General features: G+C 38.4%; 6 protein-coding genes and 1 long non-coding RNA gene across 19 annotated transcripts; 3 read left to right on the top strand and 4 right to left on the bottom strand.

Moving 5' to 3' along the window:
* Positions 1-15,235: 15,235 nt before the first annotated feature.
* LOC114275524 (uncharacterized) lies at positions 15,236-20,951 on the bottom strand. 3 transcript variants are annotated; one of them, XR_014330917.1, is made up of 6 exons: positions 20,304-20,951; positions 19,586-19,698; positions 17,576-17,682; positions 17,283-17,374; positions 16,321-16,390; positions 15,236-15,572 (listed from the first exon to the last, which is right to left on the bottom strand). It is a non-coding gene; the product is annotated as an uncharacterized LOC114275524 (long non-coding RNA). The 3 variants fall into 3 exon arrangements; XR_014330916.1 differs by having other exon boundaries at positions 19,586-20,099; positions 20,304-20,945; XR_014330918.1 differs by lacking the exons at positions 17,576-17,682; positions 20,304-20,951 and having other exon boundaries at positions 19,586-19,768.
* Positions 20,952-50,490: 29,539 nt separating this feature from the next.
* On the bottom strand, positions 50,491-56,515 carry LOC114275523 (putative apyrase 6). Its single transcript, XM_028217572.2, has 8 exons — positions 55,417-56,515; positions 54,312-54,424; positions 53,926-54,033; positions 53,565-53,619; positions 52,818-52,991; positions 52,611-52,708; positions 52,263-52,459; positions 50,491-51,171 (listed from the first exon to the last, which is right to left on the bottom strand). The coding sequence occupies exons 1-8, from the start codon at positions 56,042-56,044 to the stop codon at positions 50,901-50,903; spliced, it is 1,644 nt and encodes a 547-aa protein (XP_028073373.2). The 5' UTR covers positions 56,045-56,515; the 3' UTR covers positions 50,491-50,900.
* Positions 56,516-74,256: 17,741 nt separating this feature from the next.
* Positions 74,257-80,723, top strand: LOC114275522 (amino acid transporter AVT1I). Its single transcript, XM_028217571.2, has 4 exons — positions 74,257-74,496; positions 77,394-77,524; positions 78,115-78,722; positions 80,163-80,723. Exons 2-4 carry the CDS (start codon positions 77,407-77,409, stop codon positions 80,682-80,684), a joined length of 1,248 nt encoding a protein of 415 aa, XP_028073372.1. The 5' UTR covers positions 74,257-74,496; positions 77,394-77,406; the 3' UTR covers positions 80,685-80,723.
* A 3,296-nt stretch (positions 80,724-84,019) lies between these two features.
* LOC114275521 (extracellular ribonuclease LE) lies at positions 84,020-105,683 on the top strand. Of its 3 annotated transcripts, XM_028217568.2 has the most exons (7): positions 84,031-84,523; positions 85,424-85,505; positions 100,743-100,870; positions 103,412-103,538; positions 103,659-103,814; positions 104,269-104,467; positions 105,322-105,683. In XM_028217568.2, the coding sequence occupies exons 3-7, from the start codon at positions 100,806-100,808 to the stop codon at positions 105,543-105,545; spliced, it is 771 nt and encodes a 256-aa protein (XP_028073369.2). In that variant the 5' UTR covers positions 84,031-84,523; positions 85,424-85,505; positions 100,743-100,805; the 3' UTR covers positions 105,546-105,683. The 3 variants fall into 3 exon arrangements, with proteins under 3 accessions (XP_028073370.2, XP_028073369.2, XP_082727397.1); XM_028217569.2 differs by lacking the exon at positions 85,424-85,505 and having other exon boundaries at positions 84,020-84,523; XM_082871271.1 differs by lacking the exons at positions 84,031-84,523; positions 85,424-85,505; positions 100,743-100,870 and adding an exon at positions 102,993-103,142.
* Positions 105,684-120,402: 14,719 nt separating this feature from the next.
* Positions 120,403-128,260, top strand: GALT1 (galactosyltransferase1). Of its 5 annotated transcripts, none has more exons than XM_082871270.1 (9): positions 120,403-120,588; positions 120,839-120,916; positions 122,666-123,833; positions 125,329-125,555; positions 125,670-125,951; positions 126,469-126,597; positions 126,672-126,851; positions 127,418-127,525; positions 127,654-128,260. In XM_082871270.1, the coding sequence occupies exons 3-9, from the start codon at positions 123,026-123,028 to the stop codon at positions 127,864-127,866; spliced, it is 1,947 nt and encodes a 648-aa protein (XP_082727396.1). In that variant the 5' UTR covers positions 120,403-120,588; positions 120,839-120,916; positions 122,666-123,025; the 3' UTR covers positions 127,867-128,260. The 5 variants fall into 5 exon arrangements, with proteins under 5 accessions (XP_082727396.1, XP_082727394.1, XP_028073361.1 ...); XM_082871268.1 differs by having other exon boundaries at positions 120,429-120,588; positions 120,824-120,916; XM_082871267.1 differs by having other exon boundaries at positions 120,432-120,588; positions 120,723-120,916.
* A 1,238-nt stretch (positions 128,261-129,498) lies between these two features.
* On the bottom strand, positions 129,499-130,419 carry LOC114275577 (protein DMP9). Its single transcript, XM_028217632.2, has one exon. The coding sequence runs from the start codon at positions 130,380-130,382 to the stop codon at positions 129,708-129,710; it is 675 nt and encodes a 224-aa protein (XP_028073433.1). The 5' UTR covers positions 130,383-130,419; the 3' UTR covers positions 129,499-129,707.
* A 676-nt stretch (positions 130,420-131,095) lies between these two features.
* Positions 131,096-134,079, bottom strand: LOC114275576 (Ribosomal L18p/L5e family protein). Of its 5 annotated transcripts, none has more exons than XM_028217629.2 (5): positions 133,947-134,079; positions 133,412-133,518; positions 133,109-133,197; positions 131,541-131,693; positions 131,096-131,455 (listed from the first exon to the last, which is right to left on the bottom strand). In XM_028217629.2, exons 2-5 carry the CDS (start codon positions 133,509-133,511, stop codon positions 131,300-131,302), a joined length of 498 nt encoding a protein of 165 aa, XP_028073430.1. In that variant the 5' UTR covers positions 133,512-133,518; positions 133,947-134,079; the 3' UTR covers positions 131,096-131,299. The 5 variants fall into 5 exon arrangements, with proteins under 5 accessions (XP_028073430.1, XP_028073432.1, XP_028073428.1 ...); XM_028217631.2 differs by having other exon boundaries at positions 133,412-133,513; positions 133,947-134,068; XM_028217627.2 differs by having other exon boundaries at positions 133,412-133,571; positions 133,681-133,994.
* Positions 134,080-144,179: the final 10,100 nt, after the last annotated feature.

Below are 144,179 nucleotides of genomic sequence, written 5' to 3'. Positions count from 1 at the left end.
GACGAGCCGCACAGGTATATACACGGTCTAGGAGACCTTAAATCCTTGGAAGGTGCAAGACCTTTGGTGCATTGGTGTGCACAGTTCGTTTGCATTGTCATGCATCTTAAAAGCCGCGTGTTGTCGCGTATTCCATGCAACATACATTTTATACATCATTTGCATTTCAAAAACGAAAACAAAACAAAAATATAGTTGCATTGTCATGCATCATCGTAAATAGTTGCATTGTATCCATTTCCATTGCATATAGTATACATTGCATTGTAGATCGCATACATTCACTGCATCACCTTCCATCTATGGCTCGCGCCTTTTCATGATCGAGCTTGGTCTGGTATGTGCCCATACTGTTCACGTCGAAACATAGTTCAGTAGACCGTTCTATGTTAGACGTGGCTTGTATGCGTATATGCCTTTCCTAGCCAAGATTTAGTTTGGCCCGCGTGCCATATCCATTGTATCCATTTCTATTATAGCTTGCATGCATTTATTGCATCACCTTCCACCTATGGCTTGCGCCTTTCCATGATTGAGCTTGGTCTGGTATGTGCCCATACTTTTCACGTCGAAACATAGTTTAGTGGACCGTTCTATGTTAGACGAGGCTTGTACGTGTACATGTCTTTCCTAGGCAAGATTTGGCTTGGCCCGCAGGCCATATCCATTATATTGCATTTCCATTCCATTGCATATTTGTAGATATTGCATTGTAGTTTGCATGCATTCATTGCATCGCCCCCCCCACCTATGGCTTGCGCCTTTCCATGTTGAGCTTGGTCTGGTATGTGCCCATACTTCTCGTGTCGAAGCATAGTTCAGTGGACCGTTCTATGTTAGACGTGGCTTGTATGTGTACATGCCTTACCTAGGCAAGATTTGGTTTGGCCCGCGTGCCATATCCATTGCCACCTCCCCAGCATATCCATATATATATATTACATTGTAGTGTAATTATTGCATCCAGCATTAGGATCATTGTCCTTTCCCTAGCGGGTCGTCTCCCCCACTTATGTCATTCCCCCTTCAATACTTGTCCTTGTGTCCGTCTACATTACTCATAGTTCAGTGGACCGTTCTATGGTAGACGGACTTGTTACCTCCATCAATCTATTTGACACAGGTGTGGTTTCGAGCCGCTCATGATTGGATCGTGATTCAATTACTCTGCATATAGTTTGCATTGTTTCAATTACATTGCATCTTCATTTGCATTGTTTATACATTATTTTGTATATATTGCATATCATTTCGCATCCATTTTTGCATTGTCATGCATGTTGCTAACAACATCGTACCTGTTAAGTTTGTTTTCTTTGCAGGCACGATATTGTATGTACGGTTCATTTGAGGCTGGTGCAACCAGACGAGCCGCACAGGTATTGTATCCTCCGAGTGAGAAGTATCGAGAATTGCATAATTCTCTTACATCCTTTCTGCATTGTAGTGTAGCTTGGTGTATGCTAGCTTAAAATTGTCGCATGTATGCTTCATTACAGCTTTCTTTGCATGATCATAAGTTATGCTCGGCTTTGTGCATTGTCTTGCATTTTGCCCCTGCCTTCGGGCGCATATCTTGTTTGTCTTGCATGTTTGTCTGAGTCTTCGACCTTGTCAAAAATGGGTCGTCTCTGGGCTTTGACATTCACTCCCGTCATTGTTATGACTTTCGAGTTCTGTCAAAGAGGGGCAACTGTAGACACCCCATTTTTGACCGTCCTCAAGACTTGGACGTCACCATTGGAACATTTGGTGATTACCCTTGTTTGTGTTCGTTTGGAGTTCCCGGAGGTCTCGGCTGCGCGCCTTGCCTCAGGATCTCCGAACTTGACTATTTAGTGTCTGGTTTTGCACCAAACACTTGTGTTTTGCCTTGGAGGAGCAGGGAATGCCTAGTGAGGCATCCCCACACATCACCGGCCATGGCCAGAGGCCACCGGCTAGTGTTTTGCTGCCATCGGCAATCTATGTTGCCGGTCGGCATTCTTTGTTGCCGCTCGGCACTCCCTTTTGCCAAAATGGCATTTTTGGGTAGCCGACTACTGTTCATCTGCTTTTGCAGATATTTTATTACAGCTGTCTTGCATTTGGCTCCCCTCCATACACGTGTATGGAGGGATCTCTCTTTTTAGAAGCTTGTCCTGTAAGCTTTACAAGACAAAAAGCTCTATAAGAGGAGCCCTTCTCTCCCTTGCTTAGGGTTAGACACTTTAGAGATTTTAGACAGCCATATTAGGGTTTTGAGTTCTAGGGTTAGGATTGATACATATCCTATCTCTATATCTCCCTCTTGTGTGTGTTTAAGTGTGTTTGTGTCTTACTATTGCACACAAACACATAGTGTTTCACCTTCACTTAGCTACTGAGGTTCTAAGAGGTTGGTTTTTGAGGTTTTGGAGCTGGTTTCAACCTAAAAGAGGCTGCTGGTCCACCATTGTTGAAGGAGTCTTCAAGGGTAAGAAACTAGTCCCTTTATTCCCCATTTTTGCATTGTATTTTTACCTATCTTAAAATTGTTTTTGAGCTTGGTGTATAATATAAAAAAAGTTCTGTTTTTAGGCCCTCTAAATAGTTTGTTTAGAGTGTTTTGTGTTTTGGAGGTGTTTGACCCCTCTTAGGCCTTGAAAGGCCCCATTTTGTGCTATTTTGAGTGAGCTCCGAGACCTTGATGTTTGGGCCTCCTCACCACTGAAATCTTGAGGGATTTCAGAGGTGAGGATGGTGCCTTGAGGTCCCAAGAAGGAGAGGGCCACCCCCTCTCCTTATTGTCCTTGAAATGGACCATTTTTGGCCTCTTGAGGGAGCATCTAGCTAAGCTTCATGTTGGCCATGCCTTGGCTGTTTTTTGTGCCTATTATATCATAATATGCATCTGTTTATTGTTGGTTTTGGTACACCATGCATGCTTAGCATACCTACCTTGTAATGCCATGTTTAGGCCTTAACATGCCTTAGGTTGTAAACCTTTGTTCAAGCTTGTTTTAGGTCGAGTTTTGTGAAGCTTCTATGCTTATTTTACCATGCTAGAGGTCTGTCCATCGTTGTTTGGGTCGGCCATGGCATGCATTGTATAGCCCCTTTGCATTTTTGGCTTGTTGGCCTTAAATGTGTGAATGTATAGCATGCATCCTTGCCTTAATTGAGTGGGTTGGGACCATTTGTCATGTAATTTCAGTCCCTTTGACGTGCTTGTATGCTTTCCTTGGACACCTCTTTAATGCTTTGAAAGCTTGTGTAGCATGTTCCATGTTTTGGCCATTGTACATGCCTTTGAATTTGAGCCACTTAGATGCCATCTAGGGGGTCCCCTTTGCATGGTCTAGGTCTGCCTTGAACCTATTTTAAGTCCTCTTAGCCTTGTGAGGCTTGATTGACTTGGTCATGGTTCAAGCCCCTTTGACTTGCTTCAAGTACTTTGGCCATTTATTGCATGCTTAGTATATTTTGTTTGCTTGGTTTGGCACCATCTTTACATGATTTTCAATGCTTACCTTGCTTGCCATATGTCCATGATTACCCTCTTTCAAATGTGTTTGAGAGTGGTCCCATTTGTGCCTAAGTGTTGGCCCCTTTAACATGTGCATGTGTGTATGTGTTTAGTCCTTTATTTTGGTCACTTTGGCCACTGTTTTGGGCCTTAATAGAATTGCCCAAATCATATTTAAGTCCATTATTTGTTTGCTCGCATGCTTACCTTGCATGTTTGTTTGCATGCTTGCATGTGCCTCTTGCATTTCCATGTTGCATCCTTAGCTTGTATGCCTAGGTTGCATTACATTTAGCATGCATGTCTTGCTCCTTGATCTAGTGATAGGAATTGGACTTTGGTTTGTTGATTTGCATTGCATTTGACATCAAAATGTGCACACTTGGTCCTTTGGGCCATCACGCATGGAAATGCGCGATTGATGGTCCGAGAACCAAGGAGCATGTCCCTTTGAGTCATTAACATGATAAGGGACATGATTGGTGCATATATGCCTTGAATTGTATTGCCATGCTCTGCCTTGCCCTCTGTTGCTGCCAATTGCAGATTCTGCAGGAACTTTCTGCCGACCGGCAGTGCTAAGTGCCGACCGGCAATCCTCCCTCTGCCGATAGCTTCACCAATGGCCGGTGATTACATTCCACTGCCGGTGAGCATTCTACCCAGCTGATGGCATTCTCCAGTATCCAGAGAAGCAATCTTGAGGTTTTGGCAGTCTCCAGAAGAGTAAAGAAAGGAAAACAGAGGCAGCCTATGAATGCGGTGCACTTCCGAGCAAGACCCGAGCACGCATTGCATCGAGCTCTCTTCCCTGGGCGGTTTACTGTTTTTCCTAGCTTAGTTAGTTTGTTAGCTAATTAGGCAATTTGTAACAATTAATTAGCTTGCAGGTTAATTATCTGTAATATTTATTTGGTCCCTCCGAGCGAGGTGAATCTGTAATAAGTGTGGGTGAGTGTGTGAATGTCTTCCAACCCCCACTTCTTTCTTCCCTTTTATTTACCTGCTTATGATGGTAGATTAGGGCATGTTTAAAATTAGCATAACTTATGCAATGCATGCGTGCATTCATACATTTGCCTTGCATGCACCAGGCTCGGCACATCATGCTAACTGCATTTGTACTTCAATTTCAAATTGACTACGTGCATCAATTGATTACATTTCACATGCCATGCTTAAGTTAGCCGAGCCTACTCTAATTGCATCTTGCATGTATTGCATTAGCCAACTTGACATGAACTAGGATCACGCATGTTTGCTAACTAGCTTATTGTTTTGGCACGGAGTACGATGTAAGTATTTATGCTTTAGCATCTCGCATGCGTGTGAATGTTAACATGACAGCATGTTTGCCATGTGGCTAGATGCTTATGTGATAAACTGTTTGAATGCCTGTGGGTGAAGGTTGGGTTGCTTAAGTTGGAAACACTCGTTGAAATCCGAGTTTTAGCCTACTTGCGAGTAGCAAATTCCAAAACATTTTTCCGAGACAAACGGATATGCAATGCTTATTTCCAAATTAGGCAATCTAGTCTATACTTGTTTGCTGCGCGCATAACATAGTAATGCTAGGTTAATAATTGGTTTAAGAACACATAATATTTTCAAAAATGGATATCACGGTTAGTAGAGGCCGATCTTCGGATCGGGCGAGAGGGGGTGCTCATAGCTGACCTTCTCCAATCGTACCCTAGCTCCCGAGCCGAGGCAACTCTGGTGATGACGGACATGTGGCCTTCGGCACCGAGTCAGGGTTTCCTAAATTCCCCCATAAATAATATTTAGGTGGCGACTCTATATCTGGCAATGCGGTCCATGTTTGGCACTTCTTTTCAAAAATCTGTTTCTCAAAACGATTTGCCAGATTTGGACTCTTTGGTTCAAGATTAAGAACCGTGACACAAATCGAGTCCGAGCTGTAGTGACCCCAAATGAACAGAACGGGACTCACCCTCCCGGGGCGTTCGGGGACGTCTACACACGTCTTTCTCCCTTTTATTTACCAGCTTATGATGGTTAGATTAGGGCATGTTTCAATTAACATACAGCATGATAGCATGTTTGCATTCATTCATCTGTCTTGCATGCACCGGGCTCGGCGCACCATACTAACTGCATTTGTATTTCAATTCCGAGTTGAATACTTGTTAGTTATAGCATTCCACATGCCATCTTTAGAATAGTCGAGCCTATCTTAGTCGCATTAGGCATTTCTGTATAGTTAGGACCACGCATGGATTTCTAATTAGCTTCTGTTTTGGCTTGGAGTACTCGGTAAGTGGTTATGCTTTAGCATCCTGGCACGCGTGTGAGTGACTGCCATGATAGCATGCTTTACCATGAGGCTATTTGCTTGTATGATATAACTGCCTGAATGCCTGTGGGTGAAGGTTGGGTTATTTGGATTGGAACAATTCATGAATTGTGAGTTTTAAGCCCACTTGAGAGTGGCAAATCATCTTATTTTCTAGGCCCGCCCGAGGGTGGCAAAATCTGCATTTTAAGCCTACTTGCGAGTAACAAACCGTTTCAAAAACAAACATGAGATGTGTTGTTCCAATTCAAACGATCCGGTCTATATTTATATGTTGTGCGCATCACATAGTAAATCTAGGCTAATAACCAGAATAAGAACACATAATGTTTTCAAAACTAGATATCATGGTTAGTAGAGACCGATCTTTGATCGGGCGAGTGGGGGTGCTCACGAAGTGACCTTCCCCAATCGTACCCAAGTTCCGAGCCGAGGCAACTTTGGTGATGACGGACACGTGGCCTCAGGCAACGAGTCAGGGTTTCCTAAATTTTCCAAAATAAAATATTTAGGTGGCAATTCTGTATCTGGCAAAGCAGTCCATGTTTGGCACTTCTTTCAAAAAAATCTATTTTCAAAAATGATTTGTCGGATTTGGACTCTTTGATGATTCATCGGTCTTGCATTGCACCCCGCGAGATTAGATACAGGACCGTGACACTTGAGTCCTGAACTGTAGTGAGCCCATATGAACAAAACGGAGGGGATTCCCTCCCGGAACGTTCGGGGACGTCTACACTTATCTTTCTATGACAGGTTGTTCGGGCGAGATCTATTCTGTCGGTACTCTCCAGTTGGGTACCTATTTGGTAGTGAGGTCAGAAATCAGCACCTACAATTTGGCGCCGTCTGTGGGAATCGAACAGAGAATAGATGGCCAACGACGAACAAAAAGAAAAAGTTAGGGGCGACGTCCCTAGTAAAAGTGGTAAAAACGCCGATCCTAACATAGAGGAGGACAACTACAACGAAGAACCTCGGGATAATAATTCCAGAGAAAAAGATGTCAACCAAGAGGGAGACGTACTGAAGAAAGCAAGTCAGGACGTGTATTACAACGAAAGCGACCTATAGGTATGGAAGGATAAATGCTTGAGGAGGGACGACGAGATGAAGGAGATGGCAAACAAATTGGCAGACCTGCAATCGGTTGTCAATTCATGATACAAAACAACGTCATACACCCACCGTTCCCCTTGGAGGACACGCCGATTCCAGCGACCAAGACCGATGCCCGGAAAGAGGGGCAAAAAGCAATCCCCACCGTCCCCCAACATGACAGAGCGATGGAGCATTCTCATCAGCCTTTATAGGAGGTCGGACGAGGGGAATCACTGAGAGGAGAGTCTCAGATGACACATCGTGCCAAAGAAACCCACGCCAAAGAACATCGGCATGTTCAAGGAAAAGAGCTTTGCTTTGACACGACGAATGGAGAGAGATGCAAGAAGACTCATAACGACACCGGGAGTAGCGCACCAAAAAGGTTGAAATCTGTTGACAGCTGAGCTTCTAAACGAACAAAGGAGGATTTGAAGGATTACCTCCAGAGGAAGCGACAAGATGTCGAGGTAACATCTCCGGTCAAGCCAAAAACACCGTTTTCGGTAGAATTAAACAAATTTGAGGTCCCAAAAAGGTTCCACGTGTTGAGATTCCAGATATACAACGGTAAGTCTGATCCTAACTTCCATGTTGGCTTATACTTGAACTCAATGGCACTGCACACCGGGAACGAGCCGTTGCTCTGCACGATGTTCCCCTCATCCTTTGGGAAAATCGCATCAGACTGGTTTCACAAGTTGCCGAAAGGAACTTTGAAAAGTTAGGAAGGCCTGGCCGAGATGTTTGTGGCCAGGTTTGTTACAAACAAACTACAACCGTTGAGGGTAGACTCCCTGATGGCTTTGAGAATTTTCAAAACTAGATATCATGGTTAGTAGAGACCGATCTTTGATCGGGCGAGTGGGGGTGCTCACGAAGTGACCTTCCCCAATCGTACCCAAGTTCCGAGCCGAGGCAACTTTGGTGATGACGGACACGTGGCCTCAGGCAACGAGTTAGGGTTTCCTAAATTTTCCAAAATAAAATATTTAGGTGGCAATTCTGTATCTGGCAAAGCAGTCCATGTTTGGCACTTCTTTCAAAAAAATCTATTTTCAAAAATGATTTGTCGGATTTGGACTCTTTGATGATTCATCGGTCTTGCATTGCACCCCGCGAGATTAGATACAGGACCGTGACACTTGAGTCCTGAACTGTAGTGAGCCCATATGAACAAAACGGAGGGGATTCCCTCCCGGAACGTTCGGGGACGTCTACACTTATCTTTCTATGACAGGTTGTTCGGGCGAGATCTATTCTGTCGGTACTCTCCAGTTGGGTACCTATTTGGTAGTGAGGTCAGAAATCAGCACCTACAATTTGGCGCCGTCTGTGGGAATCGAACAGAGAATAGATGGCCAACGACGAACAAAAAGAAAAAGTTAGGGGCGACGTCCCTAGTAAAAGTGGTAAAAACGCCGATCCTAACATAGAGGAGGACAACTACAACGAAGAACCTCGGGATAATAATTCCGGAGAAAAAGATGTCAACCAAGAGGGAGACGTACTGAAGAAAGCAAGTCAGGACGTGTATTACAACGAAAGCGACCTATAGGTATGGAAGGATAAATGCTTGAGGAGGGACGACGAGATGAAGGAGATGGCAAACAAATTGGCAGACCTGCAATCGGTTGTCAATTCATGATACAAAACAACGTCATACACCCACCGTTCCCCTTGGAGGACACGCCGATTCCAGCGACCAAGACCGATGCCCGGAAAGAGGGGCAAAAAGCAATCCCCACCGTCCCCCAACATGACAGAGCGATGGAGCATTCTCATCAGCCTTTATAGGAGGTCGGACGAGGGGAATCACTGAGAGAAGAGTCTCAGATGACACATCGTGCCAAAGAAACCCACGCCAAAGAACATCGGCATGTTCAAGGAAAAGAGCTTTGCTTTGACACGACGAATGGAGAGAGATGCAAGAAGACTCATAACGACACCGGGAGTAGCGCACCAAAAAGGTTGAAATCTGTTGACAGCTGAGCTTCTAAACGAACAAAGGAGGATTTGAAGGATTACCTCCAGAGGAAGCGACAAGATGTCGAGGTAACATCTCCGGTCAAGCCAAAAACACCGTTTTCGGTAGAATTAGACAAATTTGAGGTCCCAAAAAGGTTCCACGTGTTGAGATTCCAGATATACAACGGTAAGTCTGATCCTAACTTCCATATTGGCTTATACTTGAACTCAATGGCACTGCACACCGGGAACGAGCCGTTGCTCTGCACGATGTTCCCCTCATCCTTTGGGGAAATCGCATCAGACTGGTTTCACAAGTTGCCGAAAGGAACTTTGAAAAGTTAGGAAGGCCTGGCCGAGATGTTTGTGGCCAGGTTTGTTACAAACAAACTACAACCGTTGAGGGTAGACTCCCTGATGGCTTTGAGAATTGGCGAGGATTAAAGCCTCAGGCCTTATGCCAAGAGGTATTATGAGGTGTTTAACCGAATACCAGGGTACAACCAAGAGGTAGCGGTCATATCTTTTAAGAACGGCCTGAACGATAACTGTCTGCTTAGAAAGTCATTAGCAAAGATATTGCCAAAAAGAATGGAGGAATTTATGGCCAGGATCGAGAAATATTCGAGAGCAAAGGAAGACACGTCAGGGACAAAGGCGTCAAAGCAAGAGAAAATGAATGGCTCGCCGAAGCGAGGTCGAGGTGATACAAATTTTAATAGACAAGAAACTGGACTAAGGGCTGCACAGGTAGTCACCACAGTGTTCCGGATCCTGGTTTACAAAGTCCCGGAGAGAATCAGGAACCAGCCTTACTATAGAGCACCAAAGAGGATCCCTGGAGAATTTATAGGAAGAAGCCTGGGGAAGCATTATGCCTACCACAATGAAGATGGACACCTGACTCAGGGGTGCAGAGCCCTAAACACACATTTAGAAGACCTTGTGAGACAAGGTCACTTAAGGGACTTGGTAGATGAGGCCAGAACAAGGGAAAAACAAGCAAGGCTACCCTAGGCACCAGCAGCACCACCTCCATCAGCACCACAACCGCAATCAGACGGACCTCAAGTGATCTATGTGATTCACTCGAAGGTCAATAAGAATGAGGTGCGTATGGAGACCTAGAGGGTGAAACACTTACAGCATGTGTATCAAGTCTAGCAAAAGAGGCCTAGGGCAAACAAGTACCAGGGACCAATGGTGTCCATTACTGAAACCGACCTAGACATAGTGCAACATCCACACAACGATGCTCTAGTAATATCCCTCAAGATTGGAAAATGCCAGGTAAGGCACATTCTGGTTAACTTTTGTGACATCATGTATATCAGATGTTACAAGGAGCTCAGCCTTCACCAAAATGATCTGGAGTAGTCCAACAGTTCAATGGTTGGATTCAATGGAACGCCAATGTGGCCCTTGGGAGCAAGAAGTTTGGAGGTACAGGCAGACACCAAGAGGGTAAGCACAAAATTTACAGTAATTGACATCCCCTCCCCTTACAATGTTATCTTGGGAAGGTCATGGTTGCACGCAATGAGGGATGTTCCCTTAACACTACACCAGTTGTTGCGGTTCCCAACAGGGCATGGAATTGAGGAGATCAAGTGCAGGCAAAGAATTGCTTCATGGCAGCAATGAAATCCACTTGTAACATACGAGAAGCAGAAACAATAGAGATTGAGAACGAAAATATGAAGGTCCTGGATGACGTCAGCAAAAAACCGGCCGACAAAAGCGAGGAAGCTTTGAAGAAGATCCTGGTCCAACAAGAGAATGAAGAACGCTTCTTCTTTCTCGGCTCAGGTTTGGCCGAGGAGGAGGAAAGGGAGTTAGAAGCATTCTTACGAGTAAACATTGGAGTGTTTGCATGGATGCCATACGAGATGCCTGGCATTGACCCCGCGGTCAGTTGCCATAGTCTGAAAGTAAACAGGTCGGCTAAACCTATCATCCAACGAGCAAAAAGGCCGACCTTGATGCATGTTGAGGCAGTAGAGGAGGAAGTGGATAAATTACTGGAAGCTAGAGCCATTCGAGAAGTAAACTACCCAACTTGGTTGTCAAACAGAGTTGTTGTGAAGAAGAAAAATGAGAAGTGGAGGGTCTGCATGGACTTCACTAACCTGAATAAGGCTTGTCCCAAAGACAGTTTCCCACTCCCCAAAATTGATTAATTGATGGATGCCACTTCAGGGCATGGAATGATGAGTTTCCTGGATACATACGGGGGATACCATCAGATAGCAATGTGCTCCCCTGATACGGAGAAGATTGTATTTATCACCCCAAAAGGGTTGTATTGCTACAAAGTGATGCCCTTCGGGTTAAAAAATATGGGAGCAACCTACCAAATATTGGTGACCAAAATGTTCAGATATCTAATTGGCAAAATAGTGGAAATATACATTGATGACATGGTCATGAAGACCAAAGAACCTGAGGATCATCTGGTCGACTTGAGGGCAGTTTTCGACATCCTTAGAACATATCGGCTCCGAATCAATGCTTGGAAATGCGCATTTGGAGTTGGGTCTGGTAAGTTCTTAGGATACTTGGTTACTAGAAGGGGAATTGAGGCAAACCCAGATCAAATCAAGGTCATCCTGGACTTAAAGAGCCCAACATCAGCAAAACAGGTGCAAATGTTAACTGGAAGAGCCGCAGCCCTGAATAGGTTCATGAATAAAAATTCTGACAAATGCAAACCATTTTTTAATTTAGTGAAGAAGGCCATAGATTTCTTATGGACGGAGGAGTGCGAAGTCGCCTTGACCGACTTAAAAAAAAATACCTGACCACAGCTCTAGTTCTCTCAAATCCAGTACCTGAAAAGGAGCTGTTTCTATACTTGGCAGTTTCGGAGTATGCAGTGAGTACAGTGCTAATCAGAGAAGACAAGGGAGAACAGAGGACAGTTTACTGTCATGACCCAAACCCGCCCTTAAGGGTTTAGCATTGTAACCAGCCAGTAATTCGTGATTACCAAAGGCCTACTTAATAGTAATAACAATTATACAATAGGAAGGGCCGGCGGAAGCTTGTAAATATCAAAACATAATGTCCAAAGAGCTGTGAGGACTTAAATGCACAAAAAACAAATATATATATATATATATATATCAATACAAACATAAGTCCAAGTCCATATTCAATATATATGTAAGTACTGAAGTCCAGAACACGTCTAAGTACAAAATAAAAGACATGTTGGGGAATTAAATCCCAAAGCCAAAACAACTTATGAAACATTCACTTGACTCCATATGGAATTCATTCAAAAGATGTGGGTTTAGACCACCCAAAACAAAGCCTTGACAAAACTAAATTAGGCTGACGCCGCTAACTTTGCTTCGGTGCCTGACCACCTACATATATATAATAAACTGTGAGTTAAAACCCAGTGAATAACGAATGTGTAAAAAGATAAGAATGAATGTCCTCTCAGTAATTAAAATAGTCAATTGCATTTGTAGATCAGTTATTCAATCAGTGTCTCATATTTCATGTCATATCAGTCATTTAGAGATAATAGCAATCATACGTGGTACATTCAATAGCAGAACAGTACAGTAGATCTTAATAGACCGAACAGTCAGTTGATGGCCATCAATACAGTAACAGTAGTTCCAAGGATAGGAACTGACAGAGATCTCCGTAACAGTAGCAGTAACAGTAACAGTAATAGTAACAGTCAGTTGCTATGGATGCCACAAGTACAGTTTATAAAATAGGACAAACATTCATTCAGTAAACAATATCATTTCAGAAAATAGTACAGTTAATCATTCAAAAAATAATTATAATTTAACATAGCTTTACAACATTGTTACTCACAGATGGCTCCACTAGCAGATCAGATAATGCAGAAAATTCAGATAGATCAGGCGAACGATAGCGCGTGACCTACACAAACCCATAACATATACACATCGAAACATAATATCAATTCCTTGATCAAGCTTGACTTTTCTTGTCTTTTTCTGTCTAAGTAGTCCGAGATTCTACTATGTGTATTCTTCCTTTATTCAAATGAATCGGATTCTTATTTCACATACCCTTTCATTACTAAATCATTCTTTTCTGAATAAACCAATTCTTACTTGGCTTCTTAATCAAGTACTACTAAGTTAATGACTTATTCTTTTAATCAACTAATTAATGTTGATTGTTAGCTTATTAATTTTTATTGAGCCATAAATCATGTCTAGAATGCTTTGGAAAGAGATGAGAATAAAAATGTGAACTAAATGCAATTTTTCAAAATATGCTGAAAATAGGGTCTTCGCTCGAGCGCCACTTTGGTCGCTCGAGCGGACTTTAAATTTCTAAAAAACTTCTGGGAGCTCAATTTTCACGCTCGAGCAAGACTTTCCTCGCTCGAGCAGATAGTGTGAATTATGGAATTTCCAGAACTGTAATTGAAGTTAAGATTTGATATTCAAAGCCTCAAAACATGTATTTTTGGTACACAAATATGGAGAACCATTGTATAATTTAGTAAACACTCTGAATTAGAAATCATTTATTTCAAATCATGCTCCAATTGTCCAAATTTAGTTTTAACTCATTTTCTCCATATCAAGCCAAATTTCAAGCCCAAAGTGATTAATCTCTAAATTAATCTCCACAAATTGAACATGGCTCCAATTTCTAATTTTCTTTTCAGTTACATAAAATTGATTTCAAGCTCTTTCTATTCTCCTTCAAAACATGAAATTAAGGTCATAAACTCCTTATAAAATCATTCATATGTATGAAATTGACATCAAAATTACTAATTTTATATTCTTATAAATTTTCCAACTAATTTCCATAATCTTAAACTTAACTTAATTTGCAACCTCAACTTAATTCATAATCATAGATGTTCCAAAATATGTTTAATTTAAATAAAATCTTAAATTACATTACATGCATGGATTAAAAATCTAATTATAAAATCAAAACTTAATCTAACATTAGGATTAATTCTAAATTTCCATAAACTTGATGCTCATAAAACATTTTCTTTTTCTCTTCAAAATTTGAACTTAAATGGCTCAATTTCTTCAAAACCCATGATGCATGTAAATATAAATTCAAATACTCATAGAATTCCCTCATGCATGTAACAATGGAACTTAATCTCATGCAAGATTACAAAAATTAAACTCAAAATAATTAATTTCTAATTTATTTTCCATAATCATCCACATGCATGTAACCCATTTCATGTTTAGAACCCAATTCCAAATTAACTTCCATAATCTTATACTTAAGTTAATTTTTCTTCATCTTCTTGCAATTGATTCCAATTTCACCTTTAATTTCAAGCATAATGTAAAGATTCTACACAAATTAACATAAATTCCATACCTTGAGTTTTAATTTCAGAATATTTAGTTGAATCCCTTCTAATTCACTACTAAAAATCGGACTTTTTGTGATGGTCTCAAACGTCGCAAAAGGTCCACATGTCGTCGCAAAAGACTTTTTGTGACGGAGTAGCGACGGGAAATGAGGGGTGGCGGAAGGAGGCATGACAAAAAGTATTTTCGACAGTTACAAACCGTCGCTTTCTTGTAGCGACAGTAAATCAATAGTTTTTGCGACGATTTAACCTGACACAAAAAATGGAAGAAAACATCACTTTTAGCGACGGTTTAGGATGCCGTCACCAAATATTTTTTTTAAAGACGGTAGTTGACGTCGCAAAAAGTACTATTAGCAACGGTTTTAAACGTCGCAAAAAAACAAAATTAAATCAATAATGTATTTGTGACAGTTTAAACCGTCGCTAAAGATGACACTATTATGTATATGCGACAACTTAACCCGTCGTTAATAAAATGCAAAAAAATGATGATTCCATTAGTGACGGTTTATTAATGTCGCAAAAAAATCATTTTCATAAAATAAATACATATTTTATTAATTCATTCCCTGCACAAATTATTAATATTTTCTAAAATAAAATACATCTATAGTCCCACACATTGACATTCACATTCATAAAATCATAGATACGAATAATTATGTATATGTATCTTGTAACAATAGAATGTCAACCAAACATTCTATACAAAAATATATAAAACATTCTCCAATAATACTAAATTTTTTTGATAATTTAAGAACTTAAATTTGTATCTAAAACAAAACAAAAGTATCAACAGTACAAATAAGAAAAAATAATGCATAAACCAACAAAAAATTAAAAAATAACTGTGATAAAGAGACAGACAAACCAACAAAAGCACCATTGACAACCGGTCCATGTAACTGGTTTTCCCCTTATGCACAATATTCAAACACAAACCAATCTCCAGATATCAATAGTCCAAGAGAGTTTACCAACCATCAGCGGATCAAAAAAATAAAAAATAGCATGCATTTGAATTTCTTAAAAATAAAAACATAACATCACAAGGCGTATGTCACATCAAACTCTTAACTTTTAAACTTCAAAATTGTCACCGATAAAAACTCTGACCAAATAACTTACTACTACAAATCTTGATCCCGTGTTGAACATCAAAGAAAATGGTTCACACAACACTAACTATTTTTTAAGAGTCAGTAATTGTAACCTCAACATCAACATCAGGTTCAATAGTAATAGAGGTGATTTGCTTAACCACATTTGGGGGGAGCTGAAGAGATCAACCACTCGCTTGTGTACACGGAGCTCAAATCTGTCCCATGTGTTGGTTCCTGTCAAGGCAAAAATATTAAGGGTCAATTAGTCCATTCCGGTCAATGTCAAACTGCAAATTTAATACAGGTCTGAGTATGTTCAACTATAGTAAAAACTCTATAAGAATAGTGAAATAAAATACTAAAATTTTAACTAGACACTAATGGATATATATTATTTCATGTTTTGACCTTCCAAGAGATAACTTTGGAGAACATTCAAGTCTGATGATATCTGATTCTATTGTACATTTAATTTTGACATAATTCAACACCCTATCATACTTCGTTTGGGAGCTTTCTCTAACATGAGCAAGCCAAGCCTAGAACTTGCCCTAGTGTTCTAGTTTCTTTTGAAGCTACTTTAGGACTTCTACTTTGGGACTGACGGGAATTGCCAGAAGCGAAGAAAAAACTCGTGTCACGAACAAAGCAACCCTACTTTAGGACTCCTACAAGCTTTCGTAGTAATGCATCAACAAAGCAGCCCTGTGCTAAAATAGGGCAGTCGTAACACCAAAGAAAAATAAAAAAAAATTAAAAATATCAGTAAAAGGAAAATGGAAAAATGCATATACATTATGAAAAGACACACACGACCCAAACGAACCTTAATCCGATTTATTGGTGTTTGCTTCGAACACTTTGAAAAACATTAATTGTTAAAAACTTCAAAAATCAAATTTGGATTTTTCCTAACTACATCAGTTCAAATGCGGTAGCTAAAAAATCCTATTAATATCAAACATAAATGAAAAATGCAAACCTGTTTTGTGGTGACAATATATATTCTTGAGCTTGAAAATTTGAGAGCATCAGGAACGCCTAGATAAAATCTGCATAGAAAGTACAGTGAAACTAATATGTTGGACTTGTGTACAAGATAGTGCACAATTTTTTTATTTATTTATTATTTTTTTTTTTGGGGGGGGGGGGGTACAAGGCATAATATCACATATTAATTATCCTAAGGGAATGGGGGATTTCACAATGACTCACACTTTTGTTATGCATAAAAAATTCAAAATCATTCAATCAATTAGCTATTAGGAGCACAAAAACCACTACCTCCAAAAAATCAAAGCAAGACAATTTTTGTTTTTAAAAATCAAATTAAATTGAAACCCATTTGCTTAAATTGAGTTCAAAACCCATATGTAGAATACAGAGTTTAACCAAAAAAAAAAAAAAAAGAACAAAGAAACCAAGACAGACCACCCTTTGTCAGTTCTAAGCTTTTTCACTACGAAACCAGAATGAATACAATCAAGACTGAACCAAATCCACCCAATTGGATCAGGTTGTTTTGGATTGAATCACTAAGCCAAGAGTCACATGATTCTATTTTGGATGAGGTGTCAGCATGCTACAAATTCCATACTTATTTGTTGGCGCTAGTAGCATGACTATTGTAATTTCTAGCTCCATCAAATTCGGAAACCAATTAAGCTTACTAACATTATGCTGATAAATTATATACATACATATATATATATACATGCATATTCAACTGGATCCAACATAATATGATCCCATGGTATCTAAAACCCATGCTGCAAGAAGATTGACAGAGAATTCACCCCTGTATGGACACATCATTTTTGTCTATTCTTATCATCTTCTCTTCCCCCAAAAAAAGAAAAAGAAGAGGCCATCTCTTCCTAATTTGATAAATTATAATCAGATTCTAGCAAAATTAAGTTGTCACATTTAAGATAATATACTCACATTGAGTGATGGATATCTATGGAGAATTTGTGACTTTCTTCTGAGTGAAGCAATTCCCACGGTGCTTCCAACTGGAAGCTCTGCTAGCAAAACTGCACTCAAGGAAAAAATGCATCCCGAACATCCTCACGTGGAAGATTGCAAGGCAAAATTGTCTTATCTAGTAAATAAGTAGGAACATCTTTCATTGAATGGACAGCAATGTCGATTTCAGCATATGAGGGCCTCATCTATTTCTTTTGTAAACAAGTTTCCACCCATAGCTGCAAATGGCTGACTTAAAATTTTATCACCTGTTGTCTTTATTATTACAATTTGAATAGCGCCCTCTTGATCCAACTCTGAATGTGTAGCCATGAGTTTGTCTCGTGTCTCATATACCTAAGCAAGTTCTAGTGGGCTGTCCTAGACAAGGAATAAATACAGATAACTCATAAGTGAGTAGATATATCACCAAAATATCTTGCTTAAGATGGAGTTTTCCTCTGCAGTTAGTCAATTATAAGAATTATGGAATTTGAAAGGCATAAAAACGTATTACACTAGTGATTGCTAATATTCTCCAAAAGATGTTACACAAATATAGTTTAATGGGCTAGTTGCATGCTACAGAGAAAATCATAGCTCTATTAGTTATACTGTACACAATTACAGCAGTAGTTACATGCATTCATTCATATTTCTTTACATAACATCTAGTGCTTTTTATTAGTCAAGGTATATGAAATCAGTGTTTTCCCATTTTGTAATTCTTCATAATTATTTATAAATACTTTGTTACAAGGTGCAAACACAAGTAATATTATCTGCCAGCATCATGGGGTTGATTTCATTCACATCTAACAAAGATTGTTTTATCCATATTTGCAGTAATGTTTTACTCATCCCAGCAGTACAGGTTCTATTCATGAGTCCAAAGAAACTAAAATTTTTGTTTGCATCAGTTTTGCTGTCCATAACAGTTAGAGCCTTCCTGGTAGCAGAATCTAACCTCATGTAGCTGTGAAGATTTTACTTTCAAATCCTATGACTTCCATAATTGCTCTCCTCAACAAGTAGTTCTACATAAGATAGCAATGAACCCAAAACCCCAGGTGCAAATTCAAACCCAGATACAAAATCTCTAACCAGTTCTATAGAACCTTTAACAAGCCTACCAAGATCCTGCACCAAATCCCTTTCTTTAAACTCAGTTTTCTTTCTCTCTGTTACCATCACGCCACATCTTGACAATGCGTCATTTAAAGGTTTATATGTATCATGACAAATAAGAAACCATATGAAGTACATAACCAAATAATGTTTATGAAAGTAGAATTTCTTAAATTCTTGGACAGGATAGGCACATTAGAGATTCTTAAATACTAGAAAAGGATAATCAGATCACCAAGAAAGAAAACTTACTTTGACAAATTACAAATAGAATATATTAGGCTGTAAATGCATTTCATACTTACTACTATCTATATAAATGAGTAGAACAGTGAATCAGAAACAGAGAGAGTTGAAAAGTTAAAAATACAAGTTATAAGGGGAAAAAAAATACAACTTTTTCACGATGTAATAATTAAGAAAAGGGGACACAATGTTTGAAAAACTAGAATATATAGGCCGTTATTACAAAAAGACATGTTATATACAACTTTTTCATTTTATTGTTCATGTTAAAAAATTTTATGACGTTATTACAAAAAGACATGTTATATGCATCTTGTAAGTGATACACACACTATCCTTCTCCCTTTTCTTATTAGGTGTCAAAATTCTGAGTAATGAAAACTATGATAACTATTTTAAATAGAAGTTTACTATCTCTATAATCTACTTTTTGTGTACTCAATACAAATCAATATTACAGTCCATACATGATACATGATAGAGAGAGGTGTCATCGAAAAGTTGTGTGCAAGAGTATAGAGTGTCAACATACCAGCTTGTTATTAATGAGAAACAATAGGAAACATAATCCAGTTAATTCCAATGTTATTCAATCCAAATTGTATACTGTAGTTCTTAATTGGGTTAGTTTTTGTTATACATTTTCAAGGAGCAAAACAATCCAAAATCTTGCCTTTTATTTCCATGTCGTTTCCCATAAACCAACCAGATATAAAAGGAACTATAATTTCTCCTTTCAACACTAATAGGTTGTTCTTGAGCTTAAAAACTTCAATTTTGTGACAAATGTGAGACTAGGTTGAACCTAATAAACCATGAACAACATTTCCAAGAAAATAAGAGAAAGACAATCTGAAGAATGACAAAAAAAATATGGAAGATTAGAAGAGAAGGGAGTAAATTACCTGCTGAGCCAATTGAGGAGGGAATCCCACAACCCCATTTCGGAGAAAACGAGAATTTCAGATGAACTGAATGGAGTTGTCAAGAAAACCCTTTTTGTTTTTGTTTTTGAGTTCTGAGAAAGCAATCAAAGCAAAACAAAGTAATGCATCATGTTCTATAAATTGAATTGAAGAGAGAGAGATCTGAAACTACTTATACATACATACATATATTTATATATGAGTGAGAGAGAGAGAGAGAGAGAGAGAGAGAGTGAGAGAAAATAGAAATAAAATTAGGGTTTTTGATTCCCCCACTACATTCCGCCCTTTCTACGCATCTCAATTGCTGCCTCTGTCGATTCTAGCCTCTAAATTTGGCCACCGATCTCAATGTCAAACCCCTTCGATTGCCACTGATGTATTCCATAAATGCGAATAAAATTTCCAGCTTCAGCAAAGTTCCTCAATGTTCAACATCAGATAATGGTAAACATAACATTGAATTGGGTATTGAGTGCCTTCACTATTTGTACTAGTAACCACAATATAAAAAAAAAAAAAAAAACCCCAGCTTAAGGAACAGAAAATTATTCAAGCCTCAACATCACTTGGTGAAATGGGAGACTGTTTTGCTTCCATTACCACCTAAGGTCAGCAAATATAACTCAAAAATCATCAAAATTAAAGCAAAAAATGAAAAACAAAATAGTTGCAAAAATCAATTGAAAGTGAATACCATTTTCTCATAAATCAATTAGATTGAGAGCGATCAAACCCTAAATTTCCTTCAAAAGCGCAATGTAGGTGAACCCATTGACTCTTTCCAATATACCCACAATGTGAATAACCTACAAGATCCAATTTGTGCCCCCACAATCGATAAACTCGCACCAGAGACGACTCTCTCTATATATGTTCCTCACTTTTCCTCGGGATTTTCTCTCTAAAAATGGTAATGGAAATGGAAAATGAAGGTAATGATGGGGTTTAGAAACACATAGGATGTGTTGCAGAGGCTTTAACCTCTGAGAGAAACCAAAAAACAACGAGAAAACCCTCTGTAACTTTTTTCCCTCCTTAGCCCTAATTTACTCTCTCTAGATTCTCTCTCTACGCTTCGGGAGTTGCTTTCTTCCTCGTTCTCTGTCACGAAAACACTTGACACAAACGAACTAACGATCGCGTAAAGGTGAGAGAGGTCGTTAATTTTTGTATTCCAGATTTGCATCTAATGTTTTCCGTAACTGCGAGATCTGCCATCAGGTGCTGCTGGTTTGTGACGGTGATATCAATGGCAGTGGTGGTCGTGTGCTCTTGTACCGACGGCAGTGGAGAGAGAGAGAGAGAGAGAGGGCATGATAGAGAGACAGAGGCATATAAGAAGCTTTTTTTTTTTTGGGCAAATTACATATACACCCCTTGAGGTTTGGTTAAATTACAGATACCCCTGAGGTTTCGGAAATTACATCCCGCCCCCTGAGGTTTGTATTTTCATAACAATTTACCCCCTGAGGTTTATATTTCATAACAAATTACCCCCTAATTTCTTATGCAAATATAGCATTCAGGAGGGAATTTGTAATTTCTCAAACCTCAGGGGGTATTTGTAATTTAGCCAAACCTCGAGGGGTGTATATGTAATTTGCCCTTTTTTTTTTTGGTCTATTAGCCACGACACAACAAAGGCCATTGCAAAAAAAACAACAATGATTCATCCTTTTTTCCCTTCTTTGACCCCCTCTCTCTCATTGGTTACTTTTTTTTTTTCTTTTTTTTTTTTCCTGCTCCTCCAATCACCACCTGCCACGTGACAAAGGGGGGTGAGGGAGTGACCTCCAAAAGGGGTCCCAAGCATTATTCGCAAAAAAATAGGCTTTTGACGACGACTAAAAGTTTGTCATCGCAAAAACCATTCATCATATCCTTCCATCTTTTTGAGACAGGAATTGCCGTTGCAAAAAACGACCATTGGCGACGTGATATTACTCATCGCAAAAGAATACTTTTTGCGACGATTAATATGCCGTCGCAAAAAATTCTGTGTCATATACCCATTTTTCTAGTAGTGATTCTTCTTGGGTTCCCTCAACAACTTGAGTTTTCCTTTAAATTTTCTTGAACTTTTCTTTCTTTTCTTCACCTTATTGTTCCTTCCAGCAACTCTCTCTCTCTCTCTCTCTCTCTCTCTCTTTCGGTCTCTCTCTCTCTCGGCTACAAAAACAGAGCTTCTTTTTTTTCTTCTTTATTTCCTTCCAATGAAGATGAGATTGAAGACATCCACTTCCTCAAACTTTCTAAAACATGGTCAACCCCTCTTAAATATACATACACATTCTAATTAGTTTAAGTAGAATTTAGTTAATTGTTAATTATATATTTATATATATATATATATATTAATTTAATGAAACGCTAGCTAGTCTTAGCTAATTATAATTAACACCTGATTAGCACATACTTTAATTAATTATAACTAATTTTAAATCCCACATAATTTAATTAGTCGAAGTAATTTTAATTAAGGTCCAATTAATTATACTTAATTTTATGAATTTGAATCAGATTTTTAATCAAATTCTCAAAAGGCTCCATGTATTAAATTAAACTTATTTCCATCCTCAGTTTTGGTTTCTTGAATCATTGAGGTCTTCAATTTCAGATTAAACTTCAAAATCTTCGCCAATAAATTATATACTCAAATGAATACCTTAATTGAATGTCTTATAAATAAATTTAATTCATAAAACATTAATTCCTAATTTTCATAATTTAATTAATTTCAATTCGGACCCAATTAATCAAATCTCAATTTTATAAATCCGAATCGAATATTTAATTAAACTCTCATACAGTTCGATACTCGAAATTAAAATGATTCAATTCACCAATTATACTTTCTTGAGCCATGTAGGCTTTCAACTTCTAATTCCAAAATAAATCCTCAATAGAATTATATACAAACCAGTCTCAATAGTTTTCATAAATCTCGAATAAAATTGGAATAATTGAAAATTCAAATTCAAATCTCCTTAATTAATTAAGCGCTAATTACTATACGTGCTAGGGTCGTCACATTTACTATGTGAGTAAAACCCTAGCAGGCGTAGAGAGCAAGTATTTACCCCTAGAGAAATTGACATTGGCCTTGATAATGGCCTCCAAGAAGTTGAACCACTATTTCCAAGCCCACGAAATTGTGGTATTGACTGAACACTCCTTGAAGTCCCTACTATAGCAAGGAGATCTGACAGGTAGGGTGGCCAGATGGGCAGTGGTATTGGGCCAATACAATTTGGAGTTCAGACCTAGAACAGCAATCAAATGCCAGGTTCTGGCCGACTTCGTGGCTGAGTTCACACATGGCGCCATCCCACGTCGGGCTCCGATGAGCCGCGGCTTAGGATGTCCAGGTGAACAAGAAGAAACCCAGCTGGGAATGAAAAACCCCACATCAACAGAACAGAAGAAAGAAGAGAAACTTAAACCTTGCGATATTTACATCGGCGACTCTTTCCGCCTATTTGTTGATGGGAGTTCAAACCGTCAGGGAGCGGGGACAGAGTAGTACTAGTGTTGCCAGTTAGGCGGATGTTAGAACAATCTATTCAATTGGGGTTTAAGGCTTCAAATAATGAAGCGGAATATGAAGCACTGATCGCAGGATTGAAATTGGCAGCAACAATAGAAGCTGACGAGGTGGTAGTCTTCTATGACTCCTAGCTTATTGTGAACCAGACAACAGGCGAATATGCAGCCCGCGATGAAAGAATGATAGCCTATGTCAAAGAGATTGTCAGACTACTATCCCTATTTCAAGACTGCCGACTACAGCAGGTTAGCCGAGATGACAACAGTCACGCCAATGCCTTGGCTAACCTAGCTAATGCAATAAAATCAGGGGAGACAAGGACAATAATGGTTGACTATTTATCAGACCCAAGTGTGGAACTACTAATCACAAAGTATGAAGCAATGTGTGTGGAGATGGGACCAAGTTGGATGCATGCAATAGTAGTATTCCTTACAGATGGGAAGCTACCATGGGACAGAAAAGAGGCACACAAGACCAGACTGAAGTCGGCGAGGTTCAGTCTAACAGCAGAAGGACATCACTACAGAAGGTCTTTTATTGGTCCCCTTTTGAGATGTATGTATCCGTCACAAATTGAAGACTTCTTGTATGAAATACACGAAGGGGTATGTGGAAGCCACGCTGGGGACAGGTCACTTGCTCATAGGGCCATTACTCAAGGGTACTGGTGGCCCTACATGCAGAAAGATATTGAAGCCTATGTCAGAAAGTACGAGAAGTGTCAAAGGTTCGCACCGTTGATACATCAACCAGCAGCAGATTTGAAACCAGTATCCAGCTCTTGACCATTTGCCTAGTGGGGCATGGATCTAGTTGGGCAATTACCCCAAGCAACTGGACAGAGAAAATTCCTACTGGTAGCAACAGATTACTTTATCAAGTGGATAGAAGCAGAACCTCTGGCAAAGATTCGAGATGTTGATGTGAAGAACTTTATATAGAAGAACATCATCACCAAGTTTGGGATCCCAAGGGCAATAATAGCAGACAATGGCACGTAGTTTGACATCAAGCTAATTAAGAGCTTTTGTGCAAAGTATAAAATCAAGAACTATTACTCTACTCCAAGCTTTCCTCAGAGTAATGGTCAAGCAGAAGCGTCCAATAAAACAATCCTGGATGCGATCAAGAAAAGGCTGGTAGCAGCAAAGAGAAAGTGGGTGGATGAGTTGTCCAATGTACTCTGGCATATCAAACTACGCCGAAAAGATCAACTGGAGAATCCCTATTTGCCATGGTTTATGGCACAGAAGCAGCCATCCCGCTAGAAGTGGGCATCCCAGAGATAAGAACCCAGGGAGTAGAGAATGAGACTAATGAGGCATTCCTAGCTCGAGATATGGACTTGTTGGAAGAAAGAAGGGAGAGGGCAGCAATTCGGCTAGGGACATACCAGCAACAACTTGCTAGGGCTTACAACAAGAAGGTTAACCCAAGAGAATTCAAAGTTGGGGACCTTGTGTTGATGAAAGTAGTCGGCAACAATAAGGATCCCAAAGAGGGCAAACTAAGCCCAAATTAGGAAGGACCTTATAGAATTATCTCGGTCACCGACAATGGTGCATATCGGCTTACAGATAGCGAAGGCAAAGAGTTGCCAAGACCCTAAAACACTTACAACTTAAAGTTTTTTTATCATTAGACTTTTTTGTTTTTTCAAAATTTATGTCATAACTTTCTTAGCCGAGGTAGTAATAACAAAAATTTTAGCTTGATTTTTTAAAGAATTTGAAAATTTGTGTGATCAATCCTTTGGCGATGTTTCTAAGTGAAACATGATGAATAACTTAGACTTATTATATGGCAGAGTTGAATTATACTTGTATATAATAGAGTTGAACTAAGTTGGCGATATTTCTAAGTGAAATATGACGAATAACTTAAACTTATTATATGGCAGAGTTAAATTATACTTGCATATAATAGAGTTGAACGAAATTGGTGATGTTTCTAAGTGAAACATGACAAATAATTTAGACTTATTATATGGCAGAGTTGAATTATACTTACATATAATAGAGTTGAACTAAGTTGGCGATATTTCTAAATGAAACATGACGAATAATTTAGACTTATTATATAACAGAGTTGAATTATACTTGCATATAATGGAGTTGAACTAAGTTGACGATGTTTCTAAGTGAAGCATGACGAATAACTTAGACTTATTATATAGCAGAGTTGAATTATACTTGCATATAATGGAGTTGAACTAAGTTGGCGATATTTCTAAGTGAAGCATGACGAATAACTTAGATTCATTATATGGCAGAGTTGAAATTATACTCGCATATAATGGAGTTGAACTAACCTAGACTTGCCATGTCGGCAGAATCAAACTCAGATTGGAACTAAGTGCATTTCAGTAAGATTATCAGAGAAACTAAGGTGAGGACCTCGACTAGTCTTTGTGTGAATCTAACTTCCGCAACAAGATCATAGGCACATGCTTAATGTGAACATAATTTAAACTTAAGTTCATATTAGGGGGCAGAGAGTTGGAGAATGATCAATAAAGTTTAAAGTGCTTAGGCGTTGCAAGCTAGAGTTGGCTTAACACTCATGTTGAAATTTTCAGAAAAATTTACAAGTTGCAGTTAAGGCTGAGGTAATGTTGCAAGAAGTACATACGTACTTGCCAAGATGACCAAGTTTGTAACGCCCTCAAAATAAATGCATAAATCAATCATTCATAATAACCATGGACATGAGAAAATAAAATATATTCATTCATCAGAGTGTTTTCCACAAAAGGTGTTACATGTTGACAACAAAAGTAAATCCCCTACGGGTTTACAACTTTCCAAGTCAACACTTGGTTACAACAAAAGAGGGTCAAAACCCTTTACAATTAAAGCCCTTGGCTTGGAAATAAAAACATGTAACACAAAAGAAGTATCAACAAAAGAAGTCTGTTGCCTCTAAATCACCCAAGCTAGGTCCTTGGAGGCGGCATGTCTCCTGTACCTGAAAATGATGTCCCATATAGGGTGAGCCAAAGCCCAGTAGAGATATGCTAAACCAAATATGAGATATAACTAAGACATTAGCATCTAATAAATGTTCAACACATGTACATCGATTTACACGATTTCTATAACTCATCATCATTGATGTTCATCTTTCAACTCGGTTTCATTTCTATTTCCAATTCACTTTCTTTGACATGGTTCATCCATCCAAATAATTCTAATGAGACTACAACTCATAAAAATAACACTTCAATTCATCAATAATTCAAAATGAGACTACAACTCATATCATCAATACTTCAATTATTAACAATTTAAAATGAGACTACAACTCATATCATCAATACTTCAACCATCAACGTCATTCAAACGTATTTAAGATTTCGGGACTTTCACCCTGGACACTCCGGCCAACTTAGTTATCAATAGAGTCCATCCCCTATCTCCTCCCAAACCGTAGAGTACATCTCCTATCTCCTCCCAAACCATGGAGTACATCCCCTTTCTCCTCCTAAACCAAATACATATGCAATGCATTTAAACATTTTATCATATACAATGAACAATTAAAGCACATATTCAATGTGTTAATTCAACCGTCATATTCAATGACATAATTCAATTGATTAGTTTTAGTTTACCTAATCATCATGCAGTTCTACAACAATCATGGTTATCCTCCACCAATAGCCCAAAACAGTTATTTCTAAACCGATAATTAAATTCATCAAACGGATAAATTATCACATTTTCCACGGGTAAGCGATTTTCAATCCAACTACACCAATTAATTACACTTTTTCCCAATTTCATCATTTCTAACTCAATTATGTATTCCCATAATTAATTTCATCATTTTGACAAATAGTTCATTTCATCCCAATTAGGGTTGTGAGAGCCGAATTTCCTTGGATCAATAGAGAAGAATGGACTAGCCAGGTCCATAACATAACCTCTAATCGGCATTGATCCCGGTCAATTGAAAATAAAATAGACAACATTCCAACTAGTAGAACAAAGGCCGAGTAGAAGTACATATAAAGGATCAGGGATGGGCGAAGCCTTAAGGCCCACGGAGAATACTATAAATACAGGATCTTCAGTTAAAAAAAGGTATGTGAGAACCATTACGCTTAGAATACAAGTAATCCATAGTGTAGAGACTGACTTGCCCGTCGGAGTGCTAATTCCGACACCTCCGACCGGAGCGTTTATTCATTTTCAGGTGACTAGCTGAGGATCACGAGCATCTTCCAGGATCAAAAGAGTATTTCCAAACCACTTCCCCACAATTGGCGTCGTCTGTGGGAATACTCAAGCACATCCATGGCGGGCGTGACGAAAGATCCCCCGGTAGTCACTGTCAGCCCTACACCGCAAGATGAAACCACTCCAAGCAACATGCTTGGGCCAAAGAATATTACCGCAAGAAGGGCCTTGAACTTCAGTTCACCCTCGACATTAGCACAAGAGGCAATGCAAGCGATTATGGAGCAAGCAAAGCAAAACAAACAAAGGTTGGAGAACATGATCGCTGAGAACGAACGTCTCTGTCAAGATTTGGCCTTGGAAGTAGCAAAGTCCAAACAAGCTGTACGCCAAGATCTGGAACGACCCCTAAGGGCAGGTGGTCGACGACCTCGAGCCCAACAACAGGACACTAACAGTGACTCTAACTCATTATCCCCGAAGCCCAAAAAGAAGCTACCAGTTCTTCTGAAAAAAGTGTACGTATAAGGCATAAGCGAAGAAGAAACAGTTCATACGAAGAAGACCAGCATGATCCCTTTGTACAACGGATCGCAAGGGCGGTCCTGCCCAAAAAGTTCAAAGCTCCGTCGTTCACTCTCTATGATGGAAAATCAGACCCCACCGATCACATCCGTCACTACAAGCAAACCATGACATTGCATGTAAACGACGAGACCTTCATGTGCCGAATATTTCTCAGCAGTTTGGGACCATTAGCCATCAGGTGGTATTATAAACTAGAGCTGGCTTCAATCAAGAGCTTCCATCAATTACAGATATCCTTCAGGACCAGATTCATCACCATCGAGGTCCAACCGAAACAAGCCGACTCTCTTTGGGCAATGTACATCCAGCCAGGAGAAACACTAAGAGCGTATTCAGCACGCTACTGGGAGTGTTGTAATCTTGTTAATGACGCTTGCAACGACTCTATGGCCATCACCGCCTTCAAAATGGGTTTGCATCCTGACAGTGCTCTCTGCAGCTCATTGACTAGATGACCCCCCAAAACAGTCTGGTCGTTAATGAATAAAGTTGAGGAATACTGCAAAGTAAAGGATGACGCCTTGCGGGTTAAAGCCGGAAACATGGCCAACAAGACGGCCCCTTCTAAAATTGCTCAGCCAATAAGTTTCGTACCACCTCAGAGCCCCGAACCTCGACAACGGGCTAAACGAGATAAGAGACGGGATTCCCGCTGATCAAGGGACCAATGCTCCCACCGAGCAAGTGAACAACTTCAAGTCGATAGCAGGCGCACAAGGCGCGCTGACAAGAAATATACGGAGTTGACAGAACCGATCAGTGTGGTTATGTCAAAAATTCAACACCTTCCGTTCTTCAAAAGACCATCGAAAATGGTGGGACCTCCCGACACGCGAAGACAGGATAGGCAGTGTATCACAAGGATCATGGCCATGATACTGAGAGTTGCTATGCATTAAAGGATCACTTGGAGGAATTGGTACAAGATGGTCGGCTACAATAGTACGTCCGAAAAGGCAACCCAATCAAAGCAATAGCCTTAAGACAGGATTCACCTCCGCTCGGCATGGTCCACATGATATATAGCCTGCCAATGTCATCTGCGGTGCATACGATTCAATCGAGTCCCGACCCTCAAAATCAACTCACCCCGTCTAAACGGCCCCATGAAGCTGCAAGCATTGCTTTTGACGATTCAGATTTGGCCGGAGTGACACTTCCCCACATCGATCCCTTGGTAATTGAGTTACGCGTAAATCGATTCACCGTTGAGTGCATACTCGTTGACCTAGGGAGCACATCGAAAGTTATGTATTACAAGACATTCATCAAACTCAGCTTCTCTGAATCTGACATTTCTCTGGCTCCTTATCCACTATTCGGCTTCAACGCCAATCCAGAATACCCATTAAGGAAAATTACACTACCCGTTCGAGCGGGCTCCTGAACAGTAGATGTGGAGTTCTTGGTCGTCAAGCTGTCATCGCCGTATAATCTCATCATGGGGCGATCCTGGTTGCATACTATACAGGCCGTGCCAAGCACCTATCATCAGCTGCTACGCTTCCCAACAGAACGCAGCATCGAGCAAATCTGTGGCTCCCAGAAATCCGCACAAGCATGTTATCTCCTTGCTGAAAAAATGCCAAAGAAGTTGCAAGTGAACTCTATTGAGGTGACGGATCGGGAGAGCCTCGACGATGTTGAGCGGCTCCCAAATGAAAAGGCCACGGAAGCCCTAGATCGAGTTGAAATCAACGGAAACCCAGACAAGTTCTTCATGGTCGGCGCCTCCCTAAATCAAGCCGACAGACAGCAGCTAATTTTTTTCTTTCTCGGCAACCTTGATGTATTTTCGTGGACTCCATATGAGATGTCGGATGTAGATCCATCTGTTTCGCAGCACCGTCTAAATGTTGACCCTAAATGCAAGCCGATCATTCAGAAAAGCCGGTGATCAGCCGCAGAGCACACTGCCGTCATCGTTGAAGAGGTTGACCGATTGCTGGATGTTGGGGCAATCAGGGAAGTGACCTACCCTACATGGCTCTCTAATACTGTGGTGTTGAAGAAGAAAAATGGGACTTGGCGCGTCTGCACCGATTTCACGGACCTAAACAAAGCCTGCCCCAAAGATTGTTTTCCTCTCCCCAGGATGGACCAACTTGTAGATGCTACGGCACGTTATCAGCGTATGAGCTTCCTCGATGCCTACAGGGGCTACCATGAAATTGCCATGCATCCGGAGGACCAAGACAAAACTGCATTCCTCACCCCAAGAGGAACATATTGCTATAAGGTTATGCCTTTTGGGCTGAAGAATGTAGGGGCAACTTACCAGAGACTAGTCACCACCATGTTCAAGGAGCAACTCGGCCACACTATGGAAGTGTACATTGACGATATGGTGGTCAAGTCCAAGGAAGAGCATAATCATATAGCCGATCTGGAAGAGATATTCGGCATTCTACGCAAATATGGAATGAAGCTGAACGCTTCCAAATGTGTGTTTGAGATCGGCTCTGGCAAATTATTGGGTTACATTGTGTAGACACCCCATTTTTGACCGACCTTGAGACTCAGACGTCACCAGTTGAGCACTCGGTGATATTGCATATTGTGCTTGCTCAGAAGTTTCAGAGTCTCGGTTGCGAGCCTTGCCTCTGGACTTCCGGGCTCTTTTACGCTTTGCCTCGGTTTGCGAACCAGGCTCTGTTTTTTTTGTTTTCTCTTACCGAAGGGAGGGAGAAGTCTCGTAGATCATCTCTCGGTGGCCGTAGGCTACGCTTCGTGGTCATAGGCCATTTTGCCCGTTTGGAGTCCGATTTCCGATTTTTCGGAGCCGTTGGCCGTGTTCCTCGGTCGGGACCGTTTAACCACCTCCGTTTGCTCCATTTTTTGGCATGCATCTTATTTACTCCCTTTTGAGGGACACTGCGGTCCGAGAGACCAACTTTGTGGTTGGACACAACTTCCGGTGCCTAACAGCCCACTTTCGGGGCCCTAAACTGCGTGTTTTGGCTCCCGAACCTTCATTCTATATTTTTGGGCTCTGACCCGAACTTGAGATAGTCATATTTTGAGGTCCTTTTCATGTTTGATTAAGGACCTTTTACTGTTTGAGATCTCCTCCTATCACTTGCTTCTTTAACGCTCTTTTAGGCCTATTTTTGCACGGTATTTTAGGCTTACTTGTGAGCTGTTTTGGACTTGGTCATAAACTACAAAGTGTCTTGTTTTGAGCCCCTATTCAACTTTGTTGAAGGGCTCTCGGCCATTTGAGTCCAGCAGCTACCACTTGCCTTTATATCCCACTTTTTGGCCTTTTTTGGAGGGAAACTTGAATTGTTTTCCCTCCCTTTTTTTCCCCCTCTTTTCCAACTCTTTTGCTTATAAAACCAACAACTCCTAACTGTGTTGGAGAGTTAGAAAATTTTGGTTTTGAGCTCTCTCATTAAATTTCTCTCTCTCTCTCTACTCTAAACCTCAAAACCCCTTAAGTTCTTAACCATTTTTACACATCATCACCTAGCACCACACCACCACTTCCATTTCCAGCAGCTTGGAGGTCTTCTCAGAGGCTAGGAGGCAGCAAATTTGGTCCAAGAAGTTGCTAAAGATTGGTCTACAAGGGTGAGTTACCATTTCCCTCTTTCTAGCTCATTTTTTGTAACATTTCTTAGCCTCTCTTTCTTGTATATCTGAGCTCCGGCCATAACTGAAAGTAGTGTTTTTTTGAGCTCTATTTCATGTTTCATTAAGGGACTTTTGTCATTTGAGGTCCTCATCTTGCACTTGCTTCATTATCCCTCTTGTATGCCTATTTCTTGCGTAGTATTTTAGGCTTATGTATAATCTGTTTTGAGGCATGTCATAAACTGAAGAATTGCTTATTTTGAGTCCTTCTTCAACATTGTTGAAGGGCTCATTACTTTTTGTGGCCTCCATTTACCACTTGCCATTATATCTCTCTTTTGGCCATTTTTTTGCATGATTTGTTAGCCTCGGATGCTTCTGTTTTTGGTCTCTTTTCAGAACTGAAAACAGTCTTATTTTGACCCCCTCTTCATGTTTTATTAAGGGTCTTTCATGGTTTGAGGCATCTTTTATATACTTTGTGTTATATCCCTATTTTTGGCCTTATTTTGCATAGCATTTTGAGCATTCTTGCATACTGTTTTGGGTCCGGCCATCAACTGTAAAGTGCATTATTTTTGGCCCCTCTTCAACATTGTTGAAGGGCCCCTTTGTGTTTAAGGCCAGAAACCACTACTAGCTTCTTTGTCCATCTTTTGGCCCTTTTCTTGCATGAGAGCTTAGCCATACCTGTGTTGGTTTTTGTGGTTTTCCATAAACTGTAAAACATCATATTTTGGGCCCCTCTTCAACATTGTTGAAGGGCCCTAATCTTTTTGGGGTCAGCAGCTGTGAGTTGCTTCTTTATCTCACATTTAGGGCTATTTTTGCATGCTAGTTTTTCCCTATTTGTGTTTGCTGTTTGGCCTCGCTTAGAACTGTAAACATGCTTGTTTTGGGGCTGCCTTGAATCTGTCTTCACATGTCATGATCAAATAATGCATGCTTTGTATAGCTGTAAGCCATTTCATGTACCTAGTTTTGCATTTCGGGAGAAATTACATGCATCGGGTGTCATTTCGCCTTGTTTTGGGGCTGTTTTGCCCCTCATTTTGCTACTGATTTTTGCATGTTTGCATATCATATTCCATGTCTTTGCCATGTCTCATTAGAGTGGCATTTCGGTGCTTGAGGGTCGGTCATCGGTTTGCGTGCACGCGTGCACGCATTTCGAGTTGTCTTGTTTTCATCTGATGGCCTCCTATGTGAGTGTGGCTGAGGCTCTCTCATGTTGGTGTAAGCCCATTATTGCATTGCGTATGCCATTTCATCCATAGTATTGTGTATGCTCGGTTGTGTATTACCTCGTGCAGCGTATATACCATTCCATAACATTGTGTATGTTAGGATTGTATCTTAGTTGCATTTCATGCATGTCATGCATATTGCATCGTGTTCGAGATAGGAGTTAGCCTGGGCACGGGAAACGAGGTGCATTTCGTACTCCGAGTGACGAAACGTGTCTCAATTCCCCAGTCACCGACACTTCGGATTATCCATAATAGAGTTAGGTTTTAGTTGTGTTTTCATGTGCATTCATCCTATATTGAATTGCGCAATTCGATTCCTCGGCCATCATGCATCGAGATGCGTGATTGGTGGCACGAGGATCGAGGCATGCATACATTTGTGAAAATACATTGCCATGCCCTTTTCCTGCTCTCTGTTGCAGCAAATCAAGAATCAGCAGTCTTCCGGGACTTGACGCGCTTTCCAAGAAATCATTGCAAAACAGAGGCTAATTGGGGCATCGCAGTAGATTTCCGCACAAGGCAGCCCAAACATACATCATTCATCAGAGTCAAGGCAGTCCCTGGCTTGCATGCCAGTTTATAGCTTTCCTAGATTAATTTGTAAATTAATTAGGATTTTTGTATTTATTCGGGACTGTAATTATTTGGGACTGTATACTATTTATTCGGACCCTCTGTGCGAGGGCATAATTGTAATAAGTGTGGGTGAGTGTGATGTATGTCTTCCAACCCCACGTCTTTCTTCCCTTTTATTTACCTGCTTATGATGGTTAGATTAGGGCATGTTTCAATTAGCTACAGTATGATAGCATGTTTGCACCATTCATCTGTTTTGCATGCACCGGGCTCGGCGCATCATACTAACTGCATTGTATTTTCAATTCCAAGTTGAATACATGTTAGTTGTAGCATTTCATATACCATGTTTAGAATAGCTGAGCCTGCTATAGTTGCATTTTTGCATGTGTTGCATTAGGCACTTCTGTATAATTAGGATCATGCATGGATTTCTGATGAGTTTCTGTTTTGGCTTGGAGTACTCGGTGAGTTTTATGCTTTAGCATCCTTGCATGCGTGTGAGTGACTGCCATGAATAGCATGCTTATCATGAGGCTATTTGCTTATGTGATATAACTGCCTGAATGCCTGTAGGTGAAGGTTGGGTTATTTGGATTGGAACAATTCATCAAATGTGTGTTGTTTTAAGCCCACTAGATAGTGGCAAAATCATGTTTTTCTAAGCCTACCTGAGGGTGGCAAATCCACGTCTTAGCCTACTTGCGGGTAGCACCATCAAACCATTTTCAAATAAACAAACATGAAATGTTTTGTTCCAATTCAGGCGATCCAGTCTATACTTGTATGTTGTGCGCATCACATAGTAAATCTAGGCTAATAACCGGAATAAGAATGCATAAAGTTTTCAAAACTAGATATCATGGTTAGTAGAGGCCGATCTTTGATCGGGCGAGCGGGGGTGCTCACGAAGTGACCTTCTCCAATCGTACCCAAGTTCCCGAGCCGAGGCAACTTTGGTGATGACGGACACGTGGCCTTAGGCAACGAGTCAGGGTTTCCTAAATTCCCCAAAATAAAACATTTAGGTGGCAACTCTGTATCTAGCAAAGCAGTCCATGTTTGGCACTTCTTTCAAAATCTGTTTTCTCAAAACGATTTGCCGGATTTGGTCTCTTTGGTTCAGATTAAGAACCGTGACATTTGAGAGTCCTGAGCTGTAGTGACCCCAATATCGAACAGAACGGGAGCTCGTTCCTCCCGGGGCATTCGGGGACGTCTACACATTGTCAACCACCGAGGAATCGAAGCCAACCCAAGGCAAATCACAGCAATCCTGGAACTCGACTCCCCCCGATCGGTCAAGGAGGTTCAGAAGTTAATGGGGATGGCCGCCACACTCAACAGGTTCATCAGTCATTCCACGGACCGCTATCGACAATTCTTTCATACACTACAGCAGGGCAAGGCTTTTGAATGGTTCGCCGAGTGTGAAGTCGCTTTCAATGGCCTCAAGACCTACCTCTGATCAGTTCCACTCTTGAAAACGCCTTCGGCAGATGACCCGCTCATTTTGTATCTGGCAGTTTTCGACCGGGCCGTCAGTGCCGTACTGATAAAGGAAGAGCTGGGGGAGCAGCGGCCAGTGTATTATGTGAGCAAGGCAATGGTTGACGTTGAAACACGCTACCTTTCGTTGGAAAAACTCATTCTGGCCCTCGTCATGGCAGCGAGAAAATTGATGCATTACTTTCAGGGGCATACGATCGGGGTGCTAACGGACCACCCCCTCCGGTCGATACTCCGTAGTGCAGAAGCATCAGGGCGCGTTTCAAAATGGGCTCTTGAACTTGGCTAGTACGATATTCAGTTTCTACCTAGAACCTCAATCAAGGGATAGATGCTTGCTGACTTGGTGGCCAAATTCACTGGGGGACTTGTTGACTTCACGTCTGATGAAATTCGACCTAAGCCGAGCTGGAGAATTTATGTTGGGGATATTTGGTAGTTGTACTGTGATGGATCATCCAATCAATGGGGTAGCGGAGCCGGAGTAGTAATCATGGCTCCTGACGGCGTAATAATTGAGCAGGCCGTCAAACTCGACTTCGAAGCAACAAATAATGAGGCAGAATACGAAGCCCTTCTAGCCAGTTTGCGAAATGCACATCTTCTGGGTGCTTGCCGTTTGCTGGTATTTTGCGATTCAAAACTGGTGATCAATCAGCTAAAGGGGGAGTATGTGGCCAAAAATGACCGTATGGCGGCTTACATGAAATTGGCTAGTACCTTGCTGGAAAAATTTGACCATCATGAATTGAATCAGATAACACGTGATCAGAACACACATGCAGACGCCCTAGCTTGCCTAGCCTCTGCCATTAACTCAGAGATTAAACGGACCATCGAAGTAGGTTTCATCTCGGAGCCGAGCATTGGCCCTTCGAAGGAAATCCAGGTCAATATCATAGAGTCAGGACCGAGTTCGATGAACTCCATTGCTGCATTCCTGTCTTCCGAATAGCTCCCAGCAGACAAGAAAGAAACGCACAAGCTGCGAAAACAAAGCCCTGCGATACTACTTGGATCCGCAAGGAAAGCTTTATAAAAAATCCCTTTCTGGTCCATACCTGGAATGTGTACTCCCAGACAAAGTCGAAGAGCTTCTGACTGAAATACATGAAGGCAATTGTGGTGCCCATTCTGGCGGGTGCTCTTTGGCCCATAGAGCTATAACACAGGGGTATTATTGGCCGACAATGAGAACTGATGCCGAATGCTATGTGAAAAAATGTGAACAATGCCAGAAGTTCTCCCCGTTAATCCATCTGCCTGCTGAAGAGTTAAGCTCTATCACCAGTCCTTGGCCGTTTGCCCAGTGGGGACTAGATATCATAGGACCATTGCCATGGGCCCCAGGGAATAAGCGATACTTGATCATCGTGACTGATTACTTCACAAAATGGGTCGAAGCGGAGGCATTAACGCACATTTGAGATTCTGATGTTGAGCGTTTTGTATGAAAAAATATCATAACACGATTTGACATTCCAAGAGCTCTTATCTCAGACAACGGCACCCAGTTTGATTGTGGCGTCTACTGAGAGCTGTGCAGCAAGTATGGTATCCGGCCTTACTTTTCCATTCCGGCTTAACTCCAAAGCAATGGTCAAGCCGAAACTTCTAACAAATCCATCTTGGACGGCATCAAGAAGAGGCTGGAGAAAGCTAAAGGCAAATGGGTTGAAGAATTGCCGAGTGTATTGTGGGCTCATCGAACTATGCCGAGGCGATCCACTGGAGAAACGCCATTTGTTTTGTGCTTTGGAACCCAGGCGATCATACCCTTGGAGATCGGCCACCCAACCCTGAAATCGTAAGTTTTTGATATGGGCCGAAATAACACGATGCTGGCTTTGGATTTAATTCTAATCGACGAACGAAGAAACCGTGCCCTTGCATCCATAGTACGATACCAGTAACAACTCGCTAAGTCATACAATCAACAAGTTCAGCTGCGCCGCTGCATGCTGTGCCGCTGCACACCAGGAGAGTTGGTCCTGAAGAAAGTACTTCCAGCTGCCAGGAAACCGGCTGATGCAAAATTGGGTCCTAACTGGGACGGCCCCTATCAGGTCGATTCGATCGTGGGAGTAGGGGCATATCGGCTCAAAGACATGTCCGGAAGAAGTCTACCACGACCTTGAAATTCAACGCACTTACGAAAATTCTATCATTAAACCCGACCTGTGGGGAATGATACTACTTTTGAATGGTTCACCATGTACACAGTCCACTTTTATAATACAAAGATTTCTGTTTACATACTGCGAAATCCAGTTGCAAAGTGTTCCGATAAAGCCTCTGAATTCGGAGCGCCCTTCGTGGATATCACGATTGGCCAAATAAAGTTTCCGGATTCGGAGCCCCATCGGCGCATGATGTCTTTGGGCCGATAAAGCCTCCGGATTCGGAGCGCCCTTCGTGGATATCACGATTGGCCAAATAAAGTCTCCGAATTTGGAGCCCCATCGGCACATGACGTTTTTAGGCCGATAAAGCCTCCGGATTCAGAGTGCCCTTCGTGGATATCACGATTGGCCAGATAGTCTTCGGATTCGGAGCCCCATCGGCGCATGACGTCTCTGGGCCGATAAAGCCTCCGAATTCGGAGTGCCCTCCATGGATATCACGATTGGCCAAATAAAGTCTCCGAATTTGGAGCCCCATCGGCGCATGACGTCTTTGGGCCGATAAAGCCTCCGGATTCGGAACGCCCGTTGTGGATATCACGATTAGCCAAATAAAGTCTCCAGATTCGGAGCACATCGGCGCATGATGTCTTTGGGCTAATAAAACCTCTGGATTCGGAGCGCCCTTTGTAGATATCACGATTGGCCAAATAAAGCCTCCGGATTCGGAGCCCCATCAGCGCATGACGTCTTTAGGCCAATAAAGCCTCCGGATTCAAAGCGCATCTATGTGGATATCACGATTGGTCGAATAGACTCCGGATTCGAAGCCCCATCGGCGCATGACGCCTTTGGACCGATAAAGCCTCTGGATTCGATGCGCCCTACATGGATATCACGATTGGCCAAATACTCCAGATTCGGAGCCCCATCAGCTCATGACGCCTTTGGGCCGATTAAAGCCTCCGGATTCGGATGGCCTTCGTACAAGCCGCATAAACAAAGGCTAAAATTTGCAAATATTCAAAATGAAATAGTTCAAGCCGCATAAACGTAGTCTAAAACGTGCGAACATTCAAAATAAAATGTGTCCTTAGATAAATCGATTGGCATCAAGTGTACTAATATAAATAAAAAGTACGCTACAAATTGAAAACTAAACGTTTTGTTAAAATCAGCCAATAAATACATAATTTTGCTCTCAATCTACATAAGCATTACAAGGTCTGCCTCTATTCAGCGGCTTCCTCATCATCACTCTTCTCAACTTCGAAAGCGAAAAAGGGGAAATCATTCTGTTGATACAACGGCAACGCAGAATTCACACCTGCTGCCTGGAGAGCCTCAGCTTGCTGAAGTGCCTTGATCCAGCCGTGCTTAAACCCACGATTCTTACATCGGCAAACTTCTTCGACGAGTTTCTCCTTGCTCTTCTAAATTCCGACCTTTCGGCCGTCATGTAAGCCTTTTTCATAGGCCGCAGTCCTCGCAGTCTCAATCGCGAACATGCTAGCCGTGTTCCGATCGGCAATAGCATCACTTATCAGCCTTTGAGTCACCCTCTCTTCCACAACCGAGTTGGGATGGCTGGCTGATTGAGACTCGGCAGACTTGATTTTCCTTAGCTCATGCCCGGCCTTCTCCGCGCGAGCTTCTAACTTCCGAATACGTTCATCTCTCTGCTCTATATCGCGCCGAGCGGCGCGGAGACGCATGCTGATTTCATAAGCGGTGTACAGCTCCTTTACCGCCCCGTGAACGCCTTCACAAAACACTTCGAAATCCTGCCGACCTACCATCGACTGCTGGACTTCGGGTAGAAAAATCTATCGAGCAAACTCGACTGCCATATTTGGATCTCGAACGATCGAATCCGCCTCTGTCATTGGTCTATTCCCCACAAAGACAACAAAACTCAATGGCATAGAGTCGCATCGGATTCCCTTCCAGAGCGGGATTGAGGAGATTTGCCCTGTGGTTGTTTGTCCCTCTTGGGTGACCTACTTCGACGACGAGGAGATTGGTGTCTCTCCTGATCCCTCTAAGTCCTACTTCCCGTGCGTGAAGGTTCACCACTTCGACTCATATCTCCTCCCAGCTCAGCTAGTGTCCTCGTTTCCCCTCTACTGTTGAAGAAATGTCTATTTGACATTCGCACTTGTTTAACCTTCCTCAAAGAACTGAACTGAGTTGCTGACTAAGCATATAAATAGGACCTTCGTTCACGAAGTACACGCCCATTTATTCCCTACGAGGGCAGCACCTCCGAGGCAATCTCATTAATACTCAAACCTCAACAGCCCCGCGCCGATTCAGTCATATGCCTCAATCGCCCCATGAACCTCTGTTATTCGGCGTTCCAGTTCACGAACCAACTGGGGCAAGGGCAGATTCATCAATCTAGTCGGCTTAAGTGCCCCAGCCGCTCCATGAATCGACTTATCAGTACAATATTCATAAGTTCATTTTCTTCAGCATTCTATGTTCATGAACCAGCTGCGGCAAGGGCAGATTCATCAATCTAGTCGGCTTGAGTGCCCCAGCCGCTCCATGAATCGACTTATCAGTACAATATTCATAAGTTCATTTTATTCGGCGTTCTATGTTCATGAATCAGCTGCGACAAGGGCAGATTCATCAATCTAGTCGGCTTTAGTGCCCTAGCCGCTCCATGAATCGACTTTTTTTTTGTTGCAGACATGAATCGACTTATCAGTACAATATTCATAAGTTTATTTTATTCAGCATTCTATGTTCATGAACCAGCTGGGGCAAGGGTAGATTCATCAATCTAGTCGGCTTGAATGCCCCAGCCGCTCCATGAATCGATTTATCAATACAATATTCATAAGTTCATGAACCTCCATTATTCGGCGTTCTTGTTCATGAACCAGCTAAGGGCAGATTCGTCAAGCTAATCAGCTTATGTACCCTAGTTGCCTTATGAGCTGACCTATCAGCACTTCATGAATTCATTTTATTCAGTCATAAATCAAATTCATTAATGTAATCGGCTAATAAGTTTGCTATCTCACGTAGTCGTGACATTTTGTTCGAACTGCTGATTCTTTTAATTATGTACTCATATAACAAACAATACAAGCAATAACTTGAAAGCATAGAAAATTTTCATTCATAAATTGGGCGCTAACAGCGGACATTTTACACATGAAAATCCAAAAAAGATGAAACAAAGAACATACATTGAAATTAAAAATACTTAACAAAACTAAAATGTCACCCAAATCAAGTCTGCGGATCAGACTTAAGCGCCTCAACGTCCACTTGCTCGTATGGAATTGACATGGCCAATGTAACTCCAGCGGCAGCAAGGGCTTTGAGCCAGCCGTGTTTGAATCCCCGATTCTCAAATTTGGGAACTTCTTCTACGTAGTTTTCAAGGGTGGCACTCTTCCCAGCCTCTAACGCCGCAGAAGCCTCAGAGTCGGATTTTTCCTTAGCCTTCTTCAACTCTTCCAACTCGGCCTCCAGCTTGGCAAGTGCCTCCTTGGCCAACTTGAGCGATTCCTCGCTCGCGTTTGCCCTCTTCTCGGCGTCGAATCTAAGCTGCTCAGCAGTCCTCGCCCTCTTATTCTCAGCTTCGGCTCGTGCACTTTCCATTGTGGCTCTCGCCGCCTCGAACTCGGCCCTGCTCCTCTCACCTTTGACTTCCAACTTCAAGCGGCCAATTCTCTCAATGGCATCATGCTGGCGGCGGCCTAGTTCGGCTATCCTTCCAACCGTCTGCAAAACAAGTTGGGATCGTCACATACCAAGAAATACCGTATGCAAACCAAACTAAGTTAAGATAGTCACATACCAGAAGGGCCGACTGAGCAGCTAATGCTATTGCTACCAAATCTGGCTCGGCACGAAAGGTTGCCCTGTCAGCCGGCAAGGAGACCGAGGCAGCTAAGCTTAGTGCCACAGCTAGATCTTTCAAAGCCGACGCTTCAGAGGAGATCGGCATGTTTTTTATCTTTGGCTTAACAACAAAAGGAGCAACCACACCCGACTCCTCTAAGCCTGGCTGTTTATCAATGGGGCCCTCCTCGAAGCCGACCTCGCCCTCAGCGGTACATTTTTCTCCCCGATCTTCTGAAATCGGCCGTTCTTCTATAATCAGATGCTTGGCATCCTTCTCCGCCTCAGCCGCATGAACTTGAGTTGTTTCTTCTACAATAATGGGTTCGGAAGATTCAGTCGGGGCAGGTCCAGAATGGGTGGCCTCAGCTTTCCGTCGGGTGGCCATGCGTTTGGCATTTCTCTTTCGAGCCAACTGCGTGAGACTTTCCCCAGCCATACCCTCAGAATAATCACCGGGAAGGTCTCCTAAATTTGTAAAAATATCTTCGAAGGCGTCCCCTCGGCCTGATGTGGATGGAGGTTCAGAAGTGTTCAGTTCGGCTTCCTTAAATGCCGAGTTAATAGCTTCATCAACCTCCGCTGCCAACTGATCCGGGTCCTCGGCGATTGGTTCGACCGCTTGTTCTTCTAAGTGTTCAGAATCGGATATTTCTAAACCGATCTGTCTCAAGTTTTTGAAGTTAGGGAAGATGAGGGCTATAAGATGGTTGTCGCCTCGCGCGATCGGAATGTCGTCTGCCACCGAGAATGTCGTATGAGTTGACTCATACCGCAGGAGAATGTGGGCCGCCCTCCCTTGTTTTTGAAGGTTTGGACGGCCGACGAACTGTAGCGCGGTTTTAATTTTTGCAAGCACAACGTCGTCGTCTGAAACTAACACTCTCTTCAAGTCGCTTCCTGCATAAACAAAACGATTAGATATGTATAGTGTCGAACACAGGTATGGAAATAACATAAACAAGTGATCTAATCGGCCACCTGGTTCGCCTTTTCGCCTTGGCACAGGGTCTAGGCGATCTTCACCTTTGCCGAATTCCCAATTGCCGCGGACAACGACCATCACGTCATCGACACGCTTGCCAGAGCTGGCAAGCATAGTCACTAAGTGATGATCAGTATCCTTGGCTCTAAGAAAGTAACGTCATAGCCGGACAGTAGATTTGACTAGGACATAATAGTGCCGAATGGCAGGTATACCTAGATTAATCCTAAGACGCCGATTTATCTCTACAATTCCTATTATGATGCGAAAGAAATTCACGTTGGGCTGGGAAGGAATTAGACCCCAGTATCGAAGAACGGCCCTAAAAAATGGGTGTAGAGAAAAGCGGACTCCGCCCTCAGCAATTGATAAGAAAGAAAGACGATTGTGCTCTCATCATCCCTCTCCATATCAGTGGTGCTGTCTGCCAAAAGTGACAGATAAACGTCATCGGGGATGGAAAAATGGCATCGAAAGCCGGAGATTCGATCCGCTGAAAGGAGCTCCTTTAGATGTTTTGTCATTTTGGCCAACCCAAGGATTATGGAAAACTAAAAGCAAACAAGGAAGCGGGATCAAACATGAAGGAGAAGAAAACTTACAGGAGACAAAGGGAAAAATGAGAAATAAGGAGTTGCAGAAGCCGCGAAGTGAAAAATGAGAAATAAGGACTTACAGATGTTTTGCCATTTTGGCCAACCCAAGGATTATGGAAAACTAAAAGCAAACAAGGAAGCGGGATCAAAAATGAAGGAGAATAAAACTTACAGGAGACGAAGGGAAAAATGAGAAATAAGGAGTTGCAGAAGCCGCGAAGTGAAGGAGTAGCACTAGAAGGCGAGCCAGATATCTTTGAGTATTAAGAACATACATTCGAAGAGACAATTTCAAATCGCATTAAATGAAAGCAGTGTACGAAGGGGCGGGAAATCGTTACAATGACCAAAAAGTGTGTACGCGTTCTGATACGCATCGAGAAGAGGATTAACCGCCGAATTTTTGACTTCCCAGGCTAGAAGCCAAACACGCCGACTAACTGATGCTAGTGGGGTGTTTGAGGGGCAATTGTGGGAGCTGAATTTCCTTGGATCAATAGAGAAGAATGGACCAATCAGGTCCATAACATAACCTCTATTCGACATTGATCCCAGTCAATTGAAGAGCCGAATAAAATAACCGGCGTTCCAACTAGTAGAACAAAGGCCGAGTAGAAGTACATGTAAAGGATCAGGGATGGGCAAGGCCCAAGGAGAATACTATAAATACAGGATCTTCAGTTAGAGAAAGGTATGTAAGAACCATTACACTTAGAATACAAGTAATCCAGAGTGTAGAGATTGACTTGCCCGTCGGAGTGCTAATTCAGGCACCCCCGACCGGAGCGTTTATTCCTTTTCAGGTGACTAGCTGAGGATCACTAGCGTCTTCCAGGATCAGAAGAGTATTTCCAAACCACTTCCCCACAAGGGCATTTTTCCTTATTTCTCAAATGACACATCTAAGGCTCAATTTCATCAATTTTACAGCCATACCCCATTTCAAAACCTCACATTCACAATAGAGTCCAAAACCAAGAAACCCCTCTTTTATGATTTCAAATCAAACCCTAACTTTTCAAAACTCCTACATTTATACAAATATCCAACATTTATGTTAAAACACATAAGAAGGAGTAGATTATCCCTATCTTAAAAGGAGAGGCTCAAAGGAGATGAGGAGAAAAACTCAAGATGCTCCAAAGTCTAACTTTTTCAGATTAAATGATAGCCCACATGAAACTCTACCTTTTTAACAAAGGGAGTAGGATTGAGACACTCTAGATCGAGAGCTTTTGTAGAGAGAAGGTGGTTCTTTAGAGAGAGAGACAGCCGGGTTAGGGTTTGGATGAAAAGATGATGAAAAAGTAATGTAAATCACGCTGCTGCCAACTGATATATTCAAGACTCGCTCGAGTGAAGAAGTGGTCGCTCGAACGACCAAACACAAAAGAACCTCGTTCGAGCGAACAATGCAAAGCTTCAGGTCTGCAACCCAGAAGCACGCTCGAGCGTAAGAGTTCTCACTCGAGCGAAGAAACACAAAACATAGGCCTCGCTCGCTCGAGCGCAAGAAGGCTCGCTCGAGCGAAGAATACCTAAAAGAGACGCAGACGCATGCTCAAGCGCAAGAGTTCTTGCTCGAGTGAAGAGACACACCAGACCAGGCTCGCGCAAGCAGAAGCTGCGTCTGAAAAGAAACCTGAAAACCCTCAATCCTCGCTCGAGCGCAAAAACAAATACCCAAGCCTCGCTCGAGCGCAAAAGGCCTCGCTCGAGCGAAGAAGCCAAATTCTGGGCAACAACTATTTGTTTCAACTCACAACTAACCTGTTACAAACCTGCACAACACGTCCCAAAACTCAAATACAAGGAATTAAAGGACGAGAAAGAGATACAGACAACAACATGCCATCAATAGACTCGAGTCCAGAATACAATAAATGACAGGGAAAACCAGGATTGCTATAAGGTTGCCAAACTTGGGAGTATAGAAGACATAAGTCTTGATAAGTGAGAGTGGAGTAGCAAGTTTAAAACAACACTTGTGAAAATATTTTTACAACGTTTCCAAGTGTTAAGCCAAGGCTGAGGTAAACGATTACAAGTTATGTCCGAGATATTTTACCCCGAGAAGATTATATAGTTAAAGGTATAAGTTGAAGACATGCCAAATTATTCTAAGTATGAAAGAGATAAAGCACACATAAGACAAAAGAACTCATTCAAACACTTAGAAGAAATGAGGAAACTTGCATTCACAGAAAATTACTTGTTCAGATTACAAAAGCGGCACGTCGGCCAAATGTGAAACTAAAACATTGTTTAGGCAAAAAAAAAAAAATACAAACAAAAGAGAAAGAATACAAGGAAAAAAAGAAATATCCTAAGTGCTAGGATTGGCTTGATCGGCTGGTAATGTTGCACTCTTGTCAGCCACTATCTCAGCGTCAATCTCCAGTAGAGTCTGATCCAGAATTTTTCGGCGCACTGGATCTCGGCCTCAAAAGTAGTTGGATTGGGAGAGACGCCCTTGGAAACCAAGTCATCCTCCTTATCTTGAGTTAAGCCTATTTGCTCGTTGAGGGTAGGAGACTTGGGATCAGTGGCAGCCTCCCCTTCCTCTTCGTCGGCCTCACCATCGTCGGCATCATCTTCAGCTTCATCGCTGGAGTCTTTGGGCTCTGGTAGGAAAGACACTTCAAGCTGACTGATATCCCGAAGATCAGAGTCCATGGGAACGGCTAACTTGTTGAGGGCTGCTGTTCAACCGAGAAAGAAACCTCGGTTACAAGTCAAGTTGATTTGCTGTATGTATTGGTCACGGACGGCGGCCTACCCCTCTTCAAAGGATTTTTCATCGGCCGCCTTTACCTCGGCCTCTTTATTGGCAAGAGCCTCCTGAAGCTTGGCCTCCATGTTAGCCACTTTGGCATTGACAGCTTCGAGATCGGCTCTTGCTGCCTAGGCTTTATCTTTTGTCGTCTTGGCCTTTTCCTCGGCCAGACTTTGAGTAGTTTTGGCATCCTTGGCCTGGTCCATGAGAGCGCAATTGCTGGCCTCAGCTTTGTTGAGCAAGGATAGGAGTTTGGCTACTTCTTTGGTCTTTTTCGCCAAATCCTTCCTCATCATCTCGGTCTTAGTGCCATAGGAGTGAGCATGCTGGATGGCCTGCAAGAGGTAACATAGATTAGTAGAATTTGACTAAGTATGGAAAAACTACCAAAAGAATAGGAAAAAGGTTTACCAAGACCGAGTGTTGCATCATAAAAACGAAATCTTCATACTCATGTAACTCGGCCATACGGTTCATGACTTCAGGCAGAAGAATTGCCGTGGATAAGGCCGCGCCGACCTCAAGGTTCACAGCATTGTCACTGACGGTAAGAGGTCTGTCGTCAAGCATGATCTCGGATGCCCAGACCATGCCTCGGAAGTAGCTGGTGCCTTCTTGGTGGTCGGACCTCGGCTTTTTGGCAAGTGGGGCCTCCGATGCTGGGTCCTCGGCTGGATGTTTTTCGGCACAAGGGGCGCTCTTCTTGGCCTCAGCTAACTTTGAGATGGGCACAATGTCCTCAAAATCGATCTGAGCCACTGTGGCCTTTGCCTTGGCATTCTTCATGCGTTTTGGCTTCGAGGTTGGTTGGGAAGGAGAGGATGATGATTGAACTGCCACCACCCTAGGGATGTTGGTGAGCAGGTCTTCAATAACTGCTGGTTTGTGCTCTATCTCGTCGGTAGTGGTGGCAACAGTGACTTTTGTGCTGAAGTGAATTGCTGGTAAGGTTGTGGGTGGGTTGGCTGGATCGTAAGCCAGCACCTCAGTACTTTGGCATTTTTGGCTACGAGTTCTGCCAGCAGGAGTATTGGTAGGAACTCGGCGACGACGTCGACGCTGGGTAGGAAGGATCAGTTGGGGAGCAGATGTTGATGGCTGCTCCGCTGGATCGAAGGTTGAGGCTTGGTCAGGCCGAGGTGATGAAGTGCTATGAGGAGTTATTGCTGAAGGTGGAGAGTTACTTTTCTTGGGGACGTCAGGTAGCACCGATTTGTAGGTTGGAATGTAGTTGAGCAGCAGAGGGGCTTTCCGCTGGTCAATCGGCAAGCCCAGCAGCTTCTTGAAGTCCTTGCTGGGGTAGAAGGTTTTGCGGAAGTCTTTTGGTGATTGAGGAAGAACTACAAGTAAAAAACAGACATTAGAACATATAGAGGAATAAAGTAATAATGACTTAAGAACATGTAAAGTGACACTTGGTTCTTACCATTACCCTCTTTGAACACTGTTCGACTTAAAGGATAAAGGTGGAGGTCGTCATCAGGTGGGAATTCCCAGTTGTCGAAGACGATGAAATAATCATCTCCAGTACCTTTATTGGAGTCTGGGAGGTCGGCTATGAGTTTGTACTCGGTGGATCTCGACTTAAGGTAACAGATGCAGCCTTTTTCAGATTTCAGGCCACACATGGTGTAACAGTACTGGATGTTAGTTAGTGTTATCCTAGCATTCTCTCGGCTTGCTAGGGCAATTATACCGTTAATGACTCTGTAAGAGTTAATGGCCAGCTGCATTGGGTTAAGTTTGTAATAACAAAGGACTTGGCGGAAAAGGATGTTGAGCGAAAACCTAAGTCCACACTCTATGAAGGCCACTACGAGAAAAGGCATAGAGTCCCCATCAGGCATGATGAAGTCCTCATCCCCTGCCAACCTAAGGTGAACATCGGCTGGGATGGAGAACTCTGTCCTAAAGTACTCTAGTTTGGCCGGGGTGTCTACTCTCCACCTAAACATACCCATGGTGTCGGCTTATGAGGATTAAGGAAAAATTTCAGAAAAGAGTGTTTGGTATGGGTTTGAGGACCTCGGCTAAACCCTAGAGAGCACTGAGGTAAATTTTTCTGAAAATCTAAAAGGTTTTTGGTTTGGTTTGGTTTTCCTAAAGAGCAAGGTTCTAGAACAAATCCCAAGCCTAGGTCTATGGAAACAAGAATTGAAGGCAAGAATCTGGAAAATACAGCAAGAAAAACAGAAAAGAATGATGATTCAGACTCAAGAAAATCAATAAAAATTCAAGAACATTGTACAAAGTGTGTGCAGATGTGCAAAGCCAAGTATAGTGGCAAAATAACCATTGTGACAGAAGTATGTGTATACATATACCTAGAAACAGATTGGACAGAAGCAAAATCACAAACAAACATGATGAAATTTAAAACACAGACGAAGATTCAAGAACATGAATGGATTCATAATGGCAGCATACAAGCGTAACAAAGTTTGAAGTAAATCAAAAACTGAAAAAAGGGAAAACGATGCCTTATCAAAGAAAATAACGCCGGTGTGAGGTACGCCGGAGTTAGACGATGGTGATGCGTGGAGCAGAACGGTGAATGCCTCGCCGGAGGGGAAGAACGAAAACAGTTGCAGAAAGCTTTGGAGAACGACAATGGCGGTTTTTTCTTTAGAGAGAGAAAGCTTGAGAGAAATCAAAAAACGTGAAGTGAAAAGACGGAAAGAGGGAAGTGTTTTTGTTAAAACACGAAAAGGCGGCAAAATCACAATGAATATGCCTTGGACGACATGCCTATCAGGCGGTACGCGCAGAAGTGACGCGACCTGATGGCGCGTGTTAGGTACGGATCAATGAGGAAAAGACGCGTGGCAAAAACGGTTGAAAACCATTAGGGGTGTAACTTTGGCCAGTGGCTCGCGGCCGGCCCGAAGCCCACCTGCAGCCCAAGGTGGGGCCCAGCCCGTTAAGGCCCGAGCCCAAGCCCAGCCTGATGCTTTGGGCCTTGGCCTAGGCCATCATTTTGAAGCCCAGCCCGGCCCGCTTGGCCTGTGCCCATTGGCCCGCTCAAGGCCCGCCCAAAAGCCTGGACCGAGGCCCCGCCCGCCCGGCCCAATGTTTTTTTTAATGGAAAATAATAAAATTTTGGTGGAAAAAATTTTAAAAATTGTTTAGGCCCGCCCAAAGCCCGAATATCCCTGGGCCTGGGCTAGGGCCTGGGCCTAGTTTTCTGGCCTGTAGGCCGGCCCGGCCTAGCCCGATTTTTTGACGGGAGCCCGCAAGGCGCGACATGGGCCTGGTCGGGCCAAAATTACACCCCTAAGAACCATGCGTGACCGCTCATGTGCAGATAGAACTCTTGGAGTTCTTGGTTTAATGGAGTAAGAAATTCGACTAGAGGGACAATCTCGGATAAAGAACTTGAAAAACTTGGTTCTTGATTCTTAGTCATTGGTGAAGCAAACTACAGTCTTGGTCATATGGAGCCGATGTTTTATGACCTCAGTAATGAAGGATAAAGTAAGTCTTAGCCAACGTGTTATGTGGACAAACGATATAGGTTCCATCACCTCAAGATGCCGAGGCAATAGAACTTAGGAGGCAGTTGTGGGGGGCATATTATGCGAATGGCAACACGTGGCCAAGGTGACACCAAAGTGCCAGCTAAGGTGCCATGTGTCCTGTCATGGCGCCGAGGTGATCTTGGCTAGGCCGAGGTTATCTGCGAAGATATCGGAATCCGAGATGAACGGATAAGGGTCAAGAGTCGTAGAATGGGGGAGGATCTCAATCTGGGTAAGGATAAAGCTCTTCGGGGGTTTATCTTTATCTATTTGAGAGTGTAGGATGAGCATTATACTAGAGTCCATTGAAGCTAGGCTTCTACAGGGATCAGGTTAGTGCTGGCTATAAAAGTAAGGCACCCTCGTGGGTCTAAGGTACGCTGTTTTTTGTATTCTGGTTAGTGAGTTAAGCATTATTTATTATATTTGAAAGATAACTGAGTACTGAATTGATCGTCGGAGTGCCCCGAGTGAACGAACCACCGCCAGAGTCTTATCTTTCTGTGACAAGTTGTTCGGGCGAGATCTATTCTGCCGGTGCTCTCTAACTGGGTACCTGTTTGGTAGTAAGGCCAGAAATCAACACCTACAAGTAAAATATAAATATATTTTATTTACATTTTACTTATCTTTTTTATTTTTATTTTTCAAATCTCTTTTCAAATTCTTCAACCAAACAATTAGAGAAGTATGCTGCTTTTCTTTAGAATCACTCACCAAATGCCATTCAGGCTCCATCAATTACATACATATCATTTTTGCATTTTTTTTTTTTTTTGTTACAGGGAAATCCTCCCACTCTCCCGCAGGTCCAAGGCAGCACCCCTTGAGGAGATCACCAGGATGTTCTGTTGTCCGTTCCGAGTAAGAGACTATAACCTAGAAGCTTGTCCCGACCTCCCAAGGCAAACTCCGCTTAAGACAGGACTCGCACAGTGGGAGAGAATTAAACCCACAGCAAGTAGCTGATAAGGCATTCTTGAGATCAACCTCCTAACCAACTATGTTACGCCCAAGAAATTGGCCCAGAGAGAAGTTAAACCCAGGACCTAGGGGCTTAAACTCCAGGCTCTTGCCAGGTTGCCACTAATATAGAGGAGGACGTGTGTTCCAAAAAAATACTAAAAGAGTTTTTGGATGTCTAGCCTTTTTTTTCAAGATGATGTTGATGTTTCCACCCACCCCTGTTAACTGTTTTGGAGGGCGATTGGGAAAGGCAGACGCACACAAATAAATGTATATATCCAAGACATCAAGTTGCGATTGAATGTGGTTTGAATTAGTAACACAATATTCTATGGTTTCTAATCATGTTGTGTTGTAATTCTAGCTGGTACTAAAACTCAACTCGTTTTCTAAATAAACAAATTTAAATCAAATTTGTAAACTCATTTAGTAATCAAGCCAAAATCCAGTAAACTCAAACTCACCTCAAATAAACTCGTGAACGTAATTATATATAAATTATTATTTATTTTAATGTATTGATATATTCATTAGTTTATTCTATTTCTATATTTATGTTTGCCATTTGTAAAAATTAATATATTTAATGAATAAAATTTATTAATAATATGAGTATTCTTTTATATTTATTTCATAATTTCCTTTTTCCTCTAATGTTCATATTATTCTTTTTTTTTTTTTTTCAACTGAGCATGAGTTTCTCAGAAACCAAACTTGCCCCAAAGCACAAGAATTTTTATCTTACAAAAGCACATGAATGATTTGACAAAACAAATATATACATCCCTACATTCTTGACAACATTTCTGAAAGAACACAGTTGAGGAGTAACAAATTTTTTTCTCTATTGAGCAAAAAATTAAAGCGTCCAAACAAATTACAAACAGTCATCACTCTCTTTCCTCTGTAACTGTGGCACTGCACTCTACAAACCCTAACTTTGTTTTAATCATCGATTACCACTAAATACAAAATAATAATAATAATAATAATAATAATAATAATAATATAATCTCTTTACATCAGCGGCATATTCATTCAACCCTCTATCCTCCAACCCCACAAGATGCAGATCCGAGCCAATCGATGTGGTGCCATCATAAGGGGTCAGCCCAGGCAACAAGACTGAAGCAGCGTACTGACGTTTTAAAGTCGAAGCAATCAGGATTATTTGCCCCTTCATCCTGCAAAACCGGGCAAATGGGCTGTGTCTCTCAATTCTCAAAGAAGCTATGAATATCTATTGATAACTATGTACTTTCCTTTCTCTAGATCATAGATTGTCTTCAACTGGGGCTTCCTCCATTTTGATAAAGACCATGCACTAAAAATCAATACGATGGAGACAGCAAACAAAGCGAAAAGTGTAGATGAATCGTTGCCAACGACAGCGGCAATCCAGTTGGGATGTTCTGAGTCTGAGTTGACCGTGCTCTGTAAAATGAAAGCTCCCAATGCCCAATCGAGTGGGATATCTCCCGCTTGATTAGCAAACCCAATCCTGCTCAGTAGCAAGTCCGATCAATGCAAAATACATACGTTATGGTATTACATAATCACATGCCCAAGCCACATAGAGAGGAAGAGGAGCAAAAAAGCTCACAACGCATTGAACCTAGGAAACCCAAACACTTCTAAAAAGGTGGCGTACGTATCTGATACCATATCAAACAATGAGACGACATGAACCGGACACTACTCAACACCTGTCAAAACACATTTCAACATGTCCTACTAGTTTTAAAAAATTCCTAGACTCGGGGAAACATGTGTCTAGTGTTTAGACACACATAAAACACATAAGTTTGAATAAAATAACTTGAAATCTAATGATAAAAATAATTTTTTTTTAAAAAAACGTAAATTTATACATATTCTACTCCTTTACACCGTAAAAAGAGTGATATTTGAATTAAGGATAAATTACATTGACACCCCTTGCGGTTTGGTCTAATTACTACGCAACCCCTGACGTTTTGGAAATTACATTCCCACCCCTGTGGTTAATAGTCTCATTTCACAAACCCCTCTACTTATATAAAAAGTAACAACTCCTAGTTGAAAAATAGAGGAAATTACATTAAAAAAAAAATAAAGGAAAGAGGGAAAAAAAAGAGAAAGTAAAGCAAAGCCAAAAAAGAGAGAGTGCATGAGTTCAATATCTTCATTCCGTCTAAATAATTACAATGACAGGGAGGTTAATGTAATTTCCCAAACGTCAGGGGTGATATGTATTAAACCCAAACCTCAAGGGGTGTAAGTGTAATTTACCCTTGAATTAAATATTCCTATATGACATATATTAATTATTTATCTTTATATATGCCATTTAATAAATATATAAAACTATAGTTTGTGCATGTTTGTAATGTGTCATGCCATCCTACATTTTTGAAAATTTCCATGTCGATGTGTCTTGAGGTATGTCACATGTCCATGACCATGTTTGTGCTTCTTAGCATTGAACCATAACATGAGCTTGTGCACATGAAGCCTTAACTTTAACCTTAACTCTTTAATACAGAGAAACAAACATCAGTGAGGATATTTCATGCGAGTAGGTTAGTTGAAAAAGTGGAATTAAAAGATTACCTTTCATCATCCAAAGCAATTCCAAGGCTGTCATGAAGTAGGGCCACAATATATGCAGACGAGAAGCAATAACGCTTCAAATCGTCCTCCTCATGTGAGTGGTATTTCATCTTCAACTTTTGCCAATCCTCTTCACAGAATTGTTGCCCAGCCGTCATCAGATTAGAGATAGATGCCCTTGGGGCCAGCCCAAAGAACTACTCAAAACAAATGAAAAACCAAAAGGTTAAAATAAATCAAACATAATGGATGCATCCAAACATGCTTTATGGTGGCAAGTGCAAGTATTTTGATTTATTTTAATTATAATTTTTTTCCAAAAAACATAAGCAAGCATAAAACTGGTACCTTTGATGTATAGAAGAAATTTTCTGTGCCTAAAAGCTTCCCCTTAAGCTTGGGTATGAATGTCGATCCTATGTGGCAGTGCTCATAGGAACATTGTTCTGCATCTCGTATTAAAAAATATTTTCATCAATTTCAATAAGAATCGAAGGGAAACACCCTGATTGATGCAAAACATGATCCAGTGTTTCTGATAGAATTCCATATTACCTTTTCCCTTTTGCAACAGTGTTAATGCAGCAGATCTGCACTCTGAGAAGTTACCCTTGGGTTGCAGAGCGGACGAGTCTTTACTCTTTTCAGCCATGGAACCAGGAGAGAGAGTCCAAGACTTCATGTCATGTGAATATCCACTAGGAGTACAGGGATCTATTAATTCAGCAGCTGCATTAAGCGAAATACAGTAAAAAAATTCCTGAATGAACATCCTTTTTCTTCAAATTCAAATATAATTTCTAAAAATTTATCTTCTTAACTTGCTTTTTGTTGGGCCCACTCTAGTCAAATCTTCCTCAATCTAAACCACTTGCAGATCAAAAACTTACAGTATTTAAAAACATGGAACACTGTTATTAAGAAGTTGAAAATTAAATTTCATTCCAATGTATAAGATTCTCAGCTTATTAAGTTTGTTATGAAACATTACCAACAGTAGTAGATATCCTAACAGAGTCAAGCTTAATATTTGGTGATCACATCAGAACTAACTTTAGCTATCATTCTGATAAGTCAGCTTAATGATCTAAGTTCCAGGCAACTGAGGCAAGACAATGGAAAACCTTCCCAAGAATATGAACTGTATAGAAGCAATGCGATAAGTAAGACCATATCTACTAACCCATGTTAGGTCTCTTGAACCAATGATTTCCCAGAACAATTCAAAAGCAATATTGTAAAGCTTAGCATGATACACTAAATTTACATAACCAACTGAGAACGAAAAGCATGTTGGCTTACCTGATTCTGGGGCTCTTGTAACAAGTGATTCCCGTAATAGATCAAATGCAGCATTCTGCACAATGATACTAGTAGCTTAGATTAGCCATTTACTGCTGAAGTACATAGTTAAATTAGAGTAGAATGTGCTCCGAAAAAAAAAAATGAAAACAAAAGAAAGGAGAGGAAAGAAAAAAGAACCTGGAACAACTTAACTAAAAAACAGATAAAAAATCATGAATAGTAGGGGCATTCTGGTTAGATGACAAGATCAACCTACTGAGGTATATTTTGCTAAATTCAATATGCATACAAAATACTTTTATCATCCAATCATGTCAATACCACCTAGTGAAGACACCTGCTTAAGTGAAGAGTTTACCTGACCAAAATGAAGCAAACTATGACTGTAGAGATTGTAAGTAATGTTCCCAAATTGAACAATACGAGAGAACTCAGTGGGCACCGGCTCGCTTGAAACAAAGGTTACCTGAAACAACAGTAAACATGAATCAGTCACACTAGAGTTCATGCAACTTGAGCTTTCCAATGTTAATGCAGAATTGTAGCAACTCATTTCAAAAGCAGTGAAAAGAGAAAATAATATTGTAATTTACTGGATGAGGTATTATATAGTTGCTGCCAACAAACATACTTTACCAAATGCAGGTCCTTCCAAAATTTTGTTCCGTTATCCGTGTCTCAATTATTTTAACTTATAGTCCACACTAAACAATCAACCAAAAAATAGGGAAATGGAAACCAAACCTGAGCAGAAGCCCCACCGAGTTCAATGATTCCAGTTGTTTTCAAAGGATCACCTCCGAGAGTGCCCAGGGCATAATTTGCAACAACCCAAGCATACATCCCTTCATCAGAGCCTAAAACAATAAAAGGGCCCAATCTTATGCTTCATGATTGTAAAGCACACATCAAATTATAACTTCCATAACCTAGTGTGGTGGGAAATTAACCAGGAATTTCAAACTTCCCTAACCATAAAAAATATCTTCACAAAAATTACCAAATCAAAAATAAATATATGAGTTGAATTTATTAAATAGTATTCGCTTATAGAAATATTAAACCACAACATTTAACATAAGAATATCATACACTTCTCCAATTTCGCTCTAGGTTATGCAATTGAAAGAGAGCCAAAGTAGAGGTTTCAAGTAGTTTCTCCAACTTCTATGTCTTTAAGACAATCAAATCATATGATGACACTAGTTGGATGTAGAAACTTGCAAATCAATAAGTATGGAGAGAACTATCCAAAAAGCAATCCGAATAAGGAACTTGAGACCTTAATTCCATAGTCACTTAACTGAAACAAGATTAAAATTTATATCAAAATGAAAGCACATGAGTTCCATTTTCGATCCCATTGCAAGACAAGTAACCTTTTTCCAGTCTAGGCAAACACATTTTGCATCTCATCCACAATCTCTATCAAATAATCTGTCATTAATACAATGAACTTCCATTTCATCCATATATGAGTATTAAACAATCAGTACTAGTAGCACCAAGATTCAGTTAGCAGGTTCCTCAAAAAACAAGCATGCCGACAAGGGTTCTTATGAAAAAACACACATCCAATAAACTGACGTAGATTTCTCTCTGACTTAACATCAAATTCACAACAACAAATAACAGACAAGAATAAGTCTACAACACACAGAAGCGGTCACGTGAACCCACTAACAAAACCTATAAAATTGTATATTCATGTGTTTTTTTGTTTATGTGACTGATTTCTGTGTTCGTCGTATAACTTAATTGAAAATTTACAAACAATGAGCACCAAATTGAAGCCAAAATGCAGTAAAATGAATCAAACCAAACCAAACCAATTTCACGATTTCCATACCAGAGATCACAGACGCCCAATCATCGTGAAAATTGAACCCAGACAACCTCAGAATCTGCCGGCACGACTTCAAAATCCGATCTTGAACACCCAAATCCAGCATCCGGAGCCCCGCGGTGGCCATGAGCCGAATTTCCGTCTCACTCCAATACTCCTTTGGAACCCTCTTCTTCCCAAACTCCACCAGCTCCTCCAAAGACCCGCCCGCCCCATCCGGATCGTCCGAATACGCCGACAGCCCCGGGTTGACCCGCATTGAAGCCAACCCATTTTCCCCAAAATCAAAAATCGGAATCCCACCCTTAATCCCATATTCAAACACATGTATTCGAGTCCCAGTGCTTCCTCCATCGATCACGATCCCAAATTTCTTCTTCTCCTCGGAATTCCCATACCTGCTCGATGATGAAGATGATGATACGAATATGTAACAGAACAAAGCTAGGGCCATTGAGATCGAAACGAGGATGAAAATGTTGGGCTTGTCTTTAGGGTTTCGAGGGAAGAGATTGGATCGATGATGGGTCGGGTTTGGATGGAATTGAAGCTTGATCGGATCCATATTGCTGTTGTTTGTGTCGGTACTAGGATTACGACGATCAAGTGTGCGAGCATTCGATCTTCGCATCAAAGGGTGGACAGCTCAAAGAATGCACGTAAATCATAAACGAAAAAAAAAAAAAAACAAATTTGTATTTTTCGATTTCGAAGAAAGATTTGTGCTTTTTTTTTTTTTTTTGGGAGATCGGAGAGAGCTATCGTGGGAGATGTGGAGAGCCCTCTCTGTCTCTCCTCCTCCTCCTCCTCTTCTTCTTCTTCTTCTTCTCCTCCTCCTCCTCTACTGTGTTCGTTCTTGTTGTCTGATGTGATGATGTTTTCTCTCAACAGAGACAATGGCGAAGATTCGAAGCTTTTGCTTTAGGTTATGAGTGCCGAACCGGTTCGGTTCGGTCCGGTCCGGTCTCTTAGATGTTTGGCTGTTGACCGGTGAGAATCCGGTTTATTAGTCTTCGTGTCGTTTATGCTACGTCTACGTGTCAATAGGTCGACTGGTGGACCCCCCTTAGTCAGAAGAGCAATTGAGGGGTATTTTTGAAAGAAGTAATGATACGTAAAGTCTAATTTAAGAATTATAAATAGAGTTTTAGTGAGGGAAAGAGAGAAAGAGTAGAGAGAGATATAAATAAGAGTGTGGGTCTCACATTCATATGGTATTTTCAAATATTATTATTTTGAAAAGTAAGTTAAAAATTAAATAATATAAGGGATTATGAAAAAAATAATATGAAAATAATTATGAAAGATTCTTTATTGCACATATAATAAAACACCACACATTAATCAAATAATGAAAATTTTCATGATGTATTTCATAATATTTTTCTCATGATCCCTAATATTATTCTTAAAAATAACTTCTCAGTTTTTAACTCACTTCTCCTTTCGAAAAACAAAAAAAAAAACAAAACAAAAAGTCAAAAAAAAATTAAAAAATTAACTTTTAACCATCTTCTCAAAACACCTCTACGTTAAGAATAATGTTAGAGAGTCCAAAAATTTTATTAAAATTTTTATCAAATATCTCACATAGGTGTTGTGGGTTCCATGTGAATCTTACATCATGTGAGACATTTGGTAGAAATTTTAATAGAACTTTTAAAATCTCTATTATTTTTGTTAAGTTAACATTTGAGTCAAAGGTCTCTTTCGATTTTTTGATATTTTTTTGAATCACATTCACTTTCTATTTTTTTACATATTATTTTTTAAAAAATTTTAAAAAAGTGAAAAAGTTAATTTTTAACTTATTTTCCAAAACAATTCAAAATTAAATACTTAAAAAAGTGATTAAAAAAATTTTAAAAAAATTAACTCATGAAAATTTTTAACATATATTCCCTTTAAAAAAAGTATATTATATTTCTATTTATGTCATTTTATTCTTTAGTTATAATTATTATTATTTAATTATGATATTATTTTAGTTATACTCATGAGTTCTTCGATTATGTCTCATATTTGAAATTATGTCAATTTTTTTTTTTTAAAGTTATAAAGTGCATGGGCGGTGTTTGGGAAAGATTTTTTTGTGGTTTTTTTTTGTTTTTTCCACTAAATGACAAAATAGTTACAAAACCAAAAAAAAAAAAAAATCCAAACAAAATATCACATCAAATCTCATAATCATTTCATTTTTTCTCTTACAAACATCACATCCAACCACAAAAAACCAAACTATCTTTCCAAACACAAAAAATATTTCTACAATAATATCTTATAACTAAAAAAATCTACAAAAAAACTTACGTCCCAAACGCCCATATGGTATACATTTTTTGAAGGGTGTGCACCGCAATATTTCTATCAACTCATACATAAAAGTCAAGATTTTTTTCATATTCACTTTACATTTTATACATTTTTGGTAATAAGTTAAAAAGTTATTTCTAAACGATATAATTTTTTTCATCTCATATCGTAATTAAAAAGTCAAAAAATTATTAAAAAATTACTTCTCAAACAACATCTTAGAAATCTAAACAAATTTATTAAATATTTTACATAATAATCATATGAATAGAACTGATATTATAGGAGACTCACACGCCACATAACTATTGTATAGAAATTTTGATTTTTTATTTTTAATTTTTTTTTAGTATTTAACATTTTTGTAGTGAGAAAGGGAAGATATATCGTGAAATTGTTTCGGTGATCGTGAGTTTGGATCCTTTATAGTGACTTTCTTAGAGTAATTTTGTGTATGATTGTTGTATTTTTAATTTTTGATTATTATATGTTTTATTTTTTATTTTTATATAATTAATTATCAGTCATCAAAAAAATAACTCTAAAGCCTCGTTTAGAATATTTATTTGGGCTAAAATAACCATATAGAATAAATAGGTTATTTTATCCAAATATGACAAAATGTCACATCTAACTCATAATCATTTTATTTTTTCTCTCGCAAAAGTCAAAAAACTAAAAAATTTATCATAAATGAGACTTTTTAATCCCAAGTTAAAATAGCTAAAAATTCAAAAAGCCAACTCACATCCCAAATCAACCCTAAAATTATTGGGCAAATTATACTAACGGTCCTTATAGTTTGGAACTTGTGTCATTTTGATCCATGACTTTTCAATTGTGACACATTTGACTCTGAATTTTGAATCTTATTTCAAAGAAAGACAATTGAAAATATCACTGCTCAATTTCAAGAGTAAAATCGTCAATTTAATAAAATATAAATTAATCTGACAAAAATAAATGTCAAAAAAATATTTTTGAATTTTTAAAAATTATTTCTAACCACCAAAGATAAAATGTAAAATTGATAAATCTTTTATTTATTTATTTATTTTACCAAATTAATTTATATTATGTGTTTGGATGATAATCATGTAATGGATGATTATTTTTATTTTTATTAAATTAGTTTCTATTTTTTCAAAGGTCAAATATAGCAACACTTTGATATCAATATTAAACGAATCCATTAAATCAAAAAATCCAAAACTTAAAACATTTTATATATTAAATATATCGATTATACATTACAAGCCTAACTACCCCCCATTACATGATTATCATCCAAACACATAATAAAAATTAATTTGATAAATAAATAAATAATGCTTAAAACATTTATCAATTTTACATAATTTTATCTTTGATGAGTAGAAATAATTTTTTAAAATTGAAAAATATTTTGTTGACATTTATTTTTGTCAAATTAATTTATATTTTATTAAATTGATGATTTTGCCCTTTGAAATTTTTAATGATATCTTCAATTATTTTTATTCAGAACAAGATTTAAAATTTAAAATTAAATATGTTATAATTAAAAAGTTAAAAATTAAAATGACACGAATTCTAAACTATAGAGACTATTAATGTGATTCAACCAAGATTATTATAGTGGATTCAGACTTATTATACTACAGGTGGTATGCTCTCCAACTGTCTAATAAAGGTTGCGGGTTTGAGCTCCAAGGCAAATCCTTTGTCTTTATATTAAGCAAATTATTTGCATGTAAATCAAAGTTTGTCAAAATCTTCATTAATTTTCAACCTTCATTATATTTGAAGAGATGACACAAAGATAGAAAGAATAAGAATTGCAAAAGAGGTAGGAATCTGATGTGCAACAAAATTATATAATTTTTATATTTCTTAATTTTATTATTTTAAAATTAAATTTTGACTAAGATTTTAATAGTTTAAAATTTTAATTTCCTAATTTGTGTTGATTTATGTTTCTTAATTTTTTTTAGAATTACTTTTCTTATAAGTATTAGGTTTAGTTTATCAAAAATAAGCCTACAAGCATATATAATGAAGACATTCAATCAAAAATATTTTAAAGAGTTTTTATACTATTTTCCTTGTGGATTCAAGGTTGTTCTTGTGGATTTAAGAATTCTCGTCTACTAAAACGATATCTAGTCCATGTTTCGTCTACTAAACCGATATTTAGTTCCTTTCTACACTACCATTGCGTCAATTGGTATTAGAGCAAGGATTCGCTTGGCTCGATGTCATTCATCAAGAGAGGAAGCACAAGCTCTATTGACGATGGTCATAGAGAAAGATCTAATAGGATCCGAGTCAAGGGACTTGCCTAAGGCCAACCTGCTAGTCACAACATTAATAGGAACCGTGCTATGGGATTTGCCCAAGGCGAGCCTATTAACCACAATGTCTTGAGATGATCTTCTTGTTATCAATACGATGGTAAGGGTGAATCTGAAGATGAGTTATTCGAGGATTATGGTGAATATTAGTCTGTAAGGCGACAACAAAGATTCAATGATGTGTTCAATAGAAATAATTGCATCAATCATGTCTTGTCAGATTATCAAGTACAACCAGAAATTCCCTATTTTAATACTTCTTGTCATGCTGAGGATTTTAGTTATTGGTTTCGTAAAGTTGACAAATTCCTTGAGTGTATGGAAATCTCTGAAAAAAAGCAAGCCAAATATGTCGCACGTTAGTTACAATGTTATATTTTTATATGGTGGAAACAATTGCAGTATGATCAAAGGCAACAATACAAACAACCCATTAGGACGTAGCATAAGATAAAGAAGTTGATGAGTTCTAGAATCCTTTAATCAAATCATGGGCAAATGTTGTATCAACAATATCAAAGAACGTTTAAATCGAAACAACTGTTCCAAGGTAATTTTGATTCACAATGTTCTTCGCAATTCAATAATTATTATGCAATCGTGGATACAGATTGTTTGAGGAACATGACTATGATTCTGCCATGTTTGGGTCAATCAAGTCTTGTAGGTTAACAAATTTGTCATGCTCTGCCACGCATTGAAGAAGAAAATTTTTTGAGTATCTTAATGTTTGAAAATTTTGAAAACTCAAATAGACATTCAATTGAAGTAAAAAATCAAGTTGATTTCAACAATGGTGGGAACATTGAAATTGATGAAAGCGAGAGGTCACTGCAATTACTTTGATCAAGAAGTTTGAAGAAGAAGATGATAAAGAGGTAAAGCAAGAGAAAAACGTTGAAGTTAGCCAAGAGTTTCTGATAACGGAACTATCATCTCTTGATTATTATGATGGTTATGAGATCACAAAAGGAGATCAAGTTGAACTCAATGAAAAAAAAAGAAATAAAAGATGAGATAATGAGGTAATAAAGTTGACATGTGCACCAAAGAAGTTGATTGAAGATGCAATTGATGTTCCAAGAATTGAATGTCCAATTGAATCTAAGACAGAGCAAAGTTTAGAGATTATCCAACATTAATATAAAATACACTTCATTGATTTTCTTGGTGTGGTGTAATTTAATTCGATTTTTTTGACAACCAGTTGAAGCATATAGAGAAGAACTTTCAAAAATAAAACTTTTCTACATACAACTTTTGGAAGAGGAGCAAGCAACTAAAATATTAAAAATATCTCTTCATTTGGCATAGAGGATGGTAGATCTGTAGTTAGAACTCGAGGACGAGTTTTTTTAAAGAAGAGGAGTATGATGTAGAACAAAATTATATAATTTTTATATTTCTTAATTTTATTATTCTGGAATTAGATTTTGACTAAGATCTTAAATAGTTTAGAATTTAGTTTCCTATTCTCTTAGGTTTCATTATTTGTGTTTCCTAATTTATTTTAGAATTACTTTTCTTACAAGTATTAGGTTTAGTTTATTACAAATAAGCCTACAAGTATATATAATGAAGACATTCAATTAATAATATTTTAAAGAGTTTTTCTTTTATTTTCTCCGTGGATTCAAAGGTGTTCTTGTTGATTCAAGAATTCTCGTCTACTAGAACGATATCTAGTTCCTTTCTATACTATCACTGCGTCAGAATCTAAATTATTTAACTTAACTGAAAATTAAAAATAAAATAAAATAAGTACAAATCCATTGAACAACTGTCTTTTTCATTTTCACACTAATTCCTCTCTCTCATCTTTCTTTTTCATCCTCCCTCCCCATTCTTTCTCGCACTCTCTACAACCATCACCAACCTTTCCCCTGCCAATCCTCAACCCTTTTACTTGCCACTACTGCCATTCTCAGCCCCCACAAAAGTAAAGACAATCTAGGTCATGCCCTCTCTATTCCATGCCAGTCTTTCATGACTTGCTTTCATGGCATGAGCAAATGTTTTTTCTCTTAATATATTTGCTTAGGACAGAATTGAGTTTAGAATTGGGTTCTTTCGATATCATGGGTATTTTCACCCCTTTAGTTTGGGCCGACTAACATGTTTATGACCCATGACAATATTTATTTTTATTGCAGTAGACACCCAAAAGCAAAACAGCCCAAAAAAAAAATTGATAAAGAAACCATCTCATCCAGAGTCAAAGGAAGAATAAACTTGGACACCTCTTCAATCACATTGCAAGCCAATTTTTTTTGTTTGGTACAAATTATTATTATTACTTGAAAAAAAAAAGAGAAGATTTTTAATTCAGTGTAAGAACTTTAAAAAAAAGTATAGATAAGTGGTAAATTTTATATACATTAAGAAAATCTCAAAAGTATATTTATAGTTTACTCTTAAAATCATAAATTTTTTCATGGTTCTATAATATTTTTGTAATAAAATCACTGATAAGTAATTACCCAAAAAAACCAAAAAACATAAAAAAAACTCAAATATGTGATTATCCTCTTACCATTTTTTAAAACTGTATATATATATTGAGTTTTTAGGAAAATTATGTTGTAGTGTAGGTAATATTACAAACGAACCGAGTCGAGCTGAGTTTTAACGTATTTGGGATTGTTTATTAAAATTTTAACAAATTCGAGCTCGAGCTCGAACTCAATAAAAATTTACGAATCGAGCTTGAGTCGAGTTGTCTTAGACTTGACTCGAGCTCGAGCCTGTTCACGAACCTTAACAAGTCAAAGAATTTATAAATTCATACTTGCCTATGAGATTAAAGTTACAATTAAAATTTTGATTATATAATTATATATACAATATATATAAACATTCTAAAAAAAAAAGTTAATATTTTATCAAAATAATAATATCTACTACCACAATTATATAAATGTATTATTTATAGTTAACTATTATTTACATTTATATATTTTAAATATATAAGTAACATATTTATTTTATTTTTTATACATATTTTTATATTATTTAATATATAAATAATAAATATTAAATGAGCCAGCTAATAAGTTGAGCTTACGAGTCGAGCTTTAAAATGTTTGGACTTATTTATTAAAAATTTAACGAGTTCAAACTCGAACTCGAACGCAAAAAAAAATTTAACAAACCGAATTTAAACGAGCTTTTACCTAGTTGAGTTCGAATCTGTTTACAAACGGTTCTGTTAATTTGCAACCTAAGTGTAGGTAGATAGACACCTCATATATTAAATGAGAAATTACACATCCACAAAACATTTTCAAAAAAATTATAATTCCTGATAATACTGGGGGTTCCAGATGGAATGGGTCGGACTGATCCACGCTTCCCAAACCGGTATCCGAGTGACCAAGCCCACAGAGGAACCTGCATAAGAGTTCAACGAGGAGTCCCCCAGCAAACCCTCCGACGAGCAAGTTAGAGAGAGAGGTGGAATGTAGAGATAGATTGGAGTTAGAAAGCTTAACCTTCTACCAGTCTTCGACGTCTGCTTATATCCTCTAATAATCATTTCGTTGTCCCTTCCGACCTGTCACATTGGCCGAAAGTCTATGCTCTAACTTACCTTATTCATGGTGAAGGCGTTCTGTCCCGACGGAGAGGGGTTATCGCAATTAATGCTGTAAGGGGCTTCATTAATGGCAATGTGCAGTGGCAATAACTTTGTAGATCTTTGTCTGCTTATGTGGCTTGCCCCTCTCTTGCCATGTGTCTTGATGTTATTGGTTCTTATTGCTACGTAGGGCTTCAACAATGTTGGACTTTAGTATTTGAGTTATGTATTGGGCCCTAAATGGTGGGTTATAATCTTTATGGGCATACCCGTGTCAGTAGTTCCCCATTCCCAAGTGCAGCTTTAGTCCAACGAAGGGAATATTGAAAAAAATGATGGTTATGAGAGACCGGCAGGGTGAACGCCGATCGAAAGGGGTGACGGGCCATAAGAAGGGCCGACCGCGAAGGGTGGCCGAATGGAAGAACTGACCATAAGGAGGGCCGGCCGCGAAGGGTGGCCGAGTGAAGGGACCGACCATGAGGAGGGCCGACCGCGAAGGGTGGGTGGTGCGGCACGGGACTCGAGAAGCAGCGGGGCACGTGTTGAAGTAAAGTGGAATAGACAGGGAAAGGGAAATGGGCAGTGGATCGTGGTCGTACACGTGGCAGAATCTCGTAGTGGGGAAGGTTAGGCGTTGGGCAAAAAGTGAAACAATAGGTCATTATAGGGTGTTGAAAAGACAGTTTTGGCGGATTTTTGAAAATTTTCAAACTGGCGAAATTTAATTGTGACCCCTGGAATATAGGCAAACCTTGGGCTTTTGGTATTATCCATTTTACGTATCTCTTTGCAAACAATCAAAATATTTCAAGTGTAAACTCCTTCGTCGCTAGTGATACACCCCTGCAACACTTTGTGAATTTTCTTGTGCCCGCATCCGAAGCTATTCGCAGACACACAAGAGAGATGGCCCAAGAGGAAGCAATGACCGCGAGGGTTGATCCATTAGGCGACGACAATGCGGTGGGTTTGGCAGAACAATACCGTACGAAGCGTAGGGAGAGGGAGGGAGGAGGTCAGGCTGTGCGGGCTCGCCCCAGGACAATAATCTCAGCCACGAGGCCTATTAGTCAGGTGGAGCTAGACCATTGGCACACCAAATCGGATAGGTCCGTACTGACAGCAGAGGAATTTGAGAAAATAAGGAAGAAGTATCAAATTCTCTTGGAGATAGGGCTAAGACTGCCCACATCCAAGGAAAGGGCATCGGATGTGCGGCCGGGTGAGTTCAGCTTGTACGAGAAGCCATTGCGAGGAGGTTTGAGGCTACCTCTTCCCCAAGTGGTGGTGGATGTGTTGAACAAGTTGGAGGCGGCGCTAGGGCAGCTGATGCCGAACGCCTGAAAGATAGTAATGGCCTGCACAAGCGCCTGGCTTCAGGCGACCGGAGGGGCGGCAATGACAGTAGAGGAGTTCTTCTCCTGTTACAAGGCCTCGGGTCAACAGGAGACTTGGGTCACTCTGCAAGCGGTGGCGGGGCGGGGGCTGGTAACGGGTCTTTTATTGTCGATAAAAGGATGAAGGCCAAGATAGTTTTTTGTAACGGCGAACGGTGGGGCGGGAGTTCGCGCAACGTAGAAGGTGCCCACCAAATCGGTCAAGCCCAAGTTGGACAAGGCGGCGGAAGACTGAGTGAAAAGGGTGAGGGAATGGAGGGAAGAGAAGGGAGTGAGATGGGACGAGCTGGTCCTGCCTTCAATGTTGTTTACCCTGAACTTGGGGCCGCAACCGTTGGAAAAGGATCCGACAAGGGAGGAGTTAGCGAGGCAACAGAAGGCGGAGGAGGAGGAGGAAAGGAGGTTGCTCGCCCGAGCGAACAAATACAAGAAGACCCAACTGGGACCTGCTCCGAAGCCGATCGCGAGGGAGCGGATCCGACCGCCCCCCAAGCCGTTGAGGGAGAAGGATCTTGGCGGCTTTGAGCCACGATCGCCTCCAGTGGACCCTCTGAAGGAGAGGAACAAAAAGGAGATGGAGGTTTTGAAGAAGAAAAAGAGAGTAAGGGAGAGTGAGGAGGAGCCCGCCTTGAAGAAAATGAATGAGGTGACGGTGGAGGTCACTCCCATGGCGGAGAAGGTAAAGGGGAGAGGAGTGGGGGCTACTCCAGAAAGGGTGGTTGTCCTAGAGGTGCAGGGGGACAAAGGTCAAGGGGCCCAAGAGGAAGAAGAGCCCATGAGTGCCATGGGCCCCAAGATGCGAGTGGAAAGTGGGTCAGCTAGCCCTGAGGAGGGGGTGGGGTAGCAGCCCAAGGGGGGTCCTGCGTCCTAAGGAAAGGGGGTCAAGCTGAAGACTGTCATCTACCATGCGCCAGCAGTGCCTGGGCGACTGGAGGGAGAATGAGGCCCAACAAGGACAGCTGCAGACCGCCTTTTAGGGATAATGGAAGAAGCAGCTGTGCGCTCGGTGGCCAGTTTCACTGAGGCTGAGCTGCTAAGAGGGTTGTGCTCTTCCCAAATGGAGGCAACTGCCTTAGCAAGAGCCCTACCAAGAAAGGCTATGGCTGCCAAAGGCGAAATGGGGCCATTAAAGTTAAAGTTGGAGAAGGTGAAGGCCCAACTGGAAAGTTTGAGGAGGGAAACTGCGGGGTGGAGGAGAACCGCACGGAGCATGTATGCTAGGGGGTTGGAAGAGGCTTAGAAAGCCAAAAAGATGGAAGTGTTGGCGATGGTGCAGGGGTATTCAGCCGATCGAGCCAATGCTGAGCTGCTCGCGACCAGGTTAGAGCTGGAGACAAAACGCCGCAAGGTGGTGTCGCTCGAGTTCCAGCTAGCTGGCGAGCAGAAGAAGCTGGAAGAGGCCCAGAGAGCCTGCACTATCGCCAACGATCGGTTTGAAAAGGCCATGACTAGCAATAAAGATCTGCACGCTCAGTGGGTTAAAGAAAATGAAGAAGTAGACCTGAAAATCGCTGAGTTGGAGCGGGATCTGATAGACGAGTGCGCCAAGACAGTGGCAGAGAAGGCGGGGCTGGAGAAGGAGTTGGAGGAAGAAAAGACCAAGTCAGCCTCTGAGAGGGCAGCATACCCCGACTTGTGTGTCGCAGCAGTAGAGCAGTTCAAGGGGTTTGCTGACTTCCAGATGGCTGTCAATACCGCGATCGCCCACAACTTGGCAAGAGAGGGATCTAGGGGGGCTGGTTCGTCGGGAGCAACCACTGGGAGCAGGAGTGAAGAAGAAGTGATCCAAAGCTTCCAGCGGTCAGACTTCTACAAACATGAGATGGCCGAGTTCTGGGACAGCGGCTAGAAGATGTTCAAACGCAAAGTAGAAGAGCTGTTCCTAGACTTGGACTTCAACATTGTTAGAATAGAGGAAGACGACGTGGCCCAGACCCCCTTAGACAAAGGTGTGAACGAAGAAGACCTTTTTTCGAGTGAAGAAGATTGATGAAATGTAAATTTTGGCACTTTGTGTATAAATGGAATTTTTCTTGGTGTTTTGAGTGTTGTTGTTGTTGTTGTTGTTTTTTTTTTTTTTTTTTTTTTTTGGAGTGTAATTTCTGCAGTAAACTTATGTATAAGTTTGTGGATAAATAAAATTATGAGTTGTGTTTGTCACACTGTTGTCTTTATTTTTGTAAATCTGAAATGAATGAGAATGCTTATTCAAATGAGGCTTGACTTGTAAGGAAACAGGCGGACTTGTAAAAGTTGATAAGTAGGGAAACAATCTGACTTGTAAGGGAACCACAATGCAAAGTGGAGTTTAAAATGTAAGAATGTCAAAAAATGTGAATTTTCAAATCACGACCTAGTAGGGAGCCAGTCTGGCGTGTAAGGGTCCCAAAAAATGAAGTTTTAAATCACGCTGTAAGGGTGTTGGGAGGCTTAAAAACATGGACCTAGAATTTGACTAAGGCAACTATACCACAATCATGAAGTTACAAGAGTGGCCTTGGCCGAGCTCGTCATTCGTGCTTAATTTGGGTTGAACCATGATTAACTTGGCCGAGCTCTTCATTCTGGCTGAGGCCTTTCATGCTCAATCTGGCTGATGCTTTTCATGCTCCGTCTGGCTAACGTTTTATGCTCAGTCTGGCTGAGGCTTTAAGTAACTCAATCTGGCTGAGCTCTTCATGCTCAGTCTGGCTAAGGTTTTTTATGCTCAGTCTGGCTGAGGCTTTATGCTCAGTCTAGCTGATGCTGTAATCAAAGCGTTATTGAAAGACCACACAGATAACTGAGATATAAGCTTGTTGTGATTAAAGTGTAGCCCATTTGATCAAAGATTTACATCACATGAGAAGAGGATAAGAGCATTCAAGTGCGTAGATTGTCAACAAGGAAATACAGCAGAAGATTGATACAAAAATTGAACTTTTATTGAAAATAGCACTTTATGTGCTCGCGTTCCATGGATGAGGGAGATCTCGGCCCTCCATGTCCTGAAGTCGGTAAGTGCCCGGATGAGGTCTGGCTTTAACAACGTAAGGTCCTTCTCACTTGGCTGCCAGTTTGCCCTCAGCTGGATTTTTGGTGGCAAGGGTTACTTCGCGCAAAACAAGGTCCTCCACGGCAAACTCCTTCGGTCGGACTTTGCGATTGTAATGTGTTCTCATTTTCTGTTGGTATGAGGCCCGTCTGACAACAGTGGTTTCTCGAAGCTCTTCAATTAGGTCTAGGTCTACCCGACGCAGCTCCTCAGTTAGTTCTAGATTTGAATGTAGAATTCTTGGGATAAGCAGACCGATTTCCACTGGGATGGCCGCCTCAGCGCCGTATGTTAAGCGAAAAGGGGTCTCCCCAGTGGGGATTCGAGCAGTAGTGCGGTAGGCCCAGAGTACATTCGGTAATTCCTCAGCCCAGAGTCCCTTAGCAGCTTCCAGCTTAGTTTTGATGATCTTGAGAAGAGAACGGTTGGTAACCTCAACTTGGCCATTGGCTTGGGGATGCCCTGGGGGAGAGAAACATGGCTAGATTTGAAGTTCTGCACATAATTTCCTGAACTTGGCGTTGTTGAATTGTTTGCCATTGTCGGAGACAATGGCTTGAGGGATGCCAAATCTGCATACAATCGACTGCCAGATAAATCTGGTTGTGTCCCGCTCGGTAATTGTGGCAAGGGGTTCTGCCTGCACCCATTTAGTGAAGTAATCAATGGCGACAATGACGAATTTGGTTTGGCCTCGGCCAGTGGGCAATGGGCCAACGAGGTCGATCCCCCATTTGGCGAATGGGTAGGGACTGCAAAGTGTGATTAATTCTATAGGTGGAGCATGGGGGATGTTGGCAAAACGCTGCCACTTATCACATTTGAGCACGAAGTCTGTCGTATCTTGATTGAGAGTAGGCCAGAAATAATTAGTGCGAAGTATTTTGTGGGCTAGGGCTCGGGCGCCCGAATGATTACCACATATACCCTCATGGACTTCCCTCATCACGTAGGTTGCTTGAGAAGGGTTGAGGCATCGCAGGTGTGGGCGTGAAAAATCACGTTTGTACAAGAGGCCGCTGACAAGAATGTAGTTGGACGACCGGGCCCTGACTTTGGCAACCTGCTATTTGTCGGCTGGCAGTTCCCCCGTTGTTAGAAATAGGAAGATGTCGGCCGCCCATGGAATAGGTTCATTTTGGAAGAAGTAGACTTGTTGCTGAGTTGGGGAAATGGCAGGGTGGGCCAGGTACTCGAGGCGGACACCGTGGCTGAGGTCTGACTGGTCTGCAGAAGCTAACTGAGCCATTTCATCTGCCTTGGAGTTTTCCGTCCGAGGGATGTGCTTGATGTGGAAATTATTGAAGAGGCGAGCGAGAGGGAGTGCAATATCCCTATAAGCCCGTATTATGTCTTCCTTGGCATCAAATTTCCCGTGATTTGTCCGACAATAAGCTGAGAATCGCTGAACACTTGGATGTGGCTGACACCAATGTCTCGGGTGAGGCGAAGACCAGTGATCAATGCTTCATACTCAACCTCATTATTGCTTGCGTCGAACAAGAAGCGGAGAGCACATTTGAAATAACCACCCTCAGGGATGGTGAGGATGAGACCAGCCCCACTGCCTTCTTTGCGAGATGATCCGTCAACATTGAGGGTCCAAGAGTGGGGGTCTTCGGGCTCGGTAGGGGGTGGCGGGGGTGGAGGAGCTGTGGTTGGAGTGGGATTAGTGAATTTCAGGATGAAATCGGCAACAACCTGCCCTTTAATCGCCATTCGAGGCCGGTAGGAGATGTCAAATGCTCGACCGACCATTGCATAAGTCTGTCGGAAAGCTCTGGTTGTTGCATTATCTTCTTCAATGGTTGGTCAGTGAGGACTACTATGGAATGGCCTTAGAAGTAAGGACGGAGTCGTCTGAAGGCGGTAACCAAAGCCAAGGACATTTTTTTCTAGCAATGGGTAATTTTGTTCCGCGCCTCTGAGAGCCCGACTGATGAAGTAGACCGGTCGTTGGACAGAGCTATCTTCCCTGATGAGTACTGCGCTGACTGCGGTGTTTGACACGGCTAAATAGAAGAAGAGGGGTTCGCCCGTGATTGCCTGAGAAAGTAAGGGGGGTTGGCCATGCACTGTTTCAACTGCTGAAAGGCCTCTTCGGATTCGGCCGTCCACGCAAAAGTTTGCCGAAGAACTTTGAAGAATGGGAGGCACTTGTCCGTTGCGCGGGAAATAAAGCGGTTGAGGGCGGCAACTCGGCCAGTAAGCCTCTGAACCTTCTTAACCGTTCTGGGTGACTGCATTTCAATTAAGGCCTTGATCTTTTCGGGGTTAGCCTCGATGCCTCGCTGACTGACCATGAAGCCCAAGAACTTCCCAGATCCTACGCCGAAGGCACATTTCTCCGGATTAAGCTTCATTTAATGCTTTCGTAGGGTGGTAAAGGTCTCTTGCAGGTCGGCCAGATAATCAATGGAGAGCTTGCTCTTGACTAGCATGTCGTCGACATATACTTCCATGTTCCGGCCTATCTGGTGATGAAAGACGGCATTGACCAACCGTTGGTAAGTGGCTCCGACATTTTTCAACCCAAATGGCATCACACAGTAATGGTAGGTCCCCCGGTCGGTGATAAAGGAGGTGTGTTCCTGGTCAGACGGGTGCATCAGAATTTGGTTGTATCTAGAGAAGGCATCCATGAAACTGAGCATTTGATGACCGGCCGTGGCGTCAACCAGCAGATCTATGCGAGGAAGATGATAGTTGTCTTTGGGGCAAGCTCGGTTGAGGTCGGAGTAGTCGACACAGAGTCGTCATTTTCCATTGTTTTTACGAACCAGAACCACAACCACATTCGACAACCATCTGGGGTAGTCCACATTTGTGATAAACTGTGCCTCAAGGAGCTTCTTTACTTCAGAAGCAATAAGGTTATTGCACTTCGGGTGAAAGATGCGCTGCTTCTGGCGGATGGGTCGGAAATGGGGCTCAATGCTGAGACGGTGGGTAATGAAGGAGGGGTCAATACCTTGCATGTCGGAGTGGGTCCAGGCAAATACATCGTTGTGCTCAATCAGGAGGGCGGTGAGGTCGGCCTTGGCTTGGGAGGATAGTTGGCTGCCGATCTTGGCAGTTTTTGCCGGGTTGGTGGGATCGATGAGGACCTCGTCGAGCTCTTCCACTGGTTCCCCTCTGACCAGCTCGTTCTCGTCTCTGACGTCGAGTCCTTCAATGATCATAGCCTTCTTGAGCTTGACTTCTTTAAGTGAGGCGACATAACATTCTCTGGCCACGGTTTGCTCGCCCCTCACTGTGCCGACCCCAAGATCGGTGGGGAACTTGATGGCAAGATGAAAGTTGGATGTGATAGCTTGGAAAGCGTTTAGGGCGGTGCGGCCAAGGATGATGTTGTAAACAGAGGGGCAGTCGACAACAAGGAAGGTGAGTAATTTTGTGGTCTGTCACGAGTATTCGCCGATTGTGATGGGAAGATTGATAGAGCCGATGGGGGTCACCCGGTCTCCAGTGAAACCGACCAATGGGGTTTGGAGAGGAGACATACTTTTTTCCCCGATCTTGAGCTGGAGAAAGCATTTAGGAAGATGATGTCGAAAGAACTGCCATTGTCGATGAGAACTCGTCTGACTTTGTAGTTGGAGACAAGGGCAGAGATAACGAGAGAGTCGTCATGAGGGTAACGGATGCCTATGCAGTCGGCCTCCGTGAAGGTGATGGGCTCCATCCAGTGTTTGGGCTGTTTAGAAGGACGATCCAACGTGGCAACTTCTTTGTCTGAGCCCTGCCTTATTTTTCTAAGTTCTGCCCGCTGGGCCGAGCGGGATGGTCCTTCACAAGCAAGCCCGCCAGCAATAACTCTGATTTCTCCAATAGGTAGGGCGGAGTTACCTTGTGCTCGGGGTTGCTGTGGAGGGCGATCATGGCCAGGGTTAGGTTGTGATGGTTACCGGGGAGGAGTGTGCCGGCGGTTGTTTCTAATGGGTTCAGTCATTTGCCTTTGCTGAGGGCGGGTGTCCATGAACCGGCTGAGACGTCCCTGACGTATCAAGCCCTTGACCTGATCTTTGAGGTTAACACACTCCTCAGTATTATGACCGTGGTCCTGGTGAAAACGATAATATTTGGACTGGTCTCGCCGATTGGAAGGAGACCGTGATGGTTGGGGCCATTTCAGGGGATAGTCTCGTTGGATCTGATTGAGGAATTGTTCCATGGAGGAATTAAGGGGTGTGTATCGTTCGAACTAGCCAGGCAGTCGGGCTCGTGCCGATCGGTCGGTTCTGGGGGGTTGGTTGCTGTACTAAGGTGTTTGGCTATTGTATTGGGTGTTTCTGGTTTCTGAGTCATTTCTCTTCTCTCTGGGGGTCGGGTTTTTGGCTGCAGTGTCCTGGCGAGCGGCTAGGGAATCTTCTGCGTTCATGTATTTTTGGGCTTTGAAAAGAAGGGTTGCCATGGGGGTTGGGGGGTTTTTTGAGAGGGAGAAAAGAAAATTAGATGATCATAGGCCGGCCATGAATGCCGTGAGGATGACCTTGTCATCGTTTTTCTCCACCTGCAGGGCTTCGGTGTTGAAGCGGGTGACAAAGCTGCGCAGCGACTGCCCCTCAGTCTGACGGATGTTGAGGAGCTGGGTTGCTGGACGCCGCTGGCGCTGGGCTCCAATGAAATGGTTGAGAAAGGAGTCACTGAGATGCTAGAAAGTGGAGACAGAGTCTGCTAGCAGTTGACTAAACCAGAGTCGAGCCGACCCCTTGAGTGTCACGGGGAAAGCCCGACACATGATTTCATCAGGGAATGCATGGAGCATCATGAGGGTCCGGTAGGTCTCCAAGTGATCGACTGGGTCTGTTGTACTGTCAAAAGAGTCGATGGTGGGTATTTTGAACTTAGGCGGTAGAGGTTTGTCCCGGATGGAGGCAACGAATGGTGAGTTGGCTGTGGTGGATGGTTTATTCGGTATGTTCTGCAGGACTCCTTGGAGCTGGAGCTTCATGGCTCGGAGTTTTGCATATCAGAAAGGGACGTTGTCATCGTCGGAAGGGAACGGGGCTGGACACTGCTGGCCTCTCCCTCGGGAGTGGGTACATGGACCGATGGATGTGGGGCCCGTGGTGGTAGGTTCATATCCGGGGAGTGGTCGCAACCCCTCCAAGTTGGGGAGATGAGGCTGCTGGATAGTATGGCTCAGGGCTCGTTCTTGGTAGGGTGGGATATCTGGAGGAGGCATAGGAGGGTTTCTTTGGAGTAGAGCATTAATCAGGGCTTGGTTTTGCTCGGCTAGGCGGTTAATGCTGTTGGTGAGCTCGGTGAAATACTGTGGTGAGTTGTTTGGATTGGGAGGGTCGGCTTGGTGGTCGGCAACATTGTGGTGAGAAGCCATGGATCTAGTCGTGACCATACACCTTGGTAGGTGGCAGGGAAAGGGTTATTGGGACAGGGTCTCCGGCGACAACGAGCACAACTAGCGTACGGAGTTAAGCAAATTCCCACAGACGGCGCCAGCTGATAATACTGCGGGCTTCAGATGGAACGGGTCGGACTAATCCACGCTTCCCAAACTGGTATCCGAGTGACCAAGCCCACAGAAGAACTTGCACAAGAGTTCAACGGGGAACGGGGAGTCTCTCAGCGAACCCTCCGACAAGCAAGTTAGAGAGAGAGGTGGAATGTAGAGATAAATTGGAGTTAGAAAGCTTAACCTTCTTTCAGTCTTCGACGTCTACTTATATCCTCTAGTAATCATTTCGTTGTCCCTTCCGACCTGCTACCTTGGCCGAAAGTCTGTGTTTTAGCTTACCTTGTTCATGGTGACGGCGTTCTATCCCGACGGAGAGGGGTTATCGCAATAACTGCTGTAAGGGGCTTCATTAATGGCGATGTGCAGTGATAATAACTTTACAGATCTTTATCTGCTTATGTGGCTTGCCCCTCTCTTGCCATGTGTCTTGATGTTATTGGTTCTTATTGTTACGTGGGGTTTCAGCAATGTTGGGTTTTAGTATTTGAGTTATGTATTGGGCCCTAAATGGTGGGTTATAATCTTTATAGGCTTACCCATGTCAAGTTCAATTATTAAAATTTATAAAAAATTTCATTAATTTAAAATTATTTTTATATACAATTCGTAATTCATAAAATAATTTTCAGTATTTTTATAATTCAAAAAAATTTAAACAAAAAAAAAAAAATATAATTATCACAAAAAAGAGTATGACCCATCCATCTCTCTCCGGCGAGTTTTGGCGGGTAAGGGTTTGCTGGGTTCTATGTGGTCTCTTCATACATGGCGACTCTTCTTGATGATATTGGGTTGTCTCAGTCTCTGCCTTTGCGTTTTCTCAAGATTCAACCCATCAATGTCAGTTTGTGGGCAAGTTTGTCAATATCAATTTCAGGACTGCAAGACATGAAGATTAGCCATGCTGGTCTTGATTCAGTTGTTTTCCTGAGAATCTACACCATAGGGTACTCAAATTTTCTTTACTTCTTTTTTTTTTTTTGTTGCTTTCTGTTAATTTTATGGTTTTGGGTATGTTTTGTTTCATCTGAAAAATTGAAGAATTTGGACTTGTGTAGTTGTCTTGCTGCTTCATTTCAGACTGTTCTGTAGATAATCTATGGTTTCTGGTGCTGTTTGAATTTGCCATTTTGCCCCGGAAATCCGTGAGGCTCAGGCGCCATTTCGGTCCCCCCAAAAAAATAAAAATAAATAAATAAATCTAACTAGCATTATCGATTGGACTAAATAGTGATAAAACTCAAAATTTACAGTTAAAACCAACTTAATTGCAATTACAAGAACAAAATTGACCCAAAAGGCAGAGTACATGGACATAGAATTTACGTTAGAATCATTGTAGATTATTTGAGTGGGGCCACTGTGCTTCATTAGGGGACCTTCCTATTTTTTTGTAATCTTTTCTTTTAAGGTCAAGTTTGAAGGTACACTAAAAAACAAAAACAAAAACAAAAAAATTTGAAATAAGATGGTCCAAAAAACACAGCAAATATTTTCCACTAAAATGATGCCGTTTTAATATAAGATTATAGATGGCTACTGGAATGGCATCGTGTTGTTGCTTTTCTGGCGTTTCACATAAATGCCGCCATAAAATATTCCTAGATTTTTTTTTTGGTCCTAAAATATATCCACCATTCAAAAGGATATTTGATGATAGGCATGTTGATTAATTACGCATGACACGGTAATATTTTGTCGCTATCAACTCACACTAATGTGCTAAAAAGATATGTGATGAGCCTAGCGGCTAGCGTGAGTAATTGGTTTAAAAACCAGTGAATGAATAGCAAAATAAGCCAAAGCGAGTTACTTTTTCTATGATTTTTTAGCTTGTTTTCAATTATTGCTAATGCATAGTATTCTTTATTGGCCTTGTTTAATTTGGAATCCTTTTAAAGTTGTTTGTAGTGATTCTGAATGGACACTTTTGAATTGTGCATAACAGGTCTTAAATCCATCAATTTCATACAGTCCATCCCACTTTACGTGTACATAATGAGGTGTATTATTGAGAGTAAATAATTGACCAATTGGATGGTAAAAAAGCATAAACCCAATGTCCCTGAGATCTAAAATACTATTTTATTGGACTATACATGAATAAAAAAATGGATCATGCATGATTGGTTTGTTTGTCACTAACCTGAGTGGAGTCTTTCTTTTTTGATCCATTGAAAAGCGTCTTTCATGCTCCAATATATTATATATAGTGAGAGAGAGAAGTAATTTATCCACAGAATGTGGGTGTCACAGACTAAAAAATTTATGATGTGGGTCTCGAATACAGTTGACATTTCCAGGAACTACTGTGAGCATTCTTGTGTATTTTTTTGTGGTTGTTTTCTGTGCATGTAGTACTACTGCGAGTGTTGTGCATTTTTCTGTGATTGATTTTTGTGCACGTAGGACTGCTGCTAGTGTTCTTGTGTGTTTTTCTGCTTTTGGTTTTTGTGGATCTAAGATTTTTAGGCCGCTAGCTTATTACAAAATTTGTCTATCTTATATATATATATATATTTATTCAGTGTGTCCCCTGACATGTCAGTAAGATAATTTTTAGAAAAATTCCGTGTCGGTGTTAAGTCGTGTCCATAACCACGCTTCATAGTCTTTTAGCAGGGCGACTAGTGACTGCAAAATCCCAAAGGCACATATGCAGTTAATCTCAGTTCTCAAAAAAGATATTTCTTCACCGCCATGTAAGTTTTAACTAAGACAACAACATTAAAGAAAACTAACTATATACGTATGCCACTTAAAACTCATGATACTTATTGATGTTCACATGTAAAAGTTCGTTTCACCTACCTGTATACCTCTTCAGTTGAAAAGGGAAGTAGTTGTATGGCTTTCACATTATACTTGTTAATGTATAACTGTTTGTTTACCAGAGTGACTGGATGCAATTATATGATGGTCCATGTAACAGATACACATTGTGAACTTTCATTGTAATCCAATTCAATGTGAGTTCTAGGCTAGCTTTAATATTATTGACCAAAAAGAGGTGTAATATGATATGAACTTAACAAGGGAAAACTATTGGGGCTTGCTTTATTGGTAACGACATTTAGTGGAAGTGCTTTTTATCTTTATTATTTATTTCTTTAATCCCGCTTTTGAATGGATGTCTTTTGTTTATGTTTTGATTAAATGTAAAACCTGTTCATGTATTTTTCCCCCCCATTAATGTGAAAATCAAATCCCAACCCATCATCCAATCACACACTAAACATGTTTTGTAATGGTGTTGTAGTTGCTCTGTGTGTCAGCCACAAATATGGAAAGGAAAATGATTCATCCTTCAAAAATAAACCAAACACGACTGACCTACTCTGCAACTATTGGGTTGTGTGAGGTGTGCCCACATCCTTCACCAATGACTGCTGAACTTGCAAGTTGTGTTTGGTTTGTATTTGTAACATGAAAATTCCCTGGTTTAGGAACACTAATACCCAAAAACTCTCGAGAACTTTAGGTAGGTTTACATTTTTAAATGCCTGCTTTGAAGGTAGAAAGACAATGATGCACATTTGTTCGGAAGAGAACAGCCTAATAAAAAGTCTTGCCTTTTAAAGCAAAGGCTGAGAGTGGCCTTCCTGGGGAAGTTGGCGCTGTAATTGTCATATTAACTGACCTATGCTTTTTTTTTTTTCCTTTCTCTTTTTTAATGAACTTAAAATGGAAATCGACTCACCCTCACTATCTGCTTTCAAGAACCAAGTGTTTTATTTCCATTTCTAACCCCCACCAATGGAAAATTAACGTATATTATTTAATCTCCTCTGTTATATATATGAGTCTCATTCCACATGGATACATGAACCAACATTGTGGGCAGTGGGCAATAAAAGATGGACTCTCATGGTGCAGAGAAAATTGAGAGCCAAAATCAGCCCCCACAGCCACGACAAGTAGCGAAGGGCACCACCTTCTTCAGAACTTGCTTCAATGGACTCAATGCCTTATCAGGTCTCTCTCTCTCTCTCTCTCTCTCTCTCTCTCTCTCTCTCTCTCTCTCTCTCTCTCTCTCTCTCTCTCTCTCTCTCTCTCTCTCTGGATTTTGGTGGTGATTTACCATCTATCTCTTCTTAGTTCACAATAGTTTTAAATGACAGCTGATACATATTGGGTTTTGGCCCTTTTAATACCAATAGACTCGGGTATACCAATGTGAATGAAATCACATGTGCATTGTCCGTTTCCCGATACGTTGTTCATAACCGATTCATTAGTCGATATGGCTGCTCTAGCTAGTTCAGTAAAGCTCTTTTTTGCAGATGATGATTTTTAAAATCCTAGACCTTATTACCTGATTCACGATACGTATTGCTCGACACTTCCAATACCATTACATTGCGACTGCGATTGATACTGATTCGTCTCTTAATACTGCTATTTAAAATCTTGTTCATACCCATATCATTCAAGTTGTTAAAAGCTTATAATGATCTCCCAAATGCCAAATTCATCAAGACTTGCATGCCGAGTCTTATGACCATGGCTGTGCTGAATGCACTAACATATGACTAACAATATTTCATCCCTCTTTTACTTCTCAGGTGTTGGGATACTATCAATTCCATATGCACTTTCTCAAGGAGGATGGCTCAGCTTAATAATCCTCTTCTTAGTAGCAATCCTCTGTTGCTACACGGGGCTACTTCTACTCCGATGTATGGATGCAGACCCACTCATCAAAACCTATCCCGACATAGGTGAGCTAGCATTTGGGACCAAGGGAAGAGCTCTAGTGTCCACCTTGATGTATCTCGAGCTATTTCTAGTCGCTGTTGAGTTTCTAATACTTGAAGGAGACAATCTCAACAAACTCTTCCCAAATACTAGTGTCCACATTGCTGGCCAAAAGATTGGAGGGAAACAGTGCTTTGTTTTGCTTACTGCTTTCGTGATATTGCCGACCACGTGGTTGAGGAGTTTGGGATTGCTGGCTTACGTCTCGGTCGGTGGGGTTTTGGCCTCTGTGGTTCTTGTTGGTTCTGTTTTCTGGGGTGGTGCTGTTGATGGTGTGGGATTTCATGAAAGAGGAGACCTTTGGAATTGGAGTGGATTGCCTACTGCTATAAGCTTGTATACCTTTTGTTACTGTGGTCATGCAGTTTTTCCCACACTCTGCAATTCCATGAAGGACAGAGGCCAATTTCCTATGGTAAGATTGGATGTACTTTATTTAGACATTTATTCTCAATGAAACATTATACTAACATTTTTGCCACGAGCTTTATTAAGTCCTATCATTTCAATCCTATTAACGATTTGACCCAACTGTAAAGTCATCTGTTTGGTTCACACATGGAAGTTGATGATGTCATCCTTATTATACTAAAATGCTTATTTTACTATATCAAAGTTGATGATGGAGATATGTGTAATTATATCAAATTATAGAGTTTGTTTGTTGTATTTTTGGCAAATCTTAGGGGAGGTCAATGTAATTTATCCTAATCTTTATTTATATCATATAGGAGTTGTAAAATTGTAATATTCTTTCATTTTATTGGAGAACCTTTGAAAAAATAAAATAAATAAAATAAAAGAGACAATAGGAGCCGCTAAAACTTAGCTTAAAATGAATTAATTCCTCACCTCTTGTAGGTAGTGTTTTTTGTTTTCTTGTGTGTTTTTGGTTTTGGAAACAAAATAATGAAAAGTTGAAAAATACCTATCGTGCAAAAACAATTTTCAAAAATTCGAAAACAATATTTTGATATTTTCTAAAAAGTGGATTGTTTTTTAAAAAAAAAATTCAAAAACAGTTTTCAGAACAGTATGCAAAGAAGTTTAAAGAAGTTCAACTTTTTTAAAACACGGAAAATGTTTGGTATCCTAAAATTTTGTGACTCAAATGGTTCAAATCTGTCAAAACGACGTCGTTTTACACTCAAAACGACGTCATTTTGAGTGATTTGAGCCATTTGAGCCACAAAATTTTGAGTTACCTAGCATTGTTGTTAAAACACAATCAAATACTGACCAAGTTAAGTTTTAGAAAGACCAAGGGGCTGGTCTGAGTAGATTAAGTAATCCTTTGTCATACATATGGCCAAGTTTGGCATGAGGCAAAAAAGACAAAAAGTTAAAAAGTCACTATCCTATTTAAGTCACATCATCTTATTTAAGTCACATCACCTCTCTAACACATCACTTCAAACCCAACCCAAACCCAACCCATATTTCATAAAAAGTCAAAAAGTACACTTATTTAGTCTTTCCAAACTAGGCCAATATTGTTTGGGTTTAAGCCTTATTATTAATGCGTTATGCAGCTTCTATCCACCTCATACCAATCCTAAAAATAAAAAAATAAAAAAAAGGTTTAAGTTTGACAAAATGTTAATCATGACAAATAAATTTATGGGCTTCCTTTTATTAACCATACGATTTCAACATCCTTCCTTTCTGAGCACACGACACCAAATTTCAATCTACACTAAGTATTCAAATTTTGAGCACTTTTTTTTTTTTTGCCCCCGCTAGATGCATAACATTCGTGTTCTTATTGATTTGAATGAAAGCAATAAACTACTTTTGCAACATCACAAACTAATTATATTCTTACCTTTTTTTTCCCTTGTATTTTCTCTTGCAGGTTTTACTAGTTTGCTTTGTACTTAGCACCATATGCTATGGATCAATGGCAGTTCTAGGATACCTCATGTTCGGAGAAAATCTGATGTCTCAAGTGACCTTAAATCTTCCAACACACAACATCAGTTCAAAAATAGCTATTTACACCACCTTGATCAACCCCATAACAAAGTATGCGATAATTATTTCTCCGATTGCCACAGCCATTGAAGCTACATCCCCTTTCCGCAATAGCAGACCTATTAGTCTTCTCATCAGATCGGTTTTAGTTTTCAGCACGGCAGTTGTGGCGTTATCAATCCCATTTTTTGGGTATGTAATGGCGTTTATAGGCTCGTTTCTGAGTGTTAGTGTCTCAATCTTGCTCCCGTGCCTTTGTTACCTTAAGATCTACAAAGCGTACAGGAGTTTTGGGGCCGAGTTGATGCTTATCGGGGCAATATTGGTGATGGGGGTTTTTGTTGCTGTAACAGGTACATATACTTCTTTGAGAGAAATTGTAAAGCATTTGAAATCAGTTTGAATCAACAAAGATGTTAATAGCAAGGGCTCTAAAACTTAATTTGTTATGGCCTTTTTGAGTTTTTGACTGATTATAGTTTGCAGAAGGTATGAAACTGGCAATGTAAATTTAAATATTGTGCCAAGTATGGTGACAAAGATTCACAAAAACTTTTTTATTTCTAATTTTTGGGTACATAATCAAATTTGTCTATACCTCTCTGCTGGCAATTCATTCCATTCACTTGGAAATTGTAAGACTCACATGCCTCTCATAATGGAGAGAGGACCGACCTATTGGCATTCTACTCTAGCCTAAGACTCATAGAGGACTCCCAACATGTGGGCTCAACAAGGGCACTAAGGTGTACAGTTTGTATTTCTACGAGGGTCTAGTAGGGTGAGTTTGGTTCAGTGAAACAACCAATTAGTGGGTAATTATTCAGTAATTCCAACATATAGTACTCTACAATATTTGGTAGAGAAGGTAGATAGGTGGGGTATTGTTTTGGGTGATTAAAAGGCATAAGGAGACATAATGAATAATGATTGGTAAACAGTACGAAGACGTGATATTCCGAAAATATTAAATAATTTCTCCCAATTAGCTGCATAGACTATGAATGGCATTTTATATGCCAGACTTCCTTCCAGAGGGGAGTAGTTATTGTCAGATAAGTTTGGGCCTACAGTTGTCAAAACGGGTCAAAATTTAAAACTTGGATGGTCAAAAGATTTAGCCACCTCACGGAAAACTTCTGTTACAACAAAGAGTTGCCCAGTGATTTTAGTACAAAAAGTTTCGACTAACCCCCCCCCCAAAAAAAAAGAAAGAGAAAAATGAAATTTTGTCAAGACAACTATTTGTAATTTTAAAAGGACTTGTCAATTTCATTTTTGAAGGAGATTCTTTTTAGAAATCTGTTTGTACGCTATTTTTCATTTCCAAACTACAAAATTTAAAAGACAATATCAGGATATGTAATTTGCAAAAGGCACAATATATCTACAAGAAAAAAGAGCCAAAAAGGGTGGGATGGGATGAGATAATCCCTCTCTACCCGACCCCGAAAATAAAATATTTATATATATTATCATTGCTATAAATTTTAAGAGAAATGTTACAAATGCACAATTTAAAAGTTAAAATTTATCTACAATGACATAGTTAAAAGTTGGTATATAACCTACCATTTGTCATGTTATTATAAGAAGTTAGTCTTAATATATATATATATATATATATATATATATATATATATATATATATATATTTGTTTTAAATTTTAAACTTTTGATGAGCTAAAAAGATTGGGACGGGAATTAAGAGGAGACATTCTCTCTGTATCACTTATCTAATAAATTTAACTTATCGTATAAGTAGTGTATTGTTAAGTTAGCATAGGACCAACCACTATGTAACTTTTCACCGAACAAGATTACCCCAAGTACTGCCTTCTCGAGTGCAAGGACTTGAACCCAATTAGTGGTCTATGTGAACAGTACGTATTTAATCAGTAAGGTCTTGTTTGTTTTCCTCTATCACAGTCCATTTCGGATTGTGAATGATAAACAGTGAAGATACCTCATGTTTGTTTGTTTTGGTTTTAGAGCTCCGGATTCATAATCTCCTTCGGACAACGATAGGCTTTGGCAAGAGTATTGTTAGTCTGGGTGAAAAGGTGGTATTAAAAAATAGTCCGTTTAGCTTAGGATGTTAACGATTGTCTGCTCAGACTTCCAGCCGTATATCCAATCGGTCAACTGCAATTTTTTATTTTTATTTTACGTATTGAGCATTTTTTTTTAAACATTAATGTTTAATATTTTTGTATTTTTTGTTAAGTAAAAATTATAATTTAATTTGTTTTATTATTTTATATTTATTTAATTTAACAATTTTTATACTAACAATTATCATCAAAATAAACACAATTTTACCCTCTATTCTATCTCTAAAAACAAACAGATCCTAAAGACCATCCCAAGCAGAGTGTGCTTATTTATTTGTTTAATTAATTAATTAATTTTTTTAAAAAGGGAATCTATTGAATTTTGTTAGTTTATGAATTAGATTAGTGTGCCAAGGTCGTTGTCGCCAAGTGACATATAATTGCGTCTTAGGGTTTAGTGAGTGGAAGATTTAGAGTTCAAACTGATGGATCAATAGCGATTCCTTTAAATTATAATTTAATTTTATTAACATATTAACATTTCATTTTTGACAAAAAATAATAAATAAAATAGATTAGTGTGAAAGTTATATTTGCCGGAGCCTGGAGGTCAATTCTACTACTAAAAAAACTCAAATACAATGCAAACTTTCATATTCAAACTCGTTTAACTAATGTCTTTACTTGTGAAGTTAAAATAAAGGTCTAACTATTCAATTAATAGAGAAGATTGGACAGTTCGATTTGAGTTTTATGAGTCCATTTTAAGTTTTAAGTTTTTTTAGCTCTCACGTGTAGTCTATTTATAAAATATGTTATATCGATATTTACAATTATATAATTTTATTATTTTTGTATTTAAATAAATAAATGAGCAAGTATAATTTTTAAAATGGAATGTTTGATTTTAAAAAAAATATGATAAAATTATGTAGTTACAATTATCAAATTAATTTAATTCTTTTCATAAGTGATTTACATGAGTTTAAGAGTTTTTATATTTATTTTTTTGTCAATTGATAGTATAAAAATTATATCATGAGAAATATTTACATCATCAAATAAATCACTAACAAACAATAGATATAGAAGTTAACAAAACCTAAGAGCATCTACACCAGTCTTTTCAAATTTTTAGTCAAATTATAACATAAAAAGTCATTTTTCTATTTTAGCTAGTCACTCCACTGCATCAAACTCTCTATTCTAACTCAATCCTATTAAAATATTTGTTATTCTTTTTTTTGTTAAATTGATGAGCTGCCAGTCAAACAATTCTTATGTTCCTTTGTAAACGTAAAACTGAAGGAAATGTGAAAAAAAAAATAATAATAAAAAATGACATTGACTAGTTGACCGGATGGACATCCGGTAACACACAAGTAGCGATGAACGGTACCTCGTTTGTTGTAGCGAGATACTGTAACAATCACAAATTTTGACGAGCTACAAGTGAGACTGATGGAGGTCGTTTTTTGAAGTTTATATCGTTAGTTTAGCTAAGAAACGATTTTACTGATCTTGACGCTGAGGCTCCCATCCCACTAGAGTCCAGATCCTTTGTTGTGGTTCTCTGCAGTGTGTCCTACAGTGGTCTAAAATGACGTCGTTTTGTATTTTTTTTTTTTTGGTTTCCTTTCCTCCTCTTTTTATTTCTCTCTCATTTGCCGAACCCTAACCCGCTAATACGAAGATAGGCGAATAGAGAGAGGCAAGGGCAAAACGACGGAAGTTGATGGTGACGGCGGCTAGTCGGCGAGGCAGTGGCAGCTAATCGACAAGGTTGAGGCTGTGACGAGAGGCGATGGCGGCTAATCGGCGAGGCAGCAGTTGTGATGCGAGGCAATGGCGAGGTTCTTCAACCTTCATTCTCACCTAATCTCTACTAGTTGATGCTTCAATTTCTCTTTCTCATGTGTACACATATATGATTTCTTGGGTTTGATGATCCCAAGTTGAAGCTTGAACCCATGAAGGCTACTTCTCTCACTGTCAAATTCCCAGTCAATCTCAACTCCACCACCCATGATGATCAAGATGTTCCTACGTTGTCCTATGATTAAAAACGAAGGGTCATCAATGAGATGGACTTCTTCGCTGACGATAAACACCACTACTCCAAAGCGGCAGCCTCCATCGACGATGAAAAGGACTTACCCGGACCTGCCCAATTGAATTTCAATGTCAAGTAAGTTACCCATTTCAATTCTTCTGTTTTTTTTGTTCATCGTATCAAATTTCTTTTTATTTGTTTTTTTGAGATTAATTACATTTATAGTCTATTGTATTCGAGTCAACTATTAATTTTGTTTATCCTTGCACTTGAAAGTTTATTTTTAATTTGGTGTTTTTGTTCAAGTTAAAAGCTAAAATCAATCAGTGTGTTTGGTTTGAGTTTTCTGGATTAAGTTTTTTGAAAACTGAGTTTTTTGGTTTTCGTATTCTTTTGTTTTTAGTGAATATTTTTAAAATTTTAAACATTTTTTTTTTACTTTTTTAGATGCACCTTAGTTAGATGTATCTAAAAAGTAAAAAATTTGTGAAAAAATATTTTAAAAAATTAATAAATACATGAAAATACAAAAAATGTACTGAATTCTTGTATTTTTTTTTGTATTTTTGGTATTTAGCGAATTTTTAAAAGATTTTTTTTACAATTTTTTTTACTTTTTAGGTGTATTTATGTTAGGTGTGTCTAAAAAGTAAAAAAATTGCTTAAAATATTAAAAAAATTCAGTAAAAACAAAAAAACACGGAAAATAAGAATGTAAAATTTTATGAAAAGTGTTTTCTGAAAAATGAAAACAAGCAAACTGTATTTTGCAGTATTTGTAAAAAAAAATAATGAAAATTTAACCCCAAAGTTTAGGAATTTTGGAAGTCATGTGACTAGCTTTGTTAGTCCCAAGCATAGGACTCGATTCTTCCATTTGGGGCGTCAAGTTCATCTTCCAATGGGATAGATTATAGTTTCACTTGTTTGTCTTCCAACAAGAGACCTCTATCTTTTGAAATTTGTCTTTTCAAAAAATTGTTTAGTTCTAATTCAAGATTGTACACTTTACTAAGTTAAAAAGGGTTTGCTCAGGCTGCAAGTTTTGAAGGAACAAATATTGATCCAATGGCATGGGAGGACAAAAAACCCTCGGGAATCACGTTTTCCTGCTTAGGTATGTTAAGTAGATTTTAATGAATTGTAACATTTCTAACTGTAGAGGCATATTTTTGTGAATGACAGCACGTGGCCGAGGTAACGTCGACGTGTCAGCCAGAGTGCCACGTGGCTTGGTCATGTAAGAGATGATCTCGGCTAAGCCGAGGTTATCTTTGAAGATACCAGAATTCGAGATGAGTGGATGAGGGACAAGAGTCCTGGAATGGGAAAGGACCTCAGTTTGGATAAAGATAAAGTTTTTAGAGAGTTTATCTATATCTGACTGGGAGTCCAAGATGAGTATTGAGCCAGAGTCCATTAAAGCTAGGCTTCTACAAGGATCAGGTTGGTGCTGGCTTTAAAAGTAAGGCACACTTGTGGGTCTAAGGTATGCTTTTTGTATTCTGACTAGTCAGTTAAGCACTATTTGCTATCCTTGAGAGATAATTGAGTACTGACTTGATCGTTGGAGTGCTCCTGGGTGGACGAACCACCGCCGGAGTCTTATCTTTCTATGACAAGTTGTTCCAGCGTGATCTATTCTGCTTTTGCTCTCTTGCTGAGTTCTTGTTTGGCAGTGTGGTCGAAAATGAGCACATACAATTTGGCGCCGTCTGTGGGAAACGTAAGGAGAATAGATGGCCAATGACGGACAGAAAGAAAAGATTGGGGGCGACATCCTTAGTGGGAGTGGTAAAAACGTTAATCCTAACATTGAGGAGGACAACTATAATGAAGAACCTCGGGATAAGAATCCCAGAGAAAAAGATGTCGGCCAAGAGGGAGACGCACTGAAAAAAGCATGTCAAGGTGGGTATTACAACGAGAGCGACCTCCAGGTATGGAAAGATAGATACTTGAGGAGGGATGGCGAGATGAAGGGAATGACAAACAAGTTGGCAGACCTACAATCGATTGTCAACTTCATGATACAGAACAACATCATGCAGCCACCATTTCTATTAGAGGGCATATCGATTTTAGCGGCCAAAAATGATGCCCAGAAAGGGGGACAAAAAGCAATCCCTGCAGTCCCTCAGCATGACAAGGCAAAGGAGCATTCACATCGGCCTTTATGGGTGGTCAGGCAAGGAGAATTGATGAGCGAAGAGTCTCAGAAGACACCTCATGCCGAGAAAACTTATGTCAAGGAACATCGACATGTTCAAGGGAAGGAGCTTTGTTTTGACACGATGAATGAAGGGAGGTTCAAGAGGACTCATAACGACATCGGGAGTAGCGCACCAAAAAGGCCGAAATCTATTGACAACCGAGCCCCTGGATGGACTAAGGAGAATTTAAGGGACTACCTCCAGAGGAAACGACAAGATGTTGAGGTCACATCTCTGGTTAAGCCCAGAACGTCGTTCTCAATAGAATTGGATAAGTTTGAGGCCCCGAAAAGGTTCCACATGTCGAGATTCCAGATTTACGATGGTAAGTCCGATCCTAACTTTTACATCAGCTTATATTTGAACTCAATGGCATTGTATACCGGGAATGAATCGTTGCTCTGCAAGGTGTTCCCCTCATTCTTTGGAGAAATCGCATCAGATTAGTTTCACAAGTTGTCGAAAAGAATTGTGAAAAGTTGGAAAGGCCTGGCCGAGATGTTTGTGGCCAGGTTCGTTACGAACAAACTGTAGCCGTTGAAGGTAGACTCTCTGATGGCTCTGAGAATTGGCGAGGATGAAAGCCTCAGGGCTTATGCCAAAAGGCATTATGAGTTATTTAATCGAATATCAGGGTGCAACCAAGAGTTGGCGGTCGTATCTTTTAAGAACGGCCTGAACGATGACTGCCTGCTTTGAAAGTCATTGGCAAAGACGTTGCCAAAAATTATGGAGGAACTCATGACCAGGATCGAGAAATATGCAAGAGCTGAAGAAGACATGCTAGGGACAAAGGCATCGAAACAAGAAAAGAGAAATGGCTCGCTGAAGCGAGGCCGAGGTAATGCTGGATGTAACAGGCAAGAGATAGGATTGAGGGTTGCACAGGCAGTCACTATCGTATTTCGGATTCCGATTTATAAAGTTTTGGAAACAATCAGGAACCAGCCATATTATAGAGCGCTAGAAAAGGTTCCTGGCGAATTCATGGAAAAAAGCCTAGGAAAGCATTGTGCTTACTACAATGAAGATGGACACTTGACACAGGATTGTAGAGCCCTAAAAGCACATTTGGAAGATCTGGTAAGACAAGGTCACTTAAGGGATCTAGTAGATAAGGCCAGAATAAGGGAAGAGCAAGCAAGGCTGCCCCAGGCACCGGCAACACCACCTCCACCAACACCACAACCGCAAGTAGATGGACCTCAAGTGATCAATGTGATTCACTCGAAGGTCAATGAGAACGAGGTACGTGGGGAGACTCAGAGGGTAAAGCACTTATAGCATGTGTATCAAGTCCAGCAAAAGAGGCCTAGGGCAGACGAGTACCAGGGACCAATGGTGTCCTTTATTGAAGCCGACCTAGACATGGTGCAACATCCACACAATAATGCTCTGGTGATATCCCTTAAGATTGGAGAATGCTAGGTAAGGCACATTCTAATTGATCAAGACAGCTCTAGTGACATCAAGTATGTCAGATGTTACAAGGAGCTCAGCCTTCACCAAGATGACCTAGAGCAGTCCAATAGTCCAATGGTCGAGTTCAATGGAACGTCGACATGGCTCCTGTGAGTAATAAGTTTGGAAGTACAGGCAACCACCAAGAAGGTAAGTACAGAGTTCACAATAATTGACACCCCCTCCCCTTACAATGTTATCTTGGGAAAGCCATGGTTACATACAATGAGGACTATTCCCTCAACACTGCACCAGCTGTTGCGGTTCCCAACTGAGCATAGAATTGAGGAGGTCAGAGGGGATTAGGTGCAGGCAAAGAATTGCTCCATGGCAATAATGAAATCCACCTGCAACGCACAAGAAGCAGAAACAATAGAGATTGAGGACGAGGACATGGAGGTCCTAGATGACGTCGGCAAAGAGCCAGTCGACAAAAGCGATGAAGCTTTGAAGAAAATTCTAGTCTAGCAAGGAGATGAGGAGCGCTTTTTCCTCCTCGGCTTAGGCTTGGTCGAGAAAGAGGAAACGGAGTTAGAAGCATTCTCGCGGGCAAACATAGAGGTGTTTGCCTGGACGCCATACGAGATGTCTGGCATTGACCCCGAGGTTACATACCACAGATTGAATGTAGACAGGTTGGCTAAACCCTTCATTCAGCGAGCGAGGAAGCCGATGTTGGTTCATGCGGAGACAGTAGAGGAGGAAATGAACAAATTATTAGAGGCTAGAGCCATCCGAGAAGTAAACTACCCTACCTGGCTGTAGGGCTGCAAACGAACCAAGCTGTTAATGAACAAGCTCGGCTCGGCTCGTTAAGGGCTCGGCTCGTTTAGTAAACGAGCCGAGCTCGAGCTCGTATAAGCTCGGCTCGTTTATCTTTATTTAAATTATATAATAAATATATTATTTATATATTAAATAATATATAAATATATATAAATACATTATTTATATATTAAAAATATATGAATATATATATAAGTAATAATATAAATCAAATTTTTATATATTAAATAATATAAATAATATTTTTAATTTAAATATTTATATTTAAATAACATAAATAATATTAAAAAAAAATTATCGAGTCAAGTCGAGCCAAGCCGAGCTCGAGCTTCATTAAAATTAACGAGCCGAGCTCGAGCTCAGCAAAGCTTGGCTCGGCTCGGTTCGGTTCGTTTGCAGCCCTACCTGGCTGTCCAACACTGTGGTTGTAAAAAAGAGGAATAGGAAATTGAGGGTTTGCATGGACTTCACTAGCCTGAATAAGGCTTGTCCCAAAGATAGTTTCCCACTCCCCAAGAGCGATCAATTAGTGAATGACACTTCAGGGCATGGAAGGATGAGCTTCCTAGACGCTTACAGGGGGTACCATCAGATAGCAATGTACCCCTCTGATGAAGAGAAGACTGCATTTATCACCCCAAAAGGATTGTATTGATACAGAGTGATGCCTTTTGGGTTGAAAAATACAGGAGCAACGTACCAGAGGTTAGTGACCAAGATGTTCAGACATCTAATTGGCAAAACAGTGGAAGTATACATTGATGACATGGTCATGAAGACCAAAAAACCTGAGGATCATCTGGTCAACTTGAAGATAGTTTTTGACATCCTTAGAACATATCGGCTCTGACTCAATTCTTCGAAATGTGCATTTGGAGTTAGATCTAGTAAGTTTTTGGGATACTTGGTTACAAGAAGGGGCATTAATGCAAGCCAGATCAAATTAAGGCCATCTTGGATTTGAAAAGCCTAACGTTGGCAAAACAAGTGCAGATGTTGACTGGAAAGGCTGCAGCCCTGAACAGGTTTATAAGCATAAATTCAGATAAGTGTAAACCATTTTTCAGTTTGTTGAAAAGGCCACAAATTTCTTGTGGACAGAGGAATGTGAAGTTGCCTTGGCCGACTTGAAAAGATACTTGACCACAACTCTAGTTCTCTTAAATCCATCACCTGGAGAGGAACTGTTCTTATACTTGGCGGTTTCGGAGCATGTAGTGAGTGCAGTGGTAATCAGAGAGGAGAAGGGAGAACAAAGGGCAGTATATTATGTGAGTAAAATCCTTGCAGGCGCAGATACCAGGTATTTACCCTTGGAGAAATTGACATTGGCCTTAATGATGGCCTCTAAGAAGTTGAACCATTATTTTCAAGCCCACAGGATTATGGCATTAACTGAGCACCCCTTGAAATCCCTGCTACAACAAGGAGATCTGACAAGCAGGGTAGCCAGATGGGCAATAGTATTGGGTCAATACGACCTGGAATTTAGGTCTAGAACAGCAATTAAGGGCCAAGTTCTGGCCGACTTCGTGGCCGAGTTCACACCTGGAGCCATCCCACATCGGGATCTGATGAGCCACGGTTTTGGATGTCCAGGGGAACAAGAAGAGACCTAGCTGGGAATGAAAAACCCCACAGTAGAGCAAAAGAAAAAAGAGAAACTCAAGCCTTGCGATATTTACATCGGTGACTCCTTCTACCTGTTTGTTGATGGGAATTCAAACCGTCAAGGAGTGGGGGCAGAAATGGTGTTGGTATCTCCAGATAGGAAAATGTTAGAGCAATCCATTCGTTTAGGGTTTAAAGCCTCAAACAATGAAATAGAATATGAAGCACTGATCGCAGGATTAAAGTTGGCAGCAGCAATGGAAGCCGACGAGGTGGTAGTCTTCTGTGACTCCCAGCTTATTGTGAACCAGGTAATAGACGAGTATGCAGCCAAGATGAAAGAATGATAGCTTATATCAAAGAGTTGTTAGACTGTTAGCCTTGTTTCAGGACTGCCAACTATGGCAGGTTAGCCGAGATGACAACAGCCATGCCGATGCCTTGGCTAACTTGGCTAGTGCAATGAAATTAGGGGAAACAAGGACAATAATGGTTGACTATTTGTCAAGCCCAAGTGTGGAACCACTGATCACAAAGTACGAAGCAATGTGTATGAAGATGGACCCAAGTTGGATGGATGTAATAGTAATGTTCCTTAGAGGTAGAAAGCTACCAGATGATCGCAAAGAAGCACACAAGACCAGACTGAAGTCGGCTAGGTTTAGCATGACAGTAGAAGGACATCTCTACAGAAGGTCTTTTTCTGGTCCCCTTTTGAGATGTGTGCATCCCTCCCAAGTTGAAGACTTCTTGTATGAAATATACGAAAGAGTATGTGGAAGCCATGCTGGGGGTAGATCACTTGCCCATAGGGTCATTACTCAGGGGTATTGATAACCTTACATGCAGAATGATGTTGAAGCCTACGTTAGAAAGTGCGAGAAGTGTCAAAGGTTCGCGCCTTTTGATACATCAACCAGTAGTAGATTTGAACCCAGTGTCCAGCCCTTGGCCATTTACCCAGTGGGGCATGGATCTTGTTGGACAACTACCCCAAGCAACTGGATAAAGGAGGTTCCTGCTAGTAGCAACTGACTATTTCACAAAGTGGGTGAAAGCTGAACCCCTTGTGAAGATTCGGGATACTGATGAGAAGAACTTCATATGGAAGAACATCATCACCAGGTTTGGGATCCCAAGGGCAATAATAGCAGACAATGGTACACAATTTAACAATAAGCTAATCAAAAGCTTCTGTGCAAAGTACAAAATCAAAAACTATTACTTTACTCCAAGTTTCCCTCAGAGTAATGGTCAGGCAGAAGCATTTAATAAGACTATTTTAGATGAGATCAAAAAGAGGCTGGCAACAGTAAAGGGAAAATGGATGGAAGAGTTGCCCAATGTACTTTGGACATATCAGACCACGCCGAGAAGATCAACTGAGGAATCTCTATTTGCCATGGCTTATGGCACAGAAGCAGTCATCCTACTGGAAGTCAGCATCCCAGGGATCAGAACCCAAGGAGTAGAGATTGGGACTAACGAGACATTCTTGGCCCGAGATCTGGACCTACTAGAAGAAAGAAGGGAGAGAGCAACAATTCGCCTAGGGGCATACCAATAGCAGTTTGCTAGGGCTTACAATAAGAAGGTCAACCCAAGAGAGTTTCAAGTTGGAGACCTCGAGTTGAGGAAGGTCGTCGGCAACAAAAAAGATCCCAAAGAAGGAAAACTTGGCCCAAATTAAGAGGGGCCTTATAGATTATCTTGGTCGCCGGCAATGAGGCATATCAGCTTGAAGACAATGATAGCAAAGAGTTACGAAGACCATGGAACACTTGTAACTTGAAGTTTTTCTATCATTAGATTTTTGTTTTTCGAAATTTATGTTGTTAGCCGAAGTAATAATAAATTTTTAGCTAGATTTTGAAATTTGTGTAATAGGACTGACCAGTCCTTTGGCGATGTTTCTGATTGAAACATGACAAATAACTTAGACTTATTAAATGACAAAGTTGAATTATACTTGCATATAATAGAGTTGAACTAAGTTGGCGATGTTTATGATTGAAACATGACGAATAACTTAGACTTATTATATGGTAGAGTTGAATTATACTTGCATATAATAGAGTTGAACTAAGTTGGCAATGTTTCTGATTGAAACACGACGAATAACTTAGACTTATTATATGGCAGAGTTGAATTATACTTGCATATAATAGAATTGAACTAAGTTGGCAATGTTTCTGATTGAAACATGATGAATAACTTAGACTTATTATATAGTAGAGTTGAATTACACTTGCATATAATAGAGTTGAACTAAGTTGGCGATGCTTCTGATTGAAACATGATGAATAACTTAGACTTATTACATGGCAGAGTTGAATTATATTTGCATATAATAGAGTTGAATTAAGTTGAATTGAAACTAGACTTGCCATTAAACTTAGAATGGAACTAAGTGCATTTTAGTTAGATTAATAGAGAAACCAAGGTTGAGAACCTCGGCCAATCTTTGTTTGAACCTGACTTTAGCGAAAGTTTATACGTGCTTAATGTGAACATAAGTGAAACTTAGGTTCACATTAGGGGGCAGAGAGCTGGAGAATGATAAGCTTAAAAATTTGAAGTGCTTAGGACTTGTTGAAATTGTTGAAATTTTATATACAAAATTTACAAGTCAGAATGGGCTTAACATTTGTTGAAATTTTAGAAAAATTTACAAGTTGAAGTTAACCGAGGTTATATTGGAAAAAGTATTCGAGATACATAATTGCCGAGATAGCCAACCAGGTTGCTAGGCTTGGAAAGGGTAAAAGGAAGAAGTCTTGATAGAAGATAGCATGTGAAAGTAAAAAGAAATACTGAATAAACACTTGCAAAAATATTTTTTATATTTTGAGTGTTCGCCGAGGTGAGCCAATGGTTGGCTAAGGCAAGTAGTCAAGGTTTGTATCCGAAGTATTATACCCCAAAGTTATTATATAGTTAAAGGTATACTTTGAAAAAATGCAAAAATATTCTAAGTATAAGAAGCATGAAAGGCATGAAAGAAAGCAGTAAAGCCTACAAACATTCAACACTTAGAAGAAAGGAGAAGACTTGCATTCAAAAAGGATTACTTGTTCAATTACAAAAGGGGTACATTGGCCAAATATGAAGCTAAACATTGTTCAGACAAAACAAAATACAACAGAAAGAAGAAAGAGTACAAAGAAAAGATGAAATATCCTAAGTACTAGGATTGGTTTGTGATTTCTCAACCTCAGCTGATGGAGTTTTGTCGGCCTCGGTTGGCAGCATTGCATATTTCTCTGCCCTACTTCGGCATCTATTTCGAGTAGAGTCTGGTCCAAACTCCTTTCGGTGCACTAGATCTCGGCTTCAGATATGGTTGGTTTGGGAGAGACGCCCTTGGAGACCAAGTCATCCTCCTCATCTTAAGTCAAGTCTATTTGCTCATTGAGGGTGGAAGACATGGCATCAGTGCCAGCCTCCTCCTCTACTTCATCAACTTCACCATCCTCGGCATTATCTTCGTTGGCTTCATCGCCAGAGTCCTTGGACTCTGGAGGGAAAGGCACTTGAAACTGATTACTGTCTCTGAGGTCGGAGTCCATCGGCACAGATAACTTATTGAGTGCCACTGTCCAACCAAGGTAATAACGTCGGTTACAAGCCAGGTTGACTTGCTGTTTGTATTGGTCGCAAATGGCAACTTGGCCCTCTTCAAAAGCTTTTTCATCGGTCACTTTTACCTCGGCCTCCTTAGAGGCAAGGGCCTCTTGAAGCTTGGCCTCTAAGTCAGCTACCTTGGCCTTGGCAGTTTCAAGGTCGGCTCTGGTGGCCTCGGCTTTGTCATTGGCCATTTTGGATTTTTTCTCAGCCAAATCTTGAGCAGCTTTGGAAGCCTTAGCCTGATCCAACAAAGCTTGATTGTTGGCCTCGGTGTGATTGAGAGAGGATAGAAGTTTGGCAGCTTCCTTGGTCTTCTTGCCAACTCCTTCCTTGTCATCTCGATCTTGACAGCGTATGAGTGAGCATGCTAGATGGCCTACAAGAAGTAAAATAGATTAGTGAAATTTGACTAAGGCCTCGTTTGGGAACAGGCTAATTTAGTAACTTTTTGGCTATTTGGCTAAAAAGGTAGGTAAAAAAAACTTGTATGTTTGGGATGACTTTTTGGCTAATTACGAAAAGATGTGCAAAAAATAGAGAGAAAAGAGAATCTTTGACTTTTTGGTATGAGTTGTTGGCTTTTTGGCTAATTTAGTAACTTTTTGACTAATTGACTAAAATAGCCTCTTGCCAAACGAGGCCTAAGTATATAAAGATTACAAAAGAGTATGAAAGAGACTTACCAAGGCCGAGTGCTGCATCATAAGGGCAAAGTTTTCATACTCATGCAGTTCGGCCATGCGGTTCATATCTTCTGGCAGAAGAACAACCGTTAACAAGGCTGCACCGACTTTGAGATTCATTGCCCTGTCGCCAACTGTCAAGGGTCTGTCATCTACCATAACCTCGGGAGCCCAGGTCATATTGCTAGGGAAGTTGTGGCTACCCTCAGGTTGCTCAAACCTTGGCTTTTTGGATGGTTGGGAGTTGGATGTATCAACCTCGGCTGGCCTTTTCTCAACAGCTGTTTGACTTTTCTCTACCTCGGCCAATTTGGAGATTGGTACAGTGTCCTCAGAATCAATCTGAGTCACTGTGGCCTTAGCCTTGGCCTTCTTCATTCTTTTCGGCTTTGGCTTTGGTTGGGTTGGAGAAGACGAGGATTGCACCGTCATAACCCCGGGGATATTGCAAAGAAGGTCTTTAACAATTACTGGTTTTTAGCCCATTTCGTCAGTAGGGGAAGTAATTGTTACTTTGGTGCCGAAGTGTATTGCTGGAAGGGCGGTTGGAGGATTGGCTGGGTCGTAAGCCGATGCCTCAGAAGGTTGGCGTTTGCGGCTGTGGGTTCTACCGGCAGGAGTAGAAATTAGAACTCGGCGTCGGTGTTGGCGCTGGGATAGAGGAATTAGTTAGGAGGCTGAGGTAGATGGTTGATCAGCTATGTCAAAAGTAGAGGCTTGGTCTGGCCTTAGGGATAAAGTTGTTGGTGGAGTTGTGGCAAAAAGGGGAGTCTTACTTCGGCGAGGGACGTCGGGCAAGGCCGACTTGTAGATTGGTATGTAGTTTAGTAGAAGAGGCGTCTTGCGCTTCTACACAAGAAGATCTAACAACCTCTTTAGATCTTGGCTGGGAACGAATGATTGCCGAAATCCCTTCACCGGTTGAGGAAGAACTGCAGAAAACAGAAGAGCAAACATTAGAAGAGATGAGTAAACTAGCAAGCCTTAACAAAAATGAAATTTTAGTATGAGTAACTAAGTCTTACCATTACCCTCTTTAAAAACTATTCAGCTAAGAGGATAAAGGTGGAGATCATCATCAGGTGAAAACTCTTAATTGCCCAAGACGACAAAGTAATCATCTCCAGCACCCTTGTTGGAGTTTGAGAGGTCGGCTATTAGTTTGAAGGCGACGAATCTGGGCTTGAGGTAGTATATGTAGCCTTTTTGAGATTTAAGGTCACACATGGTGTAGCAGAATTGTATGTCGACTAAGGTAATCCTAGCTTTTTCTCGGTGTGCTGGTTTAATTATGCCATTTATGACCCTATAGGAGTTTATGGTAAGTTGCATGGGGTTAAATTTGTAGTAATGGAGGATTTCTTGAAAAAGAGTATCAAGGGGAAACTGAAGTCCACATTCGATGAATGCAACAACGAGAAAGGGCATGGAGTCTCCGTTAGGCATGATGGAGTCCTCATCCTAAGCTAACCTTAAATGGACGTCGGCTGGGATGGAGAACTCTCTCCTAAAGTACTCAAGTTTTTCTGGGGTGTCTATCCTCCACCTGAACATCCCCATGACGTTGGATTAGTAACAGTTGGGACAAGATTTGGGAAATAATGAGTGGAATAGGTTTGAATACCTCGGCTAAACCGTAAAGTGGCCACTTCTAGGGTTTTTTCGGATCTAAGGGAGGTTTTGGTTTAGTTTTTTCTAAGTATGTGATTTCTCTATCAAAACCCAAGCCTAAATCTATATGGAAACACGAATCAATGGCAAGAATCTGGAAACAAGTCAAAGAAAAATATGAAAAAAAAAAACATGGTTCAGAGTCAAGAAAGTAACATTTATCAAGAACATTAAGTAAGTGTGTGCAGATGTGCAAAAGTCAAGAACAGTGGCAAACCGTTAAAACATAACGTATATGAACAATATGTATGTGTTTATATAGACACAGAAACAAATTGAATAAACATAGAGTCACAAACAAGCATGTCTAATACCCTAAATGGTGTCAGCCAGAGTGCCACATGGTTTGGTCATGTGAGAGATGATCTCGGCTAGGCCGAGGTTATCTTTGGAGATTCCGAAATCCGAGATGAGCGGATAAGGGACAAGAGTCCTGGAATGGAGGAGGACCTCAGTATGAATAAAGATAAAGCTCTTAGGGAGTTTATCTCTTTCTGGCTGGGAGTCCAAGATGAGCATTGAGCCAGAGTTCATTGAAGCTAGGCTTCTACAGGGATAAAGTTGATGCTGGCTATAAAAGTAAGGCACCCTCGTGGGTCTAAGGTACGCTTTTTGTATTCTGACCAGTGAGTTAAGCACTATTTGCTATCTGTAAGAAATAATGTATAGAGAAAGAGAGAGAATAAATTGTATGTATTATTATTGATTGATATATTGATAGATTTATTGAATGTTACAATGATTCCTATATATAGAAGAGTAGGTGGTAGATGGAGTAGGTGAAGTGGAGGTGGTAGTGGTGTAGTGGGTTAGGTTTAGTGGAGTAGGTGAAGTGGAGGTGATAGTGGTGTAGTGGGTTAGGTTTAGTGGAGTAGGTGAGGTGGTAGTGGTGTAGTGGGTGGATTTTAACAGCCCCCCGCAAACTCAAGGGGGATAGGAACTAACCAACTTGAGTTTGGAGAGAGTAACAAAACAAGAAAATACATAAAAATAAAAGAGGATAGGAGACACTGTATGGTCGTGTCAGACCATTGGTGAAGACACTGGATGGTGGTGTCATAACGTTGTAGAGGACACTGTATGGGGGTGTCATAACGTTGTAGAGGACACTGTATGGTGGTGTCATAACGGTGTAGAGGACACTGGATGGCGGTGTCAGACCGATGTAGAAGACAGTTTATGGGGTCATGTCGGACCGTTGTAGCAGACAATGTTGTGACAGTTGTTGTGACAGTTTACGGAGTCTTGCTGGACCCTTGTAGAAACTAACCGGAATCAATGTCGGGACAGTTTATAGAGTCTTGTCGGACCCATAAAGGAGCTAACCGGAATCAATGTCGGGACAGTTTACAGAGTCTTGTCGGACCCATGAAGGAGCTAACCGGAATTAATGTCGGGACAGTTTACAGAGTCTTGTCGGACCCATGAAGGAGCTAACCAGAATCAATGTCGGGACAGTTTAGAGAGTCTTGTCGGACCCTTAAAAAGTCGCACCCTCAAAAGGTGTGCCCAATTCATAAAAAGGCGTGCCATCAAAAGGCGTGCCATCAAAAGACGTGCCATCAAAAGGCGCGCCCAAGTTGTCGGCGAGCACCGAGAGGCGCATGATGCGCGTGTCTGCCTCTTCGTCAGGGTCTTTATAAACTGAGGCTGAGGCTTGGAAGCAGAGACAAAAAACCTGCTAGAAAAACTCTGAAAAACTCTTCGTTTTCTAAGAGAGATTCCTGAGAGAGACACTCTGTTGCGAGAGATATTCTGTAACACTCTGAAAAACTCTTCGTTTTCTGAGAGAGATTCCTGAGAGAGTCTGTAAATCGTGAAACACTCCCCTTCCGAACATTATCAGTCTGAAATTGCTATTTCGCTGAAACACTTAGCAACCTAAAAAACATGGCCTCTTCTTCCCGTTCAGCTACCCAAAATATGGCCTCTTCATCCCGTGGTCTACTCACTCTCTTTCCCGACCTCAACGAGTCAACAAGAGAGATAACTGGTGCGGAGGCCCGTGAACCTCAACCAAACACCTCTGGTTTTGCTCCGTTGAACTTTCCGATGCGGTCGGTGGAGCAAAGAATGGCAGTGCAGTCGGATGTGGAGGCCAATCAGTATACATTGAAGTCATGTGTGGAAACCATGACTGCGGTTACAAATTTGTCGAACCGGCTGCAGAGTAGGACAAATGAGGTGCAGCAGTTAAACGCCCAACTGGCTCTGCTCCAACGCATGTATAAGGATGCGCGAGCAGAGTTAAGTGTGCTAAAGGCGGAAAATAAGGAGCTGAAGCGGAAGGCCACCGTGATGTTCCGATTTGGAGGGCCGCCATATGCTGCAGTGGAAGAGCAGGGAGGAGGCAACTTGCTTGGTGGTCGAGGAAGCACGGAGGCAACACCGTCAAGGACCGCCCAGGACGGAGGCAAGAAGAAAAGACCGGCGGAATAGGCGAGAAGAAAAATCCCACTGTTCCGATTTGTGTTGGTTGTGTTTTGTTTTGTTTTGTGTTTTTTTTATTTTTATTTTTTTTATTTTTTATTTTTTTTTATGGTGTAAAATGCTGATCGGGGTTGATCCCCGGCATGAAGAAATGACAAGTTTGTAAAATGTTGTTTTTTTTTTTTTTAATGTTTTGGGAGTGTTTTGTTGAAAAAATAAAAATAAAATGAAAGAAAACAAGGGAGAAAGAAAATAGATAAAAAATATTTATAGATAGATTATATGAAAAACATCAGTGCGATTGTTTCAAAATAAAGTGGGGTATTTAAAAAAGAGGAAAAGTGACTTGGAAAAAATAAATAAAAATAAGTGATTTTTGAAATCAAATGGAGGGGAGAGAGGGACAAACCCATGTGATAAAGTGGAGAGAGAGTCGGTGAGTGGGGTGCAAAAGGTGAAGGAGAAATGATGGATTGAAAATGGTTTGGGTCAAAAGTGGACACTGTTAGTGGGGAACATGAGTGCATTGATTATTTGATATAATAATAATAATAATAAAAATAAAAAGTTAGAACAGTTGGAGAGAATGAGTGGAGTACGGTAAGGGTTTCATCCAAAGCCAAAATTCCTGCAGCGAATCACTTCGCAAATCCTAGCATGAGCTTTTTCTCTTTCCAGGCTTATTCATGAATTTCCTGGTGATTTCAAGAGCCTCTGGTGGCATTGTGGCAGAGAACACCCCAACCTGGATTTTGGGTGGCAGCAACTGAGAACACCCCAACTTGGATTTTGGGTGGCAGCAACTGGAAAATATCATAGATCTGATTTTTAAAAACCTCGTGACAGCATTTCATCAGCTTCATCCAAGACAAACATTTTGATGTAAACAGGGCGAAGTGATTGTCTCCGCAACATGTCAAACACACGACCAGGAGTACCAACAACAACATGAACCCCACTGGAGAGAATGCGCTGATCTTCGCGCACACTAGTCCCTCCAACACAAGCATGAACCTTCACACTTTGCTGGGCAAGTTCAAGAGTGGGTGGAAGAACCAAAGCTTGGCACTCAACCAAGCTATAATCTAGCTGCTGCAGAATTCCAGAGCAGAATGTTGCAGTGTTTCCAGTTCCAGACTGTCTCGTCATATGAGGTGAAGAATTCTTCTCCATCAGCCTCACACATGATTACAGTTGCACAAATCTTTGTTGATTTTATCAGCGGAATAGGTTGAGGTCCGGCGGGCGGCTAAGGTGAGGTTGCCGCCCGCCGGGGAAGCGAAAATACTAGGTTTTAAACCAGCTCTGATACCATGTAAGAAATAATGTATAGAGAAAGAGAGAGAATAAATTGTATGTATTATTATTGATTGATATATTGATAGATTTATTGAATGTTACAATGATTCCTATATATAGAAGAGTAGGTGGTAGTAGGTGGTAGATGGAGTAGGTGAAGTGGAGGTGGTAGTGGTGTAGTGGGTTAGGTTTAGTGGAGTAGGTGAAGTGGAGGTGATAGTGGTGTAGTGGGTTAGGTTTAGTGGAGTAGGTGATGTGGTAGTGGTGTAGTGGGTGGATTTTAACACTATCCTTGAGAGATAACTGAGTACTGACTTGATCGTCGAAGTGCCCCTGGGTGGACGAACCACCGCCAGAGTCCTATCTTTCTGTGACAGGTTGTTCGGGCGTGATCTATTCTGCCTGTGCTATCCTGCTGAGTTCCTGTTTGGCAGTGTGGTCGGAAATCAGCACACACACTAACATTTTCGCTTTATAAATAACAAAAAAATTCTCCTATATATTTATGCACCTAATTGACGAATAAAGTTGTTGTAAAGTTGCTAAACCTATGTTTATGTTTAAATGTTGCAGGCACTCTTCTCTGTTGAATGTATTTGAAGAGATCTATGCTTAAAAGACAATCAACATATTGCCATGTGCGACCAATTCTTCATCGTTACGATGGCCCTAAGTTTCACCTTGAACTCAACATTTAAGAGGTAATAACAGTTTAGACCAGTTTAAATTTTGTATGTGAGAAGATTTAGTGTTTTGGTATTTGCTGAATCCAATTCTAAACCTATGTTTATGTTTAAACGTTGCAGACACTCTCTCTGTTGAATGTATTAGAAGAGACCAATCTTTAAAAGACAATCAACATATTGCCATAGAGAAAAACATATACACATACAAAAGAAACAACAGTATCCTCAGAAAAACAAAATCAAAAAAAAAAAACAAAAAAACAAAACAAAACAAAACAAAAACCAAAAAAGAAACAATAGTGATGAGTAGTAAAAAAGGAATATAAAGGAGTTTGTCTATTTTATAGTAATATGTTGGAGCTATAAGGGTTTGGATGAGGAATAGCAAGTGGGGGTGTCTATGTAATGTATGATATATTACTCTTTTTTTGTTCTTGGGCTTCACACAAAAATATGATGAATTTAAATTGAATGAACAAATTTGGCTGGACTATTGAAGTGGCTTCTTGGTTGGCATGAATAGTGACTTGTTTGATCACAATGAAATTAGATCAAAATGAATGATGTGTCACCTTGCGACTATAATCTTGTATTGTTTGAGGAACTTGTTAATGAAGTGGAAATTTTTTGATATATATGAAAATTTTGATTATAATGTTTTCAGTAGTATTTATGTTAATGTCATTGATGGTGTGGAGATAGGACCATTCCTAGTAAATTGGGAATTCAATCACCATTGATATAATGAGTTTATGATTCTATTTTTGCTACACTTGTTAATCCTGTTATAGCCTTGATCTGGTTGGTCGTCATCCGACATTGGTATCTATTAACACTAGTATTTGTTTATATTGAGATGCCATAATAAAATTTTATAATTGTTTCTTTGGATTGATTTAAAAATGACTAAACCTCTTATGTCGTTAGAATTAAATTTTTGACATCACAATTGAATATATAAACAAATAAATGCGAAGTTGATGTAAGCCTAATGATGTAGTGGACCATTCAAAGTGACATGTGACGCAAGACATTGACGAAGGGTTCATTGCTTAGTTTACCATTTTCATTGCCTAGCTCAACCACAACTATTAATTACATATAATTTCACAATGAGAGAAAAATAAATTATCATAAAGGACATCAAAATTTTCTCTTCATAAGTGTTGAAATTAAGACCTTACACTACAAATGTGTTACATAATTATTCAGCCAAATATTTTAATTTTTACACGAGTCAAATTATTGAAATGAGTCATGTGACAGATCCACATGATCCATACTAGAGATTTTTAATTGGGAATAATTGATCCCTAAAATAACACAAAACGCATAATCCCATTAAAATAAAATTTAAAAAAAATGTTAAATGCTCATAAACAGAACTTGGAGAATCTATTATGCAGTATTTTGGAAAATTGGTAAAAAAATTAATTTTTTGACTTTTTTAATCTATTTTATCTTTTGTGAGTAAAAAATATAAGAAGTGATGTAACCCAAAATGAATAAAAAACTAAAAATTAACTTTTTTTGACTTTCCAAAAGACCCCTATGCCTATATGGTTGGAATTCATCTGAAATATAATGTGTCATACTTGAAAGAAATTTCGGCCACACAATATATATATGTATACACTTTACGTGCATTTTATGGGTTGTGTTTATGTGTACCCATCATTCATTCTTATTGTTTAAAAGAAATGATGAAAAAAAGTAAAAATCCAATATGTAACATAAATGGGATCAATTGAAATGCTCTCCATTAATGAGAGTGGGTCTGAGCTGTCTCCCGTCCAAATTCGAGACAGATCAGTCCAGTTTGGTTTATTGAATTCATTTTTAGATCCTTTTCGATAATTAGAACTGTTCGCATTTTAAGATTTGTTGAGTATATTATTTTTGTAAAAAATTACGTCGATTGAATAACGGATACTATGTATTCGGAACACTTTTGTCTGAAAAAAAATGAATTATTAAAAAATTAATGGTTCATAAAAAAGTAATCCAAATACATAATATCTGTTATTCAATCAACGTAATTTTTTACAAGGATAATATATTCAATAAATCTTAAAATATGAACGATTTAAATTATCAAAAAAAAAAAAAAACTCAAAACTAAACTCATTAGACTGAACTGGGCCATCCAATCCGGATGGTGGAGTGGAGGCAAACCCAGCCAATGAGAATTAGGGTGTGACGGAAATTATTGATTATGGAAAGATAGAAAGGAAGATGATGAACGGCGTCGGCAGTAGGTAGCGTGACGAGAATATCCGAATAACAAGTACGTACGTGTTCGTCGTCTTTGATGTGAAACAAACAATAATTAGGGCACAGAATAGAAACAAGGCTGACATGTATCAATCACCGGCTTCAGTTTCACACACGCAATGAAAACATAATTGGATTATTATTTGTCTGAATATACATACAAGCATTAATAGTAACGGATACTCTCTCTGTCCACATTCATCAATTTTCCCCCTATATAATAAACACCTATCAACACCATCACCACAATATCACAATCACTCCATTGAAATTAATTCACAGAGAAAGAGAAAGAGAAAGAGAGATGGAATTGAAGAGTTCAACAATTGTCAAGCTCTTGATTGTACTACAATGCCTATCAGTTGTGTGCTTTGCTCAAGACTTTGATTTCTTCTTCTTTGTTCAACAGGTGGGTGAGAGAGAGAGAGAGAGAGAGAGAGTGTGTGTGTTACTAATAATCATATTCATTTTTACAGAGTAGTCTAAACTTGAAGCTTCTTCTTGTTCTTGTTGTTGTACTATTATGCAGTGGCCAGGATCATACTGTGACACGAAGCAAAGTTGTTGCTATCCGACAACAGGGAAGCCAGCAGCAGATTTCGGAATTCATGGACTTTGGCCCAATTACAATGACGGCTCTTACCCTTCCAATTGCGATCCTAATAGCCCTTATGATCAATCCGCGGTACCTATCCTATACTTTATGCTCTTACACTGTGTTTGGATCAATAATTTAATATAAAAAAAAATTATATTTTTCACTCATGTAGTTTGATTCTAATTTTTGTCTATATAGTTTTAATTTGATTAATTTGATCCTACAATACTAAAGATATCAAAATAAAATACAAAAGAAATTACAAGAAACATTAGTGTAATGAATAAACTAAACCGAGTATTTTTGTAGTTCATTTTAAATTTTACATTGGTCCTCTAATTTTGCAAATTTAAATAGTAAGTAATGGAGGGCACATTTGTAACACAACTGAAAGGGTAGAATTCAAATTAAAACTACGAGAACTAAAACAAAATTTCACTAATTATAGGGACCAACGATCTAATTAGAAAAAATAGACAAATTTCCTTGGAAACCTAATAATTGAAGTTGTGTTTTTATAACATGGGGGGTGGGTATATAGATATCGGATTTGATCAGCAGAATGCAAGACAGTTGGCCGACGTTGGCGTGCCCAAGTGGCGATGGGTCAACCTTTTGGTCACATGAATGGGACAAACATGGAACATGTTCCGAGACCGTTCTTGACCAACACTCCTACTTCAAATCGGCACTCAACCTCAAATCCAATATAGACCTTCTCCAAATTCTTCAGTCTGCAGGTATATTTTATCATTTTTACCTTCTTTATTTTGACAAAAAATATTATTTTGCATTTTTTGATGTTTAGTATGATTAAAACAAAATGATTGTGGAATAATCCGTCTAGCCTGGACACATGGCTCTGCCACGATTTTCACTTTGATAATTCAATTCATTGATATTTTATGCTCTATTCACAAAAAAATAAAAAATCGGACAATTGTAACTTGCATAATTTCATTACATTATGGTAAATGATTAATCATCTCTTCTTCTTTTTTTTCAAGAGAAATGTGATAAATTATGTGACAATTTGAATTTTTTTATTATTTATTTTGTTATGGATAATCTACGTATAAAGACATAAAAAATCAACACACTAGATCATTGAAGTACAATCCATGATGGGCCCATGGGTACAGGCCTGCTCTCAATGGTCCAGTTCTTAAAAGAATTAGAGAGACGTATGGTTTTCATAAAAAAAAAATAAAAAATTCTCAAGGTAGATTTTTTATGTAATCAACGAAGAATGAGTTTAGTTGAACAAAAAATATTTTTAACTTATGAAAAACTTGGGTATAAAATCTTACCACCAACAACAACAACGCTACTATTATCACAATAACTAGTACATTAGTTTTAGGATCATAACAAAACATTAATCTTTCCGATGTAATCAAAAAAAAATTAACGAAACATTAATAATAATAAATAAATAAAAATTAAGAATATGTTTTCTTAAAAAAAAAAAAGGGTCTGACGCCAAAATAATTGGAGCATTTGTAGCAGTTTCGAGCTCATCTTAGCATTTTCTTTCTAGTGTTTGTTTCCTAGGAAACTAATTTTGGACAATGGCATCGACGTTGGTTAACAGGAATCAACCCAGATGGAGGATCATACAGCTTAAGCAGCATTAAAGGAGCCATAAAAAATGCAATTGGGTACAATCCTTTTATAGAATGCAATGTTGATTCATCTGGGAATAGCCAGCTGTACCAGGTTTACATTTGTGTTGACACTTCTGGATCAAACTTCATAGAATGTCCTGTGCTACCTAGAGGCAAATGTGCTTCCAATCTTGAGTTTCCTTCCTTCTAGGCTTTGGTTCTATGCTCTGCTGTTTTTTTTTTCCTTTTTTCTTCTTTGAATCCAATCATTGGATTGTAATCTTTGTCAATGTAACTAGTTGGAATTTACTTGTGCAATAAAATTTGTCTACATGGTGTTTCTTCTTTAGTTATTCCTATTTTATTTTTTAAAAAAATTATGTTTTTGTTTGAGTAAATTACACAATTGGTCCCTCTTAGTTTTTCCTTAAAATTTTTATTTTGCCCTTGGTAGAGAATCAAGCTAGGTAGTACAAAATTGAGGGGTGTTGGTCTTTTTATACTAATACTTGGCAGCCTTTGCCAGTCTATGGCAAATACTGGTTTTTGTGTTGGATTTAAACTTCGCGAACAATGCTTGTAACCCTTACATTTCAATGTGATCCTTTTAACAATTGTCGTTACAATCATTTGAGAATTTAGTAATTCTAGCACAAGAAAGATAAATGAATAAATTACAATAGTGTTTTTTAATAGGTTTTTTTTTTTTTTCTTTTTTTTTTCATCTATAAAAAATGGCAGAGGAAGAAATTTCGCTCCAGCTAAAAATACTAATGACGTAATGAATATATATATATATATATATATATATATATATATTTTTGGGGAGATAAGTTCTTACTTCAAACATTATCTATCATTCCAAGCGAAATTCATTGATCATTTTTAATTTCTCTCCGTATCCTCTTCACCTTTTAAACTAAAGGCTAGTTTAGTGGCCAATGGGTTGGGATTCTCTATATTTTAATTTGAGTTTTATTGTTTTGCCATGTAAATTTTTTATGATTGGTTACAATGTTTGCTGATTAATTAATGCCACCATGCCATAAACAAAAAATGATAATGAAATATATTGGACAATAATATGATCATATGCACAAAAAATGTGCACCCAATAGAGAAGACAAGGCACACAAATTAACGTGGTTGGACGCAAGACCTATTAGCTATGCCAGCTCTTTCAGTGTCAATTCAATTGCACTCCATATATATTTATTTATCTATTTATATACACCCACCTCTTTCATTTATATGTTGTTGAAGTTTATCCATCCACTCCAACCATAAAAACTCATGGAGACCCAAGGTCACAATAGCTGGGTTTAGCTGGTATTGTCTCATTTTTTATCAACCACTATTTGCAATATATCATATCATCTCTTATTTAAGATTGTAAAATTAATCAATCCCTACTCGTTAATTTGACTCACTCTTTATATAATTTGTGATTTGTCTCTGTCCATCTCTCATCTCTCACTTAAGATTACAAAATTAATCAACTTCTACCCATTACCTTCCAAATTTGACCCGCTCTCAATATAATTTGTGATTTATTTGTCTCTGTTGCCATCATCCCTAATTGAAACCATTGGTTGAAAATAAATTTCATTTAGGCAATCTTTAACTTTTTAACATGCTACACAAGGCTATATACATGGTCCCACACACCTTAATAAACTTTAACCTAGCAACAGAAAGTCTTAAAGCATTTTTATCAAGTAAAAAATGCTATAGACCTACAAATTTACCAACTTTTTAAAATTTTAAATTGTCCTGCAATTTGAATTCAAAGTGAATGATTGAACCAGTGATCACAGGATAGCACACACTCAGAATAGGTGTTTTTGGACTATTAAGATTGGTTTAAAACGAAAAAACAAAAAACAAAAAAAAAAAACAAAAAAGTAAGGCCGATTTAAATCATTTTGGTGGATTGGGTTAATGATGTGGTCGGTGTCATCCATTACCTTCTACACGGTCTTGTTGATTGAGAATATCACGTAAACAAATTATGATCTCATTAATTGAATAATAATCATTTGTCTTTTGCACGGTCTCATTCGTGATACATTTATCATGTAATTTTTATTGGGCAAATTCTTTTACCACTGGATTACTTTGTGGATTAAGATTTAGATAATCAGTCTTTTTTAAAAAAAAAATTAATGGAGTTAATTATTCAGTTAATCAGATTGAACAAGTAATTTTTTTTTTTTTTTTTTGGGGGGGTGGGGTGGTAATCTATTGTGAAGTGATGAATACATTAAGGATGGTCTTCTTTACTATTAAGGAAGGGAAGAAAACCATCGTGCCTCTGCCAAAATGTCCTTCCAACTTTAATATTTAATTTTTGGTTAAACTTACCATTCCTTTTCATAAATTTTGATATATCAAAATTACACCTATAATTCTTGTGATTTGTGTCTTGTTTCAATTTGATCGTTATAATCCTCATTGTATCAATTATGCTCTTCAATATTATGTCAATTTAGTTTATTTTGTCCCATATTTTCGATATCCAAAAGACATCTTTTTTTTTTTTTTTTTTTTTTTTTTTTTTTTTTTTTTTTTTTTTGGGGTAATGAAGATCGAAATTAGATTAATAAAGAGTTAAGCGGTTACATTTCTAAGGTAAAAAGTACCCTTAGCATTTTCAAATACTTGAAACGAAATACAGTTAGTGTTAGGCTTTTATTCTTGACAATCCCGCTTGACAAAACCCTTTTTCAGTTGTAATTGAATTCAAATTTTTATTTCAGTGAAGTTATGAGTTTTTAGATGCGAATCTAACCCGAATTGTGCCTTGCAGAAAAGTTTCAGGAGTTAATTCTTTTATGTTTGCCACTTCGCTGACTATGTTAGGGATCAAGCTGTCCGGTCAGCTCGTGAGGGTCCAGGGGCAACACCCTTTAGCGGGTCCGGGGTAGCGCCTAGGCAGGATAGAGGGACAGCGCCTCCAAAGCTAAAAACAAAATTGCAGTCAAAGTTGTTTGTTCACTCGAGCGGGCATTCATGCGTTCGAGCGAAGATTACGACCTTTCAAAAGTTTCACTCGCCTACAAAAGTACTAGGAGTTGTTTTTTTCTGCTCAAGCGGTTCTTGCGCTCAAGCGGAGATCACGGGTCTGTTTTCTATAAATATGTATTTCAGTCAGATTTTAGGGTACGGCTTCTAGATCTTCTTCTTTGGTATTAGGGTTTTCATCTGGGACTTCTTTGCTTGTTTCCTTTAATATCTGTGAAAGCTTAATCATGAATTGAGTGGATTATACCAAAGGGTTTGTTTAGTTTGTTTAATACAAAAGAGAGAGTTGTTCTTCGGTGGATTTCGTGGAACTTGAACCTGAAGCATTGATGGATTCCGGAGTGGTTCGTCATCGTGGATTCGATATCGGTGTTGTGGATTCAACGTTGGGCAAGACAATTCTGAGGTGAAAACTATGCAGAAAAAGGCAGATATGGGTCGGTTCCGTTCGGGCGTGGATTCACTAGATAATTGAAAGTATACTTGTGTAATTTCTTTTGTCTTCTTAGTGGATTGTTTTGTGACTTTTGTCTGTGATTTTTTTTTTTTATCACAATTGAAGGGGCTCTAATTATGGTTTTTTCACGTTAAAATCGTTGTGTCGATTTGTCTTGATTGTTTGATTGAGATTGTTATTTACTGGTTAAAATTGATACATAATCACAAATAAATATCTAGGGAATTTCTAGATTTTTTAATTAGGAATAGAAGAGAAAATAAGTAGGCCCTCATGATTGAATCCTTCGTTGGCAAGCAAGTCTACGTATTTGTTTCCCTCGCGGTAGGTCTGACTAATAATTGAGGTTCTGAACTGGTCCAAGAGGTACCTGCAGTCATGAATGAGATTACTAAGGCCAAGTTTGGCAACTTTGAAAAAAGCAAAAAAGTTAAAAAGTTACTCAAAAAGTTATCATTATTCGCCAAAAGTCAAAAATTACGGTTGCACAACTCCCAATTGTAACTTTTCTCTACACACTAATTTATACAATTTTTTAATACACATTTTTTTATAAAAAGTCAAAAAGTTAACCCAAAAATCCATATTTTTTTTTCTCAATTTTCTAGTTCAAAAAGATAAAAAGTGCACTTATTTAGGACACCCCAAACAACCCCTAAATTGATGACAATGATTAGAATTACCAAAAATGAGATTTTTCATCATAATTGTATCTGTTTTCACTTCGATTCTTATAAAATTCAGGTCAAGGGCAAATTTTAATCCATCTCATATAGCCCAAAGTTCGGCTTCCAAAAGACATCTTCAAACTAGAAGTATCACGCACTGTTTTATCATTCTACCATAAATAACATTTACATCCAGTGAGTAATGTGAACACCTCCGAATGCGTTAGAAAATAACATTTTGTTTATCTGGGACACCAAATGGGGGAAAGGGAACAAAAAAAAAAAAAAAAGTGACGAGAATTAAGTGGAAGCTTGCATAAAATAATATTATGATAGTTTAGGTCTTATTTAAGATTTTTTGAACTAATAAGTTCTATTTAGTAAAACTGAAAATATTATTAATTTTTTTTAATTTTTAAAATTAAGAACATTATCAATTTTACATAGGCACCGTTTGGGAAGAAGTTGGTTGGGCTTTTTTGACTATTTTAGCCACAAAAAACAAAGGCTTGGTTTGGGAAGTGGGTTGGCTTTTTGGCTTTTTGGCTTTTTTGGCTATTTTAGCCTGGGCTTAAAAGCTTGGTTTGGGAAGGGCTTTTTGGCTTTTTGGCTTTTTTGAGTTTTTTTGTGAGAGAAGAATGTAATGATTATGGGTTGAATGTGATGTTTTGTTTGTTATGGCTAAAATAGCCTATTTTGTTTTTTGTGGCTAAAATAGCCAAAAAAGCCTCCAACCTCACTTGCCAAACAGAGGCAAAATAGGCTATTTTAGCCATAACAAACAAAACATCACATCCAACACATAATCATTACACTCTTCTCTCACAAAAAAAGTCAAAAAAGCCAAAAAGCCAAAAAGCCCTTCCCAAACCAAGCTTTTTAGTCCAGGCTAAAATAGCCAAAAAAGCTAAAAAGCCAAAAAGCCAACCCACTTCCCAAACGGAGGCATAGTAATGTTTTATTATCAGTTTTTTTTTTTCAATTTTAAAACTGAGAACATTATCAGTTTTTTTTAAGGTCCCCCATCCAATTTTGCACATCAATGTTCCATCATCGTGCTTCTTGGTTGGGGGATTTGGGAAGTGATTTAGAAAAGAAAAGGGAAAAGGCGTGTAAAATTAAGTGAAATGTAGATATATTTTATTCTTATTTCACCTACCTTTTTCATTTCTCTTTTCAAATCCCTCATCAAATCTCCTAACCAAGCACAACATCATAGACACAAAATTTTCAGTTTTGCAAAAAAAAAAAATAGTTCAATTTTTTAAATTTTTTCAAAAAAATAATATATATATTTTTTTGCACATAATTTTTTTTTTTAGTTTTTTCAATTTGAAAGTTGATATTTTAAAGTTTAAAAATCAAAATAAATGTCAAATCATCATGTTCCTTTACAATTATTATTTGAAAGATAATTTCGATTATTAAAAAATTAATGAGACTTGAAAGTATAAAAAATCTTAATTAAAATTGAATCGAGTATAAGTTCATAAATTAAAACTTGTGTATAAATGTCACTAAAATGATTTAATAGATGTTCTTAAGTTTGAAGGAAAGGATAAAGATCTTATCTTTAACTTTTGGTCACAAATTGCTTGGCAGTTTACTGACTTTCTAGTCACAAAAGCATTGCGAGCCACATTTATCATGTAGCTTGCGCATTTATCTATGTATTGATATATAGCTAGCATACACTTAAATCAGTTTGCCGAAACAACTCATATATAGCTAATTGGTTTGCTCCAAATTATACAGGTTGTTTTAAAACAAAAATTCCAAACTCAAGTAGTTTTTAATTTATTTTTCAAACTCAAATTGTTTCATGAAATCATATTTTCACGCAAGTTTGGAAAATAATGTTGATCCCTACAAGCCTCTTGAAACCTTTTTTTTTTTTTTTTTTTTCTAATTTTTCTTTTAGATGGTCCAATTTCTTTTTGTTTGATTTGTCTTTATTGATAACATGACTTTACTATTATTATTAAGAATTATCTTGTTAAGACCCCCTATGAATGATTAAACCTCATATTTATATTAGAACCATGATGATCTATGTAAAAACAAAATTTCATAAAATAATTTAAATTTGAAAAATAAGTTTAAAATTGCTTGAATGCAAGAATTTTGTTTTTAATTGAACCCACTTTTAAAATTTATTAATTGAACCCACTTTTAAAATTTTATATTCTTCAATATATTTTATTAATTTAATTCTATATTTAATTTATGTGTTCTTAAATTTATATTAATATGATATATGCATTATAAGTATTATAACTCATAATTTTAGATTCATAAATTCACTCACAATGATGTAACATGTGAGGTCAGCTCTATATTATTAGTTATGTAAAAAATAAAAAACTGAACATCTATTATAGCATATTATTGTGAGTTAAATTATAATTAAAAATAATAATTTAAATCTCAAACATTTTTTCAATATGTATTATGGTTCAAACCATTGGTCAAAGTTATTTGCTGACTGGTTGATGAAGTTAGCTGTGAGCCACTGTTTGGGTTTTGGGTGATAGAGAGAGATCCCACAGTTTATTAATGCCAATAGATGAGCGGAGCTAAGGAAGACTCTAGCCACACCATCTTGACTTTAACAAATGATCCTTCATATAAATGTATGTAGTCCTGGTTTGGCTATTATTTTTGGTTAAAAAAAAAAAGCATAAAATGATAAAATATATTAAATAAGTTAATAAAATAAAATATCACATTCAACTCATAATCATTATATTTTTTTTTTTATAAAAGTTAAAAAAGTCAAAATATTCAAACTAAACGAGACTAAAAAACCCAATCTAAAATAATCCCAAGACAAAAAAATTGACTGTATTACCTATTGTCAAACGAAACATAAATATTTAGGTTTCACACCCCTAAACACCAAAAATACGTTCTCATTTATATTCTAAGCAGTAAATTTAAGGTGTCAAAAAATATGTTTAAAATTTTATTTAAAAACATATTATCTAATCTAAATTAATTTTTTTATCATATAAAATCTTTCAATATCCGATTAATTTTCACAGAGACAAATTTACAACAAAATATGATGTAATTATTGAAGAGGAAATCATGCTAAATTTGAAAGTTGAGTACATTTTTAGTACTTGGTTCCTTTTTACACAAAGATCCGGAATAAAAAATATGGAAAATGTTTGAGGGCCCTAATTTCTGTGGCTCAAATGGCTCAAATTTGTCAAAACGACGTCGTTTTGACAATTTTGATGTTGTTTTGTACTCAAAACGACATCGTTTTGACAAATTCGAGCCATTTGAGCCACAAAAATTAGGATCCTCTATCATTGTTGAAAAAATATATAACATAAATACGTCAACTATATTTAATAGTTTAGGAGTTTTAAATTCGTCAACTATGTTTAATAGTTTAGGAGTTTTGTTACATCACATGAACAGCTACTTACGTTGGTCTCTCTTTGATCTTATAATTTTTTTCGAATTAGGTATTGACCATTTCTTTTACTAATTAAAGAAACTAAGCAAAAGAAAGTAAAGGAATCTTTTTTTTTTTCAAAAAGAAAATTAACTTATATCTCATTATTATTATTACTATTATCATTATTATTTTTGTTACAATAAATGCAAATAACAAAAAAAAGATCTAATTAATGTGTGTCTTAAAGCATATAAGATCACTTAAATTTATTTATTTTTTACCCTCTTTATTACATATAATTTTATGTAAAAACTGTAATTTATTTAAATTTCTTAACATCACACCTATCATTTTTGAACTTTTTTACAATGTTGACTTTATTATTACATCAAAAGCAGTATCAAGGTTGAATTGGTCTTGCCCTCCTTTAAGGACTAATGCGTGGCGTTTTGTCATTGGATCATCTAAAAATTAATGCCGAAACTAATTATTCCTTCTATGCTTTTATGAGACCAATCTTCTCTATTCCTTTCCAAACTCACAAATTTTTTTTTTTTTTTTTTTTTTTTTTTTTTAAACTACCAAACCCACAATGAACGGTCCATTGTTGTCTCTTTACTTTTGGCAATTAAAAGACCATTTTGTCCCTTTACATACTACTACAATCACATCAAGATATGGGCGCTTTTGTAATTAATTGTTATATTAATTGTTATACTTGCCCCGTAATATAAAATCAAGTCGTCCATTTTTCATCTCCACCGGCTTTGGCCTGCCCTATGTCCGCCCGATCTATATTCTAGCCATTTTATGATCAAAATGAAATAATTTTTATAATTAATGATAAACAAATATTAAAGATTATCAAATCGATATAAATTTTTTTATTGATGATATGTGTATGAAAAATTTACAAAATAAGTAGTGTAAATTATCAAGAAGAGATATGTGATAAAAACTTTATGAATTTCTTAAATTCTCTTAAATTTATATTCGAATTTTAAAAAAAAATCCAACTCAAAAAAATTATTAGTTGAGTGAAAAATTTCAACATGATTGTGTTGATTGTGTGTCGTTCAATGATGGTGATCATGTGATTAGTTTATCTCTAATTTTGCCAACAAAATTTTGTCATTATTATGAGTTGGCACATAACTAGGTGATAACTTCTTGATAGGGGCATGTTTCAACAAAATCATATAATTATTTTATAAGGAAATATATAACTATTTTGTGCTAATGAGTATTTGTTGATAAAAATCCTATTTTAATTTATTAATTAATATATCAATTACATATAATATTAAATGATGGAGTTGATTTCTGTTAAATGCACAAAAATAGTTTGTTAGCAAGGCTCATATTTAACAAATTGAGTTTGACTTATTGAAACTTTAAATTTGAATTTGAAATAACTTGAGAGGCTAACATGATTCCATTTTGTAGGGTTTTTTGTGTATATCATACATGAAAAAAAATTAGATCGATTCAACAATTATAACTTTTTAATTTTATAGTCTTTATTTCCAAAAAATAAATGGTCTATTTGAAAAAATAAAAAAATGGCCTAACATTCCTCTCAAACTTTTAATAATGTGAGAGGTCCACAATATTTTTTTTTTTGTACCCTAAGGTTTCTCGCCCATACCCATATATCACATCATCTCTCTCTCTCTCTCTCTCTATATATATATATATATATGTCACGACCCAAACCCGCCCCTATAGGTTTAGCATCGTAACCGACCAGTAATCCTTGGACTACCGAAGGCCTCTGAACAGATCAACAAGTTTAAGGGGCTAGCGGAAGCAAATACATAAATATAATTGTCCAATGAGCTGTGCTGACTTATATGAAACGGAATATTTAAAAACTTATATACATAAACAAAGTCATTCATACATTATACCCACACACATTAAAGTATCTTAAGTACAGCCAACAGAACAACCGAGTCTTATATATACAGAAACAACAAAACTTAAACACTGGACACTTCGGGAACCTCCACCTGAGGCACAATGGTTGGCTGACAACAGAACACAAATCCAGACAAAAGCCTTCGGCCTCGGGCTCGGGCTCGGGCTCAGGTTCCAGAATGCTCACCTATACATATATATACACATAATGAACTAACGCCCAATGAATAACATTAAAGTAAAGGGTTTAGTGAACGAAATCCGAATATATCATAAGCAAAAACACAGAACAGAGCATAATCATTCTCATATCAGAACATAATAATGGTACATCCCATAGAACACATCACAAAATGTCTTCCGACTAGAGTAATCGGTTCCGGATACCGATTAAACACATATCACCACAGTGAAGTGGCTAACGAGATCTCGTAATTACTTGTATGTCATGGACTTGCATTTTCATGTCGTCCCCCATGACTTGGGACTATCTATAGATGCCATAATAGATTTCAAACTTGGGATATTCGTTTACGAAAATAGATATCATTTCAGAAATGGTAACTTATCACAATTCATTTGAAACATAATTCATATGAACATATCTTTACAATAATGTTATTCACAATGGTTCCAACAATGGTCAATCAATTCTCGAGTCTTGGCTTACAATCACAAAATACATAACACAAGTATGTCTTATCATTACACATTCAAGTGGCCATTAAGGCTTAGCTTTCATTACATTGGTTCTTATTCTTTCTTATCACATTGCCTAAAATACACACACTTGCAGTTTTGGAACTTGGTACATTATTTTCTTAGTGTGTTTCTAATCCATAACCTCATTACTATAGCTTAATTAAGGCTTATGAATGCTTAAGATGCAATGAGGATGCCAAAGCATGCCTTGGAACACTCAGGCAAAATTTTTGAAAATAAAGTCCACGCTCGAGCGTAGCTTTCCTTGCTCGAGCGGACATGCAAAATGTGAATGGTTGCTCGAGCGCACATTCCTTCGCTCGAGCGATCTGTAAAAGACATGAAACTTCTGGGAGCTTGCAATTCACGCTCGAACGGACTTTTGGTCGCTCGAGCGGAGTGGTCGCACTCAGAGTGGTCGCTCGAGCGTGAACTCTCACGCTCGAGCATAGATGCAAATTCTAGAATTTCTAGATTGCACCTTCAAGCTCAAAACTCGAATTCCAACCTTCAAAACACATCTCTTGGGCTCCAAAACTTGAGATAACATAGTAAACTTGTAAAACATGATGAATTAAGAATTATTTCATAAAATCATGGCCCAAGAGTTTGTTAAAAACTCGTAATTTCAACTTAAAACATGATGAATGTTCATGAACACAACATGTATGAATTTTTCTTGTATCAAACCTCTCAAAACATGATTAAACACCACAAAACAACTTGAAACTTGATGATTTCCCTAAATGAAGATGAATTTCAAACATGCAAGAGAGGATTCATGGAAATCATGCTCAATTGGTTAGAAAATGCACATGCATGCATGAATTGCAACTCAAATCTTTATTCTAAGCTCAATATACATATCAAACTCATAATCTTGAAGAAATTTCATGTTAAATGACTTAGTTACACAATCTAGAGGTTGTAATCTTACCTAGAGGCTTGAATTACTCTTGTTCTAGCACAATCTTGGTGAATTCAACACAAAACCTCCAATTTCTCCTTAATCTCTACCTTTCTCTCTCTAAAATTGCATTCTCTCTCTCTCTAAGATGAATTATCAGATTTTTCCACTCAAGGGATAAAAGAAAATGAGCTCAAAATGAGCTTATATCTCATATATATGTTTATGGTGCTAAAACACATTAAATAGAATATTAGGCTAACCAAACATGACTTAATTAATCATTCTGAATCAATTTTTAATAAACACATGCCATATGATTCTAAAAATTCCAAATAACATATTGACATAATCAATTTTGGTTTCGGATGCCGATAAGGCTTTCGATTTACAAATTAAAGTGGAATTCCAAATAGATATTTCTATAAGTAACAGATAGAAAGCCAAAATCATACAAAGTGCAGAATAAACACATAATTTATTTTAATCCTCTCATTAACATCATTAAATACGGATTAGTGGCTAATTACGGATAGGGGTTGTTACAATATATACATAAACCAAGTCTCTGTTCCTTTCTTTTCTCTTTCTATATTCTCTCTCTCTCTCTCTCTATATATATATATGTCTATGAATTTTGATTCACATTGCAAATCTTTGATTAGGGCTTTCACACACACACACACACTCTCTCTATCTATCTATCTATCTATATATATACATAAAGAAGAATGATTGATGTTTGTGTTGATGTTTCGAGAAGAATTGGCTAAAAGATTAGTCCAACATACAATTTGTACTTAGAAACGTAAGAAACTAGGTATGACAGTGAATGATATCTTTGTTATCTGTCTCTTCTTCTACAATTCGACATTCTCAAACTGTCATAACTGTTTGTGTGTATATTCTTTCTTGACTTTAGTGTACTTAAAAATGAATATAGAGTTGAATGACAAATATATTGGTGACCATGTCTCTGTTTTCTATACAGACGATATATACATTTGTCAGACACATATTTGCATCATTTGTTGAATTACTTCCCTTATAAAGGAAAGAATTAAAGGGTTGACAAGAAACTATTATAGTTTTTTTCTTCTCTTTCATCTTTGTATAATAAACAGAGAAATTTCCAAAACACAAAGAAAATCAAAGAAATTTCTCTGAGTCAAAATTTCTTTGAATTCCTCTGAGTTGGGCTAAAATTTCTCTAAATTTGGGCCAAAATTTTGATTGATTTTCTTTGGCATCTAAATTTTCCCTGATCCATCAAATTATGTTGCTTGTTTGATTTTTACTGGTTAGTTGTTCCTTGAGCTGAATTTTCTCTGGCATTTGAATTTTCCTTGAAAAAATTAAACTCTCACTAATTTAGGTTACTTGTTTGATTCCACTAATTAATTGTCTCCTTGTGTGTAATTTTTCTTTTGAGATGAATTTTCTCTGGCACTAAAATATTCCCTTTAGATTAATTTTCTTTGAACACATTGGACCCTTTTTTCTTTATGTGCCTTGCTTGATTTTATATAACTAATTGTCTCTTTGATTTTCTTTGGCATTTAAATTTTCCTTGCCCACATTAAGCTCCCACTAATTTGTGTTGCTTATTTGATTTTTACTAGATCCCTAACTTTGAATTTTATTTTTAATCTTTTAGGATGTGTACTGTTTGCTATTTTTTAAATTATAATTAGATTTTGTATTTTAAGTTCTTTGATAAACCTAGCATGGTGTTTTCTTATAAAAATTATAGAAAAATTGGTTTATGAGTAGCTTAATTTTCTTTAATTTGTTCAAAATATAGAGAAAATTGTGAGCAAATTAGACAAAATTAGTTAAAACATAAAGAAATTTGTGAGTAAATCAGTGAAATTTCAAACTAGAGAAATTTCAGGCAAAGGTCTTTGTGTTTCGAAATTTCTTTGCTTCGAAAATTCTCTGAAAATTTCTCTGGATTGAAATTTCTTTGTAAAAATTTAAGGGACCACAACTACTATAAAAATATTTCATGTCCTTTACGTTATAAAATCTTAATACGAAAGACCTTAAAAAAAATTTCCCTTGAAAAAATATACTTATTGGTTTTTTTTTTTTTTTTCAACGACAAAAATAATAAAATAAAATTTTTAGAGTTATTGAGTAGCCTTAATTTTTTCCATACACGATAAACATTAACAGTTTGGACCATATATATGAACTCGTGAGATACTCAATCCTAATTGTTTTTTATATTTATTTATATAATAAATATTTAATTCTGTGACCGATTTATGTATTTCTAAAAATGAAAATATTTATTTATATAATAAATATTTAATTCTGTGGCCGATTTATGTATTTCTAAAAATGAAATTTACTAACAAGTTTGTGTCTTATTATATTTACGTATATTTGTTGGTTAGGCTTGTTTGGTAACACCATAAATAAACTGTTTATTCATTTATTTTGAGTATATCACCTCTATTTTTATATACATTTTTTTCTTAATGAATAAATAAGCCAGCTTATAAATCATATAAAAAAAAAACCTGCAAACGATTAAGGCCTATTTTGACAACAAAGTTAAAAGCTTTTTTTTTTTTTTTAAAATATATATTTAATTTTTAAACCATTTTAGGTCATATATTTTTTTAAAAAATAAAAAATAAAAAATAAAAAACAAAAAAAATCAACTTCTAACTTATTTCTCAAAATAGACTTAAGCGCATTTCCAACAATTTTTTTTATTAAATTTGAGTGAAAATTTGAGAAAAAACTCTTTTTGGATATCAAATGCTCCAATTGAGGGTTTTGCGCGCTTGTCAAACCACTGGTCAACCGAGCAAACGTTCAGCCAGTGCAAATTTTTTATAATTTTTCTTCTTGAGGTGGTCATTTGGGGGTCAACCGGGCATACAATCGGGAGGACGACTGGGCAGTCAACCGATCAATGTAATTTTTTTACATATTTTTACCTTGAGGTGGTCATTCGAGAGGACATTCAGGGAAACATCCAATGGTGAAAATCCAAAGGTAATAAATAATGATTTGATGAAAGACACATTGATCCTCAGTTTAATGAAAGAAAAGTAAAATTTTGAATTTAATACCGATTTGATGAAATTGTTAGAATTGAAAAATAAATCATTTTTTTTATCAAATTTAAATTTAATAATAAATTTAATACAGAATTGGAGATGATCTAAGACAAAAACTCACTTTGATAAAAAATGATAATATTCAGTGTCTTTGGTTTCAGTTTTTTAAATTGAGTTTTTTGAAAATTGAATTTTTGTTTTTCGTAAATATTTTTTAAATTTTAAGCAAGTTTTTTACATTTTTAGATGCACTTTACTTAAATGTATCCAAATAGTAAAATATTTGTGAAAAAATAATTTTTTAAAATTAATAAATACATAAAAATATGAAAAATATATTGAATTTTTATATATTTTTATATTTTTTGGTATTTAGTGTATTTTTAAAGATTTTTTTTATAAATATTATATTTTTTAAGTGTATTTATGTTAAGTGTGTTTAAAAATTAAAAAAAAATTTATTTAAAATATTAAAAAAAATTTATTAAAAACATTAAAATATAGAAAATAAAAAAATAAATTTTTTTAAAAATTATTTCCTGAAAACCAATCAAAGTGATTAATAGTCAAATTTACGGCGTTGATTTTGTGTGAACTCTCATGGATGGTAGATCTAGCTGTGACAGATGGCGCAGCGACAGGCACACGGTTTCTAGCATCTAGGACGGAGTTTTGTCTGACAAACGATTAAATTTTTTTGAAATCAACAAAAAAAACATTTTTTAATTAATCTCTGTTTTTATTATTTTAAATTTATTTATTTTTTATTATAATGTTCTGATAATAAGAAAACAAATAAAAATCCAGTCAACTAAACGTAATAAATAAAATTTTAAAAAATATATTTTTAAATAAATAAATATATATATATATATATATTAAAAAATAAAAATATTTTATTAAATTAAATTAATTTAATAAGTTCACAACAAAGCAGGATCTATTGTTTCCAACCGCTTAAGCGTAGACTTGAAGTTCAAACGACCGAGATCGTATCACTTTCCTTCATTTTCCCACGGTTTCTCTCTCATTTTCTCTCACTTTCTGGCCCCGGCAAATTCCGACGAACGGTCTCCAGCAAGAGAAGGTTAGTTCTGTTCTTCACTTCGCGGCTTTACTCGCTTGAAATCGGTTGTTTTTGCGTCCTTGAAATGTCTCTTGCTCTTTGCACTTGTTTGTGGTTTGTTTACTGAAATCGAAGCTGCGAATTTTTGTGTTTAGTTGTTAAAATTTCAGCTTAATGCGTTCAGATCTGGTATAGATACTATTGTCGTACTCAAGATACTGTAATGGCGGCTCTGATAATTTTAGCTTGAAATTAGGCTTTGAATCTGTAGAAAAACTGCTACGACGGAGTTGTGGAAGTGCAAATTATAGATCAAATCGAGTGAGAAAATTGGGCTTTGGAAGTACCGGTAAAGTGATATTACCTTGTTTACAGCTCTTTTCAAATTTTTTATTTGTTTGTTTGTTTGTTTGTTTGTTTTTGGAGCTCTATTTGTTTAACATTTGCTGTACAGTACTTCTGCTTTTTATTTTTATTTTTAAATTTTTTTATTTGTAGTGAAAGCGAATTTTGAGATCTGAAATTGGAGTGCGTCGTCCAAGTTTCATAGGAGGGTCACCTGATTTTGAGTGATCCAACTTGTATTTTGTAATCAATGATTGTTCTTCCATATTTTCAGGTCTTCTTGTTCAGTTTTATTATGCGTATATTACAATTAAAATAAGCCTAACCAAAATATCAAGTATGTGCTTACCATGAAATCATGAAAATTGATTTTTCTGTTCAAAACTTGGGGGCTTGAATGTGTTTATGGAGTTTATTATTTTGTGTCCAGCTAGCTACTGGCCTTTTGAGCTGCCATTTTTATTGGAATAGGGTTGCCGTTGCCGCCCTTAAATTGCTCAGTATTGGGAATTTCGGATCATTTCAATTCTTTTAATTTTTTTTTTTTTTGGTTTCTTTCAAGAATAGGGACTAATCATGTTTTGGTAACATATTTGGGTACCATACGACGTGAGATGAAATGTAGACAAAAGGTGCTCGGATTGAGTATCTGTCCAAGTCAGCCTAAGGTGTAGAGAGATTTATCCAAGCCTGAGCCCGACACCGAGCCCACATTTTATCTCACTTCATATATGTTACCAAAATGCAATCAATCCCTATCCCCTGACAACAACCAAAAAAGAAAAAGAAAAAAAGAGCATTGAAATGATCTCAATACTATGCTGTTTAATGGGATAGCAATGCCCCATGAGGGAAGCAGCAACCCCCTTCACCCATTTTTATAGATGCATGTAGAGTGTGTTTGGATGTCCTGTGGAACTAAATGCTTCTATTGTCATTCACAATCGCATAGCAATTAAATGTCTAGATCCTTCTTCATGAATAGAGCTGTTAAGGAAAATAATAATCAAGAATCAAGAGAACTGATAATTAGTTAGTTATTTGCTTAATTACTCCTCCTACTCCCCCCCCCCCCCCCCCCTCCTCTTATATTTGCAAAGAACTTCAATTACAAAGAAATAAATAGGAATTTTCTTAAAAAATGAAGGGATTCAAAATTTTCAGACATCCAAACATGTGCATACTAATTGTTTTAATTTTCTAATCCTTTACCATTAAAGGACAGATTTGCAGTTTATTTCCAGCATTATCTGATGAATTCATTGATCCTATAGATTAATGATAAAGTTCGTGAGTCATGACCATTTATTGATGTACTTAAGATCATAAAGTTGAGTTAAAAGAAGAAAAAAAAAGGAGAGGAAGGAAACATGTGATAGAACAGCAGCAAATGCATTGAGTGGTTTAACCTCTAGCCTCGTAGCCAGCCGTTTTTGTCAAAAGATAACAGGATGATATGTATGTCATTGCCTCTGTCCTGGGAAAACATGAGGTTGAGGCATAATTATACTGTGATTGACTTGTACGATACACAAACATAAATATTTTTTTTCAACGTCTCTGAAATGATTCTATCAGAGACTACTTGCTTGCGTCCAACTCTATTTTTGTTTATGGTCTGCTTCCTTATAGTGAAATGAAATCTGAAGTGTTTTTCTTTAGGTGATTTTGTCTTTTGATATGTGACATTTTTTTGTACACATGCTTATGTAGAAAATTACTTATTTTTTTCCTCTCTTACCTTTTGGTACAGGATTGGAACTTTACAGAGAAGTTTGAAGGGTGGTTGGTTTGGATCTGAGGGCTCAGTCATATGGTCCTCATCTCAGACGCATTGTGAATAATTTTTCATTTAGTATTCACATTTGATGCAGAACTTTTGGATAATCTATCTGTAAAGCCATGCCAGAAAACATAGTAGTTAACCCTTACAGACAGCAGGCTCAGTATTGGAAGATCTGAATTAATGTTTCACGATTTAGGATCTTGTTTGTTTCGTGCTGAGGAAGTTCAACTATATGTTATTCATCATTCCTCACCAGTGCGCTGACTCCGTGGAATCGTCTCAGGATGATGGTTGGTGATCTATTGGTTCTTCACAAGTTCAATTACTATGGAGTTCAGTCCTAAAACCATCAATACATATTGGTTTTGGGCAAAAATGAAGAAATGGTATGTAGGCATTTTAATTGCATCCTTGTTTATGTTGCTCATTCTAATGTACGGAGTCATGAAAAATCCTGTTGGTGAAAATTATCTGTCAAATCCCTTCTACAATACAACAAATCCTCTTGAGTGGATTAATTCTGTAGCTCCACCTGTAGTTCAGATTCCAGAGACTGGTTCTAAAGTGGTTTCTGCCAATACCATAATCTCCAGTCTCTTTCAACCGAGGAACATCTCCATTGAAGAGCAGCAAACTATGCAAACATGGAACCATCTGAAACACTTAATAGGCAATGCTCAGGTTTTACCTAATGCAGTAGAGGCAATTAAGGAAGCTGGACTTGCATGGAATAGCCTTATGGCATCAGTTGAAGAGGAAAGACTTGCCTATGGAAATGAAAGTTCCCATCGGAGAGGAAAAGACAAACAATGTCCTCATTTTCTAAGTAAAATGAATGCCACAGGGCTTGATGATGGTGGTTTTAAGTTGCAGGTTCCTTGTGGACTGACTCAGGGTTCTTCCATTACTATTATTGGCATTCCAAATGGTCTTCTTGGTAATTTTCGAATTGACCTAACTGGGGAACCACTTCCAGGAGAGCCTGATCCGCCCATTATTTTGCATTACAATGTTAGGCTTCATGGTGATAAGATAACTGAGGACCCTGTAATTGTACAAAATACATGGACTGTTGCTCATGATTGGGGTGAAGAGGAGCGGTGTCCATCACCTGACCCTGGGAAGGTTAAGAAAGGTAAAGTTACCTAGAAAATTTATCCATCACATTTTCCATTTATTGGGTGAGGATGTATCTATTGTGATTACTTCTTAACTGGAGATGCAGTTGCTGTATTCATGCTTGTGATATACTTCCAATTAAGGTCACGATTCATTCTCTTTCATCCAATGTTGTTGTTTTTGCCATATGTGTGTTACTTGTATGAAAAACTTGGGTATTGCGGTCCGTTTGGCAGCCAATTTTTTGGCTAAAAATCTGAAAAAGCCAAAATGTCATCTCATACACATCAAGTAATCACTTTTTCCCTCACAACTATCTATTCAACTAAAAAAACCATTCCAAACACACTAAGGCTTAGTTTGGAAAGACTAAATAAGTGCACTTTTTGACTTTTTTTGTATTATGTGTAGAAAAAGTAGAGAGGAGATGTTGATTGATGTGACCCAAAAAAGATAAAAAGATGAAATAAGTGCACTTTTGGCTAAACTAAAAAAGTGCACTTATTTCATCTTTTTATCTTTTTTGGGTCACATCAATCAACATCTCCTCTCTACTTTTTCTACACATAATACAAGAAAAGTAAAAAAAGTGCACTTATTTAGTCTTCCCAAACTTGGCCTAACTTTTTTCACCTCATAAAAAAAACCAAAAAGCCACTAAAAGCCAAGTTGCCAAACGGGCACAGAGTGTGCCCATTCAGATTGAACTCAGTAGTTTGAAACATGATGGCTGACATTCTCTTGTACATATGATATTGTTAGTGGTATTTGAAATTGCATTCAGTGTGTTTAGTTTGAGTTTTTTGAATTAAGTTTTTTGAAAATTGTATTTTAGTTTTCGTGTTTTTAGTGAATGTTTTTTAAATTTTAAACATTTTTTTTTTTACTTTTTAGATGCACCTTACTTAGATGTATCTAAAAAGCAAAAAAATTGTGAAAAAATATTTTAAAAAATTAATAAATACATAAAAATACAAACAATGTACTGAATACTCGTATTTTTTTTTGTATTTTGGGTATTTAGTGAACTTTTAAAAGGTTTTCTTCACAAATTTTTTACTTATTAGATACATCTAAGTTAGGTATGTCTAAAAATTTAAAAATTGCTTAAAATATTAAAAAAATCAGTAAAAACAAAAAAACACGGAAAATAAGAAAGTAGAATTTTCTGAAAAGTATTTTTTGAAAAGTGAAACCAAGCATTGCATTTTTTTGTTTTTTTGGTTTTTCATAACAAAGCTAGTTTTGTATCAGCTACAAAGCATTTTGAATGCATTGGTACGCATCATTAATCATTTGCATATAAATGTGAAAGACATTTTCTAGTTGAATTATCATATATGTTTCTCTTATCAGTTTTTGCGTAGGTCATAGTCATATAGAACAGAAGGGTTCTGTATGAATTGATACTGACTTTACAATTGCTTGTCATTTTACATCTTTGTGTCCCTTTAACAGTGTATCATGTACTGTGTTCCATTTTGATAACTCTGTTTAGTTGTATTTGTCAGTGGATGAGTTGGATCAGTGCAACAAGATTGTAGGTAAAGATGATTTGGCAGCTAGTAGGCGCTTCAATGGTTCAAGAAAGTTTTCAATTGTCCCAGAAGGATCTAAGACAAGAACATATTTCCCTTTTAAGCAAGGTCATCTTTCTGTTGCAACGTTTAGAGTGGGAACAGAAGGAATCCAGATGACAGTTGATGGAAAGCACATAACATCCTTTGCTTTTCGTGAAGTAATTTCTCTCTTTTCTTAGTTGAGTTGCTTGTTGAATTTTTCCTAAAAAAGCATCAAAATAAAAATTTTGGGGGGTAATTAATTGCTTTCCTGCCTGGATTTATCTATTCAGACTTTGGAGCCATGGCTGGTTAGTGAAGTAAGGATTTTGGGAGACATAAAGTTAGTGTCTGTCGTGGCCAGTGGTTTACCAACATCAGAGGATTTAGAGCACATAATTGACTTGGAAGCACTCATATCACCACCTCTTCATTCTCGAAGGTCATTGGATCTCTTCATAGGTGTTTTCTCTACAGCAAACAATTTTAAACGTAGGATGGCTGTTCGAAGGACATGGATGCAGTTTCCTGCAGTGCGGTCTGGGGCAGTTGCTGTGCGCTTTTTTGTTGGTTTGGTGAGCATTGCAGTTCCCCGCCCCCCACCACCCCCAATTTTGAGTACAGCAATGGTTATTTAGATTGTTATATTGGTTTTGTTGTAAATTACTAAAAAGTATATTTAGATCAAGAGCACTAGGATGTCATTGCCCAAAAGGGAAATTTTTTTTATGTACTATATGACATTCTTTCAAAGAATTTACAATAAAAAAAATGATCCTAACTGGGTGAAATCCCACAATTTAAAGCAATCTGGTTACGAGGGACAGGACCCCCACTTTGGTTGGTCCTCTGTGGTCTTGAATTTTTGCTTCCAACTAGGACGCAAATAAAATAGGGTGCTTATGGTGCTCATAACTGAAATATGTGAGGTGTTGTGAAAAGTTCCACAGAGGACCTATGGGGATGGCCCTATGGGGGATTTCTTGAACTTAGGACCTCATTTCCTATGCAGGTTCCTTTGCGTTGAGTTTGAGTATTATTTCTGTCTTGATGCAAGCCTGTCGCTGAAGTATTTGTCTGTTTGTATTGCAGCATAAAAACAAGATGGTGAATGAGGAACTCTGGAATGAAGCACAGACATATCGAGACATACAGCTGATGCCGTTTGTTGACTACTACAGCCTTATCACCTGGAAGACTGTAGCTATCTGCATCTTTGGGGTAAGGTACTGTTTTTCCTTGACAAGGAGAATTCTCCGTTTGCCTCAATGTCATTGACCTCATCTCTTGGACAGACTGAGGTCGTCTCCGCAAAGTTTGTCATGAAAACAGATGACGATGCATTTGTTCGCGTGGATGAAGTGCTCGCTTCTTTAAACAGGATAAATGTGACTCATGGGTTGCTTTATGGTCTCATCAACTCGGATTCCAAACCTCATCGGAATCCTGAAAGCAAGTGGTATATTAGTAATGAGGTAACTATTTTCTCAATTGCACTTCAACATTCTCAATTCTGTTTGCTTGGAAAGGTCAAACTTCAAAGTAGAGGATAAACTCTATGAATGCAGTTTTATTGACTGTTATTTTGGCCAGAACCACGGTAACAACTATGGGTTAGGAAAATTGTTGCAACCTATAATATTGAAATAAGGAAAAGAGATCACGAAAAATCATCATTACATGAATGCAATGTCAGAAAAAGATACTTGGAATTTCACAGGAATTTTGTGAATGATTTATAGTTTTTTGCTTTAGTCTAGTATGCGTGACCCATTCATTTGAGAATTATTGTATTTATACTTTAATTTTTGCGTTTGGCTGACCTGTACCATGAGACAATACAAAATTAGCCATCAAGTTTGAGCTTTTTTTTTGAAAATTCCCTCCTGAGGTGCAATTAACTTGGGAATTTAGGGTTAATTTTAATTTTAATTTTTTTTTTTTTTTCTGTATTCATGGTTGAGGATTTATAAAGAAAATGACACCGGCTTTTGCTAATCGCTTATTATGGTTCACTCTCTTCTTGTTTGTGTTGCTTAAGGAATGGGCTGGTGAGAAGTACCCTCCTTGGGCACATGGCCCCGGCTACGTTGTGTCACGTGACATAGCGAAGGCAGTCTATAAGAGACATAAAAAGGGTGACTTGAAGGTAAAGAAAATAATAATTCGTTCTCCCTCCCCATGTGTGTCCTGTCTTATTTTTGAAGATGTTTTTGTTATATTGGACTCCTTGACAAAAATACATATTGTAATCTGAAAATATATATATGCTTACAGATGTTTAAGCTAGAAGACGTGGCAATGGGCATCTGGATTGACAATATGAAGAAGGGAGGTTTGGAAGTAAGGTACGAGAAGGACGAGAGGATCTTTAACGAGGGATGTAAAGACGGTTATGTCATTGCACACTACCAAGGTCCGAGGGAGATGCTGTGTTTATGGCAGAAACTTCAAGAAACGAAACGTGCTAGATGCTGTGGCGAACAATAATCATAGAGCTACACAAGTCATTTTTTGAAGCAAAAAATCTTACTGAGTAATCATGGTTGCTGGCACGTAACAGAGATTCAACTGTCTCAAGAGGAGATGGGACATTAATCATACAAAAAGTGGTACTCACCATTTCATAAATAGGAATTTCGAGTAGTAAAAAAAGCATATCGGTAGGCTAGTTTTTAGAATTTGTTATATGATACAATGCTGCAGATTTTGCGCGGCGATGAAGGATCTGTAACATATGTAGAGTGAGAGAGAAATGTCCCTTTGTATAGAATGTACGCATTAATCGCATATAGTAGGGCGACATGTCATTTTCGGTACACCGGTCAGTATGTTTCTATTTGATACATTTTTTCTTCTTTCTAAATGATACGCTCTTTAATCATCTGCTTTGTTGCTGGGGTTTTTAGATTGTTGGAAAGCAAAGAAAGAAAAGGAAAGAAAATTTGTTGATGGGTGTTTACCCAAACTTCATTTCCAGTTTATTTTATTTTTTATTGATTGATAAGATAATGAAAAATGTGACGGCCAAATGTTTTATTAAATATTTTAAAAAGGTTTCGTTTGGGAATAGGCTAATTTAGTAATTTTTTGACTATTTGGCTAAAATATGAGCTAAAAAAAATTAGTATGCTTGGGATGATTTTTTGACTTTTTATGAAAAGATGTGCAAAAAGTAGAGAGAAAAGAGAATCTTTGATTTTTTGGTATGAATTGTTGGTTTTCTGACTTTTTTAGTAATTTTTTGACTTTTTGACTAAATTGGTTTGTTGCCAAATGAGGCCTAAATGTCCTGTATAGGTGTGAGACTCACATAATATGGGTTTCATGTGAGCCTCATATCTATGTGAGACATTTAGTAGAATATTTGAAAAAATATCTGAAATTTCTAATATTACTTTAAGATGATATTACTGTTGTTTTTTTTTCGTATTATTGTTAATATTATTATTATTGTCGTTTCTAGAGCCCCGAAAATCACATATAGGTCTAAATCCAATTGGTTTCTAGAGCCCCACAATGACCAAAACAAATAAAATGAACAAGAAAAATGCTTGAGAGCACTAGAAATAGAGCACTAGAAGGAGCACTGCTGATGTGGCAGTGGGCCCCGCTCGCTTTCTATGCCTTGTTTCTTTTTTTTTTTTTTTTTTTTTTTTTTATCATTCCCAATACATTAGTGCTATTAATGGTGTATTTTTTAGTGGTCTAAATCATTGGTGAATGAAAAATAATCACATGATAAACTCTTCAACCATAAGCATCGGTCTTCCTCTACTCAAAAGGAGCCCAAAATGATTTTTTTTTTTTTTATTATTTAAATTAGGAATATAGAAAGGTATCATAAAATTGGACAATCTTGTCATATAATTTGATGAGAAGGTTGTGTTCCATGATCGTTTTCTGTGGGAATAGAATTGTCAAAAATTTATTATCTTATCCTTGATTAGTTTTCTTTTTGTGAGTCATACTATGTAAGATAGTTGTATTTGATTTTGTAATTGATTTTTGTACAAATAAAAGAATTGTTAACAATTTATTAACCATCATAAACAAAACAAACTATATATATTTCACACAAATACGACATTAATAATCTTATTGAATCAAGTAACCGTTAATAACTAACTATTGCTAATCTTGTTCCACAGACCTAGAACACATTAGACCAACAAATTTACAGACACTTATCACTAGTCCCACCATGAAACAATAATAAGACCAGAGTTTTGACACCGATCACACAATCAAACACAATTAGTATTCATTAAATGTATAAATCTAACCCATTTAATTCTGTGATTGGATTTTGTGTATGTAAAAGAACTGAATTATGCTGCCATGCATCCAATGCCATATCTCGTCTTAGGAAAGATAAGAAACAGCCCACTGCAAATTATCCCCACCATTAACGGAAAACTCTCCATCACCTCCTCCATTTCCCCTTCCCTTCCTGGAATCAAACAGTCCGTAACTCGATGATCCGACAAAGCAATTGCAGCAAAAACCATCACAGACATGACTGCATGAACAAAATCATTGAAACCCACTATGTACCTCTCGTCTTTTGGCACTTCCAATCCAAGCCCGGCCTTAAACACAGCCAACCCTTTTGGAGTCACAAATCCATAGAAAACTTTCCCGTCTGGGCCCCGAAAACTGTCAGTGAAGTGGAAGAAAAAGCAGGAGAGAGTGCAGAGGCAGAGCAGGATGCTTATCATGAGGGTGGTTACATGGGAGCATTGCCCTGTGCCGTAGATGGTTGGGAGGACCATTTCGAAGGTGAGGAGGGTACCGGTTGGGAGGAAGTTTGCGAGCATTGAGGTTTTGGAGAGTGTTTTTTGGACCCCTTTGGATATGGCTTGTCTTTTTCGGTTAGGGCGTGGTGGTGGTGGTGAAGTGGTGGTTGGTGGTGGTTGTGGAGATGGGTATGTCGATTGATCATTGAGTTGGGGCGATGGGCTGTAGATTTTGATTCCGATTTCATCGGTTTGAATTTGATCCATTTTTGAGAGGAGGAGATAAGAATTGGATAAAGGCAAAGAGGGTAGTGAGTTTGGAAGTTTTGATGTTGTCTATTTGATCAAATATAAATGTTTTGTGGATGAGTAACTAGAAATTTGAATTTTAAAACGGTCAGTAACTGCTTCTCTCCTCCAAAAACCGTTGCCATCCCAGAGGCACTATTGTCAGGTCGACCTTGGCTGTTGCCAGGCAATCCAAAGGAACTTTAGTTAGGGGTGTTCACATACCAGTTTGATTTGGTTTTAAAATAAATCACCAACCAAACTAAATATCTACAACTCCAAAAATTTAGGAATCAAATTGAATCATAGAATTTTTGAAATCAAACCAAAACCAAATTGTAAAAAGCCATTCTAGTTTGGTTGTACGGTTTTAGATGAGAAATTTTAATAGTATATCCGTTCAATAATGATTCAATCTATATGAAAACATTTCAAAAATTTCACAAGTATCCTTAAAAAATTTAGTAACTTCTCCAAATTAACTTTCTATAAAATGTGTAAACACACATCAATTTATTCATACTAAAATAGTATATAAATGCAATTTTCAATAATATATATATATATATATATATATAAAGTACAAAAATCTTAGATAGGGAACAATTTGATTCGGTTACTGTGGGTTCTTTTGAGTCTTCAGGAATCAAATCGTAATCAACGGTTCTTGGTAATATGTCAAGAGTTTCACATGTTCTTCAAAAAATTGACACTTTGTAAATCAATAGTTCTGTTCATAGATTACAATGGATGAAGCTGCATTTTATTTACACCATAGTATTTCAACAATTTCACAAGCCTCTCCAAAATGAAATTTCATATTTCACAATGCACCATAATCATTGAATTCCCAATCATTGTTAACCAGGCTCATGAAGAACTAACTCGAGTCTTTCCTAACATGGCAAGAACCCATGACGAGAAACTGCAATCTCAAAGGCTTGCATCCTTTCTCCACAGGCAAATCCATTGCGATCATAAGATGATATTTCATTAATATTGAGATCGATGCAAGTCTTGACAAGTTCATCGCCAACACGCTCAGCAGCTTCCTGGGATTATCAAATTTTAGAAAAAGTCAGTCAACAAAGCACTTAATGAAAGAACCTTTTGGAGGAATAAGTGAAGGATACTTACAATGGTGGTGCACGGTGGATTCTCACGAATGGATCTCTGTAAAGTGCTTCCATAGTATAAACACTTCTTATTCTGGTCATCCACCAGCATTGCATACAATTGCTTTTCCGAACAGAATACTGAAAGCCGTGGTTTCGTAGGTGTGCCATTAAACTGATAAAATAGGACAAAATCAATGTTCTCACAAAGCACAGAGTAGAGTACCACAAGACGTATATTATATCAATTTTCTCAGTGAAGTGCCAGAAAACAACTGTTTCACAATAACAGTCGGCAGTATCTTATTCTGTTGAACAAAATAATTAGTAACTTAACCCATTCAAAGCCTGATGAACATCGCATATATTTCAGGATGTGGATTGATAGGTCAAGGTGCAAGGTAGTATATCTATCCTACGATTCCTTCGTAACTTGAAGATAAACTGGAATAGGACTATCAAATGCGAAAGACAAAGGCAAAACATCCATCCAGAAAAGAAGGGAAACATTGTCATATGAAATCCTATGTAGTTAGACGAAACAAATTTGATCAAGGCTTGCTGAAATAAGAACTTCCATGTTAAAAGTTTCACTTTAATCTTACATTTGATGTGAAAATCAGCAGAAGAAGAACAAATTATCTGAAAGATACATTTATAGTCCATGTGATGTTCATCAGCTGGGAAAGAAGACCTTGTTGAGCTTGACTCTAGTCCGACTTTGTGAAATGACTTGAGAGGTGTAGGATAAGTGGGAGCCGGAAACAACAAAAGTGAAATACCATTACTTTTAATGTTATTTTACTTAGGCCCCGTTTGGTGTAGCTGTTAAAACAATTTATAGATTATAGCTTAACAGATTATAGATTATGACTTTAATCAGAAGTTGTTAATCTGTTTTGTGTAACTGTTGGATTATAGATTTAAGTTGCTGAGTAGTGTTTGTTAAATAAGGTGTAAAATAGCTTTTTCAATTAATTTTTATTTTTTGTTTGTCTACATTTCTCATAAAAAATAATAATCATAATCTATAGTCCATTTGGGTCTTTTTCTATTTTAAAAAAAAATAAAAAATAAAAAATAAAAAAATCCAAGAGTATAACCATAAATTAACATGTTCACAGCAGAAACTGATAATTAGAAGTAAGGGGTGAGCAGCTTCTCAGAATCAGCTTTTTTGAGTTAGAATAAGCTGTTAGAATCAGAAACTGTTTGAAATAAGTTTAACTAAACAGTTTAAAATAACTTTTTCAAAACTAAAAGCTACAAGTTAGCTTTGAAAAGCTGAAACAAACACCCCCTTATTCCGTGAATTGGAGGGGCGGGGCACTGCCCCTCTTTTTCGACCCAAGGCTCGCCTTGGCAGGCCGATCCGGGTGGAAGACATTGTCAAGTGGGGAGTTTGGCTGGGGCGGCACAAGAAGGCGGTATGAACCTTGTTTTCTTTTTCTTTCCTTTGACATATTAACAATGAATAAAGAACTACTTAGACTTTGACAGCATTTATAATTTTATACAGTTTCTCTAAAACATGCTCAGGGAATCAAATAACATATCCAAAAAAAAAAATACTAACAAGAGAAGCCCTACCTTTTTTCGTATTCTCCTATTGCGAATTTTTGCACTATCTTTCCGGGTATTTGCCCTTGCTTCAAACACCACCGGCTTCATAGATAAGCCTGCAGAAAATTAAAGGAGAAATGCAGCACTAAAAGATCAAGAACATGAACATTTCACAACTAGTCACAGTGCCAATCTTTCAAGCAATTGAAGAAGGGAATTTTGAAGTGCATCTTTACATATCAATATCTATATGTGTACATACATCAATCAATGACAAAAGAAAACTTGGTCAAAGAAAAGATGGGAGTAGAATACTTGAAATTCACTTACTTCTTGGACTCTTCATGGGAAGGAAATTAGAAGGATTTAAGTGGGTGCCAAACAGATCACAAGTCTTGAATTGTAATGCAATAAAATTCCCCAGGAGCATGACTATACTAGTGAAAATCAAGAGCCAAGATATGAATGAGAAACTACGAAACTACCACGCCTGTAAAATGATCACTTCAACAGCTAAATAAGTGCTATTTGTTCTGAAAAAAAAAAAAAATCAATTTGTCTCAGAGTAATATCATCGAACACCTTGTGTGCAGTCCTACCTTATTGGTTTGGTTTCTTTTACTCAATTGGTAGGAGGGGAAAAGAAAAAGATAAGTTGCATCAAATAGTGAAACTCGAATTCAAGCATTACTCAGCTTGTCTACCAAACCAACCCTCTATGGTCTCAATATGATAAGTCAATTAAATTATGTAGGTAAACAGTGATACTAGGAACCTTAAAAATAAATAAATAAATAAATAAATAAATAAACAAAACACTCAAAACTCAAGGATTGATCGCACAATAAATGTTTTAAATAAACACCTTTAATCTACTCTTCGTGATAAAAGTCTAAAATATTTTTTGGTCTCCAAACTTTTTCGTAGCCAAATACATAACATATTCAAAGGCAGAAATTCTAATTAGGCTGGGTATCTTTCAATTTTATTAATTGTTTATATAATTGTTGACTTATTTTTCCTACGAAAGAAAATATCATAAATACGAGCGTGCCAGTAAGGATTGAAAAACCCTTACAGATTAAATTCAAGCCAATTATTAAACGATTGCGTTGACGGTTCTTTTACCTCAACAAAGAGGACTTCAAAATTGCCAAGTGTAGAAAAAAGAAAAATTAAAAGAAGAATGAGGAAGACGGAGAAAGACGATTGAGTAAACAATCAAAGTAATAATTACTTACCTCTACTCCTATGCTTCGAAAATGAAGTGCATAAAATGCTTCGAAAAGAAAATGCTGAAAATAAATGCTTCGAAATATAAATCTATGTTAAACTACTCTTAAGATAAGGAAAATGATAAGAGATATTGAAATCAATTATCTTTGATTTGAATTCTGGATCATTATAATGTAGCCATTAATAGCTATTTATAGAGAAAAAAATACAGCAACAACTACTTAGTAACTACCTATTTCTTCCATCTTCATTCTTGTCTTGCCATGTGTCCTTCCACTCATCCACTTTGTCCTTCATATTCTCTATCATCTCCATAACTTCTTTTAACTTCCAAATGAATAAGAGGATGCCACGTGTCCTACAATTATATAAAAAATAAAATTGCAGATTTATGGTGCTAACATTACCCCCCGCGACCCTTAAAAATGATATTTACTTGAATTTTTGAAGGGCCGAACCATGCACATGACTAACCTAAGCAACAAAGTGCTTCGAATGATATAACAACACCAATAAAGTGCTTCGAATGAGCATAAAATTATAACTAGAAGTTGCGAATTATATATATACGCATTGAAGGGATATTATTGCAGAAAAGTTTCGAAGGATAATCACATATTTTCAAGACAAAGCCAATGATTCACCTTAGCAAACTGTTACACATGCTAAATAACTAGCTTCGAAGGCGGTATAGAAGACTAAAATTATCATTCGAAGGTCGAAAATGCCAACAAAAGACGAATTATATCCTTGGAAATCCTCGGCAAAGCTTCGAAGGTTCACAACTATCACTATTTTTTCTTCGAAACTGTTGTTAATGCAAGATGGAGTGCTTCGAAACTTACAAAATTATGGCAAAAGGGCTTTCGAAGCAACTTTTGGCCAACATTGTGGTTATTCAAATTTTGTATGTTTTGGTTAACACATAATTAATGAAAATATTAATTTTGTGCTTCGAACCAATTATTAATTCTTCGAAGACACCAAAACTGTTGTTCTTCGAACCAACTTATCATGCCAAAAATAGGCATTATTCGACAATTAATTAATTGCCATTTTACATATATTTGAAGGGAGATACACATTTCGAAAGTTTTCTCGTCCCATGTTACATTTCGAAGGTGTTTATTGATGACAAAACCACAATTCGAAAGTCACATATGTTACTAAAGGATTAAAGTCGTCCTTCGAAAGTGCTCATGACATCTCTTCGAACTAAATCCAAAGAGTTAGATTATGATGAAATTAGTTTGGCATTTTAACTAGCCATTAATGACTATTTCAATGAATAATCTACTTCGAAGTGTCTTGAGACATGCTTCGAAGGTAACCACAAAACCAAATGGTGATGGTTTTATGGATCAACTAATAACAATATTTTTGGCTCAATATATTGCAATAACGAAATATTATTTGTTAGCCATTCCATCAAAGTCAACGTTTGATGTGATCCACAAATCCAAAATGGATTTTGAACAACAAAAGTCATGGTATAGTGTGACCATGAAAATTCATACTTTTTGATATTTTGAAAAATGTCAAAAAAATTTGAATTCATGAACAGCGGTTTGTTCATTATTTTTGACCATGTTTGTTTTAAAAATATGACTTTTGTCGAATAGATTTTCATAATTATTTGGCAAAGTGGGTTGTTTTTCATGTTAGCCATTAATGGCTTATGAAAATCACCCATAGATATGTTATTTTCATGACTTGACTCTCTAAAAATTGGTTTTGAGATCCCCCCGAGCCATGCATGGAACATCATTCTTAGCCAAATTTGGCTCAAGAGCATGCTCTTTCGTTATTTTAATTTCATAATTTAGCTCTTTAAAAACGGACTCTTGAACCCCCCGAGCCATTGATGAAATCAACTCTTTGCTTTTGCTACTTTTAACCATGGAAAAATTCTGAAAAAATTCTGAAAAAATTCACTAATTCCAACCATTAAGGCCTCAGTTAAAGACTTGGTAGTGAGAGTTGATAACTCATCATTCGATTGGCGAATTTTCATATCAAGTTGATGAATTTTTCCAATTAAATGGTGTCTTTTTTCTTCCACCAAATAATATTGTAAGGGGTGAAAATTTATTTCATCAAGAAAATGGATCTCTTTTTGAAGATCCAAAATTTCTTGTTTACGCCAATAAATTTCATCTAGGCTATTTGAAATGGACAAATCCAATTCATTTTCCATTTATTACACTTGACGTCCCACCGGGCGTGCCAAAAATTATTGGCTTATTTTTCTTACGAAGGAAAATATCATAAATGCGAGCGTGCCAGTAAGGATTGAAAAATCCTTACAGATTAAATTCAAGCCAATTATCAAGCGATTGCGTTGTCGGTTCTTTTGCCTCAACAAAGAGGACTTCAAAATTGCCAAGTGTAGAAAAAAGAAAAATTAAAAAAAGAATGAGGGAGACGAAGAAAGACGATTGAGTGAACAATCAAACTAATAATTACTTACCTCTACTTCTATGCTTTGAAAATGAAGTGCATAAAATGCTTTGAAAAAAAAATGCTGAAAATAAATGTTTCGAAATATAAATCTATGTTAAACTACTCTTAAGATAAGGAAAATGACAAGAGATATTAAAATCAATTATCTTTGATTTGAATTCTGAATCATTACAATGTAGCCATTAATGGCTATTTATAGAGGAAAAAATACAGCAATAACTACTTAGTAACTACCCATTTCTTTTATCTTCATTCTTGTCTTGCCATGTGTCCTTTCACTCATCCACTTTGTCCTTCATATTCTCCATCATCTCCATAACTTTTTTTAACTTCCAAATGAACAAGAGGATGTCACGTGTCCTACAATTATATAAAAAATAAAATTACAGATTTATAGTGCTAACAATAATATATAGGAGAAAAAATAAGAAATAATGAATAGGTAATTAATAAAATTGTAAGAATATGTCATGTAGGATATGGGATTAATCTATGTGATAGTTTTTCTCAAATGTGAGATTGGCAAGCTAAATTCCTGGGGGTAGGACAAGTTTGTAAATATAAGGGCCGTATGGCAACTTAAAAAAAAAACAAAACAAAAATCAAAAAGTCAAAAAATTAATTTGTCATTAACTAAAAAATTCACATATAACATCAACTGTTTCTCTCATAAAAAATAATTAAAAAATCTTTAAAAACTTTCCAAACACATTATTAGAAAGTAATAAAAGAAGCCAATTCCACCAAATCTCAGTATTTTATTATTATTATTATTATTATTATTATTATTATTTTATTTTGGTGAGAAACACAAAATGAATTTGAAGAATTTCCCTAATGAATTCTCATCTCTTTTTAACCTTTCAAGCAAATAAGAAGATATATATATATATATATATATATATTTTGGATAATGCTATGGTATATATGCTTTTAAAAGGTGTGTATCATACATAAATTATAATATTTGTAAGATTAATTAGGAAAATTTAGTCAAAATTCTTCTATTGGACCGTTATTTGGTGAAAAATGATAACTTAATTTATTTTTTTCATAAACCTCCTAAAAAGAGAATACATAATTAAGTAAGGATAAAGTAATTTTTTTTTTCCGTTCGTGGACAATATTGCCAGAGTAATATATTGCTGTTAAACAGAATAACATATTACTATGAGACAGAATAATATGTTACTGTCAAATAGAGTAACATGTTACTGTGAGACAGAGTAACATATTACTATCACTGTTTACATCAATTTCAAAAGTAATAATTTTTTTAAAGAGAATTTCATAGTCAACATAGATCTTATTTGATAGATCTTGATGAGAGGAATCCTAAAAATATTAATTTTATTAAAAACTGATATTTACATCCAAAGTTATATTATTTTAAAGTTTAATATTTTGATAGTAGTGATATTTGTTAGACTTTTCAAATTTTTTTTTTGTACTTATCCTTAATGCATTAAAATTTTATTATGAGAGAGTTTTGACCAAATCTCGTGATTAATTATCGCAAATAATTCAATCCTATAGCTATCATAACTATAGATAATAGAAAAAAGTATAATAAAAAAGTTCTTGGATAATAATTAAAACCATACTACAATCAACATTCCAATAAATCATAATTAAATTATAACTAACATTTTGATAGATCATAATTAAATACAATAACGATAGTAACTGAGAGGGTAATTTATATGCATAATTTGGGCCGAGCTAAGTCCATTTGTTTTAAGAATTGGGCCAAGCTAAGCAGACTCAGTTCGTTGGAGCACGCTTCCGGCCAAGCTAAGAGCTTCAGTAGCTCGGTCTTGAGATGTACAGACATTAGGCCGAGGTCTGGAACAAATAAACTAGATGTAATCAGCAGCTCGGATCGGGGTATAATTTATAGCGTACCGAATTGGGGTTTATCTCGATCGGATACCATCTTGGTTCTGTCCACCGTAGGGCAGGGCCATACTAGCTCGGTTGAGTGTACTACCGAGCCGAGGTAGGAGGTTTAAGCCATCTCACTTGGTTGGTAGTGAGTAGGGTGTTATTAGGATGGATATTCTCCTTGGGAGTGTGATTCCTAGTAGAACTCTGTTTAGGAGAGTTGAAGTCTTACTAGGATTTGTGCTAGGTGAGAATCTATAAAAGCTCATGACAGGACCTATATACAGGTATTACAATTCTTATTCTCAAATACACAAAGCTTATTGTTTATTGTTTACTTGCTGACTTAGGCATGGGAGGGGTTTCCGGCACACACCCGCCGACTAGCTCACGTTTGTATTTTCAGGTAGTAAAACAACGACGTTTAGAGGAGTGCAAACTTGATCAACAGGATTATACGAGAAGATTATTCTGTGCTTGTACAATTGGCACTGTCTATGGGAAATCACAGAAAGAACAAACATTTTGATTGAGTTTCCTCTTTAGTCGAAATCCATAGCGCACAATGAAGACTTACCACATTCTGCTATTGATAGACAAACCCCGGAAGGAGGTGGGAGGTGCGAAGGTTTACCTTTTATCCTACCTATGGCAGAATTAGACCCTCAGCGACGGAACCCACGGAGAGACACACAAGAAAGACGGGGGCTCAAGCCCTTGTCACTTTCAAAGCCCTGATAGGCAGAGGCGGAGGATGGATCCTCAGGTTCTGGAGGATCACGTAAGGAAGCAAGACGAATTGATATAAAGAATGGTGGCAGACATGTTGACAATGAAGCGCCAGATAAAAGACAATAGGTGGAAACAGAAGAAGGGTGCAAAGGCAACACGCACTCTTGCCACTCAGAAGAACATGATAGGCAAGTCACACCGTCACAAGCTGAAAGTAGAAGCCTCAGGATAGGGGACACACAGTCAAGGACTTCCAGGACTCGTTACTCCAGGTCTGAGAGAACGAGGACTGAAAGGTCTTATACAGAGGGAAGCAGTTATCGTCCCTCGCATTCACACCAAACAACATCTAGGCACACAGAGTTGCCTAGGTCGGCAGACTTGCGTATAGTGCTATAGGAAAGGGCTCGAAGGAGAGAAGACACTCAGGCTCGCGACCCCTGTAGAGTCTCAATGTTGCAACGGTTCACTCCTAGAACACATGGGAGTGTCGAGGTTGGAATGCCAGAACCACGCCTTGCGTACGAACCAGCAGACAAAGCATTAGCAAGGTTGCAGAGCTCGTCGTTTGTTCCGGCGATAGAGAATGCACCATTACCCTCAGGTCTCCACCAGCCCAAATTCACTGCTTATGAGGGAAAGTCAGACCTTTACATGCACTTTCGCCACTTTTGCCAGGTTATTGTCGTATATCGGCGAAACAAGGCTATAATGTATATCCTGTTTCTTTCCAGCCTTGGTGACCTGGGTTTAACATGGTTTGAAAGGTTGCTAGAAGGTAACATAGCTTCATGGGCATAACTAGCAGAGGCATTTGTGACCAGATTCAAAACGAACACCAAAACGCCAGTGGAGATTGACCAGCTTCTTTCCATAGACATGTGTGAGAAGGAAACATTAAGATCTTACAATAACCGGTATCGGGAGACTTTTAATTAGATTGGAGATTGCCTCACAAACCTAGCCATCGCACAATACAAACGAGGTTTGCCGACTGGTAATAAATTGAGGGGTTCAATGACGATGAGGCCGCCCCTCACAATGGAGGCCCTAATGGAAAGAGTACATCAGCACATCTGGGTAGAAGAAGATGTTGCTCGCACCAAAGCAAAAGCTAGCACAATGACGATATCAGACAAAAAACCTACGGCCAGAGTTAACATGGTCGGGCGGGAAAAACAATTGAACAAAAATGAGAGAGGCAGACCAGCCAACAGAGAGGACCCCCAAACAAGAAAGGTGAGAGAGTCTGCACTGCCATCACCACGGTATTCAATAAACCTATCTACTAGATTCTTAGCGAGATACATGATGAACCCTTCGTTCGGCGGCCAGCCAAGTTGGGAGAAGCGTAGAGGGGCTACGATGAAAGGTACCATTGCACCTTCCATGATGAAAAGGGCACCGAACTGAAAACTGTACGTCATTGAAGCAACATCTGGAGGAGTTAGTGGCCGCAGGCCACCTGGACCAATATATTGAAGGGGAAACACAGTCAGCCCCCCAGAGCCGAAACAGGCCGGATAGGATGCTGGTCGACGGTCTGCCCCAAGGCAGAATCAATGTAATACATGGGATCATTGAACCTGAACGGGTATGTGAACTCAGAGGGATAATCAAAAAGACTGAGCACATAAGAGAGGTATTAAATGCACAACTTACCGTGAAAAGGGAAAAAACGGAGGCAATGAACGTTATCACCTTTTCTGACAAAGACTTAGCAAGGTTACAAAGCCCTCACAACGACGCACTGGCAGTTACTCTACGCATCAAGAATTTTGACATCAAGTTGATCCTAATTGATTAAGGGAGCTCATGCGAGATAATGTACTACGAGACCTTCAAGAAACTAAAATTGAAAGGCAAAGACTTGTCACCCAGAACATCTCTCGTAGTCGGCTTTAACTCAATGCCAGAATGGCCAGTTGGCAAGATAATTCTACCAGTCAAGGCAGGAACGATGACAAAACAGGTAAAATTTTGGATATTAAAAGTCCCTTCCACTTACAACATAATCTTGGGAAGAACATGGCTACAAGCTATGTGAGCGGTATCGTCAACCAACCACCAGGTATTACGGTTCCCCAACGAAGCCGGAATGATTGAGGAGGTCTTGGGAGACCAAATCATGTCCAAGTAGTGCTTCGTTACAGTAAACGACAACCGGGCTACAAAAAGGTTCATACAAATGGTAGAAAAGCTAGAAAGTAACAAGCTGTTCGCAGACGTCGGCAAAGCAGCCGAACAAAAAGTAGTGGAAGACTTAGTAGAGGTAAGAATAGATGAGAAAAGCCCAGAGAGGTTCTTTTTGCTCTGTTCGTCTCTGTCCAGTACCGAGAAAATAGAGATCATGAAATTTTTGACCTTTAACATCGAAGTGTTTGCTTGGACATCATATGACATGCCTAGCATTGACCCCAACTTCATCTGCCATCAACTCAATGTCCACCCAACCGCTAGACCAATTATACACCGAACTCGTCGATCGGTATTCCACTATGCAGAGATAGTGGCGGAAGAAGTAGGAAACCTGTTGGAAGCAGGGGAAATTAGAGAAGTACACTATCCCAAGTAGATTTCCAACATGGTAGTGGTACCAAAAAAGAACGGCAAATGGCGCGTTTGCGTAGACTACAAAATAGTCAACAAAGCATGCCCAAAAGACAGCTTTCTTCTTCCACGAATAAACCAACTGGTGGACCTAACTACAGGGTATAACCAACTTAGCTTTCTTGATGCATATCGAGGTTACCATTAGATCGCTATGTATAAACTAGACCAGGAGGTCACATCATTTACAACTCCAAGGGGATTATATTGTTACAAGGTCATGCCCTTTGACTTAAAAAATGCGGGGCAACATTCCAACAGATGATCACCAAAATGTTTGAGCCATTGTTAAGTAGAACAATGGAAGCTTACATAAATGATATGGTGGTCAAAAGTAAGAATGAGGGGGACCATCTTAAGGACCTAGATGAGATGTTTCAAATTTTAAAGTCCCATAAGCTGCGACTGAATACATCCAAGTGTGCGTTCGAGGTAGGGTCAGGAAAATTCTTAGGCTTTCTAGTGACCAACCGGAGTATAGAAGCTGATCCATCTCAGATCAAAGCCATCCAAGATCTTGAGAGGCCCAACATAATCAAAGAGGTGCAGCATCTCACTGGCCTAGCAGCTGCGTTAAATCGATTCATAAGTCGGTCGTCAGATAGGTGTTGACCGTTCTTTCAGGCACTAAAGGCCAAGTTTGAGTGGGATGACGAGTGCGACCGCGCTCTGGAAAACCTAAAAGAATACATGGCCTCCCCACCATTGTTGGTAACCCCATTACCAGGGGAGGAACTCTTTTTTATACTTAGCGGTTTCCTAGCATGTAGTTAGCGCAGTGTTGGAACGGGCTGAAGGAATACAACACCTGCCTATCTTTTATGTTAGCAAGGCATTGCTGGGTGCCGAAACAAGGTACCTGCCATTGGAGAAGTTGGCCTTAGCTTTGATGATGGCTTCCAGAAAATTGTTGCACTACTTCCATGCCCACACTGTGATTATTTTAATAGCTTTCCCATTAAAAGCCTTGTTTAAGAGGGCGGATTTTTCTAGACGAATTTTGAAATGGGTAGTGGAGTTAGGGTAGTTCAACATTAAGTTTCAACCAAGAACCACGATAAATGCCCAAGCTTTGGTAGACTTTGTGGCTGAGTTTGCACCAGGCAATCATCATGTTTGCTCGATTGACTTGTCCGAGGCAATCAAAAAATGGGTGAAAAGTACCGCAAGGATAGCGTAGCCCCCAAAGCAGGACGCTTAACTGAATAGCGATCCATTTAGCGCTGCTGAGAGGGAAGAAAGAACAGACCATAGTACCACAAGCAAGGACTCACCCAAAAGTAAAGTCCTAAGACAGTCAGATAGTGAGGATCAAATCCTAACGATGGACAATAACTTAAAAGAAAGCATAATCAACGTCTCTGATCCTAAGACATCATCAGATCCCTCTACTTGTTGGAAACTGTTCGAAGGAGAGATATGGAAACTTTTCATAGATGGAGCATCCAACATGCATGGTGCAAGACTTGGCATAGTCCTCATCTTGCTAGATGGCCTAACGATTGAATAGGCAATTAACCTTAGCTTTCCAGCATCCAACAACGAGTCGGAGTATGAAGCATTATTAGCAAGTTTGAAGTCAACACTTCGTATGAAGGCCACTGAGCTGATGGTATACATTGACTTCCAACTAGTAGTCAGCCAAATTTCAGGCGATTATGAAGCAAAGGATGATAGAATGGCCAAGTACCAAGAGTTGGTCAGAAATGAGATCATGAAATTTGAAGCGGTTCGGATAGAGCAAATCGGTCGAGAGGAAAATAGTAAAGTAGATGAGCTGGCTGGTTTTGCATCAATGGCAGATATGTCTATCCCATACCCATTGTTAATTGACTTTCTACCCAGACCAAGTATCGAAGAGCTGGAAGTAGTCGAAGTATGTTGCGCCGATCTAGGCTCTTCCTGAATGGATCTCATCATAGTGTTTTTAAAAGATGACATCTTACCTGAAGAAAAGAAAGAGGAGAACAAAATTAGAGCAAAGTTACAACGATTTTAGCTCTCCTCATCACTAGCATTGTACAAAAAATCCTTCACAAGACGATACTTGAAGTGTGTCCATCCCAACAAGGTCGAGGCGAAAGCCACCATACTTCGAAATACACAAAGGGGTTTGCGGAAGCCACCAAGAGGGGAGATCGCTGGCCTACCGAGCAATTTCACAAGGATATTA

This window comes from Camellia sinensis, chromosome 5 (genome assembly GCF_055761805.1).
Source record: "Camellia sinensis isolate YWXY chromosome 5, ASM5576180v1, whole genome shotgun sequence".
In the NCBI taxonomy this organism is placed as follows: domain Eukaryota; kingdom Viridiplantae; phylum Streptophyta; class Magnoliopsida; order Ericales; family Theaceae; genus Camellia; species Camellia sinensis.
The sequence above is the reverse complement of the archived record's forward strand: the minus strand, read 5'-3'. Positions and strand labels throughout refer to the sequence as shown.

Coding starts and splice junctions, on each gene's coding strand:
- LOC114275523 (XM_028217572.2), bottom strand. CDS start 56,044: ATGCGAAGATCGAATGCTCGCACACTTGATCGTCGTAATCCTAGTACC. Junction 54,425..55,416: donor TTGGGCGTCTGTGATCTCTG/GTATGGAAATCG, acceptor TTATTGTTTTAG/GCTCTGATGAAGGGATGTAT. Junction 52,460..52,610: donor ATTTCTTCTATACATCAAAG/GTACCAGTTTTA, acceptor TGTTTTGAGTAG/TTCTTTGGGCTGGCCCCAAG.
- LOC114275522 (XM_028217571.2), top strand. CDS start 77,407: ATGGACTCTCATGGTGCAGAGAAAATTGAGAGCCAAAATCAGCCCCCA. Junction 77,525..78,114: donor TGGACTCAATGCCTTATCAG/GTCTCTCTCTCT, acceptor TTTACTTCTCAG/GTGTTGGGATACTATCAATT. Junction 78,723..80,162: donor ACAGAGGCCAATTTCCTATG/GTAAGATTGGAT, acceptor TTTCTCTTGCAG/GTTTTACTAGTTTGCTTTGT.
- LOC114275521 (XM_028217569.2), top strand. CDS start 100,806: ATGTGCGACCAATTCTTCATCGTTACGATGGCCCTAAGTTTCACCTTG. Junction 100,871..103,411: donor TTGAACTCAACATTTAAGAG/GTAATAACAGTT, acceptor ATTAATTCACAG/AGAAAGAGAAAGAGAAAGAG. Junction 103,539..103,658: donor TCTTCTTCTTTGTTCAACAG/GTGGGTGAGAGA, acceptor ACTATTATGCAG/TGGCCAGGATCATACTGTGA.
- GALT1 (XM_082871270.1), top strand. CDS start 123,026: ATGGAGTTCAGTCCTAAAACCATCAATACATATTGGTTTTGGGCAAAA. Junction 123,834..125,328: donor CCCTGGGAAGGTTAAGAAAG/GTAAAGTTACCT, acceptor TGTATTTGTCAG/TGGATGAGTTGGATCAGTGC. Junction 125,556..125,669: donor CATCCTTTGCTTTTCGTGAA/GTAATTTCTCTC, acceptor TTATCTATTCAG/ACTTTGGAGCCATGGCTGGT.
- LOC114275577 (XM_028217632.2), bottom strand. CDS start 130,382: ATGGATCAAATTCAAACCGATGAAATCGGAATCAAAATCTACAGCCCA.
- LOC114275576 (XM_028217629.2), bottom strand. CDS start 133,511: ATGCTCCTGGGGAATTTTATTGCATTACAATTCAAGACTTGTGATCTG. Junction 133,198..133,411: donor TCCCATGAAGAGTCCAAGAA/GTAAGTGAATTT, acceptor AATTTTCTGCAG/GCTTATCTATGAAGCCGGTG. Junction 131,694..133,108: donor ATAGGAGAATACGAAAAAAG/GTAGGGCTTCTC, acceptor CTATTTTATCAG/TTTAATGGCACACCTACGAA.